This window comes from Marmota monax, unplaced genomic scaffold (assembly GCF_021218885.2).
Source record: "Marmota monax isolate L192 unplaced genomic scaffold, Marmota_monax_Labrador192_F-V1.1 WCK01_AAM20220418_F8-fsc00218, whole genome shotgun sequence".
Classification (NCBI taxonomy): domain Eukaryota; kingdom Metazoa; phylum Chordata; class Mammalia; order Rodentia; family Sciuridae; genus Marmota; species Marmota monax.
Window position 1 is genome coordinate 1,870,000 of NW_026694764.1, and position 121,896 is coordinate 1,991,895.

At 50.0% G+C, this 121,896-nt stretch overlaps 3 protein-coding genes across 4 annotated transcripts; 1 reads left to right on the top strand and 2 right to left on the bottom strand.

The window, feature by feature from the left end:
• Positions 1-8,030: 8,030 nt before the first annotated feature.
• Positions 8,031-16,446, bottom strand: Aipl1 (aryl hydrocarbon receptor interacting protein like 1). The gene is made up of 6 exons (XM_046425101.1): positions 16,351-16,446; positions 15,582-15,761; positions 10,364-10,552; positions 9,195-9,371; positions 8,920-9,061; positions 8,031-8,233 (listed from the first exon to the last, which is right to left on the bottom strand). Exons 1-6 carry the CDS (start codon positions 16,444-16,446, stop codon positions 8,031-8,033), a joined length of 987 nt encoding a protein of 328 aa, XP_046281057.1.
• Positions 16,447-21,189: 4,743 nt separating this feature from the next.
• On the top strand, positions 21,190-26,655 carry Pimreg (PICALM interacting mitotic regulator). 2 transcript variants are annotated; one of them, XM_046425057.2, is made up of 6 exons: positions 21,190-21,279; positions 21,765-22,088; positions 23,902-24,182; positions 24,727-24,822; positions 25,439-25,488; positions 25,813-26,655. In XM_046425057.2, the coding sequence occupies exons 2-5, from the start codon at positions 21,798-21,800 to the stop codon at positions 25,470-25,472; spliced, it is 702 nt and encodes a 233-aa protein (XP_046281013.1). In that variant the 5' UTR covers positions 21,190-21,279; positions 21,765-21,797; the 3' UTR covers positions 25,473-25,488; positions 25,813-26,655. The 2 variants fall into 2 exon arrangements, with proteins under 2 accessions (XP_046281013.1, XP_058428796.1); XM_058572813.1 differs by lacking the exons at positions 24,727-24,822; positions 25,439-25,488; positions 25,813-26,655 and having other exon boundaries at positions 23,902-24,527.
• An 11-nt stretch (positions 26,656-26,666) lies between these two features.
• On the bottom strand, positions 26,667-121,129 carry Pitpnm3 (PITPNM family member 3). The gene is made up of 20 exons (XM_046425056.1): positions 121,031-121,129; positions 103,256-103,351; positions 92,250-92,357; positions 72,848-72,895; positions 55,277-55,353; positions 54,709-54,944; positions 51,571-51,760; positions 51,031-51,153; positions 50,447-50,631; positions 46,917-47,089; positions 45,681-45,851; positions 44,197-44,391; positions 43,348-43,496; positions 41,565-41,681; positions 38,335-38,451; positions 37,812-37,960; positions 37,419-37,568; positions 36,038-36,221; positions 31,713-31,841; positions 26,667-30,953 (listed from the first exon to the last, which is right to left on the bottom strand). Exons 1-20 carry the CDS (start codon positions 121,050-121,052, stop codon positions 30,648-30,650), a joined length of 2,925 nt encoding a protein of 974 aa, XP_046281012.1. The 5' UTR covers positions 121,053-121,129; the 3' UTR covers positions 26,667-30,647.
• Between the last annotated feature and the right edge of the window lie 767 nt (positions 121,130-121,896).

Below are 121,896 nucleotides of genomic sequence, written 5' to 3' on the forward strand. Positions count from 1 at the left end.
TTTTAAGCTGGCCCACGTGGCTGTGGAGTGAATGAGTCCCTGGGGCCAGGCTCCCTGCACACTAGGGCTCCACCACTTTCACACAAGACTCCGTTGTGGTGTCATCCATCAGTAGAGAGGGATTTGGGGTCACGCCTGAAAGTGACCTGCATCCCCTCCACCTGCATTCCATGGGCCAGAGGAAGGCCCAGGGGAGCTGGGAAACAGGCCGGCCATGTGGCCAGGAAAACAGCTTTGGTGGCCATCCATCCTGCCCCACGCCTCCATCCGCTACAGTTGTAGGCTCTCCATTGCTCTGAAGTCTCCCCAGGAACAGCAGAGTTCCTTGACTCATCCTTCACAATGGAGACTCCTCGGGGGAAGGAGGAGAGCATTTAAGTAGCTCATCCCAGGAGATGGCCACCTTTATACCCCAGCTGATCACCACTCCTGTCCCCGTAGCCCTCCCTGAAGCTGGGCTTCTACACACTGCCACACCCTGCCTCCCATTGAAAGCAGCCTGCTTCTGAAATCAACCAAAACGAGGTCCGGAGGCGAAGAAATGCTCGTGGGGACAGCTGATGGCTTCATTGAATCCGAGGCTGCTCTTCGCTGCCGCTACTCTGCTGCCAAACCTCCTGCTCCCGGGGGCCAAAGGACATCTTTTACACTCTTTCTTCAGATGTGAACTCAGGGTCATTTGCAATCCCCCGAGATGGGGGCTTCTGATGCCGGTCCCGGAAACAGACGAGGACGCCTCGGAGATCAGCCAGAGAGGTGACATCTCAGAAAAGGGAAAGGCCTTTCTCAGAGACAAATGCAAAGTCGTCAGCAGGATGAATACAAAGTTTGGAGTTCAGTGTCACTTGTCTTATTTAGAATTCCCCAAAGGGGTGCTCAAAAGTAGCTGTGAAAGAACTAGAGACACAGGCGCTGGCCGTTTGCAATATTTATCACAAAAAAAGTGGGGACAACTGTGAAAGGTCGCACCTCGCACATTGACACAGAATATGCAGCAGGCTCCCTGAGGCCGCTCAGCCCCCCCTCCCACACTTGTAGGAGCTGCTGCAGGGAGGCCGCGGAGACTCCCTGTCACTGAGAACTAGGGAGTGAGGACTCTGCCAGAATACAGAAGGCCCCTGAGCACAGGGCTCTCGGAAGGCAAACCGAAGGCCAGGAGAGCTGGGCATGGCCAAGGTGTACAGCAAAGGTGACCCTGGGAGGCAACACACGTAATGATCACAAAATACAAACAGCCAGTCTATCATGGTGGTCAGCCTATGGAGGTCCTCCGTGTACATTAGCTCATTTAATCCTCCCCAGCAACCAAATGAGGTAGCAGCAATGATGATCTCCAATGTTCACATGCAGAGACTGGCTCAGAGAGGTAAGCAACTTGTACCCAAATCACACAGCTGATAAGCGGTCCAAATTGCAAAGCCTGCCGGAGCTATTCTGATCTCTGATGAGACCCTTGAGACAATGGCACAGGTGCTTCTGAAATGGACCTCTGGGTGATCATTATCACCCATACCTGACAAGCCACGGGCAGCTCTAATTTGACAACCCAAACTGACGGCAGCAATGACTCAATGTTATATGCCAGAGGACAGCCAGGGGGACCCCTGAGGAACAGTCACCTGTATTTTTTTTTTGAAAGTCACTAATAAGTCACCACGTGGAGGTGCGTGCCTAATGAGGGACCCATTCCAGGCGAGGCTGTAAGAGGCAGTGAACTCAGGGACAGAGACTTGGGGCTGGGGTTGGAAAGTGAGTCTTGGACAAGTTACTTAAGCTTCCAGCCCTCAAGTTCTCCAACTGTGAAATGAGGGGAGGTGCCCTTCAAAGATGGTTGGAAAGATCAGATCAACCAGACAAGGGTTTCGGCTGAATTTTATGTCTGATGCAAACGTCAGACATGCAGTGACAGTTCCCCACAATGTCTCTATCAGGGATCCTCACGCCGAGGACCCCACCCACGTCTCTCTCTCCTCCTCCTCCTTCCCACCCACTTCTGTCCACACCTTTCTCTTTCCTCTCTCAATTGCTAACAGACTTTCCCTACTTCTCAGGTTACCCACTGACTACACCTTGATGTACAGTGCACACCGTGGCCACCTGGAGGCAGGGACAGCTCTGCCTCTGTCTCCAGTGACCCTCTCCGTCCATAATCCTTCAGAAGGAGCTGGTGAGTAGGGTCAGGTCCCCATTGCGTTAATCAGCCATCCAGCAGCCACCCTGCGAGCCTCTCCAGTCCCTTCTTAAGGAAAGATGGGGAGCCAGGGAGCTGACAGCTCAGCCTGTCCTGGGGACACCTGCAAATCAGAGACCTCATGAAAAATGTGAGAGAAGAGCAGAATGTGGGTGAAAGTTTCAAAAGAGGACAAAATCCTCTGATAGCACCAAAGAGGAAAGGAGTTGGGCCGGGAAGGATTAGGCAGAAGCAGAGCTGGCTGCAAACTGGGGGAGGGGTTGGTAGAGAAAACACAGAGCAGGACGCCAACCAATCTCATCCCAGACCTGCCTGGTCCCGCCGGTGAGACCCAATCTTGTGACCTTGGGCATGTCTCATGCCTCAGTTTCTCCACCTGGGCAACAGCATTTGGGACTAGACAATTTCTGAGGCCCCGTGCGTGCGTTAGCCTTGAGATACTGTTTTTCAGGAAGAAATGGACTCATGCAATCCGTGTGTCTGACCCGCTCCCGCCCGGGGTCCAGGTTGGACATTGTTCTAGCTACTGGAGACGGAGCATTGGACAAAGCAGACGGAACGCTCTGCCCTCCAGAGATCGTCACACATGGTAAAAACTGCCAGTCTCCAGACTTCTGAGAAAAGACAACTGCTTCCACTACATCTCCAAGTGATATTTTTATTGGTGGCAAGAGGAAAGGAGAGATTCTTTGTTCATCAGATTCTCGCACTAATGAGAATACCTGAAGTAATGGAGCGACTGTAATTAGGCCAGGAGCTGTGCAGACTCCAAACCGCCGTAAATAAGAATGGGGGTTTACCTAACCTTCCCCTTCAAACTCCAAGACAGGGAGGGATGAGGAAGGAGGCAGAGCGGCAACGAGCCTCCCTCTCCCAAGTAGCAGGGAGTCGGAGGTGATCGAGGTGACCCCCATTCATGAGCCCTGTCCATCAAGGTGAAGTTCAAGATTGAACTTCTAGGCACAAAACCCGACATTCCGATTTCAGCTGTCAGAGAAAGCAACCCTGGATGTCGGGTGGACGTCGGCGACGTCATCAGGCAGACGGCTGACGCAAGGAGGCCGGGGCTCCCTCACTTGCCAAGGTGAGGATCTATTATTTGGAGGAAATCAGGATACAGGTCAAACCCAGGTAGCCCTTGATCCCCAAGCTCCTTCCACCCCAAACTACTGCTGGCACCCCACAGAAAAAAATGATCTTGCAGGAAATTTTTTTTTAATGGCCAAGTTCTGGTCTATTTAGTTGGATCATCTTCAGCCTGGCCTTTTTAGGGGCGTTGGGGTGCGGTGGGCATCAGGTGAAAGAATTTCAAGCTTAGATGCAACCACATGTGTCCACTGTGAGCTGGGGCACTCACAGCTGTGTGACCGGGTTAACCACGTGCCTCCCTGAGCTGAGGCTCCTGTGCCAAGTACAGCTAATGATGTCCACTCTGAGGTGAGGAGAAGGCACTCCGTAAAGATGCTGTTGGCCATCTCCAGGGCTCGTGCCAAGCCTCCTGTGGAGCACATGCTGTTGAAAGTTGAAGTGTTTGCTTAATTAAATGTGAGCAGGGTTGCCTGGCCATTTCTCACAGACAGAGAGGTGTCTTGGCCTTGTGACAAGTGAAAACTGGGCATGTGATTTTTCTTCTTTGCCATCTCCGGAGGCACAACGAACCCTTAGACGTCACTTCTGGCTGAGCCCTTATCGTGGTAGATGGTTCTGCAATCGAAGGCATCAATTGATGTCAACCGAGGGGACTGTTCAGGTGATGGGGGAGGGGGAGGTCAGGAAAATGCCAACTCTAGTCCCCTTTGGTGATATCCAGGCCTAAACTCAAACTCTGGTCTTCCCCTGACTAGCTGGATGACCCTGAGCATGCACTCAGCCTCTCTATTCCCCCCACTTCCCTCCTGCCTGAGAGCTGAACAGAGAGGATCTTGGCAGAAAGCAAGTACCCCCTGGAGTGGGCAGCCCCAAGAGCAGTTGAGGAGATGAGGGGATCACCCAGGAATGACGAGCATCAGGGAACAGCAAGAAGGAACAGCCACCGCCTTCCTTAGACCTGGAGGGACCCAGAGAGGCACTGATGCTCCAAGAACCAGCAAGAACTGTGGGTCAGGCACCAGCTGCGACCGCAGGTCAAAGGGCACAGCCACTGCCAAACCACAATCCAGTAAGGAAGGACTAGGAGAAACAAATACCCATAATGCTCTCCTTCCATTAGCAGATCTCTGGCTGGTACCCGCTGTCAGCCAAACCCAACTGGAGGGGACCAAAGACCAGGAGCCCCGGATATGTGTGGGCACAGAGAAAGGTAGGGAACAGATCAGGGACAGGTAGAGACTAACCAGCTGGGGTGGACTGTCAATGGCTCCTCCCCCACCCAAACAGGCCTGCATCCTCATCCCCAGAACCTGTGAACAGGTTACCTAACATGCAAAAGGGACTTTGCAGGGGTGGTTGTCAAGGGTCTCAGAGTGGGGAGATTGTGCTGGATTATCCAGATGGACCCAATACAACCACAGGAGTCTCTGAAAGAAGGAGACAGGGGGGTCCGAGGCACACCAAGGCAGCATGAGGGTGGAGCTTAGGGATGCAGAGAAATTGGAAGGTGCTACCTTGCTGCCTTTGAAGATGGAGACACCAAGGAATGCAGGGAGTCTCTAGAAGCTGGAAAAGGCAAGAAAAAAGATTCTCCCCTAGAGACTCCAGAAGGAACACAGACCTGCCAAGCCACTGTAGAATTCTGACCTCCAGAAGGGCAAGGGGAAAAGAATGTATTGCTTTAAGCCATTAAGTTTGTGATAATTTGCTTCAGCAGCCATAGAAATCTGATACACATGCAGAAGATGAGGGGGTGGCTCCCTCTGGCTACCTATCCCCCTTACAATCCTCCTAAAATCATTCCCTGGTCTTAGGGTCCTCATCAAGCCCAGTTAGGATGGAGGTCAGAAGATGGCTCATACCTGGGAGCAAATGCCCTGGTAAAACACTACTGATGCTTGGAGGGAAGGACCAGGCCAGAGGGGGCTACAAAACCCATACAAGCACCTCTCAAGGGGCCTCTCTGACTGCTCCAAACAAAAGCTGCTGGCAGGCTCCAACTTGCTTCTTAATATAAGTTTCACACTCTCCCTCTTTCCTTTTCCTTATTTTAATGCATCATACCCATGTCTGGACTATCTGTTGAGGGACGCGCAGCATAGTGACATACAAAAAGCCCCAGCTGGGAGGTTTGGAAACCTGGATGCTAATCTAGGATCTACCTCAGATTTGAAGTGGGGTGAAGCATATTGGCCACCTCTGAGCCTCTTTCCCGGTCCATACAAGGGGATAGGACTGGTTTGTTGATAAGGCCCCTGGCAGCTGGCAATCTCATTCCCTGGTTCTAAGCACCTCCTTCACTGTCATCAGCTTTCCTGACCTACTGGAGCTGCAGAAGGCAGGGGTGGACAAGGTGCCTGCGGAAAGATCAACCACATCAGAACCCCACCACCTGGCTCTGGGAGGACAGTTTGCTTGTTCTCTGCTGCCCCCTGCTGGCCTCGGAAAAACAATGCGCTCCAGCTAGATCCCTGGGAAAGCTGACCTCCAGAGATCACCCCTGCATCCCCCTGCCCAGACCTGGCCAATCAGGACCTTCCTCAAGGCCAGTTTTCAGAGCACAGAAGAAACCCCTGAAGACACCAGGACTCTGGATGGGGAAGCTTCCCAGGTGTATTCTGCATCCCACTTCCTCTGCACTAGTAAGATGGGGTGTGAGATGCAGTAATTTCTCTGAAAACTGGTACTATTGTCCCATTCTCTGACTTTGGATGACAGTAACATAGGATAAGTGGCCCCTGTATTCTCTCTCTCTCTCTCTCTCTCTCTCTCTCTCTCTCTCTCTCTCTCTCTCTCTCTCTCTCTCTCTCTCCAGGATCCCTCCCATCATAGTCTACAGATGTCTTGACCCCCAACCCTCTTCTTCCTTGGGAAAACTATTCTAGGGCATCAGAAAGAGAACTGTCAACCCAGGTGGGGTCAAACAAGACCAAGCAGGGTCCTGGAACGCATTTGGGCATTAGTTTTGCTGTGAGACCTGTGGGCCACACCCTGACCAATAAGGTGGTATTCAAACTGTCCCCAGGAGAAAGGGCAGCAGTGGGAATGTGGTACATACAAAATGGACAGAGAAGGGAAAGCTGGGAATTCTGCCGGTCATAGTGACTGGTCAGTCCTCAGACAGCATCCCGTGCCAGGTTCCTCTCTGCTTCTGAGCCACCTGGAGCCTCCAGACACCATCTGGGCCTCTCCCAGGGCAGCGCTACCAGGAAGGAGCAGACAAAGTTTCCCTTGCTGCACACCCCCTCCCGCCCGCGTGTCCTGTTCCACCTTCTCCATCTCAGGGGACTCTCAATGACCTCAGGATACTCCTCCTTTGCTGCTTCTGAAGATCATAAAGTCCCCTTCCTCTGACCTCCCCTAAAACCGCCTCCTCCCACCTGGTTCCTTCATAATAGGCCTGCCTGTCTCACCAAGCACCAATCCAAAGTCAACCAACAACGACCCTCCCTTTTCTCCAAGACAGGGAGGGCTTCAACTTTAAACCTCTAGCACCACAAAAGAAAAGAAGAATGAAAGAAATAGTAAAGCACCTCCAGACTAAAGTACACACTGCCTCTCCGATGCTAGGAGCATCCTCGTTCTGGTGGCCCAAGGGGTCAAGGAATTGGAACCTCAGAAGAAGAAATGCAAAGTCCCACGGGCCCTGCAGAGAAACTTACTTAACAAGGCCATAATCATGTAAATGCTGTTTATTGATTTTCAATCTGTGGACAAAGCACAGAAGACCATTTTGGTTACAGAACACAAGACAGGTGTCAACAACCAGGATGATGGAAAAGTAAAGTACCTTGAACTTCAGGAAGCAGGAGGAGGTGCGGGTGGGGGAGAAGGAAGGAAAGGGTCCCCACATTGCCATCTTCATCCTACACAGGAGTCACCAGATGGACTAAAGTCCATGAAATTCTGGGGAGCCCTAGGTATATAATACACAGTTACACAAAGAGAACCAAAAAGAAGTCCCAAAATATATAAGCATCCAAAATGGGGAGAAAGAGAGGAAAGGGCTGAGAAACTGCCAAAGCATGGCATCTTCATATTTCATTAACACGGGGTCAAATGATGCAGAGAGAAGCTGTAAGACAAATGTATTATTTGGAGATAGAGAAAACGACCCGAAGAATAAAAACAGAACCAATTAAAGCAGCGACATCTGAGCTAAAGGGATAGGAAAGAAATTTCACTTTTATTCATAAGTTCTTCTATCTCTTTTGATTTTTTTAAACCATGGACATGCATGACTTTGATTTTTTAAAAATAATAATTGTAGCGCAGCATGGTGAAAACTCGCCTATAATCCCAGCTACTTGGGATGCAGAGGCAGAAGTATCACAAGTTCCAGGCCAACCTCTGCAACTTAGCATGACCCTGTCTCAAAATAAAAATAAAAATAAAAAGAGTTGGGGATGTGGCTCAGTGGTACCACGAAAATAAACAAAAACTCTGTGTTGGGGCTGAAGTGGGGGGGGGGGGGGTATCCGGCCTGGTGAAGTTTCATCTGGGGATGGAACTCAGGCCCTCAATATTGCAAAGCATGCACTCCACCACCGAGCTACATTCCCAGACCTCAAAAAATAATTTTAAAATTTAAAAGGGAAACCAAAACCTTGGTCAGTTGAACCAGAAATGATCAGGCCATCTTCTCCCTGCCTGGGTGCCCTGCAGGCTGCAGGACAGAGGGGTCAGTGAAGCGGCCAAAGCTCTTGAGACGGGAAAGGTTTGGGGGTCCCCACCCCACAGCACAGGCAGCCTAGCCCAGCATGCTCTTGCAGCGCAGCCGCTCTTCCTCCTCCTTCTCGGCCATGCGGCTCTCCAGCAGCCTCAGCTCCCTATGCACCGCCTTGCGCATGGACGGCTCCAGCTCCAGCACTTTCTCCAGGTCCGCCTTGGCCTCGGCGGCATTCCACACCTCCGCGTGAGCCCGGGCGCGCACGTAGTAGGCCTTCGCGATGCCTGCGGGGAGGATCGCGCTGCACTCAGCTGCCGGACCCCGCCCCCGCCCCAGCCCCTAGGCGCTTCCTATGCCTGTTTCTTCCTCTGCGAAATCACCACAGTCCGGGCTCCTCTCCCTTGCACGGATTTTTCCAAAACCTGTAACTCATTTTATATTCAGAACTGTGTCTTCTTTTCCTGATAAAGGCTCCCCAAAACAGCAGAATCTGAAGGTCCTAACCTGACACTACCCCACACGGTGACTATGGGGATGAGGAAGTAAGATAATTTTAAAAAGAGGACTTCGTGCCTGGTGCATGCGCTTTTGATGCGGTCACTGTTAACATTGTTCAAATACCTTCTTCACAAATATTCCCATGTCACCGCACCCCGGGTACTAGTGTGGCTTTGTTACCTTTCTATAGATTGATTGCCTGCTTCTTTAAAAAGCCTGATGACTACTCCACAAAATCACTAGTAAGTCGGATGAGCTAGCGGAGTGTGCGCACTTTAAAATACTTCCCACGGTGAGCCCCCCCCCCCCCAATACCTTCCTTGCATGTTTGGGGAAACCCTGCTAGGTGGAGACAAATTTGAGGCTTCAAAGGGATGGGGAGAGAAGTCCACAAAGGTCTTTGCAGGTGACCCTGTGCCCCTGGGCCGGACACCCCTCCACCTGTTGGGACGCCCCGCCCTGTGACCCGCACCTGGGTGATGGCGGAGGATGTCGCTGGTGTGCTCCAGCACCTCGTAGTACTCCTCCTTCTTCAGCAGACACTGGCAGTAGTTGAGGATCAAGGTGTTGATCATCTTTTCCAGTTTCAGCCACTGCACATCCCAGGGCTTCTCCTGCCCAGTGCAGAAAATCAGCCTTGAGCTTGGGCAGCCAAAGGACCCCCCTCCTCCCCAATCCACCGAGGCCAGGGCAGGACTATTCCTCCAGAGCCAACCCCACCTCCCGCCCTAGAGGGCAGCCTCCCACCTTGGTCTGCAGGTTCCGCAGGCACACGATAGCTTCCTGGTACTTGGAGGAAGCATCCTCAAAGCGGCCAAGCTTGAAGAGCCTGTTTCCTTCTCCGTGGAGGATGGGCACTGCCTGCATCTTCTCCTGGTTGTTCAAGTTCCATGTCTCCCGCTGGTACTCGCTCGGGGCCTCAACCTGGCCCAAGAACTGCGGGTGAGTGCGGCAGGGAGCCCAGGAGCCCGAACCGCAGCAGACACCAGGGAAGGTGGGCCCAGCAAGGCCCCCTGAAGTCAGCTCTGTATTGACCACAGTGTCATGTGCTAGAAGGATCATGCTTGCTGGTCAGAAACGCATGCACAGGGGAAGGAAGCAACAAGGCCCAGGACCCTGCCCTAAATCGATACTCTGTGCAAATTAGGAAAAGGTACATCTTCATCGGGACACTTTACTCCCAATATTCAGAACTGTCATGGATACTCATTGCATTACAAGATACATTGCATTACCTTATTGCCATCTGCTGGAAAGTTGTCATTATAAAAATACAAATGTGCAATGTCTACAAGGAGCACCTTAGAGGAGATGTCCTTGTGCTGTGCAACTGTTTGAGCAAGCCTGTTAAGGCCTGTATTTGCCACAGTTCTCTCTTTTATTTTTATTTGCCCATGTAGCCCTGAGGCTGAGCCTCAGCTTGACCACAAGCTGATTCCTGGCCTGGCCTTGACCTAACCCTGATCCTCCCCCACAGCGCCACAAACATGTGCCATCAATCACTCTGAGGTGTGGATGGGAGGGTGTGGATAGTTCCATGTAGCCTCTCCCAGATTTTCCAAGAACCAAGCCTGAGCCCACAAACCACAGGGATCAGGCAGGAGGTTGTGATCCTAAACTTTTCAAAACAAAAATGGAAGTAGCAGAAAAATGCCTCTCCAATAAACATGAACCACATTTCTTTTAAGTTGGTTCCAAGTGGGCTTTTCTCTTGGGAAAAATAAATAAATAAATAAACCGGGATTTTTCTTTCTAAATTCCAATCCTTCTGAGGCTCTTGAACACTTTCTTGTTCTCTGGGGAGAAATAGGCCATATCAAGGCAAGTGGGGCTGGGGCTCCCCAGGATACCTCCTGTCGCCATTCCCCCTCTGGTACTGAGACAGCCCCCTCATCCTCCTGACCCCAGAGTCCCACCTGGAGCAGCTCGATCACAAATATCAGAGGCTGCGGCTCCTTCTGCAGCTCGTCCAGGTCCTCGTAGCCCAGCGTGTGGTAGGCAAACATGTTAGCCAGCCCACATGTGTGGACGTGCCACTCCGTGGGGTCCTTGCCCTCAGCTACCTGCCGCAGGCTCCGGGACAGGATGGGGTAGACCCCCGTGTGCTGTAGGAGAGACAGATGGGTAGCATCTGGATTATCTGCTGAGAGTTAGCTGGGGCACAAAGACCCCCTACTCCCTTCCCAGCAGAATCCACTGTCCCACTGTACCAATAACAACTGTTGTCAATGGTATGCCAGAAAAAAAAGCACTTTATTAACTTCAATTCTTAACATAATCCAAGGAGGGAGACATTGCTAATATCCCCTTTCTACAGATAAGGAAACTAGAGCCCAGAGAGGTTCAACAATTTGCTCAAGGTCATACAACTAGCCAATGACAGAGCCAGAATTCCAAACTAGCTCCCTAAGCCATGCCCTTAGCCTCAAGTAGCCTGTGATTGACTGTCACACATCTCTTCCTCAAGGAGACCCTGAGCTTCACAAGCCTATGACTCATAGGAAGGACAGTATATAGCAGTGGAGGGATCAGGGTCCCACTCCAAGAGGGCTGGCAGAGCAACCTGGCAGTTCTGCAGACCAGGAGTGAGCCCAGGTCACAGCACCTCCCTGAATCCCAGTTCCCTTGGTGCCCTGTGAAGTGCCAACACTTTACAGTTGTAGGGATTGTAGGGGGTGATACAGAATAAGTTTGGCTCATGGCAGCCACTGGGAGCCGGGGTGGCCATCTCAGGTAGAAGAGGGCTGGGGAATCAGCCTTGGAGACCCAACTTCCCCAACTATGCTTTCTGAGAACCCACGTCCCTGGCCAGATTCTGAGGTGGCCCAGCTCGGGGCCCCAAGCATAGCTCCAGCAACACTCAGCACTGGGAGAGGGAAGGGACAGAGGGCAGGGAGGTCACCTTCCCCACCCCCATCTGCCTGGATTAGCTCCTTTGTGAGCCACCGGCCAGATGGCAGCTGAGCCTGCAGGATTAAGGCTGGCCTGGTGGAGGGAGTGGCCCCAGGACTCACTTGCTGCAGGGAGCAGCAGCCACGACTCCCCAGACTTGTCCCACAGCATATTGAGCAGGAGCTCTGAACCAGGCTGTCCTGGTACTGGGCATGCCCCCTGACCAAGGCCTTGTCCTGCTGGACACCTGCCATCTGGAAGTACCAGGGCCCCTATACATCAACCAGTGGGCTGTGGGATGCTACCAGGAACAGAGAGAAATCCCAGGAAGGAGGATAAAGGCCAGGAAACATAACCAAGTCTTGCAGTCTCTTGAGTCTCCTGGGCAGCACCTTGGAGAGAGCAAGGAAGGTGCCAATCTCTGCTCTGCCAGCCCTTGAGGCCTAACTTGCCAGGCTTCAGGCCAGCAGGGGCAGCACAGTCATACACAGGTCTGCACACAAGTCTGCATGAACCCAGGCTCCAGCCCTTGGGACTGACTCAGCCCACTGGGGCAGCAACTGGAGACAGGGGAGCCCAGTGTCACCACCATTTTGGGGGCTTTAAGGCTGTTGTTGTTGTTGTTTGTTTGTTTGTTTTTAATATTTTTTTAGATGTTGATAGATCTTTTTTTATTTTATTCATTTATTTATAGGTGATGCTGAGAATCGAACCCAGTGCCTTGTACATGCTAGGCAAGCGCTGTACCACTGAGCCACAACCCCAGCCCATCTGTTTTTGTTTTTTTAAATTAGTTTTCAATGATTAAACTTTGGGAGAGTCCACAGGCTTCTGCAGATTTCTGAACATGCCCTCAGACCACACTGGGCCACACTGGGCCCTGTCCCTTTGACATGGCAGCCATCCAGGTGGAGATGAGGAGCAGCTGCCCCCTGTAAATGGGGCCACCAAGGTTTCTGACCCCTCATGGAATTTGAATTTGCAACCCCAGGCCTCACAAGATTGGGCACCAGAAACAGATCTGCATGGAGACCAGTATCCTCCCCCTGGGAGAGGGAGGAATACATTTCAGAACAGAAAATCCCAGAACCCCTCACTGACCCTGTCCCTCTGATTTAGGGAAGGGAGGGAGGGTCAGAGACCTAAACTTTAAGGTCATCTGATGAGGACTGTCCAGGCAGAGGGCTCTGCAGAGAATGATGCATGTGACTGGTGGGGAAGGCCAGGTCTCCTTGGTCCTTTCTCAAACAGAACTGATTGTCACACTGGTTGCCTACTCCTCCTGGTATTTAGGTTCTTGGGCAGAGAGATGCCCACAGAGGAGAAGCACTGACTAAATGGAACACACCAGGCCTTCTCACATTTCCTGATGTGGATGCCACCCTTCCTTCCTTCCTTCCTTCCTAGGCCTGATGAACTCCAAGACCAGTTCAATGGCATCTTCTTAAAGAAATCCCCCCAAGACCCTAAAGCAGTTAGTTGTCCCTCTTTGTTGGCTTTAAAGCACTCTGCTCTCACTACTTACATTGTGACACTGGATGCCCCACATTATAATAGTCTAGATATCTGTTCCTCCAGAAATTGAGTTCCTTGAGGGCTGCGGACTTTGCCTGTTTCACTTCTAACACTCAGAAAAGTCAAGTCAGATGTCCAGTGGCAGTTTTCTAAGTGCATGGATGGATGGATGGATGGATGGTTGGAAAAAGAAAGAGAGAAATGGACAGATGAAGGTTTAATGATGGAAGATGAGACTATGAATGAATATTGGTTGAAGGGAAGAATGGATTAATTGAGGCCTGAGTAGGCAGATGGATGGATTGACAGACAAAATGTGGACATATGGGTCTATAAATAACCGTGGAAGTTATATATGGCTGCATGTGCCTGTGCGATCATGGTAACTGTGGGCTGGGAGGAGGAGATGTGGGGGGGCTATCAGGAAAACCATCACTCTGGTATAAAAGTGACCAGATTGTGAGAGGAGCAGTGCACTCATCTGACTGTTGATGTGGCCAAAAAAGCACAGACACCACAGAAAACCCAGAGCCATGCCCACAGGGCAGAAGCAACAGCAGCTTGTAGTTTTGCAAACAACAAATCAATCAACTAATTAAGAATTTATTGACAGCTCCATGCATGCAGCTCTTCTGCGCTATTAAACATGCATCCTATGGGGAGGGGTTGTTGGTGACAAAGCCTGTCTAACATATGGCTTTAACTAAAGGTGCATATCCATTTAAAATTATATAAATTTTAAATTATATAATTTTATAATTTTAAATGGATATGCACCTTTAGTTCAGGCCATATGTTTTAAACTAACTGAAACTACAGAAAAAGCCAATTCTCTAAATTCTTAATGTGATAAAAATAAAATGCCTTTTAAAATTAGAAAGCATCCGGATGAATACAAAGGGACTGGTACCAAGACAAGACGCTCAAGTAATATTTGCTAAGTAATGAGTGACACGTTGGGTGGGATCACCTAGTGGTGGAGGATGGAATTGCAGCCTGACTCTAAGAATCAGGCACTTAAAAAAAAAAAAAAAAGAATCATGTACTGGACAAAGGAGTGAGGGATCACGGCCCCCACTTGGATCCTGTCCCTCAACTTGTTTGGCTCAGGTCACGTAACTTTCTCTGTCAACAGACTCCTTCCCTTTGTGAGTATATTGTGGATCTCATTTTTAGTAAAATGAAGGAGTTAATCTTTAAAATCTTGTAACTCAAAATTATAGTCCCAGCTTTTCAACTGCCCTGTATGCACTCATATACATAGCATCATGGAATCTCCAAAAGAACCCTTTAACTTAGGCTTGTATTTACTTATAGATGAGGCAATAGAGTGGCAGAAGGGAGGAAGGACCTCCCCAGGCCACACAGCTAATAAAAGAACAGAGTTCAAGTGCAGGTTTATTTCTCTCCCAAATTACTCTTTCAAAAGGTCATTAGCCCCTGGTGAAATAATCTGTAGGCACATCCACCATCAATAGTGAACATCAAGGGGGAGCTTTTAATGCATGGATGAGGTTGTCAACTCCTGAGCCTACCCATCAATCTTAATGTCACAATAGGAGAAGCAGGCATGGTGTGCCTCTCAATGAGAGGTACACAGTACCATCCATGACACATCTTTGCAAAAACAAAGAACCTGAATCTTGTCCAGCCCTGTAGACCAAACTCCCAAATGAACAAAAGTATGGGGAATAGAGGAACATGTTAGACAATTCCATAGAAAAACAATGAGAAAACTCAGAATGTGAAACTTCTACAGAACAACTGACCTTGTTCCTCCAACAAATCCAAATCAAAATAAAATAAACTCCATAAATAACAAGAGATTTGGAAGACATATCAATAAACCACTACCTATGGACTTCGGATCCTAAGTGAACAAACCAAACTCATTCACTTATAAGAAATAAATGAGGAAAAAAATAAAACAGAAATTCTAAGCAACTGGAAATTAAATGACATGAAGGAATTATTCAAATTTTAAAAAGGATTTAATAATGACATTGTGGTTGTGTTTTTAAAATATCCTTGTATTTTAGAGATACACATCTCAATGTTTACAGATAAAATGAGCTGGTTCTGGAATTTGCTTTCACCATGTGGGATGAGGAAGGTAAGTGCCTCAGGGGTGGATAAAGCAGGACTGATTATGGGTTGATGGCATCAGGTGGTGGGGACTTGGAAATTCATTATGCTTTGGCTTTGACTTTTATGTGCAATCGTAAGCAATGTTTGTTTGTCTATGAGTTTTGCCATTTCCATATGGGCCACAGAACAAGGAGCCTAATTTCTAAGGGTAATTTCTAAGGGTACCATAAATACAAAAACAAAACAAAACAAAAAAAGTTGGGATTTTTTTGGTTTTTTTTTTTTTTTTTTTTTGCAATGTTGGTAGGTCTGGGGAAGTGGGATAAAAAAGCAACCAATGGCCAAAAGTCTCCCGGATCTTAAAATGTTGTGCAAAAAGTAAGAACTGTAAAGTGGGTGGGCTCACTCCCAAAGGGCATAGCCTCCCACTCCCACACACCCTCAGCCAGTCATGGCCCTGGTTGTCACTGAAGGGCCTATTCTTTTGGTTGGAGATATCTTATTTCCAATGACAGGGAATGAGGATGTGGGATTTGCCTTGGAGAGTTTGGTTCCCACTCCCAACCTTCCTGAAATGCTACATCTCTGCAAAGAAGCTGGATGAGCAGATGGGGGAGTGGGCCAACGTGGATTACTCACGATGGTGTCACACCAGAACTCTGCCACCTCGTTGATCCGCATGGACGTCAGCAGGGTTTCCCAGACTTCGAGCTTGAACATGTTCCCCATGATGATGTTCATGGGATGGCCCACCTGCTTGCTGTCATCTATCACCGTGCGCTCCTCGTCACATTTTGTGGTGCGGAAATGAAAGGTCACCTGGCCACCAAGAGAGTTGACCCTGGTCTGCACACCTCCCAAGTTCCAGAAGAAGCCCCCACTGCGGCAGACCCCCAGGGATGCCCTCAGAGGTCAGCTCACCCACACCTGATAAGTTGATAGGGCACCCCAGACAGCATGAGCCTCCTCCCCATCCGTTTCCTACCAGGGACAAGGAGTCCACATCTCTCTCCCAAAGGACCCCATTGTCTCTCTCTGCTGCTCTGCATGTCTGAAAGTCCCTCCTTAAATAAGTTCCGGGGGGGTCAAAGACACATCCCTCAGCCACCAGACATTTGGGGACAAACATCATGACCCCCAAGGGCCCTTTCTTCTCACTTAATACTTGGGACTCCAGAAAATTCCCCAAAGCCCCTCCTCTCAGCCCATACTAAACTTTAACCAGCAAAGTATTAAAAATGCCCTATAAATGGGTGCCAGCTCAGATGTCTGGGGTGGACCATTCCAGGATAGGCCCACCAGGCTGGTCTTGGGCAAAGTCGAAATCTGGTGGACGTGCGGTGTGCACAGCTGAAAAGAGGAAGGCTTCCATGGGGAGCCCCATTTGGTGGGAGTGGGGGACACTTACTCGGGATCCTGTGATAAAGTTTGGGAGCTCCCCTGTGCCCCCGTGCAGAATGGTCTTCTTGACCCCTTCCACATTCAGGAGCATGGTGGTGTCCATGGCTGCAGGTGGAAGGACATGCCCAGCCCAGGCTGAGATAATCTCATCCAAGGGGGAGGACACCTAAGCCGCTGAGACACTTGAGGATTTGCTCCGGGCGGGGGAGGAGTCAGGGCTACTGTGGTCACTGCAGGCAACTTTCTTCTGCCCCATCTGTGACCCCTCACATTGATGAAAAGCCCCTGTCTGACACCCACCATTATTGTGTCAAGCTTTGGTTTTCTGCCATATTAAGAAGGAAGAAGGGCAGCTAATCTCTCTTAAAGAAGGCAGAGGAGTAGAGAAACTAGCAGGAGAGGCCTGGAGGCAGCCAAAGGAGAAGAGGAAGGGAGGCCTACAGTCCCCTTTGCTCTGCCTGGTCCAGGGAGCCACGACCCTAGTCCTACACTCTAAGTCCCTTTGGACCCCAGGCAGGGGCACTGCTGCCTTTGATTCCACCACCCTGCCTCTTCCCTGTTTCCTCTTCCTCCTCTCCCCTTTATCTGTCCTCAGGAGGTGGAGATGTGGTCAGAGGGGAGAGATGCAGTTTTCTGGTTAAGCAAGAACTTGGAGTCTAAGAGACAGAGGCAGGTCTGGGAAAGGTGAGGTGTCTTCTGCAGCCGTTTTGTTCTGTTGGTTTGGGTTTCTTTTCTTTTCTTTTTTTTTTTTCTTTTTTTGGGGGGGGGATTTAGGGATTGAATCCAGGGGCACTTCACCACTAAGCTACATTCTCAGTCCTTTTTATTTTTTTATTGAGATGGGATCTCCCTAAGCTGCTGAGGGTCTTGCTAAGTTGCTGAATGAGGCTGGCCTAGAACTTGCCATTCTCCTGCCTCAGGCTCCAGAGCTGCTGGGATTACAGGGATGTGCCACCATACTCGGTGGTCTCTAGCCTTTTTGGAGTTCTTAAGCCCTGGATCCTGGGACCCAGGCAGAGTTTATTCAGGGTGTCACTCCCTTTGAGACGCTATGACAATTCAATGTGAAGACTTGGGTGTTTGGCGCTACCTAGTGGTCAGATCAATTCCGCTCCCCAGAGTCCTGAGGCTGATGGAGGACCCCCACAACACCACTTTGTCCTGGATGCTGACTTGTTACAGAGGGAAGGGACACAGGATGTGCCACTGGCAGACATAAGAAGAGCTAGGAGCCTCACAGAGCTGAATTCAAAGACTGATCCCACCTCTTATTTACTGACATTGAGGCCTTGAATTTCTTCCATCCTCTCTAAATCCATTTTCCCAGCTAAAAAGGAAGATTCTCCTTTCCTACCACCCTCTCCATGAAGTGGAGAGGCCTAGAGCTATGAATGAGACCCCAAAATCCAGCACCCCCAAAAGTCTTAACTTCCACTAATAGCTGTTGGCTTGCAAGAAGCCAAAGGTGGGTAAACTGGTCAGAGCCAGAGAACCCAGCTTGGCCCCTCCAGGAAACCCTCTCTGAGGGTTCAAACCACCCCACCCCAGGGCCTGGGTCCATGTCTGCTTGAAGATGCAAAGACCAGCCCTTCCCTCTTCTTTCTTTTTCCAACCACGGAGCAACCTAGAAGGTATGCATGCATAGAAGATAAAATGATACTCTAAACAACTTCAAAGGAAAATAAAAGTGGTTGCCATAAACCGCTAGTGGGGGAAGGAGAACACACTGCCTCCTGACCTGAGAGTTGGTTACTTGGGAGTTTGCTTTGTAAGGATTCATTATTCTCGAGTTTCTATCAGGGGCATTTTTCTATTGTGACTGAATTCACAATGGGAGAAAAGGACCTAATCGTGCTCCTCTTACAATGTTTGAAACTCTCCCACTGTTTCCATCGCTTCCCTTTGAAGAAGGGCCAAAGGGCACACTTGGATCGCAGTGATATTTAGGAGGAAAAAACTAATGGATTTGACCCTGGATTGGCTGGAAGAGCTGCAGGACAAAGGGAAGAGGCCCTAGGTGCCAATGCCAGGGGGCTGGGGTCCACTACTGAGAAAGGAAGGTTCACCACCTGTGCCAGACCCCAGCCCCCAGGATGACCCTTGGCAATCTCTTGGCCCCCAAACCAGTCTCCCTAGGACTTTATTCAATCACAATTCTAGTTAGCAGTTTCTCTCCTTAATTCAGCAAGGACTTGCCTCTGCCTTCAGGAAACACTCTGAATTCCTCCCCTGGCCCACACACCTCTACCTCTGGCCCCTGCCCTCAGCCCTGCTCTCTGTTTTTATCAGCCTTTGTCCTGTCCTGGAACATGGCAGTGCTCCAGACACCCCCCCACATCAGCCCCCTGACTCCTCAGCTAAAACTTCACATACTTAGGGAAACTTCCCTGACCTCTAGCCCAAGTGAGGTTCCCCACCCCATTTACATCCTCTCCCCTTCCCCCCTCCCCCATCACTCTCTTTTCTGGTATTTCGAACAATTGTAAGGGTTTACAGTAATGTGCTTAATGTCTGTTTCTTCCATCAGACTCACAGCTCCGGGAGGTAGGTAAAGGAAATTGGTGCAAGCTTTGTTGTTGGAGAAAAGCCCATCATCTCCCCACCCAGCATGCCTGAAGTTCCTCCCCATCCCTCCCCAGCACAGGCCAGGAGCTGGATACCACTTGGGGCAATGGACTTATTTTTTTTTCCTCCTTCTAAGGAGCAGGGGTGCCTGCACCTGCCTCTGGAACCTGCTTTGCTTGCCTAGAGAATCCCTCCCACCCTGGAGCCACCCTCCAGGCAAGACTGAAGGGAAAGTCTTCTCATTCAGAAAAAAAAATACTTCTTCTGCCCTCTCTTGTTGCCATGGAGACTGCTCTTCATTAACCTGGTCTGCCAGTTGCCATTCTGAGACGCAAGAGGGTAGGAAGCTCCAAACAGAGAAGGCTCTGGGTGTCCGCATCCCAGATACTTAACAAAGATGTGGCATCTAAGGTCACACAAACAAAATTCAAAGGTTTGGAAGTCAGACATCCAGGATTGAAGTTCCAGCTCTGACGTTCCGTGCAATCTTGGACAAGATACTTCGCCTGCTGAATTCTAGTTTTGTCATCTGTAATGGGAATAAAAATAGCACCACTTCCTGAAGCTGCCATGCGGATTGAGGAAGTAAATGCACTTAACTGAGCGTCGGACACGTGGTAAGGCCTCAAAAAAAAAAAAAAAAGCTATTATTATGGATGCCTATGATGCGCCAACCATGATGACAGGCACTGCGGAGACAACTGTGACAAGGCCCTCCAGTTTGAGAGATTTTGTTTCTAAGCATTTCAAATTCCTTGAGTCTTTCCCATAGGAACAACTCTCTCCTCCTCCTATTTCATCGCATTCAATTCCCTGATAACAATTGCCGATACAACTGGCATAAAATAGGTTTGGGTACAAGCATTTCCCACTCCTTCAAACCACAGCCCACACACACGAGTGACCAGGGTAAAAGCAAGCAGGGAGTTGGAACCCTTGGTTTTTAAAAATGAAATAGAAAATAAATCTCAGAGCGTATCACAGAATCAAGAACTGTCAGATAAAGTTTTGGTTTTAGTTCATGTATGAGTATGGGCTGGTTTTCTTAAAATGAGTACTTGTCCCCATTGAACATGTTGTAGCCAGGAAGGGTACACAAACACACAATTAGACAAATACACAGACACATTCTTTGCCTGGCTAACTCTTTCTCTAGGTTTCAGCTTTAAATAACATAATTTTATATTATTAGGCACATTACCGCTGGTCCTGGATTGGTGGAGTTTGAATCCTTGGCCCTGATATTTTACTCACTGGGTGAAATGTCCTCATCAAGTTGTAGGTGGCAGTGAAGGTCCACTGTGTTCCTAAATACATATGAAGTGCTTGGAACACCTGAGCCTGGTGCATAAAAGTGCCATGTACAAGTTCATTGTCATCATCATCGTCCTGGGGGCAGGGGGTGATCACTGAGGTTAAAGGAGTGGGTGATATCACCCAGACATGGAGAGGTGGACTGAAGACAGAGCTCAAAAGCCCCTCCTCTGGCTGGGATTGTGGCTCAGTGGTAGAGTGCTCGCCTAGCATATGCGAGGCCCTGAGTTCGATCCTCAGCACCAATAAAAATAAATTAAAATGAAGGTTAAAAAAAAAAAAATCCAAACCATCCTCCCTGCCATGCGGGGAGGCAGGGTAGTTGGGGTGGGGACTGGACAGTGCTGCTTTGAGGTCTGGAGGGAGCCCAGTTGGGAAGAGCTTTATAAAGGTGGAGGGTTTTTGAGCTTGTTTGGATGCTTGGGGCACAGGGGGGATGAGCATTTGGAGAACACAGAGGTGCAGTGCCTGGTCTCAGGACCTAAGAAAGTCTTGAGGGAAATTTGAAACAAAACCTCCATCCTTGGCTCTGACAAAAACACTAAACGAGAAAGAAAAGCCAGGTCTCAGGAGGTCAGGGCTGCTGCCAGCGAAGGGGCACGCAGCCGGAGGCCACCTGCTACAGGGTTGTGGATGCTCGGGACCCCTGCCCCCACGCCCCACCCTCCAGCCGGAATCCTGTGCAGGCTCAAGTCAGGGAGCCAGTGGGTGCGATCTAACTGGGCGCGGCGGCCAGAGTCCCAGCTACCGGGAGGTGGCGCCCGGGATGAGTGAGTCCGCGGTAGCGGATTCCACCCGCCCAGAGCGCAGGAGCCCCCGCAGGCTGCCAGGCGGGGGTCTGGAGAGATGAATGGGGGTAACCGGGCCAATCCCAAAGCAAGGTTTACAGCCGCGAGAGAAAGGGGCCAATCGGATCCCGGGCACGGCGTTGGCGAGGGGACGCAGCCAGTCAACTGTGAGCATAGTCCCGGGGCGGAGCCGCGCGGAGTTTCAAATCGGCTGGGGTCAGCTACAAGCCACTGTACCGAGCGTGTGGTCCCGAATCGGTCGCAGCCGGGTGAGCGGGGGGCGGTGATGTGGAGGGGCGTCTGTTCAAAGGAGAGCGGAACTTCGAGGGGCAGCATGGGACAGGGAATCTGGTTAGGACAGGCATAGCATGTGGGGTGTCTGGGTATTGCAAACGTCCGATAGAAATCTGGTGTCCGTAGGATGGCTGGGGGGTCTGGGCTGGAGTGGGTTGGGTCTGGGCAAGCCGATCGCTGGTCGTGTCCTGGACCAAGTGCTCAGGTTTGGTGAGACTTTGCCTCCCTTCTACCTGAATCTTTGGAGAGGAGGTTGGGATGAAGACAGCTGTTTTGGAAACGTGAAGCGTGGGACAGCAAGAATGCTGTGACCGTGACCATGCTTGCATAAAGCAGTCGCTTTCTAGCCCGCAGAGTTGTCCAAGTGTCGCACACCATGGACCTCCATCCCATCCCTTCTCTGTGGAGCGTGGGAATAGAGTTGGGGAATGTCTCGCTGACCTACCTTTTAACCTCCCAGGGTGTGACGGGTAGAGGAGACTGGACCAAGCAGATGGCATCTCAGTGGCAGAACATGGGGGCCTCTGTGCGCCGACGATCTCTCCTAGAGGAGGAGCTGCCCGAGGAGGAGGTGATAAGGTCTGCAGCAGGCCAACCAGAGACATCTAGCGGAGCCCTGGGCTCCCTGTGCAGACGATTCCAAAGGAGGCTGCCCCTGAGAGCAGTCAGCCTTAACCTCCGAGCAGGCCCCTCCTGGAAACGCCTGGAAACCCCAGAGCCCGAGAAGCAGGGCCTACAGGCTGCAGCTCGCTCAGCTAAGACTGCCTTAGGCGCCATGTCCCAGGTAAATGATCCTTGGTGCCAGTAGTTCTTACCCTTAGGGAGCCCCCAAAAATATGGACTCCATGACTTGATTTTTAGTTCATGCCTCTTTCCTCAACACTCCAAATAGTTCCTGGCAACTTGTTGAGGAAATAAATGAAGCATTGTCACAGAGGAAATCCAGGCTCACAGTGCAAGATTATGAGAGGTTGTATTATGATAGGAAATTGCAAACAAATAGCTAACAATAAGGGGACACTAAACCCCAAGCTTAGTCAGTGACAACTTCCCAGAGTTCTGAGTTGGAGCTGAGGAAATAAGATACTAAAGAGAAGGGGCAGGAACTTAGTCGGGGTATGGCCTGAGCAAGGTGAAATAGTGAGAAAGGAGAGCTGGTGTGCAGATGTTCAGACTCTCAGGAGCACCCTGGAGGGGGAAGAATCCTTTTTTGTTTGATTGGTTTTTGCTTTGTTTTTGCCTTGCCAAGGATGCAACCCGGGTGCATGCTAGGCAAGCACTCTACCACTGAGCTACACCCCCAGCCTCAAAACTTGTCAGTTAGCATACCAGGACTTGTTTTTTAGCTTCTTGGAAAAGAGCAAGGAGCTGATACATCCCTGAGGAGGCCTAGGCTTGTCAAAGAGTGGACAACTTCAAGAGCTACGCAAAAGGTGGATTTAAGAGGATTTGGTGTCACGAACAAGTGTGGGCAGGAAGGGTATCATTATGTTGGGTGTGGGGTGCCTGTGGGCCTTCCAATCAAATAAGTCTTTAAACATGGAGCTGGAGATGTGGAGAGATGTCATGTCACCTGGAAAGAGCAGAAGCCATGTAAGTGAACAGACTTCCAAGGAGAAAATGGCAGGAGCTGGGGGTTTAGGGGGAGGGGGCAGGGACTCCTTATCATCTTACTGGGAATTCTGAAGATGTCAGGAGAAGGCAGCTATGTCTGCAATCTTTGTAGAGAGATCTTGGAGTCAAATGCTCGTCCTTATCTGGAGGAACCCTATGATTGGTTTCAACACCCTGATGGCCCAGAGAAATGAAATGAAATATCTTGTTCAAGGTCACATAACTCAAAAGGCCCTGGGTTCAATCCCCAGCATCACAAAAAAACAAACAAACAAGGTCACATAACTCATCAAACTTAACTTGGGCCTTGCTCCATTCTCTGGACTCGGGTTTACTATAGCAAAGACAATCGAGCACATAAAGAACCTTCCTACTTACCTGTGGTATCAATTGCCATGATTTCAGTTACCTTGGTCAATTACAATTTGAAAATATTAAATGGAAAATTCTAGAAATAAACACTGCAAACATTTGGGGGAAAAAAAAAAAAAAAAAAAGAACCTTCCTAACTGATGCTCTGCTGGTGTGACAAGCCCAAGAGTTAGGACTTGGTCTTGCTCCCAGCAAGAAGCCATAGAAGGGTTTTGAGCAATGGAGTGTCATTATGAGAACTGCCACAGAAGGATTTCTGTGGACCAATGTGGAGGAGGGATGAGAGTGAGACCAGAAGCAGGAAGACAAATGGTCTGGTATCCAGAGAGCTGGACCTGGTCTTCTCTAGGCCTTCTTGCGTCTCTGGGTCAGTTTCTGCCTGGAAAGAGAGCTTAGACTTAGACACGTAGAGGCTCTGTGAGCCGGAGTGGCCCTCCTGCCATGAAGTTCAGGCTCACATGGAGTCCTTCCCATCACTCACCCTCAAGACTAAGAACAGGACGTATTTATGGGACAGCTTGTGAGCTCTGGGGTTGGAGAGACGGCTTAGATCCTGGGGTAGCTCACCCTTGGTTCGATCTATGCTAAGCTTTCTGTGGTACCTATCACAGAGAATCCAGGAGTCCTGCCAAAGTGGCACCAAGTGGCTGGTGGAAACACAGGTGAAAGCCAGGAGGAGGAAGAGAGGGGTGCAGAAGGACAGTAGCTCCCCACCTCCCAGCCTGACCCAGAAGAACACTCGGCTGTCTAGAGCCGCCTCAGACCTCCAGGAGAGGGAGCATCACCGCCTCTGTGCCCGGGTTGACCCACGTGTCCATCCACGACGGCGGCCAAGGAGGGAGGCTGCCTTCCAGAGCCCCTACTCATCAACAGAGCCCCTCTGCTCTCCCAGGCAAGTGGAACAATGCCTCTCCCCAGGACTAGTGGCCTCTGAGCCCAGGCACAATTTCCCTTCCCTGACCCTGCAAACACTAACTAAGCCCCAGGGACTTCTGAGCACTTCCCATGGCTACCTGGAGCCACAGCACACTGAAATGAATCACATCTGTGTTCTGGCCCAGCTCTGCCCCCAGAGCTAATGTTGGGCCTGAAATAAATCCTTTAGGGCCTCAGATTCCCTGTCTGTAAAAGGAAGTGGTAATCCTAGTTCTGACTGATCCCATTTTCCCCAGCCTCCTGGGAAAGCCATCTGGGGTGGGTGGAAGCTCAGGTTCCAAGTAGGGAACAGCAGGGCTCACTTATCTACAACATCAACTGCCTATGGCCTCAATCTCTTGGGCTTTGATGTCACTTCCCAGAGTAAGGATTTGCGGTGAGGTATTCCCAGCCCACCAGAGCCACCTGGGTCCACAGGCCAGGACCCAGTGCTGGGTTGGGAGGAAGGAAAAGCCCCAGGCCTCCAACTGGTCCCTGATGTGGCTTTTCCTTGTGATCAGCGAGTCTGACAGTGACCTAGAGCCTGTGGGAGCAGGAATTCAGCATCTCCAGAAGCTGTCCCAAAAGCTGAACAAAGCCATTATGGCTGAAGAGAGGTGAGTTGGCATCCATGCTACAGAGTGGTGTCTGGGAGAGTCCCTTTTAGCCAGGTCCTCTTGGTAGGCAGGCTGATGGTTCTGGCTCAGACCTGCTATGTGATGCTGACCAGTCCCTGCCCCTCTCCGGGCCTTGGTCTCCTTATGGAAACATAAGGGATGAAAGACCTAGATTGAGGTAATGGTGAAGGATGCACCCTGGATGTCCTCAAGTCCTTGGGATCCCACCTTTGTTTGGAACCCCACATGTAACTGGCTATCTAACTCCTGAAGGACCTGCCTTTCCTCCACTACTTCCCATGGCTCCTTTATGCCCTGCCTAACCATGGAATTGGGGGGCAAATGACATGGCTGCTATGGAATTCTTGCTCTGTCTGCTCAGGACCCCCATTCTGCAGGCAGGGCCTCTGTTCTGAATCTGCCCTAACTTGGGACAGTTTCTTCCTTTGTATAATGGTTACAGCGGGCTCTTAGGCAAGGCCCTTCCAGCTCTGTGTCGAACGGCCATGTTCCCACCACATTTTCAGGTTCTAGTCTTGTCTAGTCTAGACTAGGGGAGCCCCTCAGAGCCTGCAGCACCCAGAAGCATCAACCCCACCCCCTTCTCCATCCCTAGTGGTGACATGACCATCTCCCTCATTCGTCACTGAGGACAGCACCTTCCAGGTAATGACTCCTAAGACCCTCCTCCCACAGCAGGGTCTTTCTCCTCCTCATGCATGAGTGTGTAGACCTATGTGCAAGTGAGTTAAAGAAATGAGTCTATTTTGAGAAAAACCCACAGAGAGGGTGCACAAGGGCAGAGTGGGAAGTGTATGAGTCTTCTACTGAGCCAGAGCTGTTACCTTCCCTGACACCCAATCACTGAGCATGCTGGGACCCCAAGTACCTACAGCCATCTTCCAGCCCCCCATTTTAAGGGGAAAGCTATGGTGCCCTTACTGCTCTTTTGAGCACAGCAAGGGGTGCAAAGGGAGCTCTGTCTTGCAGGAAATGAGCCCTGTCTGGCCACCAGAGCCCTCACACCAGGATGTCTGTGCCATGAACTTCCTGGAAGAAGCCCCCCGAGTCATCAGCAACCCTGAGCTGCTGCTGACAAGGACCTGACCAACAAGGGCCCAGGTCTCTTCTGCTTCAGCCACATCCAGGCCCATCAGTGACCACCTGCCACCACCTAAGTGATTTGGAGAAATCTTGGAATTGCTCCTACCCTCTCCCTAGGGACTGTTGTACTTAGGAACTAATCCCACACGGTGTGGGGGCCTTATCCATAATGGGAAGACATTAGAACATGCTGGAGAGTTCTGAACCATGCAGCCAGGAGCAGGGTCCTTGGAGTGTCATGTGTGGACTCACCTCCTGTATTTCTAATGCAGAGATTCTTGGGGACCCAATTTCATCCCTGATTCCCCACCACCACCTTCAGGACCCCAGAGGAAGAGAGAGGAGATGTTTCCAGGCTGTGGGACCCTGGGCCTATTTATAATGAGCTCAGCATGGGGCACTGTGGACTTACGGGGAGGAGCCCTCTTCAAGAGCAGTTTCTGTCTTTTGTAAATTACTTAAGAAATCTGCTTTGTCATTTTTATTAGAAAGAAACCAGTGTGTAAGTTTCCTAGATCACATCGCTTTTTAATAATAAACTCTTTCCACATTTAACATTTGTTCCCTTTCACATTCCCCCCACAGCCCACCCTGACATTGCTGTGCATCCTAAGTTTGGGGTGTGATAATTTTGTCTCCCCTGTCTTCTCTGCTCTCAGGCTGCTTGTCCCCCAAATCCCAGCTCAGGGAAAACAGGAGTCAAAGGAAGGCTTTCTCAAGTTAGTCCAAAGCAAAGCACATTTTAAAGGCAAATAAGGATTTTATTTAAGTGACAACATTTGAGAGTTAAAAACCAGCTCACATCAAAATCAAGACCAATTAGAAAAATCTTTTAACTCCATAATGCTGCTTTTGTCTTGTTAGAAATCTGGTATTTTACATTTTCTTTTCTAACGGATTTTGTACAAGGCAGCTAATAAACCATGTCCACCACAGAACCACCCGTCACAGACAATACTGAAAGTTACACACTTGGGAACAGTCTGACCCTCGGCAAGGTCAGACTGGCTGGCACCACCCACAGAAACAAATAGAAAAGGACAGCGGGAATCCTCGAGTGGGGGGTCCCTTGGGTGAACCGCCCTCCTCTGGCCTGCCCCTCCTTGGTGTCACCTGCCTCTCCTCTGTCCCAAAGAGGGTGAGGTCAAACTCTGATTTTCCTCCCAACCATCCTATTGGTTTCTCAGCAAGGACAGCAGAACTCGGCTGTGCCTTGCAGCTTGGACTTAACCCTAATTTAGATGTTTAAGAAAATTCCCCCAAACCCTTAGGGAAGGAAGGAGGGGTGGTTTTGTGTGTGTGTGTGTGTGTGTGGTGGTTTTTGTTGTTGTTGTTGTTTTTGGGCTGAGCCAAAGAGAAAAGGTTTCCAGAGCACTTGGCACTCAAACCCCCGGGGATTCGGCCAGAAAGTTGGTTGGTTGTTTAAGGCGGGGTCAACTGCGAGGCTCCTTCACAGTCAGGGCACCCCTCCCGGGCAGGGCTGCACCTGAGCTGGTTGTGGGGGGTGTGAATGCAAAACTGGCACCAACTTTGGACCCAGAACCACCTGCCTGAGGTGGGGTCCAGCCTTCTTTTAAAGATTAAAGATCATGCCAGGTTTGTCTGCAGGACACTCCCAGGGCACAAGTATGGGCTCCAAAGTGTTCAAGTACAGTTTAAAAACCACTAAGATCCAGCCTCCCCTCTTTCAAAAAGCTACCCCCAGTATCTCAAGAATACTGGGGTCCAGACACATTTGCTGTAGCCCAGCACCCTGACAAAAAGGCTGATCCTCCAAATGCACAAAAGGAGTCCACTTTGTTTTTGTTCTGTTTTGTTTTGTTTTAATATTCCATGGTGTTTAAGGGAGGAGTCAAGATCTTTGGGGGGGGGGGGCGGAATCATAATGCTGAAAGAGCAGGCCATAGCAAAGAATGCACCCTGAACCCCCAACAGGGCAAGGGATAGGGGAAGGCAGCAGGCAGGCCCTCAGCCAGGACAGCCACCACATGGGGAAAAACAAACATGCCACGGAACAAGCAGCTTTGGTCAGGCAGGCAGATCTGTCTTCCAGCTGCTGGTGAGCAGGCACACCAGGAGCTAGAAGAATTCTCTAGAAGACAGCTGGATTGGGATCACAGAATTACTGAAGGAGAGGTGGAAGCACCCCCTCCAAGGAATGGGACTTGGTTCTCTGTGTCTCCAACTTAACTGGACAGACAAGATTGAACACACCACTAGTATAGAAAGTGCATATGGGGTACGTAGTTGCCGAGAAAGCAGTACTGGAAACAGAAATCATCTCTTCACTGAACAGAACGGCAAGTACACATTCACACACGCCAACTACAGCTCTGAGGGTGTTGTGTTCACAATATCTCCCTGTACACCGTCAACATCTCACGTGGGAGTCATCAAAACCCCAGTCTGGGGGCTCCAGCAAGGGAAGGGGTGGCGACCCTCCTGCTGGATCCTGTGTCTCAGCTCTGATCCCTAGAGTCATAGAACCCTGGTCACGGACTCCAGATTTCCTGGAGATCCCAGCTCACACTTGTGCACTCTTCCTCCCCACCCCCCAAACACACAAGCCTGGGGTTCTCAGAAAGGGAAGGGGAATCTAACCTGGGGGGAAAGAATCTCATGCTAATTATTTTATCATTTGGAAGTAAAACCTCAGTGACTTCGGCTAAAAGGAGATGATGGAGTGTCAGAGAATCACACTGAGTCTGCCCAAGTCGAAATCATGGTACTTTGGGGAAAGGGGTGGGAAAGATTAGGATTGAGGTGGCTACGCCATAAGAGCTGGTGCCAAGAGAAAGCCAAAGAGTGACACATGTTCCAGGGGACAGGCAGTGAGAAATCGCAGGGAGGCAGGGCCAGAGAAGAAGTGGAGGCTCACACCTCCCGCCCCGGCAGACTCGCCCCGCAGCACTGGGCTTGGATGGGGATGAAGTGCTGACCGTGGAGCAGAAGAGCTGGCAGATGGGTGAGGCGAAGGTGGCGGGAGCTGGCAAGCTGAAGGAGATGTTTCTAGTGGACAGAGCTGGGGTGGGAGCTGGAGCCCAGACCCCTCCTGGCCCAGCAGGGTGCCCAGGATTTCCTAGGCAATTTACAATGGTGGTGCCAGCCACCCCCACCAGCAGCTGCCGTGGGCTGCATGGGAGCTGCAAGAGGTAGACATTGAGCAGAGAAGCGACACTGAGCTGAAACAGGTGCCTGCTGCAGACACACGTCTGGGCCCTGGGGCAGCCTCAATGAAAGAGCTGGGACCAGCCTCAGTGGCAGTCCACCAGGGCTCAGAGGCAACCTGGGGAAGCCCCACAGCAGGGGTGAACCTGGGTCAGGGCACAGGGGAGTGCAGAGGCCTGTGCCCAGGCCAGGGGCTTGGCCGCAGGAGGACCTGGGCAGACTTAGAAGGGCCCCCAGGAAAACCAAGCCCTGCCACCCTCAGGGGACTATTCAGGAGGAGGTGATAGGCTCAAACCAAGCAGAGTGGCAGAGGGAAGGAAGAGAATACAACAGTTTGAGCCAAAATTCTGCAAACCCCCAGAACCCTGGGATCTCAGTTCTATGCCTTCCAAGAACCAAAAGAGAGAAATCAGTCGGAGCAGGACTGGGGATGGGAAGAGCCAGATCCGTACCCTTTGTTGGGGGTGGAGGGAGCTCTTTTTCTCCCAGGGACACCCAATTTGGGCATCAGTGCCAGGCCACCTGCTGCAATTCTCCATGGAGTAGGGGCTTCCTCTGAGATGCTGAGTAGAGCGCACCTCCTTCCCAACCCACCCAGAAACCCTCTCCCAGTCGTGGAAGGGATGGATCGCTGGGCCCTCTGAAAAGCCTCCAGGGGCATAGTGTAGGACAACTTAGGAGTCAAAATCTCCCATCCATCTCAACTGGGGGGACTACTCCAATTACAGAAAAAAGGCAGGGCTCAGAGAAGGTAAGCAACAGGCTCAAGGGTACACAGCCAGCTCAGGTGGGCCGGAGCCCAAGGCTGCAGCCTCACAGGGGAGGATGTGAGGCAGGGCTCCCAGGAGAGGTACACCTGTCCTAGAGGGCCACAGGAGTATGGTGAGGATACTGAGGACAAGAAGTAGGGGACAAAGGACAGCTGCAGGACAGACCGTCAGCACCAGACCCTGCCCCCCAGGGCTGTGGACAGACACCAAATCGTGAGAATGAGCCAAAAAGACGTCCTCTCACTCCCAGAAAGTGACCACTTTGTCATAAGTGAATCAGCCCCAAAGTGGGTGACCCAGGATGTCACAAGGAGGGCGGGCACAAATGCCACTCACTCCTCCACAAGACAGCCAAGAAGCTGTACCTGCCAGCGGCAGTTGGTCCTGGGGCTGGGGGCTTCTCCCCCCAGGTAGAGCCTGCCTTGCACGGCTGCCGGAGCCTCGGGGACTCTGAAAGATGGTCAGCCTTGCCCAAACACTGCGGCTCGGGCAGGCCTGGCCCCCGGATTACACAAACACCAACCTTGACTCGGGCTTGCCGTCTCGGGCGTGGGGAGGCAGCAGCAGCGGCGGCTGCACGGAGATCCCCGATTTCACCCTGTCGCAGCCCAGGGAGACCTCCCCAACGCGAGGCAGGGTCCCTCCCCACTCTGGTCGGACACTGCTGGACAGACACGGGAGGGAAAAAGCAGGAAAACGCCTGTGTCGGGGAGAAGGAGCCCCTCCCGTCCCTGCAGGCAGCCTGGTTGGGCCCCCCCCCCTGTTCTGAGTACCGCCCGCCCCTCAGGGCACCGATTCGAACTTGGGGGGCCCACGCGCCCAGCTGAGCGCGGGCAGCGGCCGCTCGTGGTCCTTGTCGGACTCAGGTTGGCTCTGGGCCCGCTCGGGCTTGGGGTTGGTGGCTGGAGGGTCGGGCTGCTGCACCGACATGGTCCTGCGCAGGTGGTTGCGCTTGCGCAGGAACTCGGGCTGGGCGTGCAGCCCGAAGCTGCCCTTGCGCAGGATCATGCGCGAGTTGTTCTTCTTGGGACGCGAGCGGTGGCTGGCCTCCAGCGCCGCCAGGTGTGCAGCGTAGCCTTCACTGAGGAACTGTAAAGGAGACAGGCGTCAGGCCGGTGAGGAGAGTAGACCCGTATTCCTGATCCTGTCCCCCAACATCACCATCCTCCTGGAACTACGGAGTCTCCAGCTTCGGAGTGGACCCCAGGGAAGTGGAAGCAGAAAACTCATTACCAACATTCCAGGGTCCCTATCTGAATTCTTTCAACCCCCACCCCCTGCCGCCGTCCTGGGGATTGAACCCAAGACCCGGGGCTTGCAGGGCAAGCGCCCTACCACTGAGTTACACCTACACCCCCAATTCCTCCTCTGGATTCTTGAGGACTCTGAAGCACCCTTCCTTGTTACCCTCCCTAAAATCTCAAAATGAAAGTGCCTCTCATGATCTAGCTCTACTCCATGGAACTTTGTCATTTTTCTGGCCCTCACACCTGCCCTTCTTGCCAGTCCTTCCCACTGCAGCCCCCGAATCTTGCTACTCGAAATATATTGCATGGACCAGCAGCAGCAGCAGCATCACTAGGTCCCAGGCCAAGCCTACTGAATCAGAAGCTGCATGTAAACAAAATCCCCGGGTAATGTGTTGGGAATCTCCCATGAGCAACACAGAGCCTGGTCCAAGGCAGGTGCCAGGGATGTTTGTTGAATGAATGAATGAATGAATGAGCCAGTGAGCAAATGAAGGAATGCACACAAATGAGTGACCCAACAAACAACCGAACTCCCTGCTCCCGCTCTGCCCCTGGCCCTGGGCCCCAGGCCCCAGCCCCCAGCCTGGCCTCCACCCACCTGGCATTGGGTTTGGTACTTCTTGGTAGGCCGGCCCACAATGAAGATCTGGGAAGCTGGCAGGCCCAGCACGCTGTAGACGGAGATGTCCTTCGTGGAGCCATAGGCAGCACTGATTTTGATGAAGCACTGAAACACAGGGCAGCTCATGGAGGGAGAGGAAGCCCTAATCAGCCTTCGAGGACCAACGCCAGGGAGCCCCTGATTGGGGACTCTCAAACTGCACTCAGACCCCAAGCCATGGGTCTGAGTGATGGGAACCAACCTCCAGAGTGGCTGTTCCTCCCTGCCTCTACTCCACATAGCCCAGGCCAGATACAGGGCTCTATCTGGTAATAACCACACTATTTACTGACCCAACCTCAGGCAGCACTATACACAGGTTATGCAACAAAGGGCCAAGTGTTCCTTTGTGGATAAGAAATTCAATTCCTGGTTATGCAGCACAGGGCCAGGACTGGGGGCCAGCTCTGGGCTCCCCAAGGTACATGCTGCCTCTTGCTGGCTGGTCTAATGTCCTCCCCAGAAGCCCTAATCAAATTTAAAGAGAAGCCTAAAGTCCTCCTTGCTCCAGAAACACTTTCAGATTCTCATCCTCCCCTCCCATCCCACACCACTGGATTAAATACCTCCTCCTTTGAGGTGCTCACCATGTAGCTGCCCCTCGTTGTGTGTATGCCTCCCCGCCAATCCCACTTTCTTTTCTCCCCAGTTCACTGGAGACTTTGGACTTGGATCACAGTGTTCCTTCCTCCTAAGCCCCACCATCACTGCAGTAATGCTGTCCACGTGAACAGCCGGCCACCTACCATCTCTGCTTCTTAACATCACTGCCCACCACGTCCAGACAGAACCACACCCCTCTGAGCTCAGAACTCCTGCCTCACCGCCCTGATCACCTTCCACTTCCTGCCTTCTGCATCTCTTACAGCCCCCCACCACGGCTGCTCTTCAACCTCACCCACACCTGCATTTTCTGCACTACCCCTCCTGCTTCACCCCTGCCCCATCCAGGCAGCCCCTGCCCTCCGGAAGTCCTCTGGCCTCCACCTCCCACGATGTTGCCCTTTTATCCTCCTCCTTCCCCAGTCACCCAGCCAAAGCTCAGCCCTGGAATTCTCCTGCCACCCACCTTCTCCATCTCTGTATGTTGACTACTAAGAGATGCTAGAGAAACTCACAGAACCGCACAGCTTGTTCTTTTTGTCCCTGCCTAGCCCTCCAGGTGACTAAGCCAAAGAGAAGGTTTCCTTAGTCCGCTGCCCCTCACCTCATTGGTTGGTTTCTTCCCAGCTGGCTTAGCTCAAAGGAGGGTGCAGACCCTTTCTTCCCCACCCTTCCCACCTTCTCATACACCTGAGTTCGCCCCTGTGACTTCAACCATTCAGTGCAGGGGACGGCCTCCCACCCTTGAGACCCCTGCAAATTGGGACTCTCCTTCTCTGTTCTTCATCCTACTGTTTTTGCCCACCTGGCCCTCAGAGGTATCCCTTTCTTGCTGAGGCCATCCAACAGCCAGGCTTCATCAAGTGGACACTGTCCACTTCATCAGTTTTCACTGTCCCACAGTTCCTCACGAGAAGGAGACTGTTAAAACCCTCCCTTCTCAGATACCTGGACCCCCTCTCTCCTGGCCCTCCTCCCCAGCTAAATCTCCTCCTGGTTCCTTAGCTGATTGCCTGTCCTGCTGGCAGAGACCCAGCATAGCCTCAACTGGTCCCTACCCTTCCCCAGGAGACATCTCTCCTCTGGTGGCTTCGCTGACCCGCCTCCACTAATGGCTCAGTCTCCACCTGCAGCCCAGACTTCTGCCCTAAGTCACACACTGAGGCTGATCTGGCTCATGTCCTGTGGCCATCACCGCTTCCATGTGACCACACAAACCTCATCTTCCTCCGGCGCCGGTCCTCCTCCTGTGCACCCTTTCATTTCATTCACTCATTCATTCATGTATTCATCCTACTAACATTTATCCAGCGCCTACTATACGTCATCATTGCCCTACATCCCGGAGCTACATTGTTGAGCAGCACAGACACAGACTTCACCTCCAAGGAGGTGAGCTGAGTAGTGCCTGAAACCCTCCTGGTCACACAACAGGACATCTCAGAGCTCCTCGCCCCCTATATTCAACCATCACCAAGTCCTAAAGACTCCACTTCCCAGATCTTTGTGACTGTGTGCTTTTCTCTCCATCCCATGGTCACTCTTCCTGCCTCCTCTTGAGCAACAGCATCCTCCTAACTATTCTCCCTGCCTCTCCTTTCTCCTGCCAGTCTATTCTCCAAACGGCCACCAGGGGGACCTTTCTATAATCCAAATTGGGCACTGCTATGCCCCTGCTTCAAACTCTTCCATAGCTGGCCATTTCGTTCAGCAGAAAGTCCATGATCTTGACCTTGTTTCCAAGCTTTTTAAGGTCTAACAAGCTTGGTCCCCCATTGACGTTTGGAGACTCAGCTTCCCCTTATCCTGGGTCTGACTATGCCTGCACATACCCCCTTCCTGGGTGCCTGTAGCTCTGAAAATGTCCCAGGCTCCTTCCTGCCTCTGTGCCTTTGCACACTATAAAAGTTATCAAAATTTGGGACCCTAATTAGAATAAGTTATACTCCATGCATGTATGATATATCAAATATACTCTGCTGTAACATGTGTCTAAAAAAAAATGAAATCACTTGTGTCAACCCTGACTAAATAAATAAAGTCAAGTGGTTATGAAGGAAGGAATTTTTTTTTAAGAGAGAGAGAGAATTTTTTTAATATTTATTTTTTAGTTTTCGGTGGACACAACATCTTTATTTTTTTATTTTTATGTGGTGCTAAAGATCCATCCCAGCGCCCCGCACATGCCAGGCGAGCGTGTTACTGCTTGAGCCACATCCCCAGCCCCAAGGATCCTTAATCATGATTGCCTGATAGTAACTATAAAGAAAAAGAAAAAAAAAACTGCTGGAGGGGCTGAAGCTGTGGCTCAGTGGCAGAGCACTTGCCTAGCACATGTGAGGTCCTGGGTTCAGCCATCAGCACCACATAAAAATAAATAAAAATAAAGACATGCTGTCCATCTACAACTACAAAATTTTTTTTTAAACTGCTAGAAACACAACCTTACACAAAAGGCCACAGCAAACTTATACAGAAAGTACTCCTTCAAGGACATCTGCTCAGCAACTGACTATTCATTCAACGCCAGGCTGACATCACCCTTGTTACTAATCCCTGACATCACCCTTGTTACTAATCCCTGTGGCCAAAACTGCTTTTAGGTACTAACCTGCCTCCGCCTCTTTCAACACCCCCATAGTGCACATTGCTCTTCCCACTGCAATGCTTTTCTCAATAAAACTTCATTTTACTTCAATCTCAAGCTTTTGTGTTTCTCTTGGTCAACTAACCGCTGTTTCACTGTTTACCTGACAACCCATACCTGTGCTTCAAGACTAAGGTCAAAAGTCTCCACCCACTACAAACAGTCCTCTGGCCTTGCGAGGGGAATGAAAGTCCTTTCTCTTCTGTTTGCCAATACGCCCTTTTTTCAAACATGCACCAGTAATTATATATTTACAAGTCTTTCTTACTCTAGATCTAGGATTAGCAGACTTTTTCTGTGAAAGGCCAGATAGTAAATATTTGAGACTTTGCACTCTGTCACAATTACTTGACTCTTCTATGGCAGGGCAAAAAACAACCACAGACAATATATAAACAAATGAGCTTGGCTGTGTTCCAATAAAACTTTATTTATGCACACTGAAATTTGAATTCATTTATTTTTCATTCATCAACCCCAGCTCTAAATCTGTGATTCCTAAAGTTTTTCTGTGCATCAGAATCCCCTGGAGAGCTTGTGAAAAGACTTTCTGATTCAGTAGGTCTGAACCAGAGAATTTGCATTTCTGAGTTCCCAGGTGCTGGGCCCAGACCCCACAGTGAAAAAAATCTCAGCTCTGGAGAGCAAGTACCGTGTCCAATTTGTCTCTCTGCAGCTCCAACACCAGGCACAAAGCAAGGAACACAACAGGCACTTAAATGTGTACTGAATGAATAACCAGATGTAAAGACAAGAGTTTAGGCTTGAAAGTCAGGAAATGATAAAGGAAGAAATCCGTCATCTCAGAGCTGTTAAAGCACCCAATGGGATCCACCCTAAACGTGCTCTGCCAACTGTGTGCCCCCTTGCGCCATCAGACCACGCTGGATGGGCAGCCCGGGGGAGGAGCGTGGAGGAGGGTCGTGGTCTAATCCCTCCCCTTGACCAATGAGGTCCTGGCTTCGAGGCCCCGCCTTCGCTGGCGAAGCCCCACCCCTGGGCCAGCACTCACCTCCTGCACTAGGTTGCGGAGGAAGATGGCCTTCTGCCGCAGCGGGTCGTGCACCAGCCCATCCGAGAAGAAGATCATGCCCTGTGGGAAGTTGTGCTGGGACAGCCACGACACCACCCGCTGCTTCTGCATGTCCGGCCTCCCCGTGATGTAAAGGATCATGTAGCCCAGGTCCTGCCAGTGCCTGGCGAGACGGCATGGTAGTGTCCAGGTCCGCCCAGGACAGGCCACCCGCTGCCCAGAGATCTGCCCCACCCGCTGCTGCCCTACTGAGATGCCAGAGGTGCTGCTCTGAGGAGCGCTAGGGAGAACCAGCGGACCCTCTGTCTCCTGGCCCATGCGCAGAGTTGGACCCCGTGAGTTCTGGACATCTCAGGATGGCCTGCAGGTTCTGCTTGCCCACAACAAAATTAATCTCCCGACGGCTTACCCCATTTGCTCAAGTCCTCTTCTGAGCCAGAGACAGGACGCCTTTGATTCCTGCCCCCACCCCTCCATTTAGACAGTTTTGCTGGTCTACCTGACCAGGATCTTGACTCTAGCTTTTAGCCTTGCTCCTTACCCTTGGCTCCCATCGATGGGGAGTTTCTGAAGCTGGATCTGAGATCTGGGAAGGTTTGTATGCACAGGCACAGGTGCCACCCACAGGGATTCTAGGGAGTTGTGAGTGGGGATGGGGTGGGGATGCCACAGTGAAGGAGGTGGGAGCACCAGGGAGCCCCAGAGAGAAAAGACCACAGCCTCCCCTTTCCCTGTGGACTGAGGAGGGGACTGGAGGTGGGCTTATCCTAACGAGAGTAAATGACCCCGCCATATGAGCAGCAGGCTGTTCCCACAGCTTGTGAACAGCCAGAGGTCAGCAGTCCCTCCAGAGCCAGTGAGCCAGTCCTGTCTTTTCTCCCCAAAGCAATTGCTGTTACTGGGGGAAGGAAGGGCATACCCACTGCGACCCTCAAGAATTCCCAGTGCCCCATATCTGCCTACCCTTGCCATGCTAATCCTTTGGAGTCCCATATTACAATTTCTCATTCCCATCTCTTGTTTTCCCCCCACTGGACTTGATTTTATCCAATCAGCTGCTCTCTCTCTGTCAGTGTCCAGCCCAGAAGTTGGTCTGGAAATGGTAGAGGTGTGCATGGGTGGAGAGAGAGACAGAGGAAAGGAGAAGGAAGGAAGGAAGGAACAAATGAATGAGCCAAGGCCTGCAAAAATAAGGAGTGTGCCCAAAGACCTTTTGTAAAGTCCTATTGGGGTGACACCAGGACCCAGCCCCAGAAACCCATAGACTTTCTAGAGAAAACCAAGGGGGAAATGCAATTTCCCCGGGGCCACTGGCTCTGCCCCCAGGGGAGGCATGTTCCTGGTGGGAGGTGGTACTCACCGGACAACATCCACCGCACCTGGCCGGACCTTGGGGTCACTTCCCATGATAGACACACTGGCAGCAAAGGACCCATCGATGCTGAACACCACGCACTCCATGCCCCGGGGCAGCACTGTGAGGTAGCTCATGGCACAGGTCTGGTCGCCCCTGAAAGGTACCAGCCTGAGGTCAGCCTACAGCTGGAATCAGAGTCAGTCTGGGGCCAGGGTCAGAGACAATCTGGTGACATTTCCTGATGCCAGAGATGGCGGCCTCTTCCATTTTCTTCTCTCCATGCAGACAAAGATGGAGCCCGAAAGAAAACTCTGAGCACCCATCTTATGGACAGGTGTAGCTGGAAGGACCACGGAAATGGGGAAGCCAATGTGAAAGTGTTCCCTTGAGCCTTACCTGACAACCATCTTCACAGGATAGACACCAACCCCCAAGCGCCGGGGCCGGGGCACGTTATATGTGATTCGGCCACTATTGTTGGTGATCTCCGTATCCAGGTGTACCCAGCGTCCTGAAGAGGGCTCTACCATCACCAAGATGTCCACCTGCATGCAGTAAAGGAAGGCAAGGACCCCACTGAAGGCTGAGGGGCTGCAGGCTCAGCAAAGAGGCTGGGCTGGGAAGCTCTCTGCCATTCAGCAGGCCCTGGGACGTAGGTTCCTGCCTGACATGCCCTGGCTTTACCATCCTCCCTCTCTCTCTCCACTGAAGACACTTGGGCTTATTTTTCTTTCTCATATGCACCAAGCACATCCCTTACCCCTTGATCCCCTGGTGCCACCACCATCTACCTAAGCAGGGCAAGTGGCTTTCTGCTCATGCCCCTACCGTGGACAACCCCCACCCCTCCTACCATGTGGAGCCATTAAGCACCTGGTGCAGGTGGATAGCTGAGGAGGGGATGCCCAGCCCTTAGTACCTTTTCACCGGTCAAAGCCACCATGTCAAGAGGCCCGTACATGAACCTCCCCACCAGGACCTGGGGACCATCTTCAGCAGCAATCACATCATTGGCCCGGTGATTAGCAGTGACATTCTGGGAGGACAGAAAAAAAAATCTCAGAATTTGCACTTTATCATTAAAGCAGTCTTAGGATGGCCAGAGGGATGTGGAATCAGGTTTCTGATTAACTATTGTTAGGGTTTCGGAGATGATTCCCACCAACCCATGAGAGAAACAGATCAGGATCCCCTAGCATTGTCTTCAAGGCACCTGGACTTCACATAGAAATGCATTTGCTGCTGTGGACCCTCCATAGGCCCCTGAAGGAACAACCAGTCCTCTCAGCCTCTCTGTCTTGCACGTCTAAATTCCTAGGCTGGAAGTTGCCCCGTCACCTCTGGCTCTTCCCTTCTGTGTCCCGGCTCCCATCCAACAGCCATTTTACCATCCGTCTTTTTCCAGTGGAAAATTTCAAACACTCAAGTGTAGAGAGAATAATAGAGCAAAGCCTCGTGATTCTGGCAGCCTTTCCCCCACTTATCAACCACCTGCCATTCTGGTGTCCTTCCCCTTGTCCCAGCCCAACCCAGCCCAGCAATCTTGACTAGCACATCATTTGATCTGTAACCATCTCAACATTTTCATTCTTCACTTCTTCCTTCAGTTCATCCTGCAGCTCCAAATCCTGAGTTGGTTCCGACTTCCAACACCCCCAGGTTAGCTTTGGAGACCCACATCTCTCAACCCGGTGACGCTTCTTTCATAGTACTGTCCATGTAGGTATCTCGGCCACATCCACATCACCTCTGCCTGAACCTTATTGAGAGCTCCCTAATGGAGCACCTTATTCAAAAATTGCCCCATGAAAGATCCTCCATTGTTATAAGGTACAGATGTGTGAGCATGTTGCCAGGCTCCCCATACTGAAGTCCACATCCTGAGCTGTGCATTCCTGGCCTTGCTGAGAAGTCTCTCCAGTCCCCTGTCCCTCTGCCCCCTCCTCCGTCTGCTGGTCCTTCTAGTCCCAGCTCTGTGGGGGCCTCCAGGCTTTGGCTCACACTGGACTCTCCACTCTGTGCATGCCCAGCCTTCTGCCCCCATCTACTAGGACCAGACTCGACTTCATCCCTTCAAAGAAGCACTCCTCCAACTCCCCAAAGATGCCTTCTCAACCTCCTCTCACCCCCATGGCCTTTACTTCATTTCAACAGATGTTTGCAGACACTTCATCAGCACCAGTCCCTAAGAAGAAGCAGTTGTGGGCCCTGCCCTGGAGGCACCCAGCCCTCTGGGGGACATAAGCACCCTTAAAGGAGCACTGAAGAGGGAAGAAGGAATTTGTGGAAATAAGCGCATCACGTGTTCAACATGCAAATAAAATGCAAATGAAAACCACACAGCTGAGAAGACCAGAATCAAAGAGACAGACAATAATAGGTATTGCTGAGATGGGGAGAAATCAAAAACCCTCGCACACTGCTGGTGGGAGTGAGTGTAGAATGGAGTGACTGCTATGGAAAAAAGTCTGGCTGTTCCTCAAATGATTAAGCACAGAGTTAACTATTTGATCCAGCAGTTTTACTTCTAGCTCTATGCCAAAGAAAAATGAAAACATATGTCCATACAAAAAAAGGTATGCATGAATATTTATAGCAGCATTATCCATAACAGCCAAAGGTAGAAACAAATGTCCATCAACTGATGAAGGGATGAACAAAATATCCACACAATGGAATTTTATTCAGTCATGAAAAGGAATGAAGTTCTGATACATGTCTCAAAAATAGATGAACCTTGAAAGAATCATGCTACGTGAAAGAAACCAGACACAAAGCATCACAAATTATATGACTTCATTTCAGTGAAATGTCTAAAATAGGCAAATCTTCAAAGTCAGAAAATAGATTTCTGATTACTTTGGAAGAAAGGAACGTTTGGGACTAAAGAAAGATAACTAAAGGCTTTCTTTTCTGGGGTAATAAAGTTATTCTAAAATTGACCCTGGTGATGGTTGCACACACCTGTGAATATACTAAAATCCATTGAATTGTATGCTTTAAGTGGGAAAATTATATAATATGTGAATTATATCTTAAGTGTTGACAAAAAAGAAATGATTCATAAAGCATCGATCATCCTCTATCCATGTCTGATCTTCCCACCAGACAGGAGCTTCCCATCATAGCAATGGCTTTGTCTGTTCACAGTCTCAGATATACATGGTCCTAGCAGAGGGACCGAGACAGAATAAGCATTGATGATAATACGCTGAATGAATAAATGAATGTGTTTGTTCATTACGCATATGAATGTCCACATCCCAAACTGCTACTCATCCTTCAATATCCTACAAAGGACACTCTTCTCAGACAAGCCCTGTATGACCTTGTCATGGTTTGGATCTGGAATGTCCCCCAAAGGCTCATGTGTTCAAGGCTTGGTCCCCAGTGTAGCAATGCTCAGAAGGAGGACATTTGGAAAGAGATTGGATGGTGAGGGATTAATCCATTTGTTCATTGCCGAATGGACTAGTAGGGATTGGGGCCCAGTTGGAGGAAGTAGGTCACGGGGACATCTTTGAAGGGTATGTCTTTTCTCCAGCCCCTTCCTTCTCCCCACCCCCCACCCCACTCCCCAGTTGCCATGAGCTGAGCCGCTTTCCTCTACCATGACCTTCTGTCATGATGTTTTTGCCTCACCCAGGCCTAAAAGCAATGGAGCCAGCTGTCCAGGCACTGAAACCTCTGAAACCATGAACCAAAATACTTTTTCCTCCTTTACATTGATGTTCTCAGGCATTTTGACACAGCAACAGAAAGCTGACTAACACAGACCTGTCCTGACTATCTTTTCCACCTCCATCCTGATCTCTGCCTCCCTCTGTCATGACAAATATCACACCAGGCCGTATTCCATGAAAAGTTGTGTGACTGTGCAGGACACTTTCTGATTCCAGATAGAAGCCCAGCATGTAGAAACTCCCCCACAACTGGCATCTCCACACCATCCCTGTGCCTCTGACCCCTACTTCAGGGCTCCTGTGGGGCCAGGCCTTGGGGAACCAGCTCACCCACCCTCCCTGCTGCATGGGTCTCAGCCTGTGTGAGCACCGAGCTCTTATTTACATGGATGATTCAAGGCTCAGGGTAGCCCCACCACCCCAAAGCCATTGTCCCAAATGGCATGTGACCCCAGCAGGCACGTACCCGCAGCTTGACCTGGGTCCTCTTGCGAAGCCACTTCTCGCGGGGGCTAGCGGGATTCAGCGCAGCGGGGTCTAAGCCAGCACTCTCCTTCACACTCACGTTCTCATAGCGCATCACCTGACCAACAGCCAAGGATGTCAGGCCCACCAGCTCATGGCCAGCCAGGTCCTCCCCTGTCCTTCCCACCTCCCAGCCCAGGGCCTTCAGAGGCTGGGGGCCTCAGGACCTGTCTCCTTGCCCACATGACCTGATAGCTGAGCCCCAGCACTGTCTCTCAAATGGCTCTGTCTGTGGTGCAGTCTTGGTCCTTCAGGTCTAAACCTAGCGTCTACCAGATCTGCACCATGCTCTGCCCTCCCTCCTGTAAGGTGACCCTTAGATAGACCATTTGGAGCCCTGATCCCAGTTCTCCACTTCCCAAGGCCGTTACCCCAGTCACACTTCCCTCTCAATTCCGCATCATTGATCTGACACTTTGCTAGTTTGTTCTCTTTAGCATCCAAAGGTTCTGTAATGTTGCTCACCTTAAATTAAAAAAATACTCTCCCTGGAACCACTTATGCCTTCTCAATTTCTGTCACATCCCTGTTCTCCCATAAAACATTCCATGGAAGATTGAGTCTAGACCCTGTCTTCACATCCTCACCTGCCTCCTTCTCCTCTGCCCACTCCAATAGGCTTCTGACCGCATTGTTCCACTGAAGTCACTCTTCCCAAGGCCCCAGCAATTCCCATCCTGCCTAACTCAAGGTTCACTCTGATCTACCCACTCCAGGCTCTCCTCTGACCTTGGGGCATGTTCCTCCTGGTCTCTCCTAAGGAGTTCCAGGACTCAGCATCTGAACATCTCTCCATGGTGACATCCTTGGGACCCATCACCCGTTTTCAATGCCATCCAAGCTCTGACATATTCATCTCACTCCTAATGTCTTTCCTACACTCCAGGTTTATCTGTTCACCTTCCTTCTCAGCACCTAACAGGCCTGTGACACATCACATGGCCAGAAACTCAGCCTTGGCTTCCCCATTAGCCCAGCTCAGCCCCAACCCCAGAAAATGGCAATCCGGCAGGATCGCTGGGCTCCCCTCTGTCCCTCACAGCCCAGAATCAGTGAATGCTGCCACCAGAACTCAAATATGGAGGCTCCTCATCACCTCCACCACAGTATCTTAGCACTTAGTACATCTCTAAGTTGGGGACCGTACCTTAGTCCAAGCTGTCATCTCTAAGGCGTTCTAAACTTGTCTGCCCAGAGCACTCATGCTTCCTCTTGTGTCCCCCAACAGCAGCCCCCAAGTTTCCTTATCAAAATACAAGTCTGTGGATGGCTCTTCCTTGCTTACAACCCTGCTGCAGCTTCTTGTTGTAGATACATTAAAATACACCCGAGCCTTGACCATGCAGGACGGCCATCCAAAATGACCCCAGTGTTCCCCATCCTCCTTCCCCATCAGGTCCTCCCCACAGTCACTGGTCTTTCTGCTGCACCTGCTACCTTAAAGATGGGGACACTGAGACACAGAAGGGAGCAGCAATGTATTGCTCCAGTCTCCAAGTTGACACCTTGGTGTGTTCTCCTATGTAGTTTCTACTTGACTTTCCAGAAAGTTCCATTCTGTTAGCCACACAGAAGCCGGTGTTCTTTATAAAACCCAATCTCTAATAATGTCACCATACCCTTGATTAAGTGTCCCAGTGCTGCCAGAGTGGAGACAGGACTATAGAGGAAGGGTGAACCTCTGGAGGGGCTAGGGGCGGGGTACAGTGAGGGGGCAGCAGTACCTGTCTCAGGATGAAGGAGACCACATCAGTAGACTCCCAGTAGCTGGCGTGGAAGAGGTGGGGCAGGGCCACCGTGGGGAAGGCGGTGAGGACATCGGGGCAGTACAGGGCATAGTCGATCCTCTTGGTGCCCCACCACTTGGCTGTGACTGCGGATCCAAGAGGGAGGTGAGGACAGAGTGGCCAAGGGGCAGCGTGGGACTCCAGCTGTACGGACCCAGTGGTAGATAGGCCACGTGGCGCTCAAGTTTAGGGCCAGAGCACTAATGAGCTCTGAGGAGTGGGCCGCTCTGCCTCCTTCCTTCTCACAATGGCCCATCCACTCTACTCCAAGATGTCTACACCAAACTGGTCCCCAGGAAGGAAGACCAGACCCATAAAGACACTCAGGCACACCCCAGGGTGCTGCTCAGCAGTGATTTCCAGTGGGCTCTGGGTGAGGTCAGGACTGAGTCTATGCCTGGAGAGGTCAGGCCTTGGTTACAGACCAGAGTCCTGTCCAGAGTCAGAGATCAAGGCCTTTGAAGGGCAAAACTCAGTCCTGGGTCAGGGACAGGAGTCGAAGCTCCATTCAAGATCAGAGCTCCGTCTTGGCCATGGTCGGAGTTCAGGGCTCTGTCTTGGGTCAGAGGTCAAAGTTCTCTTTGAGGTCATTGCTCAGCCTGACCTCAAGGCTCTACCAATAGTCCAGCAGTCCCCAAAAGGCAGGAACCCCACCCAGGATTGCCTTGACCCCTCCTCCCTACCCGGGGGACCTGTCCTCAGCATCCTGACTGTGGACCAACAACCACCCAGAGCAAGGTCCCTCTCCCTCAAATGCAGGCAAGGCCCCAAAAGGACCTCACTCACTGCGGGAGGCACCCACAGGTGCCAGGCCATCCGAGGATTCTGAGCTGTCACTCTGCGAGCTGCCCTCACTCATCCTTCGTCCTGGGCGCTGGGACCTTGGGGCCTGAGGGAGTGAGGCAGGGGCATCCGGAAGTGGTGGGCTGCCCCGGGAGTTGCCCTCCAGGAATAAGGGGCTGTGGGTGTGCAGGGCATCAGCTGGAGGGGGAATGTCAAGGTCAGGGCAAGTAGTGGGTTTCCAACAGAGTTGCCCACTAGGTGCCAGCCCAGTGCTGGGCAGGAAGCTGGACACACAGAGGAACCAGCCCTGGTCCATCAGTCAGCTTGCACCCCGCAGCGCGCATGCACACACACACACACACACACACAGCCGGAAGGGACTCCTTTTCCATAGTCTACTGTTGTGTTCCATCTCCTCTCAAGTTGTGAATTATGCAGGCAGGAGTGAGGGTCCCAACCATCTCCCTCAAACCCAATAAATAAAGCTGCAGAGGAAGGCTAAGGGAGATTGAAGAGGAGGTCATTGGGGTGACGTCTAACCATGTCTTCTTTTATCAAATTCCTCCCCTGGGGCCACAGAGGACTGTGGCTGAGCTGGAATGAATGGAATTGAACCCCAGTCTAGGAGCTAGGGTGGCCCCTGGGGGTAGGAGATCCCCTGACTAAAGAGGGAACATTGTAGAATGGACAAGGGAGGTTTGCAAGTCCTGCACACCCATCAAAGCTCCTGGCAAAGAAGAGCTTTGCAAAATAGGTCTCTGAAATACAGGATGCTAATGGGTTTTAGCCTTGATGCGTCACTTGCACAGTATCCGCCGCCCCCCTCCCCATCTCTGACCCAAACCTCCAAGCAGGCTTAAGCTAAACCTCCTCCTCGGTGGCGTGGAGCCAGTGCTCTGATTTCCAAGCCTGGGATTATCCCCTCCAAGGCTGCCCCGGCCTGGCTCACTCTCTGAGCCCGGGAGGCCACACTGCCCCTTCCCCAAGCCCACCCCCCAGCTCCTGTTTTCCTGCCACCTTCATTTCTTCTCCACCTGTCCAAATGCACCTCCCCAGTCAGACCTTAGTCGAAGGCCACCACTTGCATGAAGCAATGGCCTACTCCCTACTGTGCCCTTCCATAGTCCAGTTGGGGACCTTGGGAATAGCACTGGACATGGATCCCTAGACTTGCCTTTCTGACTACTGGACTGTTACTCTGTCCCCAGCCACAGGAGCTTGGCCAGGAGCCTATCAGAAGGCAAAGGGGAGATTTCTGACACCAAGATGCCTCATACAAAGCCGGTACTTGGCACAGGTGGGTGCTCTGGAGATGAAGGAGTCAGCTGTTCCTGTTCTTCTCTCCTCCAAGAGCACAAGACCCTGCTCACATAAGTCACCCATCAGCCGGCCGCTTGGCGAGGCTGGACCAGGAGAGCGGCTCTGGAATACCACCTGGCTGGGGCCCAGCCTCCAGCTCACACACTCTCGGGGTCCCAAGAACCTACCGAGCAGCAGAGACTGTCCATCGCCGAGTGGGAACCTCTGGTAGCGGGGCACGCTGACGGGAGGCACCAGGTGGAACTTGGGCTCCAGCAGTGGCTCAAGCCGTGAGGCAGAGGGGTCTGCGCAGTGGAAGAAGCTGTAGACCTGGCTGCAGGCAGGACGCACCTGGAAACCTGGCGAGTGGGGTGAGAGGGGAAGACACATGGGGGAAACCCACTTCTAGGATCTGCCCCCTCCGCCTTAAAAGGCTCCCTGGAGTCCAGCTTTGAGGAGCCTACTCTTGTGCTCGAGAACCTCTCCTGGCTTCCTTCTATCAATAGGAACAAAGCTCTTATGTCCAGTTTGGCATTCAAGGCCTTGCCAACTGCTTTACCCAGGAGTGCCATTTACCACTGCAGCCTGCGGCTCTGGCGAACACCTGCAGTTCCCCAGTCTGCTCAGCTACTTTCCTTTCTCTGCGCCTTTATTCAAAGGGTTTCCCAGGGGCCTTCCCTCTACTATTTCCACTGGTCAGGTGCCTTTCAATTCCTGCACCTCCCACATCACTTAGTTGCCACCTGATCTATGAAGCAGATCCAGGTTCCTTAGTCAGGTAAGCAACGCTCTTTGTTCAGACCTCCAGGGACCCCAGAGGAAGGATTGCCAGAACCGATGGAGCACTTCTCTGATTGACCAGCAGGTGTCTCCACGGAGGCCCCTGCCTGTTCCGTGGGTATTCACTGGACTGGACCATGCAACCTCCAGGGAATCCTGGAGTTCTTCTGTGACATGGAGGGTGGCCCTGAGTTCTACCTCCTCGTTCCAACCAGAGCCCCTTCCTCTTATTCTGTTCCATGTCCTAGGTTGTCAGTAAGCTTTGGAGGAAAGCATGGAACACTCTGGACACACGAGTTACGCCCCTGCTGGTCAAATCGCCTGACATACGCATTTTGAAGGAACATAAAAAGCCTTCTAAGCTTCAGGGTAAGTGTCTGTGGCTACTCTTCCCACAGGGCATGACTGCAGGACAGTGGGGTCAAATCAGCCAGGAGCATGTGACAGGGACAGTGAAATCCTGTCTGTCTTTGTCCCACCTGGGGAAATTGCCACTCCTCTCTACCGGCTTTTCCTCCATCTACCCTGACTCCAGGACCCTCCTAGCCCCATTTCCCACCCTCCTACTCCCCCCATTTTGAGACCCTGACAAAGGGGCCTAAGGACACACCGGTACCTCAGGTCCCAGTCTGTGCCATACCCACCATCCAGCCCAGGCAGCACCGTCTTCCGCATGGCCAGGACCAGGCCCAGGGGCGAACCAAAGAGGAAGAAGTCAGACACATCAAAGTCAAAGCGGCCCAGGCTGACCTCGGAGAGCTGGGACCCCCCAGCTGCAGTGAGCTCGGACTCATCCTTCAGCATGCTGGAGTGGATGCTGCCAGAGGAGGAAGACATAGGGGAGGGCAGGTCAGGGAAGGACAGGGAAGTCACCTAGCAGGACAGCCTGAAGCCTGAGAGCCGAGAGTCCATCCTCCATCTCAGGGGCACAGTTCAGAAGCAGAGTCTGCTTACCCGACACCATCAACATGAGCTGGCGATAATCTCAGCATTGGCCACCAAGACCCAGCCAACATTTGGCTAAAGCAGGGGTCAGCGAACTTTTTCTGCAGAAGGCCAGATGGTAAATATTCTGGACTTTGCGGGCCATATGGTCTCCATCACACCGATTTAATTCTGCCATCAAAACATGAGAGCAGCCACATAGGACACTTCACAGTATGTGTGGCTGTGATCTGCTACAGCTTTATTTACAAAAATGGGCTGAGCACCTGGGAAGTAACTAAGCATTCTGCACGCAGACAGGCCTGCCCCATGGAGCTGCCACGCTGAGAATTCCTGCACTGTCTACCAGAGAAGCCCAGCCTGGCCCATCCGCAGACCAGCTGGCTAGTGTCAGCCCTGCCAGGATGAGGGCTTTAGTTGTAACTCCTGTTGCAGACAACCCACAGACAGACGCAAACAGCTTGGTCTCTCCACCCCCCTCCAGTCAGCAGATGAAACGGGGCTGAAGGAGAAAAACAGAGACAGGACACCACACACAGAATCCCAACCATTCCCATTCCAGGTGTCTGGAGCTCCAACTTGCATCCAGCCAGAGACCCAGAGCTGGGTGCTGAGGATCAGGAAGAAAACCAGGGACCTCTCTGGAACTTCCAGTGAGCATTAGGTACCACTTAGAGAAGACAATATAACCAGGGAATGGTGTGATCTATCAATTAACTGAATGCAAATTCTACTAAAATACTAGAGTTGGAGGAAAAACAAATTTAGAAGTAGCAATGGAAATAGTACAGGCAAGCATTCCACCCTCTGGAGTGAGAGTCTGCAAAGGTGAATCCCCAGATCCTCTGCCTCTCACAGTGTGAGCAGCTCACATGGAGGAAGATGAGGCTGGTGTTTAACCGTACATATTTCATGGACGGCGTGGCCCCCAAACACGTGCCAACTCTTTAATTGCCAAAGAAACAGCCATCTGTCCCTGCACCAGAGGGAAAAGCTGGCTGTGTTGGACCAGCTACCAAAAACCTCCAGTTTCTTATCACTCTGCCTATTTGGGTCTTTCCTAAAGGATTTTTCAAGGATGAACCTTCATTTGCATGTAGCTGCTTTTCTAAAGGAGAAACCATCAGAGGAGCTTTAAATATTTCGAAGTTTAAACACACAGAGGTTGTGACCTAGTAATTACATCACCAGGAATCTATCAGAAGGAAATACAGTCATCACCCGGTTGTCCACAGGGTGGACACTCCAAGACCCTCAGTGGATTCCTAAAACCATGGAGTGCATTGTACCTTATATGTGCTGTTTTTCCCTAGGTGTACGCACCTGTGATAAAGTTTAATTTATAAATTAGGCATAGTAAAAGAACAACAACTAATAATAAAGCCCAATTATTATAACAATATGTTAAAATGAAAGTTATGTGAATGTGGTCTCTTTCTCTCTCAAAATATCTTACTGTACCTTTTCACCTAAAGGAAGTACTTTATAGCTTCTCTTTGGCATATACAAATACCAACATTGTTACTCTTGCCATTTAGGGCCATTATTAATATGTAAAAATAAGGGTTACTTGAAAATAAGCAATGTGATGTCACCACTGTCAATCTCATAACTGAAATGGCTATTAAATGACTAACAGGTGGGTAGCATATACAGGGTAGATACATTGAACAAAAGAATAATTCACATCCAGAGCAGAACAGTGTGAGATTTCATCATGCTACTCAGAATAGTGTGCAATTTAAAACTTATGACTCATTTATTTCTGGAATTTTCTAGTCAGTATATTGACACAATGGTTGATCACAAGAAGCTGAAACCACAGAATGCAAAACTGTGGATAAGGTAAGATTATTGCAAGCCTGATATATACATCAATGTTAATACACAAAGATGTCCACTGTAGAGCTATTTATAATAGAGAAGAATTCAGAGAGAAAAAAAGTATCCAGTTACTGGGATTAAGTAAACTGTTATCCATTCACTCAATAAAGTATATTGCCATTAAAAATATTTACCAACTATTTTTAATTATATGGGGAACAGATCATGATGTAAGAGACTTTGAGGGAGGTTTTGTTGTTTATTTGGTTGGTTGGTTGGTTGGGTTCTTTGTTGTTTTAAGTAATACCATATGCAAAGTATGTTTTAAAATATAGAAAAGAAATACTCTTAAAATGTCAATAGTGGTTCCTGTGCCTGGGAGAGGTCGAGAGAGAAGATATATTATTATTTTTTTCTCTGTGTTTTGTTTGGCAGTGCTAGGGATTGAACCCAGGGCCTCACACATGCTAGGCAGGCACTCCCCCACTGAGCTACACCCACAGCCCAAGATGATATACTTTCTAAGGGTTTTAATGACCTCATGATACTTGTCACTTGTGTAAGAAACAAGGAGCATGGGAGGGAAATAAGACTTCAGGAAAAAGAAAGGAAAAAAGACATTCCTGCCAATTTGGGTCTATGATTAATACTCCTTTGTGTTCTAAATAAATGTATAAACCATGCATTTAACCCTTGTTAGTTAACCATCTCTTCTAAAAAGTTAAAGGACAGTGCATGGAGGTCTATAACAGAAGTGTGTTGTTGCTGGGTGTGATGGCACACGCCTGTAACGCCAATGGCTCAGGAGGCCAAAGCAGGTGGATCGCAAGTTCAAAGACAGCCTCAGCAACTTAGTGAGACCCTGTCTCAAAAAAAAAAAAATGGGGGTGGGAGGGAAGTACGGGGATGTGACTCCATGGTTAAGTGCCCCTAAATTTGATCCCTGGTACAAAAAAAAAGAACTGTGTTGTGGTCAAAGCACTGAACTGGGGACAGGGAGACCAGAGTACTGACCTCCACTGTTTGGCAACTGGTGGCATGAGTGGCCTCCTCTGAGAAATAGAGAGGACACACACCTGGGATAGCTCTCAGAACAGGCGCCCATCTGTTACTTCACTAGATTCTTCAAACCATGCAGAGAAGTGGTGTGGGCAGTGTTGTTCTTTTGCAGAAGAGAAAGCTGAGGCTCAGAGAGGTGAAACAAATTGACCCCCAATTCTTTCGGCAAGTTTCAGCAGAGCAATGACAGAAAGCAAGTCCCTGGATCTCTATGCAGGACTCATGGTAAGTGGCCTGGGTTCCAGCATCTCAATATATCTCTAGGGGTCCCCATGGAAGGGTCTGGGACAAGGCTGTCTCCTGGATGCTTTGATGAAAAGAAGGCAGAAGCCAGGGCGGGGGGTACCTTGAGAGGAAGGCATGGTGCTGGGTGATGGCCTCACAGTCATAGGTGGAGGAGTCGCTCTGTTTCCGCGGCAACGGTCTCTTGGGCTCCTCGTCCTCCACCCCGCTGGAGATGTCGATGTTGCTTTTGCTGAGCCGCTTGCTGCTGGCCAGACTGCAATCTTCCTCCACCATAACTGGGGTGTCCTTAGGGGCCAGGTGGAAGACAGGAAGCACTGCAGTCACAGGAGACTCTGGAGCCCTGCCTCCTCCCCCGGGCCACGAAGCCCTTCCTCCTGTGGTGCGGGGAGCTACACTTTCAAAAAGTGCCACGCAATGATGGGGCACAGCTATCTCCTATGTCCATGTCCAGATGGCCCTCCAGCTGTCCAGTGACATGAACCCCAATCAGCGCCCTGTGCCTCAGTTTCCCTACCTATGATAATCATCTCTAGCTACTCTTGCAGGAAGGATTGCATATAATCCTGTATACCATGATGTCACTGTGCCAACATGAAGGGTCAGCAGGACCACTCCCAGGGGAGGCCCCTGATCTCCCAGGGCTCCCAGAGACAAACCCTCCCCAGTCCCACCACCTCGCCACACCTGGGTGCTGCTGATGCTCCCTTTCCGGCTGCTGCTGCCAGGGCTGTCCCCTGAGGGTCCCGCACTGTAGCAGATGGCATCAAAGGCCAGGAGTCCACCCACACAGTCCCCGATGAGACACACCTGTAGGACACACAGCTGGCACTGCATGCAGGCCTGCCCCTGACGACCCCCTCACCCCCAACACAGACAGAGCAGGGGTCACTTTCCCGTGGGAGAATAAGGCATTCTCCTGTAGAGGCACTGAGAGCCCAAATGGGAAGCAGGGTCATCCTGGGGTCCTGGTTTTATCTAGGGTCAGCCCAAGGACAAAGATCAGCCTGTGTTCAGGGGTCAGACTCAGCTAGGGATCAGCATGGGCTCCAAATCTTAGAATCTTAGCCTCATTTTTCCAATCTGCAGATGGCAGGCAAATCCCAAATCTCAAAAGCCTCCATCAATCTCAGATGCTCTGATTCTAGAAGGGTCTGCCTTGATCTTTCTGGAAAAGACCAGCCTCTCTCCCGGGCAGCAGCGAGGACAGAGAACAGGCCATCCTACCTGTCCACTGAAGCCAATCCCATCAGAGGACTTGAGGAACTCGCTGTAGACCTGGTTGGCTCGCTTGATGACGGTGGCAACAGCATCCTGGTACTGCGGGGAGGAGATGGCCAGCAGGGGCAGGGCGGCCAGAGGGACATGGTCCTGGCTGCTGCTGAGGCAGCCCTCATCATGGCTGGAGGGGTTCAGGCTGCAGACAGGGGGCCCAAGGTAAGCCCAGCCAGGATCAGGGAGGGGGCAGGTGTGGGGCTGAGGACGAGGAAGAGGAGGGCACTTGCTGGCCTGGCACTGGGCCCCCTGCTCCAGGGACTCTTCAGGAAGACCCAGGCAGGTGCTCGTGTGAGACAAAGCACCGGCCATGGAGACACGGGGAGCAGGAGGGGGAATTCAAGCCTGTGCTGACTGCTGTGTGTCCAGCCCGTGGTGTGGCACCGCCATGCTCTCCTGCCCTCTTCTCCATGGCCCTAAGGTCACCCCAGTTCCTAGGAAGAAGTCAGCCAGGGAGCCAACTAGTGTGGGTTGCGGGTGGGGGGACATAGCATCATGCAGATTTCCTGGAGGGCAGAAGGTCTGAAGTAGGTTTTCAAGGAAACCTTTGGAGAAGCTGAGCAGGGAGGTGGAGAGAGGGCATGCCAGCCGTGGGGCTCATACTGCTTGGAGGTGGGCACCTAGCTGAATACACAGTATTGCAATCCCTGTGTAGGAGTGTTATATACAGAGCTCTCCCAGGCTTTGCAGAAAGGGCTGAGAGAGCCTGCCCTATGGCACCCACACTCCTAGGAGAGTGTCAGACTTCACATCACCTCCCTGCCCGCCCCCCCCCCTTAGAAAGTCTCTCCCTTACTGGGCAGCTCAGACCACCTGAGATCACCCTCTCAGCAGCCCTCCCATGTCCACCTGGCTTGCCTCTGAGCCCTGGTGCATTGTTGAGTCTGGACATAGAGGGAAGCTGGGAACTCCCCAGCCCTGCCCAGAGCCAGCCCTTCCCCAACAGTCGAAGCTCAGGCTGACCAGAGCCCAGTTGGATCCCCCTGCGGACCCAATGGAATCTAGGGCAAGTGACAGAGCTCAGGCACCCTCGGCAGGTGGCAGAGTCCTCATGATGTGCATAGCTGACACCACCAGCTATTCCTCATCTCCAAAGAACACAAATTAGAGGAAACAGGCCTCCATTGCAGCCGGAGAGATTTTAATTAGCTGAGAAAGAACTCCCTCCCAGCAGTGATTACGGGGTGATTAATGGCCCTGGCAAGGAGCTGCCTGGGGGAGAGGTAAGCTCCCTCCCGCTGCACCCTGGGATGGCCAGGCCATCCGTCTTCCTGGAGATAGTGGTGACCCAGCTCTGGAGGTCAGATGTCCTGCGGGTGGGGGAGAGGCGGGGTCCTAAGATTGATTAGGAACGAAGACAATTAACTCCCGGACTGATAGTATGACAACAGAGAGGCTGCCTTTGCCTCAGCAGCTCCCAAATCCTGCCACAAAGCAGGGATTGAGGAGTTGTTAAAGATGCAGATTTCAGGGCTCCCACCTCCCGGTTCAATGGCTCCGGGGGTGAACCTACACATCTTGCTTTTACAGTTTGACAAGAATCACACCAGGGACTGGGGCGATTAACTAGGTGGGGAACCAGCGGCCTAATCCCCTTCCTTCCTTCCACCTCTGATTGAGATCTGCCTGCAGGCGTCCTGGGAACACAGATAAATCATTCTCTGCTTACTCAGTGCAGGGAAAAGAAAGAGGGAAAGAAAAAGTCCAGCCCATGCTGGCTCCTGATCCACCCAGGACAGGGGGACTTTGGCCTTTCCAGGAACCCCTGGACAGGTTGTTCGGCTGAGGCTCTCCCCAGAGCCACATCTGGCTGAGCACACCTGCTCCCTTTTCCCTGGGTGGTTGGGAGCTACCCATGAACCCCAGCTCCCTGTTGGGATTTTCTTTCCACTCTCCCCAAGCCCCAGGGTGAAGGGGCTCTTGAGGCTCTGGCAAGGTCTTGTGAGAGGGGCTTGGATCCAGATAGAGGTGCCAACAGCTCTCTTTCATCCCTAGCTACGAAAAGTACCCAGCTTTCGGCTTCCAGTCCTAACAAGATGCCAAATGCTCTATAGGACGTGGGCCCTGCAGGTGCTCAGGTCTTTTGTGCAGATTATTGAGAAACCAGAGTATCCACCTAGCTCCAGGCACCTGCCTTCATCAAATTCAACAAGAATACCTTAGGGGCACTGGAGCCCTAAGGCCCAGGAGCAGTGGGTGGGATCCCCCAGAGGGTACCGACTCTGGAGGGCCCCTGGTGTCTCAGTTTGTCCCCCACAGATACCAGGACCTACAGTGGATGGGGACGCACCAGCATCTGCAGTAAGAGTGCTGCCCAGGGCTCGGCCTGTGCTTCTGTCCACACCATCCCTGCTCCTCCTACTCCGTGAGGTTCTCTGCCTTGTGTCAGGACCTCTTCCTACCCAGCCCACTCTCTACCGACGTGTGCTGATGCGGGGTGAGTGTGAGCATACACCAGCACACAGAACCCTCATGTGCACTCTGGGAGGCAGTTATTATCATTGCTGCTCCCATTTTAAAGATGCAGACACTGTGGCTGGGAGAGGTTAAATAGCTTCCCAGGGTCACATTGCAGGAATTCAAATCCAGGCTGATCTGAGAGGCTAACACTTGACTGTTATCACACTCAAAAGTCACCTCCTCTAGGAAGTCTTCCCTGGCCTTGTCTCAGAGTGCCCACGGTGCTCTGGGCCACCCCCATTATAGTATTTATCCCTAGCAGGCAGTAATTGCATAGCTTAGGAGTGAGGCTGCCTTAGTGTGGCTCCTGGCTCCATATGCTGGGTAACTGTGGGAGAAAATGCTGAACCTCTCAGTTCTCTTATCTGTGCCAACTGGATCAGGCCCATTGAGCCCAAGAACTGGACCCAAGGAATCATGAGCACCTTAACACGACTCGCTCCCAGGTAGAAGACTCTTACAGACCACTTTCCACCAGGGATGCTTATGAGTAATCTGGATGTGACACCTCCCAGAGGCCTCAGCAGGCACCCTCCCCCCCGCCCATCAGGTACCCGCATGGCAAGAGCAGCCCTTCCAATGTCCCCCTGCGCCCACCAACCCAGCTCGTCCAAGCGGAAATGGACTCACTTAGAGACGAGCGAGAAAGCCTCAGAGCAGATGGCAGGACAGGGGACGAACTTGATGAGGATGTGGCCCACAGCAGCCGGGAAGTGGGCACGCATGACCTTCTCCAGCACAGAGCCGAAGGTGTGGATGTCAGCCGCCTTGCAGGACGGGTCCCCTGACCCCGTGTCCAGGACATTCCCCCCATGCAGCACCAGCAGGAGAACGTGTGTCTTGCAGGAGCGCTGAGAGCAACCTTCCTGAGAGGGACAGGGCTGGGATAGAGAGAGGCAGGCAACAGGGGACGGGGGACATAAGGGCATTGGGGGATGGGGAGCTGTCCAGTCCTCTGTGTGGTAAGACCTCCGATGCACTACGAGCGTCTTGCCAGAAGTATATCAGAGCAGGAAGAGTCTGAAGAGACCCTTCGCATTCATACGGGAGCCTGAAGCTCTGAGAAGGACAGGGAGCTGCCCAGGGTCACGCGGCAAGTCAAACAAAGATGAAAGCTATGCAGCCTGTCTACTCTCCTAGGGCTCTTCCTAAAATCCTGACCATAGATGGGCCCAACTGTCTCAAAAACCCAACACACCTCGCTGTCCTCGTGGATCTCGATGCTTCCCTGGGCCGGGAACTTCTGTCTTCTCAGGGAAGCCCGGTACAGTTCTCCTGCAGAGGGGACAGAGGAGCGTTCAGCATCTCCAGGACTCCCACGGCAACAGGACACTCCCCGGGCCCAGCTGGCCTCATAGCTCTTCTATTGAAGAGCTAGGATTATATCATAGTTAGGACCTGGGGAGAGTCAGCCGGTCCCGGTCCCTGTCTCTGCGGCCCACACATCATGATATGCTTTGTCCTACTAAGAAAAGGAAGCGTGGCAGAGGTAGGGGTATCCTAGGAGGGGACTGTCCTGGCTTTTCTTCACCAAAAAACAATAGCCACGGTGTGGTATCAGCTAATGACATCTACTTCCAGTCCTGGCTGTCAATCTGAGCCACGCCTCCCTCTGAGAACAGCTGGAAGAGCTGGTGTGATGGTTAATTCACACCATGTCAGGTTGCCTGGGCTCAGGGAGGCCCAGATTGCTGGTGAAGCACGTTGGCTAGGTGTGTCTGCGAGGGTGGTTCTGGAGGAGATTGACCTTTGAATTGGGAGGTCGTAAAGAAGACTCACCCAGTCCACGTGAGTGGGCATCATTCAATCCACAGGGGGCCTGGACAGGACAAGAAGGCAGGGGAAGGGAGAATTTGCTCTCTCTTACTGAGTATGTTTGTCCGTCTTCTCCTGCCCTGGGATATCGGTGCTCCCAGGGCTTGGGCCTTTGGACTGGGACTCATACCATGACTCCCCTGGTTCTTAGGCCTTTGGGCTTGGACTAAAACTATACCACTGATTTCCTGGACCTCCACTGGCCAACACATCATGGGACTTTTGAGTTTCTGTAGCTGCATGAGGCTGTCCTTCACGATCAGTCTCTTCATATAACTCTGTCTATCCTGTTGGTTCTGTTTCTCGGGAGAACCCTGACTAATACAGATGGATAAATAATTTTTTAAAAACCATCTGGTTGAGCCAGGCAGGGTGGTGCATGCCTGTGGTGCTACTTGGAAGCTTAAGGCAGGAAGATCGGAAGTTCTACGCCAGCCTGGGCAACTTAGCAAGATCCTTCTTCAAAATAAAAAGGGTTGGAGATGTAGATCAGTGGTAGAGTATCCCTGGGTTCAATCCCCAATATTGCAAAGAATAAAACTATCTATCTAGTTGGGGCAGATGGGAGCAGGGGTAGTTCGGAGGCAGAGCACTTGCCTGGTGTCTATGAGGCCTTGAGTTCATCCCCAGCATCACAAATGATAATAATAATATAATATAATAATAAATATAAATATATATATACATATAACATATACATGTGTGGTTGAAGCTCTCAGAGTCATAGCAAGCCCTTGAACCATGTTCCAGAGGAAGGTGGACTCTCAGAGAGGTATGGCCAACACTCTGGAGGACCATCAACATCACCCAGAGCTTTGGAGTGAAACTAGTTACTGCCAAAAAAAAAAAAAAAAATGTGCTCCTGACTCCTCCCAGTTGCCTGGCTCAACACCTCCTCCAGGAAGTGCTTCCTGGCACCCAGCCCTTCCTGAGCACTCGTTTCTCTAACACAGAGGTCTATAGCCAAGGGTGGAATCTGGCCCACCACCTGTTTTTGTAAATAAAGTTTTATTGGCACACAGCCAGGTTCATTCATTTACATATTGTCTACGGCTGCTTTCACACCATAGCAACAGACTTCAGAAGTGACAACAGACGTACAGCCCTCAGTGCCTAAAATATTTACTATCTAGCCCTTTACAGAAAAATGTGCCCACCCCTGATTTAACACCCATGCCCCCAAATGTCATGATATCCACCTCTCAGGTAAAGAGAGAATTCAAAGACACCCAGCAGCTGCCCTCCACCCCAAATTAATGCCTGCCACCCTGAGGAATCCTTCCTTCCATCCGGTCCACCTTGCCTCCTTTCCTTTCCCCACTGTGAGATGGATTCCATTTTCCAAGACCCACAGCTAGGCCATGAAGCACTTGTTTGACTTTGTTCATGGGGAGCTCGTTGCCTCTTACAGAAGCGTGGTCCAGATGAGGATGGCCTTTTCCTTCACACACTCCCCCTCTTACCCTCCAGGAGCCTGCAGCTCCCTGATAGGAGTCACATCTGGGGACAGTCCTTCCCACAGGCTTCCTGGGCATCCCTAACCTACCTGTGTATGAGTCAACACCTCCTCAGCCACCACCAGCCCAGGAGGAGGGTGCTTTGCAAAGAATGCCCAACAAAGAGCTTTTCTCCACAGAAAAAAATGCAGTTTCTGAAATATTCTGCCCTCCCAGACATAACCCTGGTCAGAGGATAACTGTTTCCTAAGCGCCTAGCAGCTGACCACACAGGAAGGAAATCATTTCCTGAGTGATGGCTTTTAGGAGAAGGAGACAAAGATTTCTTCTGAGACCTGACTCTGCCCAGTACTTTCTGATGCTCCTTCCAGTAGCTCAAGTTCTTCTGCCTTTCAGACATACTCAAGACTTGGCCCACCAGGCGAACGCCTGTAATCCCAGTAGCTCAGGAGACTGAGGCAGGAGGATCACAAGTTCAAAGCCAGCCTCAGCAACTCAGTGAGACCCCTAAGCAACTTAGTGAAATAAAAATTAAAAAATAAACTGAGCTGGGGATGTGGCTCAGTGGTTAAGCCCACCTCAGTTCAATCCCTGGCAGAGAGAGAGAGAGAGAGAGAGAGAGAGAGAGAAAGAAAGAAGAAGAAGAAGAAGAAGGAGGAGGAGGAGGAGGAGGAGGAGGAGGAGGAGGAGGAGGAGGAGGAGGAGGAGGAGGAGGAGGAGAAAAGACCTGGCCCTGGTTTTGGCTAGGGGAGGCCTGGACTCCACCTTCAGAACAATAATAAAAGACCACAGGAATGGCCTGGTTCTACTGAGCACTTATTATGTGCCAGGCTTATATGCACTTGACATGTCTAATCTCAATCATCCTCTCAGTTTGGATGGATTTGCTCTTAGTCCCATTTTATAGTCAAGAAAACTGAGTTCAAACAACCCAGGTCACCTGCCCCAGGCAGGACACATAACAAGACAGAGGGAACCCAGCTGGAGGACCCCACATTAGGCAGAGGAAGATGCTTAGCCATGTGCTGCACCATCCTTCTGAAGCACACAACATCTCAGTGAGGTGGACGCAGCAATCCCCATTCTGCAGGAGAAGGCACGGAAGCACGAATTGACAATGGTACCTCAAAGATGAAAGTCCCTTTCTGCTGCCAGGAAACCTCTTCTTAGGACATGAAATGTTTTGTCAATAGGAAAAGAGCACACCTGGAGAGGAAACCGACAAGCAGCTGTGCTTCATGGTGCCTGCAGACTAACCTGCAGCTCTGGGGCAGGTGGCGCAGGAGGAACAGAGCATGGCCAGGGCTGAGACCATGGCTGCAGAACCTGGGATGCCCCTCACCTCTGGGGCTGGGAGAGGCCTGGCTAAACCATAGACTTTGGAACCAGAGTGCTGGAGTTCAAGACGTGCCTCCTATCAACCGTGTGACCTGTGCCTCAGTTTCCTCATCTGGAACGCAGGATGCTATTATTAATGACCTCACAGAGCAGTGGTGAGGATAGGTGGCTCATCCGCACGAAGAACTTCAGGCAGGGCCTGGAGTAGAGAGGTGCTCTGTGTTAGTTGCTTTTGTTATTCTCCAGGCTCAATCAGGGGGCACAGAGCTGGGGCCACAGCTGACGAATGGAGCTGGAGGCTGATGGGGACATCGCCGCCTCTGCACTGGCCTGCCCTGCCGCCAAGTCCCTCCCTGAGCCCTGGCAGGCTCACCAGCCTCGCTGGGCTGGGTGCCTGCTTGCAGTGTGATTACAGGATTAAATGCTGTGATTGCCACAAATTACCATAGCGAGTCTATAAATAACTTGCAGGGAAGACATGAGGGTCCTGCTGTCTCCTGGGCACCATGCCCTCCAGTAGGTGGGGGCTGGAGCCTGTGCCCTCGCTGATGACACAGACTGAGGAGCTCCTGCCTCCTCCATCTGCCTGGAGTCAGCTCCTTCGGGCCCACGCCACGCTCTGGGCATTGAGTTGGTGGACATGTGCTGCATTCCCAGCCACAAATGATGCTGAGGCGGTTCCTGGCTCAGTAGGGACAACAGCCACAGGCTGGGACTGGGCAGGGTTGTCTTCAGTGCCATTCCATCCCTCCACAGCCAAAGGGAAGAGTCTCACCTCCTACGCAGCTTGGGGACAGAGACTTGCTTCCTTTCTGGGCACGGCTAGAAGTGTTTTGCTCTGGGCAAAGGAGGAGAGGCGACCTAGCCTGCCAGATCTACACTGTGGTCCATCAAGAGTTGACTACCAGGTTCGGGCGTGGTGATGCATGCCTATAATCCCAGTGGCTCGCTCGGGAGGTTGAGGCAGGAGATTTGTGAGTTCAAAGCCAGCCTCAGCAATTAGTGAGGCCCTAAACAACTCAGTGAAACCCTGTCTCTAAATAAAATATTTAAAAGGGACAGGATATGTGGCTCAGTGGTCAAGTGCCCCTGAGTTCAATCCCCAGTACCCACCCCCAGACCCCCCCAAAAATGTTGACTACCAGGACCAAAGCTACCCCACAGGAAGGCACATCTCCAGCTGTAGCAGAGGCCTTGGGGCCACCCTGACTGTGGCTTGCCTGCAAGGCTTTACCTTCCTAAGAACCAGCCATTCCGACCACAACAATTGAGGTCACTGGCTGTATGCACCCAAAGACATCCCTTTTTCTCTCCTCCTGGTCTTTGCTTATGCTGAGCCCTCTGCCTGCTAAGCCCTATCTCACTTTGCAGAGCAGAAAACTTCTACTTGTCCTGCAAAACCCTGCTCAATTGTCAGTGTCTCTGGAAAGCCTTCTCAGAGCTACCAAGGCCATGTGGCAATCCCACAGCCATGAGCTGGGCCTGGCTACTGCTGTGAGCTTACTTATCTATGGTCCCAACAGACCCTTGAATAGGGTTTATCAGCTCTCAGGTCCTGGCATTTTGGGGAAAACTTTTTGGAAGCAAATATCCCAGGACACACACAGCCATGAAACATCTTCATGCTGCTAAACCCGCAGGAGAAATCAAATTCAGGGAAGCCCCACTGGGAAGCACATTTCTTGAAAGTCCCCAGGGAAACTGGTATCTGGCAAGTCATAGAGCAAATGAATAAACAAATGCTTTTTGTTGGTGGTGGTGGTGGTGGTTGTTTGGTTGGTTGGATGGTTGGTTTTGCAGTACTGGGAGTTGAACCCAGGAGTGCTTTACACTGAGCTATATATAGCCCAACTCTTTTTAATTTTAGAACTGCCTAGTCCAGGCTTTGTGGTTCCACCTATAGATGGTTCCCCTAAAGAACTGCCACCGGGGGTCCAAGATGGTAGAGACCCCACAAGCAAGGGGCCCAGGACCTTACCACCAGGCTGTTTGTCCCTTCCACTTCCTGTATGCATGACCCTGTTCAGGTTGGGTCCCTGCTTTGCCCAGAGTTGGGGTGGGGGAACTTACAGGTGTTTTTGTGAGAATGTCTCAGGACAGGCTTTAAGAAAGGCCGGCTACCACAGCGCCTGCTCCCAGCGCTCTGCCAGCTCTGAGCACACCAAGCTTGCCATGGCTCCTCCTGCCGTCTGAAGAATGGAGGCTATTTTTGCTTAATCATAGCCTTGGAAAGGCACAAATCGTGATCATCCCTTCTAATTACCCATGCACCACACTGCTCTTGAGACAAAAGCCAAGGTCGTCACCCACGCGCTTAGTGCCCTGAGCAAAGCAACACCCCAGCTTGGCTAAAGAAGACAACTATCTCTGCTGCTCTTACCACCAGCTGCTAGAATCCACCAGGGGTGGACGCTGGGGGTGTCCCCGGCTAGCACTGACAACTTCATCTATCCTGCCAGCGCCCTGGTGGTCACTGTCACATCCATCAGTCACTCATGGGGTCCACTGAGCAGAGCTGGTCCCAACTTGAGATCATGCAACATGCCCTAAGAAGTAGCTACACAAGTATTTAATCCTCAGTGGGCAGAAACAAAAATGTATGCATAAACCCAGTGACTTTACCCTCTTGCCCTGAAATGAGATTTGGGAGATATAATTGGAAAATATCTGGGAAGAACTACAACCTCATTCAACAATAAATGGGGAGCTCCAACCATGGTCCTAATCCCCCAGGTAAACCCATGAAGAGAAAGATACACACACACACACACACACACACACACACACACCAGACAGACCATGACAAAAATCCCAAGATAAGACATGAACACCCCATCCACACCACCATGAAATGCGTGTGTTTGCTGCATTCCCTCCAAAGAGGCAGGAAATCTGAGATTCTAAACCCAAGCATGAGTGTGTAGCCTCCATGCCCAGCAGAGTAAGGACCCAGGGACCTGAAAGGACTTGCAGGAATAACCCCAGACTCACTTCAAGGGCCTATGGAGGAGAAAAGACAAAGCCAAGAAATTGCAAATGGGAAATGTCACCTGTATCACAAAGCAATTGATTCCAACTAGAATATTTAGTGTGAATTCCCAGGCAAGTCATGGAGCAAGTGAATAAATAATGCTTTTGTGGTGGTGGTGGTGGTGGTGGTTGGTTGGTTGGTTGGTTGGTTGGATGGTTGGTTTTGCAGTCCTGGGGGTTGAACCCAGGAGTGCTTTACCACTGAGCTATATCCCAGCTCTTTTTACTTTTTATTCTGAGACAAGGTCTTCCTAAATTGTCTTGAACTTGGAATCCTCCTGCCTCAGCCCCCCCCCCCAAGTAGCTGTGATTACAGGCGTGTGTGACAGCACCTGGCTAAACAAGTTTCGAGGCCCCATAAAAAGAAAAGAAGCAGCGGCCACTCGAGTGTTCACCTGGAATATTCTTTGGCAAGGCCATCTCGTTGCTTGTGGAGTAAGTGGGGTGACAGGCTTAGGGCATTAGGGAGGAGGGACATGGGCAGAATGATAGATTGATCTACGGAGCCCACAACTCTCACCACAGCAGCTCACAGAATGTGGTCTGTACGTAGGGGACAAGTGCCAGACGCCACCAAGCTGCACTGCAAGGTTCTGCCCTGGCCCACAGGTGACCACTCAGAGGGTGTCAGTAACAGATCCCTACTGGCCCAGTGCTGGCAGTGGGGGCTCATCACCAATACAGGATGCAGATGGGACTGCACAGGGAAACACGAGGTCCTCTTCTGAAGGAGTCAAAACTTTTTTAAAAGGAGAAAATTGATTATCCAGTGAGATTTTCTTTAGGACACCAGTCGACAAAGATGGAAGTAAACCCGCTCTGGCTGAAGCAGATTGCGGGGGTGGGGGACAATATAGCTGGGATCTTAATGTCCCCAAAGGCCTGTGAGTTGAAGGCTTGGTCCCCTGTCTGTAGCCCTACTGGGAGGTGGTGGAATCTCCAGGAGGCGGGGCCTAGTGGGAGGAAGTTAGGTCATCAGGGGAGGGCCCTGGAAGGGGATATTGGGACTCTGGCCCTTTTCTGTCTCTCTCTTTGCTTCCCAGAAACCTCAAAGTGTAGAGTCTTCCTCCAACACACGCTCCCAACATATACTGTGCCACCACAGGCCCAAAGAAACAGGGCTAATTTTCCATAGACTGGAATCTCTGAGACCACAAACTAAAATAGCCTTTCCTCCTTTTAAGTTGATTGTCTCAGGTATTTTGTCACAGTCACAAAAATTGATCAACATAGATGCCCAGAGCCCCACTTTCTCACCCCAGCCCAGCCCTGCCACTAGGCAGTTCCTTGGGGCTCCACAAAGCACAACTTCACAGCCACTGGCCTCATTCACCAGCCAGACCCCAGGCCACCTCCCCTGCAGGTGCCCCAGCCCCAACCTTTGCGAAAAACAACAATCTAGGTAGGAGTAGATGGAGAAGCCTGGGGCCTTGTATTAGAAGGAAATCCAACAAAATGTTGTCAGCAATTTTCGGGTTGCTGGGACAAGGGCTGATTATTTTTTCTACTTCTACTTTTCTCTCTTTTTTCAATCTTTCTCTAGAGAACCCATATTTCTTTTAGTTTTAAACTATTTATGACTACATCCATTGAATAGACAATGCAAGCTTGGGCTATATTTAGGCGAAGGGACATTTTCATACCAGTCACAAACCCCTACCTTAGAAAATACACACTGCCAAGAAAACAAAGCCAAATGTTGTCCTGCCCTCTGGGAACTGACAGGCTAATCAGGCGATATAAAAAGAAAAGAGATTCTTGTGAAGGAAAAGAAGAACTTGAAATGTGACAAGTAAATTAAGATCCTGTGTTTGAGTTAAAGAACCAACTCAATATCCCCTGCTAATTTCTATCCTCCTCGTTACTACCCAGCTTGTGATACCAAGATGAATCCCACACAGCACCTGCCTACAAGGAGCCCTCAAGTCCCCAAGATCACATGACCAAAAGCATGTCTCATGGCGGGGCCAGGTCACATGACCAAAGGCTGCAAACACCCCCGAGTCAGGCTAACGAGGCTGCCAAAATTACTTCTCCACTTTTGAAGCTGCACAACCAGAGTCCACAGTTCAAAATGAGAAAGGGGACGATATTGACCAAAGTATAGTTCGATCATGTGCATGCACGAATATGCCCCAGTGAATCCCACTGTTATGCACAATTATAATGTACCAATAAAAAATATGGGGGAATAAATGAGAGGGGCCTCTCTGCCCTGCCCCTGCAGCTCAGGTCACACTGAGGACACATCCTGAACTCCCTAGCCAAGGAGGAAAACTATAGAAAGTGGCTCGGAGGTCAAGGGACCCAGCCTGGAGAAGAGAAGACCCAAGAGGACCCGGTGGTTGCCTGCAGATCCGCACTGAGTCATGTTTGGGCCAAGAGAGCAGAGGGCAGAGCCAAGACAAATGAGGTAGGAGTGGCTTCTGGAGAGTCTCCAAGTTTCAGCATAATTTAGGAAATATTTACAACTGTTCCAGAATGCCCCATGCTGGCCTGGAGGCAGGAGGTTACACTTCACTGAGGTTACACAAGCAAGTTATGTAAGTGGCCACTTCGCAGGGAGGCTGGGGAGAGAATATTCATCCAGGGTTGGGGAACGTCTAGAGGCCAGAGGTCCTGCCTGTGACCTCCTTAACCCTTTCAGGTTCAGAATCAACCACATCCACCTGGATCCATCTGGTGAATGAAACACTAGCAGAGAGACTAGCCCAGACAAAGGCCTGACCCCTGACCCCTGACCCCTAACCCTTGACCCTTGCTAGGGTCTGGGCCCCAGAACCTGCCTATTGAAAATGTGTCCTTGGGCTGCCAACTGAACACCAGGAACCTCCAAAGAGTAACTCCATTGGGGGCATCAAGGGACTTCTCTCAGGGTGTAAGTGAAGGGATGAGGATTTGAACCCTGTTACCAGGCCATGGCTCTTTCATCCTCCTGAAGGTAAGGAGTGGGAAAGGGGATGGTTTCTTTGCTTTTCAAAAGCCTCCATGTGATGGCCCTGCTCTGCAGAGAGAGACCCCTAGCAAGGAAGAAAAGTAGGGAGAGACTGTTTTGAGTTACAGGAGCTTGATTGGAACCTGGGGCCCAACCCTACAAGGATCCCCTGGCACATTAGCCCTGGCCCTGCCAGAAAGTCGGAAGTCAAGTCTGTACACACAAAAGAATGCAAGCACACGCCAGCCCACACCTTCCTTCTGCCTTAATCCCTTCAGAATGCTTGTGGCTTCCAGAAAAAGGAGAGGGGAATGGCTTTGACAAATGAAAAGGGGCTCAACCTCAGAACCCTAACCTAGAACAATGCTGCTTGAAATCACCTCTCAGATGAGCCATTATCACCTCGGTAGGGGCCAGGATGCTGAAAATAAGCTCTCTCTTCCTTCTTTGCTGATCAGAGTGAAAACCAGTATAACTCCAATGGAGGGAAATTTGGCAATGTCATTCAAAACGCCACACATGCCCTTGACCCGGCAATGCCAAGTCCACACACAAAATGATATAGGTACAACACTAACCACAGCCAAGTTGTTTATAATAGCAAAAGACGGGAAGCAACCTATCTGTCCACCAATAGGGGACAGGTTAAATAAATCGTACCACCATGGTGATCTGTGACACATCCATTGCCCAGAGCAACAAATCTGAGCATTAGAAGTGTACCGAGACAGTTAAGATAATCATGCTGTGTTATTACCCTTGAGGAGCGAGGTGCAGAATGGAATGCACTGAATGCTCCCATCTGTGTGGGGGGTATGTATAAAAATATATGTAAGAGAATATTTATGGATATGTTCATGTTTTCAGAGACTATCTGTGGAATGGAATAGAAGAAACTCATTATCATCTTTGCTTCTGGGGAGGACTGGGTGAGTGGGGCATGGGAGAGGGAGTGTCACTCGCCGTCTTCCATTCCTTTTGAGTTTTAGACCTTGTTCATGAGCTAGCTACTCTGAAGACAGATAAAAAATAAGATTGTTTTTCAAGTGCATGTAGCAGGATGATTTTTTTTTCTTTTTCTTTCTTTTTTCTTTTTTTGAGAAACAAATTTATGTTTTCTGCCTGCTCTGGCTCCTTTGCCTCTGAGGTTTGTGACAGAGCTTCCTGGATTTCCTCTTTTGTTTCCAAAAAGTCCTTTTGTTTCCAGGAGAAAGGGATTTGAAGAGACAACAGATTCCCTTGGCTGAAAAAAGAGATTCCCCACCCCCAGGCCCCGCTGAGCTGAGGGGAGGAGACAGACCTGTCTCCCGGATGGTGGGCCACTTGGAAGGCCTGAACATCTGTACCCAGGGGAACCTGGGACCCTCAACCAGGAGCTGCAGACTGAGATACCAGACTGGGTTGGGGCCCCTGTGCTCACCAGGGTGGGTGCAAGGGCTCCGCACACCCATGTAGATGGGCGCAGGCACACACATACACGGGCAGGTTAGGGAGACACTGGGGTGTTGGGGACAGTGGCAAGAGAATAAGGAAAGAAGTCCTGGGAGCCAGAGAGGGATCTCTCATCAGCCCAGCGGTTTGGGTACCTGGAGTCAAAATCAAGTTGGCTCCTCGAAACATTGAGGCAAGTCTGACTCCTCCATGAGACATTGGGGGTCTGCACAGGGTGGTCTCTGTGCCTCTCCAGAGCTACATGCACAGTCTGCTCTGTCACCAAGGCTAAGGCTCCCTTCCTCATGGTTGGGTTGGATCAGCAAAAGGCACCTCTCGAAGAATCGGGGAGAGTGGGGCTCCCTCCCCAAGACTGAATCATGGGCTGGATTTGAACACTGAGAAAATCTCCTCACTTCCCCCCACATAGTCCTTCCTCTGCCTTCCCACATCCTGGCCAAGGCCCCTGTGAGGTCCACAAGTCCCCACTGTCCCTTTTCCCTGCTTACCTTTCTCTCTGAACTCAACCACATTGGTCTTTTGGACAGTCCTGGAGCTTCTTCCTTTCCCCCTCACCCAGGGCGCTTGTGAGCATCTGCTGCCCTCTGCCTGGACCCTCATGCACCCCTGTGTGCAGATATTCCCTACAGAAACCTCTGTTTGGCTTCCTCAGGAGCCTTCCCTCCCTCCACCCCTCTCCCCAAAGCACCATGGACCTCTCCTGAGACACACCTTTATACTTTCAGTGTTATGGGTATTTGATCATTGTCTTCCCCTCCTCCATCTCCCAGACTGTAAAACCCTTAAAAGCTGGAGCTGGGTTTGTTTTTGCATTTTGTCCCCCAAAAAACTATTATGGTACTGGCGTATCAAGGTGCTAATTAAATATTTTTTAAACAAATGGGTGAATGGATTAATGATTCCTTCTCATCTTGCTCTCCTGTGTCAGAGGCTGCGAGCCTCCCTAGCAAAACACAGGTGCTATACAGAGAGACCCAGCTATGTGCACCACAGACACTTGCTGGTCCTCATGTAGATGGATGCACCAGTGCATGACACACATGCTGAAGCATGCTCACAAATGCAAGGACACACACACACAAAGGAGCCAGGCCAAGCCTAGACATACGCACACATGCAAGAAAAGTGCTCCCAAGGCGGACGTCTGCCACCCTGAGCTCATTAAAGCAGGCTAAATATAGCCCGTCTGCAGCTGTGCTCAGCAAGCTGCCCACACAGGCCAGGAAAAGACACCAGTCACCAGGCAGAGGAGTGGGGAGGCCAGCTGCGGGCAAGAGGCTTCATGCATCGCTCCTGTGGGGGGTCCTCCTGGGTAAACTGCAGACTGGGGGTATGCGGGAAGGGAAGCTGTTCCTCTGGTTGCTAACCCTAGGCAGTGGAATGTGAGGTCAACCCATGTCCCCACAATGGAGAGGGTGACACTGAGCCAAAGATTAGAGCTTAGTCCAGACCAGGGCTGAAGTCAAGACCTAGCTGGGGATAAATCAGGGCTCACTGAGTGACTATGACAGAAGCTCAGTTTGGGGATGAAGATAAAGGGTCAGTCTGAAGCCAGAATCAGGATTCAATTGGGTCCATTGTTAGGGTTTAGTCTGGGGAAGAGAAGAAATTCAGAGTCCCGGGGGACTCCACTCTGATTTGCAGATATGACTGTGGGCAGACCCTCCCACACCTGGGACATCCTCTTACCACCCCTGCACCCATAGCTAGTGCCAGTGTTGGCCTTTGGGAAAACCATTCAGTAGCCAGAATGAGTCCAGGTGTCATGTGTCCTTTCTATTGCATGCAACATGGGTCAGGTTCAACCCCAAAGGCCACGGCAGTGAAGTCTTCCTGTCACAAAACCTGTCCTTCTGGGGTGGAGGTAGATAGAGGAAGCCCTCTCCTTCAACTCTCCTGTCCCTGTCCCATGCAGAGCCTGGACCCAAGTGGTTTTGACAGGAAGCAGAGGAAGCAGGGAGACTGACAGTAAAACTGACTCCCGAGAGTTCCTGTGTGGCAGAAAGGACAGGAGAGGGGACCAACCCAGGTACCCGGGGTGATTGTGGAAAGGACCAACTGCAAGAAAAAGGGAGCTCAGATCTGAGCTGGCCAGGCACAGGGCGGAGCTCTGGAGATGGAGGAGTGAAGGGAGCTAGTGGGACCATCTTCCCGGGAAGCTCATTTACTCCCAGGGCATCTTCATGTTCTCTCTGTGACAGGCTCATCATGATCATAGCCCTTCCCAGCCCCAGGCTTCAAGATCAAAGGGAACCTTGTGGGGAGCCCCCTGAACCCTGTGGAATCGCGAAGTCTAGAAGGGTCAGGGATGAGGAGAGCCTCCCAAGGAGGGATGAGGCAGGATGAGGGGGGATGAGGCCAGACCTCCTCCCACGAGGTTTGTGAGGGGGTGGGTGCAGCAGGAAGGAGAATTCCCATCCCAGGGAGCCAAGGGTGATGGCAGCTCACAGCAGGAAGTGGCGGGCCAGCTTCCTGCTTGCAGCTGTGCATCTGAGTCCCCAGTTATCCTTCCCACCTTCTGCTGTGCAGGAGGCTATGTGGGTCCCCTCCATGGGCATGAATGGAATCTCAGTTTCCTGATCAGCTCCTCCAGTGGGTGCTCCCCCAGAAAGGAAGCAAGGAGAGTGATGAGGGAGGTGAGGGAAGGGAAGCAGGGGCTGGGGGGACCAGGACTGCCCTGGCAAAGTCTTTCTGTCACTCTGGAGAAGACAGAGGGGGAGAGTCTGGAGGTGGGGAGACCAGTGTAGTGTACTGGAGGACAGGGCAGTCCAGGAAAGAGAAGACAGTGACCTCTGTAATCCCAGTGAGTAGGAAGGCTGAGGCAGGAGGATTGCAAGTTCAAGGCCAGCCTCAACAAACTGAGTAGGGCCCTGTCTCAAAATAAAAAAATAAAAAGGGCTGGGGGTGTAGCTCAGTGGTAGAGTGTCCACGGGTTTAATCCCCATTATATAAAAAATAAAATAACAATCAATGGGCTGAAGAATTTTGGAACTGAAATGGTAAATTGGCAGTTTCAAGGCTGGTGATTCCAGGTATAAACCCAGGGGGCAAAAAGAAGGGTAGGAGAGAAGGATCCTGAGTGCTCTGCTGGAGGGTCTAATTTGACTAGATGGTGATGAAGGTAGGAGGATAGTCTAGAAAGACCCCAGGTTTCTGGCTTGGATCTGAGAAGGATGTTGCCCTTCCCTTTGAAGACCAGAGGAATGAGCTTCCATGAGGAGGAGCTGAGTTCTCTGAAGCCCCCACCCAGCACCCACCAGGCATGCATAAATGTCTCCCGTGCTATAAGGAGGCAGGAACAAGGCAGAAAGAGAAGCAGACAAAGGAAGCCAGGAGATAAAGGCACACCAGCCGGGAGCAACAGGAAGTCAGAAGCCCTCAGCATGTTAGATCCAGAAGGGCTCATGGACAGACAGGACGGAAGACTGGGCCGCAGGCTGGAGCAGAAACTGCACAGCAAGGTGAAGAGAAATGCCTCAGGCCTCCTGCCCCCTAGTCCAAGGCCTTCCCTTCCTCTTCTCCCTGCTCCCTACCTTGCCTCTGCACACAATGGCTCCCTGAGCTTCATCTAGTCTGATTCCAAATTATAAGCACACACCAGAGGTGGCATTCTGCCAGGCCAATCTGTCCAGTGGCAGGATGAAGCCTGAGCTGTCTGATAGCCACAGAGGAGGGACACGTGCCTTCCCATCCCAGTCCACTGCAAACAAGAGCTGGCGACCTGGTGCCTGCACCTTCTCGAATCCAGAGAAGCCCAGCTCTCTCTGGCCATCTCAGGAGGAATTTCAACTGCTGTGATGATGGCTCTAAGGCAGCCATAGGACCAGCAGAGTGCTAATGAGACTGAGCTCCACCAGAGGACAAGATACCTCCCTCCCATCTGTACCAGATTCCAGTTGCTAAGGCTCATGCAAAAGCCAATGAGAGAGAACTGTAAGACACTTCTTGTGCATCAGGTGCAGACCATGGCTTTGCACATGAATTTTCTGATTCCCTCAGCAGCTCTAGAAAGTAAAGAGTATGGCCATTTTTTCCACAATGAGTATACTGAGGCTCAGAGACATTAAGAAATGTGTCCAAAGCATCACAGGGACCACATAGAGATGTTGACCTTCAAACCCAGAAGCCTTAGACTTTTAAATGCCGGATATTATAGCACTGGCCTCAGGATTTTTTCTGACTCCAGGCTCGGGGTAATTTGTACCAACTCATAACTTGTTTTTGGAGAATTTTCAAAAACCCCGTGGAAATATTAATGAAAGTAATATGCATAGAAGTGTACAGTCAGTGGAAAAGCACATTAGAAACATAAGGCATTGCTATTATCCCTTTTTAATTCAGGTCACAAACTTTTATTTTGCCAATTCTGGATATGAAATAAACAAACACATTATCATCAATTACCACATCATTTCATAAAAGAAAAATGATATTAATGCCAAAAATTGTAGGCAGGACATAATAATTGTGGAATTATGTGAAAAGTAGCCCTCTCCACTGAATACATTCAACATTATGGAAAAACACATTACAGTGTTGTTTTTCTCACTGCCAAAAAGGGCGGGTTTATACTTGGGGGGTCACTGGCTGTGACAACCTCCAATGTACAATTGAGCTCCAAAATTCTTCTGCACATTGACTGTTATCTTTCTTTATTCTTTCAGTACTGAGGAATGAACCCATGGGCCCTCCTCTATCACTGAGCTACACCCCCAGCTCTTTTTATTTTTTTATTTTGAGACAATGCCCTGCTCAACTGCTGAGGCTGGCCTTGAGCTTGCAATCCTCCTGCCTCAGCCTCCCTAGTGGCTGGGATTACAGGCACGCACCACAGCCCCTGGCTTCATTGACTATTATTTTTTATTAAGCAAGAGTATCCTTAAGGAGCAGAATCTGTTGACAGCCTTCAGCAATATAATTTTGACTAAAATTGATAACCGTGAAGGGGGAAAAAGACTTTGCCACTATTGAAACACAATTTTTCAGACAGGTCCAGGAGAAACTAACTGTCCTATCAATTCAGTTGTGTCTGCGGGAAACGGAGCTGTGGTTTGGCCTCCTGGAGATAAACCCCAAGTCAAATGGCTGTTTTCATTTCCTAAAGACCCAACAGGAATGGTCTTTTCCTTTCCCACATCCCTGAGGAATGCGATGGCATCCCTGTTAACCATGTTTTTTTTTTTTTTTTACTTTATGATGATTTGGCATCCTGGGGGTCTTCCTGGCCAGAGAGAACCTACCCCTCCTTCACCTGGCTAATTCCCACAGAAAAGAAACTTGCCCAGGGGAACACACTTTCACAGGTGACCAACCAAACTCCAAGCCACACCGCTATCTGCCTCCTTTAGCTAACATTCACCCTTTAAGCCACTAATTCCCCCACCCTAAATCACCTAGGGCCAGGTGCCCAACAACTAGGGACCTCTGCCACCCAGAGATCAGAGACATCATTCAAACCAGCCCATCCTCAGCTGTCCCCCACCTGTCCCGCCTTTCCTGCCTCAACAAAGGCTGTGGTGTATACCTTCGCCTCCTCCTGCCCAGCCCTGAGGCTCTCCGGTGGCCCTGCCGGGCGTGGCAAGACATGCCCCTGTTCTTGGAAACTACATAATAATTTCATCTTCCAATGGCCTCAGTCTCTGTGTCATCACCCAAAATCACCTCCATAAACTAAAATCCTGCAGGCACATTTGGAGTTAGCCCTCTCTTTCTCTGCCCTGCCCTTCCTCCTATTGGGTGGGCTTGAGGCTGGGGACTTGAGTAACCAGCCCCTGGTCACACGGGGGACTTTGTCTGTGAATTGCATCTGAATGTTAGAAACCCAGAAGGCTTCTCTGGAGGCCTGTGCGCCCACTCAGGGACGGGCCCCAGGTTGTGGGAGGCTGGGCTCAGGGACCTCAGCTGAGCAGCAGAGGATGGGAGAGTGTACAGGAAGGCATCCGGCCTGGGCCCAGGGAGGCGCTGGGCAGAGTGGGCTGAGCCCCTGATAGCTGCAACCATGGGTCAGAACAGCAGGAAGGAGAAGTCAAGGAAGTCCTGAGAAAATATACATAGAGACTCCTCTCCCTGGCCCCAGCCTCTTGTGGAAACTCAATACGCTGGCAGTAGACACAGGACTGCGAAGCTACCCACCAAGTCCACCCAGGATGTCCAGGGCAGACTCGGCCCGAAAACTGACATCTCCTAGGACCCATCCTGCGCTTTTCTCTCATACATCGGTATGACCCAAAGCACAACAAAGACAGGAAACACCCGGATGCAACCACAGGAACCCCGTGCTCGGCAGAGAAGGCCTCTACGCAAGGGATTGTGACCCATGCATGGCATAGCCTTGAATGACCTCATTCACTCTGACCTCTGTCACATCACCATGGCGCCACCTATGGCTACTGGGAGTTATGTCACCTGAAGGAGGTCATGGAGGTGTCTAGCCCAGCTGTCTCTGTAGATGAAGAGAACATTTCACCAGGTTTCCCACAGTCCCATTGCTTTGCTGCCCCTGCCCCTCACCTACCAGCCTCACCTCACCCTCCTTGCTCCAGCTCTGACAGCTGAGCTGCCCGGTATGGGGTGACACGGGAACCCGAGTGTCTCAGGACAGTGGCCCAAGCTCAGGCCAAGTGACCCCAAGCTCATTGTTCCTGCCTGTGGGCAAGATAAGGATGACCCCACCACCCTCTGGGCTCTGAGTGGGTGACAGGGGACCCATCCCAAGGGCTCCATGGGGTCAGGCTTAACTCACGCTGCTTCTCCTGGAGGATGCTGGATGTGCACGGCGCTGTCCCTTCTCCTGTGGAAACAAAAGGGACGTGAGCAAACCAACCCTGGACTCTGCTGACCAGGCCCTGTGCCTCCTGAGAGCCCCTCCTAGGGGCTGCCTCTGTCCCTCCACTCCAGAGCAGAGCAGCAGAGGTCTCACCCACCACTTCTGACCCTGCCCCTCCTCCCCACAGCCTTAATCCCGGGCCTTTATGCAATTCACAGCTGGGAGCCCTCATGACACCTGGCCTGGTTCCTGTGACTGCCTGACCTTCTCACAGCCATCTTGTCTGACTCCCTCCTCTCTCAGCTCAGTAAGCAGCTGGTGACCAGGTGCTGCCTTCTGCCCACCCCCCAGTCTCTCCTGAGGGTCAGTGCTACATGCCATGTTCAGGCAACTGCCAAACGTCTCCAGTCCAGAGCTCTCTCCTAAGTTCTTGATCTCAACATCCCACTGTCTACTGGGCTTCTGTGGAAGCTTCCCGGGTCCCTCCTACTCACCATATCACCATGACCCTGCTTCCTGAGCGAGTCGGAGCTTCCCCCAGAAAATGTGTCTGCAGCTTCCCCCAAAGCCCTGCTTCATTGAGAAGGGGTTCCTGGGCTCAGAGGAAGGCCACCTTCAGGCCTCTCCTGGGGTACAGGACCCTACCCCACTCCAAGCTGCCTTGCTTCCTCCCCTTAGGGCTCTAAGGCAGCTCCATCCAGGAAAGACCTCCATCTCCCCAGCCAGCCAGCCAGGGCCTGATGGACAGCTCCTGCCCTGAACATGCCTGGTTCCCCTCTTGCAGCCAACCCAGAGGCTGCCAATAGAATTGCTCACCCCATTTCCATAGCTGTCTGCCTGCCACAGCTGCCTTCCCGGTTTATATCACCCAGATCCTTGTCTGTCTCCCTCCAGCTTGGAACCGGGGCTGCTGAGCTCTCTCAAAGGTAGGCAAGAATAAAGAGTGAGAAGAACATATAGCTGGAGTTTGGAAGCTGAGATTCTGTTCCAGACTCCCACTGACCCTGCTGTGTGACCTGAGATATGTCCCTCTCCCTCTCTGGGTCTCATTCCTACAAGACACTGCAGGATCCAGTATTCTCTAATGACCCTCCCAGCTCTGAAAGCCCTTGGGGTGTTTTGTGTGATGGTCAGACACCTGGATTCAAATACCAGTTCTTTCATTGACATGTACCTTTGGTCAAGTTATGCAATCTCTGTGTCTCATTCTTCTCATCAAGGAAATGGAGATCGTATGGGTCCCTACCTCAGAGGATTATTGTGCAGAGTAAATGATTACAAAGTCCTCAGAACACAGGCAGGTAATGACAGCCATTCAATAAATGAAGATTGCTCTTCTTATTGTTTTATTTTCTTATTTGCTTTTAATGACTGATTCGAGACCTTGTCTCTTTTGTTTTCACATCACCAAGTAAAGCCAGATGGAAATGACCAATGTCAAGACTTGCTCCAGTTCATGATGCTCCCCAGGCCCAAGGGGCACGACAGCCTGAGCGCAACAGGGGCCCAGTTGGAGAACAATGGCCTGGGCCGCATGGCGTGGCCCCCACCCAACATGGTGGCTGCAGAACGTTTCCCAGGAGCTGCAGCAGCCCAGATGTGGATGGGAACAAAGAAAGATCCAGTGTCAGATGCACTTGTCAAGGACCAACGACCAGCACCATGTCTGAACACCGCCTGAGGCCCACGGTCCCTTAGGTGCCTCTAGGGAAAGTCACCTTCTGCCACTACCACCTAACAGAAATGAGGTCACATGCCCCCAAAATACCTTCTATCTGCCAAGAGTGGCACCTAGGGCCTTGGGAGATGCAGAAACGAGGAGGTCAAGGTGAGTACAGGGAAAGAACAGAGGTGCACAGCCCTAACTGCAAAGAAGCATGAGGAACATGGAAGGAGGAGGAAGAGACCCTGTCGGACCCAGGGAAGCAGGTGGCAGAGTGCGATTGCAGCTTCCACGGGGAGAGGGAAGGGGAAGGCGTTCCAAGAGGCCAGCAAGACCATGTCCATGACAGGCCAAGACCATGGAAAGCAGAGAGTGGGAGGGGGTGGCCCTGGGCAGGAAGCCTGTTTACCAATAAGAAAACTGAAGCTTGGAGAGGCGGAGGAACCTACAAACTTCCAAATCTCCTGCTTTATCTACTGTACCCAAACTAGCTGCATAATCAGCAGGGCTCCGTGAGAAAGGAAAGGAAATGGTGCTGTTCAAAAAGCAAGAAAAACATGCTGCTCAAACTGCTAAAAGATCTTTTTTTTTTTTTTCTTTTTCTGGATGACCCTCTTGATCGGTCATGATGCTTTGATTCACTACTTAGTATCATCCTCCTTCATGCACAGGGTGACCCATGAGCTCAGGGTTGACCCTCGCAGCCCTGGGTCCACACTCCCTGATGTGGCACACCAGCTCCCTGGTGGCCCTGCTGCCAGCCACTGGGCCCATGCTGGTGCAATGACCAAGAGCCAGAAAGGTGAGGCATGCACCTCGGCTTTCCTCGGGCCTGCGCCCCGATCCAGGCTAGACAAGCGCACTGCAATCCCCACACCAAAAGGCACCAGGTTCCTAGACAGGGCTGGGGGGAGACTTGCTCCCTCTGAGTCACCTTTGGAATATTGCCAGGCAGGGACAGCTTCACCACCCCAGACACAGAGGGGCAGGAACACCTGATCCCAACCTGTCTGCCCTCAGGCTCCTGCATGGAGGGAGGGCAGCAGCTGTCTGTCTACAGGCAGGGACCAGGAGAGGGAAGCGGTAGGGCTGAGGAGCCCAAGGGAAGGAGAGCAGGAGGCCAAGCACCATCCAGGGACCATGAGGCAGCGCAAGGTGGGACCATACATGAGCCAAATGTGAAGCCCCCGGCACACACAGCGTAGGGCTTCACTTACAAAACAAAAGCTTGGAGGTAAAATGATTCAGAATTTAGAACAGTAAAGTCCAAACCCAGAGCTCTGTAGAACACAGATCATGCTGGGCACGGTGGCACACACCTGTAATCCTAGAGGCTCAGGAGGCTGAGGCAGGAGGATCATGAGTTCAAAGCCAGCTTTAGCAATGGGGAGGTGCTAAGCAACTCAGTGAGACCCTGTCTCTAAATAAAATACAAAATAGGGCTGGGGGTGTGGCTCAGTGGTCAGTGCCCGAGTTCCATCCCTGGTACCACCCCCTCAAAAAAATTAGAACACTGATCACAAACCCTGATTACAACACAGACATCTCTGGTGTTTCCTGAGCACCTACTGGGTGGCAGACCTTGGAGGAGGAAGGAGAGTCCGCTGAGGGATGGGCCAGGTCTGACTCATCACCTCCAATGTTCTCACTCCAGGCCCGTAGCAGCTCCACGCCTCGACAGTTTATGAGCCTCTGATCCCATTCTCACTTTTCATTACCAGAAAGCAAACATGACTTTGAGCACAGCAGGATCTCCAAGGGCAAGGGGACCTGGTGGGGGGGTAGGGCGAGGGCCTGAGAGCCAGGGAAGCAGGAGTGCAGAGCTGGGGGAGGAGTCAGGAGGTGGGGGACCTTGAAACACTGCTTGGGATTTTCATGGGCAGAGGGAAGAGAATTAGGAGAAGAGGTCAGAGCTCAGCTCTGGGACTCCTCACAGCCGGCCTGGAACGTAGCCAGAGTTGTCTAATCCTTGAAAGCTGTACCTGGGCACTCAGGGGCCGCAGGCTCCACCCAGGGCTTCCCCACTTGTGGAATCATTAAGACTGATGCCCCAAAGGCCCCCTAAACAAATAAGGAAACTGAGGTTTGGAAGGACAAAATCACTTACCTAATGTTCAGATCTGGTCCCTCTGACCCCCAAGTCTGGCCAGCACTCTTCCCTCCAGCTCACCTGCTCGTCTGGGTGTTTTAGGCAGGGGCTTTTTCTGGGAAGGGTCTCAGAGCCAAGGGGGAGCCATCAAGACAGAGAAGGTGGCCACAGTCAGGACTGAGGGGAGGGAAGGAAGGGAGTAGAAAGGGGCTGTTTGCAAGGAATGCAGAGGAGAAGCGTCCAGAGGCCTGGGGACTGACCAGAGTTGCCCCCAGGCTCAGTGTCCCCTACAGGAAAACCTGAGCCAGGCATTCAAGGGGTCTGGAAGCCAATGAGGCCACCAATGTGGGCAAGAATGAGCTATTTGACAACATAAGTGCGGGGCCCACATAGCAGGAAGCTGGTCTTTCTGCTCAGTTCAGGCCGGTTCCATCTTCCCTCAAAGCTGCTACCAGCAAGAGAAGGGATTGGTGGACACCCCCAGCTTCCTGATTAGCAGGCTCCCAGGACGAGGGCGATTAACCAAATGTGCAGCTGGCTCAGCGTCGCCTAAATGAGACCCCACTTGGCCTAGAGCTTTCCAGGGCCCCTGGGCCCCGCAGCCTCGCCTCAGCTGGAGCTTGCTTCAAGCGCAGGAGCTGCCAGCAGTTCCTGCAAACAGGACAGCTGCATAGACAGGGCGGGGGACAGGGACAGTAATGCCTTCGCTGCCAGCCCCAGACTGTGGTCCCACAAATTCTGCCTGTGCTAAGGTCACGCAGCCCTGGGAGTCTGAGCTACATCATCTGCCAAAGAAGACACGTTCAAGCCCCGCTAAAGGCTTCCTGAGTGATTTTGTACTTCCTCTTCCCAGCTCCCCACATCCTGAGCTCCTCAGAGCAAAAGGAGGCACCACGAACAGGATGGCTTTCCACCAACACCTGAAACAAGAGAAGCTGCTCCTTGTATCCAAAGTGCGGGTTGTGAGGTTTGCTGGGGCAGCCATTATAACAGACTGGGCTGTGGGCAAGAGGAATGGGGAATTCTCCTCCTGGTCGGCTTGGGCGTGTCTGGGAAGTCACACTGGAGCAGCCCCACGAGCAAGAGAAGCATGACTTTGCCCTGGGCTTGCCCCTTGCTGGCCCTTGGGAGCTCTGGCCAGAATCTGGCCCAGTGGTGATTCAGCTTTTGTAGCAGGCCCGGGAAGGAAGTACCCTCCTCCTATTTGGGTTGTCCCCAGAGCCTGGGCTACAGGTGAAGATTCAAGCTCATTACCTCTCACCTAATCTGCAGCAACTACATTCATTCCTGGCCCCTCTTTTTATCTTTCACAGTGGCTTCTAGAAATATCTTTCTAGAAAGTGGCTCATTGCTCCCCTGCTGAAACCAATCTAAGGATTCCCATGGGCACTTTCAAGAAGAGACCCACTCCTGAGCCTGGCATTCCAGTTTCCCACCTGGCCTCTTCTCTGAGACCTTCCCATCCCTTTTCACCACCCGCTCCCCAACACTGCACACCCAAACCTCAGTCAAGAAGAACCCCGTGTGGGTCCCCAAGTCTCCCTGCTCCCACACCCCCTTTCCCATCTTGGCACCTGCCTGCTGCACTCTCATCTGTTGGAGGCTCTCATCTCAGAAATGGCTCAGCCCCGGCTCCACTTCTGGTTCCCACTTGTGGCAGAGCCATTAGCTCACTGAACTGTAACTGCCCTGAGTGGGCCTGAGGATGAGCAGTCTGTACAGGAGCAGCTCATTTCTGAGACCACTACTGAGTCATCCACACGTCCCCAGCACTGACTGGCACAGGACCTAGCACAGAGCCATGCTTGAGTAAGAGAGGGGATGCACAGATGCATGGATGCATGATGAACCCTGGACTGCCTTGGGGCCAGGAAGGGAGGGAAACCACACACCCCCAAAGGCACAACTGGAAGCAGCCAGGTTGGTGCTGCAGGTGAAGGAACCACTGAGCAGTGCTGGGAGAGGGAGGTGGTCTGGGAGAGGCAGGGCCATCCTGGAGGCTTCTGGGAGGAAATGAGCAGGATCTTGAGAGCTAGAAATGAAGTCAAGGGAGGACTGGGGCAAAGGTAGGAAACTGAAAAGCTCTGAGTAGGCTGGAGGGTCAGCAAGCAGCCCCCTGACCATTTGACTAGAACATGCAGTGATTGGAAGAGGAAGGAGGAATGGCCCAAAAGATGTGAGTGTCAGAGTCAGAGAGTCACTTTGGCATCACATGATTTAGCAATGATTTGACAGACCCTTTATAACATCCCTCATGGTAGCTACTCCAAAGCTGTCTGATTCTGGCAGTGATAGGGAAGTTACTAACCCTGAAAAATCTTGATGGTCAGATGGCCTAGGAGAAAATTGTGGATAGCCTTCCTTACCAGGCTGGGGAATTGATACTTCATTCTTCAGACAGCAAACACCTCGTTGTCAATTCCACAGCCGAATGATATTACTGAACTTATATTTTAGAAATATCACAGCTGGATTGCATAAAGAGGGTAAACTGACTACAATGACCCAGACTTCTTCTTCTGCCCCAAATCCCTAGAAATGGCCTTCATTACTTTCCTTTGACATAACGTTGAGTAGCAATGTAAAATAAGAAGGGATGTCCTTTGCTGACCAAAATTGTGTAACATCCCCAAAAGGCAGAAAACAGAGAGATCTGATGGAAGAAGGCAGGACTGGCTACATTCATTTTCAGGTCCCCAAAATGGAACCGTGGTGTCCCTTATTCAAAAGTATTAAGAATTGCAAGATGGCGATGGCAGAGTATAAAAATCAATCACGGAGCCTTCTAAGTGTGCGGTCTTGTGTGACTGCAAAGGTCAAATGCCCATAAAGCAGCCCAGAAGAGAGGAAGCCATAGATTCAATCCTGCAAAGAAAGGTCTGTGGCCAAGGCAGAGGCAGCTCAGAGGGCACAGCAGGCTCGTGTACGGGAATACCCGGGAGCAATGGAAGTTTTGCAATTATCTGGGTGTCCACAGTAGAAGAGCCAGTACTTTGGTCCTTTCCTGACCCCTGATTGTGCCAAGCAAAAGCATCTGTCCCCAAGTGTGAAAGAAGATGGATGTTTGAGGGATAGGACACCCTGGGAGGCTGAAAATACCCAAAAGGAACAAATCAGAAGTTACTGGTTCAGTGCACCCCGCAGCATTTCCTACCCACCCTAATAATTAGATGACAGCAGGCTGCAGTAAACAGACAGATCACATCCCTGAGAGTTAAGCTAACAGGGAACTGCAAATACGAAGTGGAGTGCAAAATCCAAATATTGCTAAATATTAAAGGAAAGCCAATACTGCTGAAGAAAGATATTAAACTCAAAGATGGGAGGGAAGAGAATACAGAGAAATGGGCCTGGGGTTTCCTTGAGCCAACTTAGTAGCACAATCCGTAATCATTCTTAAATTTTTAACGTGCATCAGAATCACTTAGAGGTCTAGTGAAAACAGATTCTGAGCCCTACTCCCAGAATTTGGCTAATTCATTGTGGGTGGGGCACCCTCACTCACATTTCTAACAAGTTCCCAAGTGATGCTAATGCTATTGGTCCAGGGACCATTGTTTGAAAACCACATATCTAAATGCAAGAGTTGGGGGTGAGTGATACAAAAACATAGCTCTCTGGAAAGTTGAAAGTAGATAAATTGATTAGGGATGCATAGGCAGTGACTGCTTCCTTCCTGTCAATGAGAATGTGGCCATGCTCACACTAAGTTTATTTCAGGAAAAAGAAGACCGGATTGCAAGTATGAGTGACAGCTCATAGACTATTAGTATGAATTATTCTGGAAGAAATATAAACTGTGCCAGGCGCCGTGGCGCCCGCCTGTAATCCCAGCAGCTCAGGAGGCTGAAGTAGGAGGATCGTGAATTCAAAGCCAGCCTCAGCAATGATGAGGCACTGAGCAACTCAGTGAGACCCTATCTCTAAATAAAATACAAAATGGGGCTGGAGATGTGGCTCAGTGGTTGAGTGTTCCTGAGTTCAATCCCTGGTACCCACCCACCCCCCAAAAAATATAAATCATGAGCATAAGATGTTAGCAAGATGGCAAACCCTGCTGAGGACCAAATGGAATTTATCCCAGGAATGCAAGGTTATTCAACATACAAAAAACAACATAATACACCATATTGATGGAATAAAATACAAAAATCACACAAGCATCTCAATAGGTAATGCAGAAAAATCATTTGGTAAAACTCAACATCTTTCCATAGTTTAAAAAAAAAATCAAAAACTAGGAATAGGGAGGGAAATTGCTCAACCAGATGAGCATCTACAAAAAAAAAAAAAAAAAAAAATCCATGGTTAACATTATATTTACTGGTGAAGGATTGAAAATGAGATCAGGAACAAGACAAAATGTTTGCTGTCACTAGTTCCATTCATTATTCTACTAGAGGAACTTGTCAGGGAAATTAGACCACAAAAGGAAATAAAAGATATCCAGATTGGAAAGGAAGAAGTAAAACTACCTCAATTTGGAGATGACATGACCTTTTGTATAGAAAGCCCTAAGCAATCACTCCACCTCCACCATAACAATAAAAAACTGACATTTAGTTCCATAAGGTTACAGGATACAAGGTCAATATACAAAGATCAATTGTATTGCCACAAAGTTGCAATGAACAATCTGAAAAGGAAATTTTTTGAAATTTTTTGTATGTTTTAATTAGTTATACATGACAGTAGAATGCATTTATATACTTCGATATATCATACATAGATGGGATAAAATTTCTCATTTTTCTGAGTGCACATATTGTAGAATCACATTGGTCATACAGTCAAATACATACATAAAATAATATTTTTTAAAAAAATTCCAGTTATAATGGAATCAAAAAGAATAAATATTTAGATTGGACTGGGGTTGTGGCTCAGTGGTAGAGTGCTTGCTTAGCACACATAAGGCACTGGATTCGATCCCAGGCACCACACAAAAATAAGAATAAAATGTTTAGAAATAAATGTAATAAAACAAGTGCAAGACTCATGCATTGAAAACTATAAAACATCTTTGAAAAAATTAAAGAAGACCTAAATAAGGGTGAAAACAGTTCTGTTTGTAGATTAGAACTGAGATTACAATGGCAATACTTTCCAAATGATCTACAGATTCAACACAATCCCTATCAAAATTCCAGCTGGCTTTTTTCACAGAAATTGACAAACTGGTCCTAAAATCCATATGGAAATGCAAGGAACAAAGAATAGTTAAAACAGTCTTATGAAAGAACAAAGTTGGTGAACTCCCACTTCCTGATTTCAAACTCATTGCAAGTGTACAGGAATCAAGACTCTGTGGCATATTGGCACATATATATGTGTGGAATAGAATTGAGAGTCAGAAATAAACCCACATGTGTATGATCAAGTGGCTTTTGACCATGGTGCCGAAACAATTCAATGGGGGAAGGAATAGTCTTTTCAGCAAATGTTCCTGGAACAGCTGGTTAGCCACATGCAAAAGAATGAAGTCAAACCCCTACTGCACATCATGCACAGAAATAAACTCAAGGTGTATCAGAGACCTAAATAAAAGGATTAAAACTATAAAACTCTTAGAAGAAAGCAGGAATAAATCTTGGATTAGGCAATGGTTTCCTAGATATCACCAAAAGCACAGAGAATAAGAGAAAAAATAGATAAATTGGACTTCATCAAAAATTTAAAAGTTGTGATTCAATAGACATTAGCAAGAAAATGGAAAGTCAATCCACAATATGGGAGGAAACATTTGAAAACAACATATGTAATAAGATTTTAGTGTTCGAATATAAAGAACTCTTATGACTCAACAATAGAAAACAAGTAACCCAATTTTATAATGAGCAAATAATTTGAAATAGATATTTCTCCAGAGAAGATAAGCAAATGACCAATAAGCGCATGAGAAGATGCTCAACATCATTCATCACTAGGGAAAAGAAAACTAAAACCACAATGAGATGTCACTTTCCACCCACCAAGATGACTAAAACCAAAAAGACAGATGGTAACAAGTATTGGTGAAGATCTGAGAAACTGGAACACTTTTCCATTGCGGGTGGAAATGTACAGCAATGCAGTGATTCTTTGGAAAGAATCTGCAGTTCTTCAAAAAGTTAAACAAAACTACTCTATTAAACATCAGCTCCACTCCTAGACTCATACCCAAGAGAATTGAGGAAATATTTTTTAAAAACTGGCATATGACTACTTATAGTAATATTATTCACTGGAAACAACTCAAATGGATAAACAAAATGTGGTATTCCCATACATTGGAATAATGTTCAGCCATAAAAATGAAATGAAGTACTGATTCATGCTATAATGTAGGTGAATCTCCAAAACATGCTAAGGGAAAGAAGTCAGACACAAAAGGCCACATGATTGTTTGATTCCATTTTAATGAAATTTTATGGGTTGGAGGATGAGGAGAATGGAGAGTACTGCTAATGGGCACACAGATTTTTTTGAGGGTGATGAAAAAGTTCTAGAACCAGAAAATAGTGATGGTCGCACAACTTTGCAAAATGTTGTATTAAAATTTCAGAATTGTGCAGTTTCAAAGAGTGAACTTTATGATACACGAATTACATCTTAATTTTTTTAAAAAAAGAATTGAGCAACATCAATATTCATAGCAGCTGAATTCACAATAGCTAAACCGTGGAGCCAACCTAGATGCCCTTCAACAGATGAATGGATAAAGAAACTGTGTTTAATATATACACAATGGAATATTACTCAGCATTAAAAGAGAATAAAATTATGGCATTTGCAGGTAAATGGATGGATTTAGAGAATATCTTGCTAAGTGAAGTAAGCCAATCCCAAAAAACCAAAGGCCAAATGTTCTCTCTGATAAGTGGATGCTGATCCATAATGGGGGAACGATGTGGGGAGAATGGAGGAACTTTGATTGGGCAAAAGGGAACAGGCAGGGACAGGGGGGCAGGAAAGAGAGTATAATGAGATGAACATCAGTACCCTAGGTATGTATATGACTGCACAACTCTACATCATGCACAACCAGAGAAATGAAAAGTTTTGCTCCATTTGTGTACAATGAATCAAAATGTACTCTGTTGTCATGAATAATTAGTTAGAACAAAATTTTTTAAAAATTTTTTTAAATTAAAAAATAAAAGAATTGGGCAAGATACATTTCACTTGGGCAGTGTTAACGACAGTTGTATGCTTCCTTAGAGAATTAGAATCAAGGCAGCTCCTGTTCAATGCAAATGCCATTTGTGATCCTTGGCTAACTAATCCAGTCTTAAATGTATGGTTTACTCCTGTTGCTCTCTAGTCTACCAGAACTCAGAAAATAGAACAAGCAAAAAAAGACCTTAGAAAACATAAAGTGAGCCCTTGGGCTCCATGAATCAATGTTGGGTTATCAACCAAAAGAACCAACCAGAGCATATGAAAATGAACAGATGATTGTTAAAAATAATCCATAAGAGTTGAGCAGCAGAATGGAAAAAAAAAAAAAACTGATGAAGAGGAAATGGTCAAGCTGTCGTTTAGAGCCAAGGAAACTTCCAGAACTCAACTAGGACCAAGAAATGAGAATTAGGACAAGTCGACACCTGGTTAGAAAAATTCCAGTATCTGTCTAGTGATTGATAAAACAAGGAAAGAAATATTAGAAGAAACAAAAAAAAAAGTGCACAGTAATGAAAGAGTGTGACCAGGTGCGAGCATGACAACCAACAGCCACAAAAATCTCACACAGAAACACTGTGGTCTCAGAAGATGAAGAACAGAGATTTATTTAGCTGCTTAAGGCTTCAGAGAAGAGAGAGAGAGAGGAAAAAAAAAAAAAAAAGAGCAGATTACCCACAAAGGAATGAGAATCAGATTTATCTAGAACTTTTCGCTAACGACACTATATGCAAGGAGGCCATGGGAGGACATCTTCAGAGGCAGATGAGAACATGATTATGGATGCAGTCTTGCATTCAAATGAGAAGGCACAGCCAGGTGTGGTGGTGCATGCCTGTAATCCCAGCAGCTCAGAGGCTGAGGCAGGAGGATCATGAGTTCAAAGCTAGCCCCAGCAATTAGTGAGGCGCTAAGCAACTTCGTGAGACCCTGTCTCTAAATAAAATACAAAAAAGGGCTGGGGAAAAATACAAAGATTTGGTGGGCTGGGGTTGTGGCTTAGCGGTAGAGTGCTTGCCTAGCATGAGTGAGGCACTGGGTTTGATTCTCAGCACCACATACAAATAAGTAAAACCAAAAAAAAAAAAAAAATTCATCAACAACTAATAAAAATTTAAAAAAAAAAAAGAAATACAAGGACTTGGAAAATTACTGTCCACAGTCCCTCTCTGGAGAATGAGGAGATGTTCTAATGAAAAGAAGAAGTAAATGAAGGGGAATGCATGGAATATCAGAAGCAGCATGAGAACTGAACACTAAAAAGGATGAATTTTACCAAAAGTAAATCATACCTCAGTATATTTGACAAAAGAAGAATGAGGAAGAGGAGGAAGAGGAGAAAGAAGTCATCCTCACAATCACCATAATGGGGGGGGAAACTCCCCAAAAGAAAAAAATAAATATTAACATTAAGGTGAAATAAGAATTGAAAACCTGGAGCCAAATGAACAGGGGACAAAAAAGAATAACAAGGTCTCTTCTTATTCAGCAATAGAATATAGAATACCGACTCAGTCCAGACCCTGATAGAAAAATACTCATTTTTAAGTGTGTTAAATATGTAAATTTTTAGAAATACAAAAAAAGGATGTATAAGAAAGTTGATCATGTGAATCAAAGACCAAAAAGAAAAGAAGAAAACTATATTGATTGGTATGTTTGACCTAAGAGATAGAAAGATTGGAACCCACTATATAGAGGCAAGATAACTTTTTTAAAACTCATGGGACATTCATTCGCACACACCAGTTTTAGACAAGAAAGCACTTTAAAAGAATAGCACTTACAGGTCACATTCTCCAATCACAAAGGAATAAAATTGCAAATTAACAAGGAAAAAAAAAATACAAGTCACCAGGAGTCTTGTAAATGCTTCTAAATAACTCTTAAGGTCAAGAGGAGAAAAATGGAGATTTTGAACTACTTGGAAATGACCCACAGTGAGAAGGAGGGTTACTTAACCAACTCCTGTGGCATGTGGCCAAAGTATCTGAATCCAGGCTTTGTGGAAACTGAAGGTTATGTAATTTTGGGGTCCCCTTTATATAAAAGGATAATCAAAATATCTTACCTTTGCAAAATTTATCAGAATTTAAAAACATTTTTCTAGGGCCCTCCAAGGCCTTGGCAGGGACCCATGCATGAGTAAATTAGAAAACAAAAAAAGCCTAAAAACTCTTTTCTCTAGAATTTGGAAAGTTATGAACAACTTAAACCCAAAGAACGTAGAAGGAAAGAAGTGTTGAAACAAAAGCAACACTAATTTACATAAATTAAATTTTTTTTAAAAACAGAGTTTATATAGAGTTGGTTAAAAAAATAAAGCTATTTCTTTGGAAGATTATCAAAATGGGTAAACTTTTGGCAAAACATATTAATAATGGAGAGGAGGTGGATTCAAACAATGAGGGAGGGAAAGGAGAAAAGATGTAAACTTTCAGAGTTAATTTTTTCAACTTGATGAAGGAATCTTTCTGGAACACTAGGGCAAGAGGCAATACTTATTGGGGAAATATTAGGATAGTTCCCTTATATCATCAATATAGATATGATCAAACAAGAAAGCCTGCCACCACTTCTGGTACCTGGTGTTAATCTGGAAATCCTATCCAATAGATGTATTTATGCTGCACTTTTATGCGTTATAATTTCATTGTGAATTGTGGTCTTGGGTATTAACAATGGATCTCCCCCTTATGGTGATGGACATAAATATGATAGGCAAAATTCTAAGATGGTTATGCAATGCAATTATTTAAAAAAAATGAGTAAGTGGTATAAATATTGTTGAGGATGTAACTGTTAAGACTCTTAAGTGATATCACAGTCTCACTGGAAAACCCAAAGGAATCAACTAACAAACTATTAGAGCTAATAAGAAATCTCAGCAGAGTGACAAAATTTTAAATACATAGCAGACAAATAACTTGCATCCAGTATACTTAAGAAGACTTCCTAAAAGAAATACGAAAAGGAGGTGCTGGGGTTATGGCTCAGTGGTAGTGTGCTTGCCTAGCATGCGTGAGGCACTGGGTTCGATTCTCAGCACCACATACAAATAAATAAAATAAAAAGGTCCATCAACAACTAAAAAATATTTAAAAAAAAGAAATACGAAAAGGATAAATAATCCAATAGAATATGGCAAAAATTATATTTAAGAAATAAAAAAAACAAGAAAATAATGTAGGTCAACACATTTATGAAAAGAAGTTCAGCCTTACTAGAAATCAAGTAAAAATAAAATATAAGAAGATAGTTTCACTAATAAATCAGAAAAAAATTTTAAAGCTTAATATTGTCAATCAATTCTGTCAACATTGTAGGGAAATGGTACTGAAGATTGAATTCAGGGGGCACTTAACTACTAAGCCACATCCTCAGCCCTTTTTAGTGTTTTTATTTTGAAACAGGGTCTCACTGAGTTTCTTAGGGCCTCGATAAATTGCTGAGGCTGACTTTGAATTCACAATCCTCCTGCCTCAGCCTCCCAGGCCACAGGGATTACAGGTGTGTGCCACCGCACTGAACTCAATGTTTATTTTCTAACATATACAGCATTCTTTTTTCTTCTTCCTCTTTTGTGTGTGTGTGTGTGTGTGTGTGTGTGTGTGTGTTGTGGTGCTGGAAATCAAACCCAGGGCCTTGTGCATGAGAGGCAAGCACTCTACCAACTGAGCTATATCCCCAGCCCTACAACATTCTTTTAATAATGAAAAATTTCAATGACTTCCCACTACAGAATGGCTTAATAAATTATGGCATGTCTACTGTACAGAATATGGTAACACAGGTAAAAAGAATGAGGTGAATCTATATGTACACATTTATGAAAAGAAGTGAAAGACTCACCAAGATCTACTGTTAAATTTTTTTGAAGCAAGCTGCAATATTAATGTCTAATCTTATCTACTTCCAGAGTGATGCCTTCCACATCCATAAATTCTGCAATGAAGTCTGAACTTGAAGGAATGGTTTTGAAATTGAAGGGATAGCTAAGGACAACTTTGGTTTTTATTTGTATTCCTTGATTTTTTTCCCCAACAATAATATAGTCAAGAAATAAGGTGGATATTTGTACACGAATGTTCATAGCAGTATTAGTCACAATAGATAAAAAATGAAAACAACCCAGATGTCCATTGACAGAAGAACAGATAAACACAATGTGCTAAATCCAATGGAAAATTATTCAGCCACACAATGGAAGGAAGTACTGACACATGCTACAACATAGATGAATCTTGAAAACATTAAACTAAATGAAATAAGCCAGATACCAAAGGATGAATCCAGTATGATCACATTTATAGAGGTACCCAGGAAAGTAAAATTCAGAGAGACAGAAAGCAGAACAGTGGTTATGAGGGACCGGGGGTTGGTTAGTGTTTAAGGAGTGCAGAAGTTTCAGTTTGAGATAATGACAAAGTTCTAGAGGTAGATGGTGATTGATGATGGCTATACAGCAACGTGACTTAATGCCACTGAAGTACACACTTCAAGTGGTTAAAAGTGTATATTTTGTTACATGTATTTATTTTACCACAATCCAAAAAAATGTTAAGTAAAAAATAGTAAACCATTGTCAAATGACAACAATAATAAATAAGGTGCACTGAGCTGATGCAGGAGGATTCCTCCCCACAGAAATACATATGTGCTGGGCAATAGGTACCCCCAAAGTGTCAATATATAACCAACCTTAAAATAATGTACAATACACAAGACCAAGTATCAGAGGGAACTGCACTGGGGGAGGGAAAACAGAAGCTGAGGTGGCTGAGACACACCCAGGATCCGTGCATCCAATGTATGGAGGCTCTGGGGCTAATGGCTGAGAACAAAATTTAACCTCAGCTGGGGGATGATGAGGAGCTAAAGTGGAGCCCCCTTTAAAGTAGGGATCCTTGAAGGACTGCTCCATCCATAAAGGAACACACACACACACACACACACACAAATCCCTTTGGGGCAGCAGCAAAGAAACCATTCACAGAGAGTGAGAAAGAAAAAAGTCACTCATGAGTAATTAACACCCTAAGCCTGTGCCACATATGGGTGTAAGGTCTAAATATATACCACCCATGGAGAGTGGAAACCCTAGGCTGTAAATTTAGCATATAAAATATTCAAAATGAGTGAAATACTCAAGTCCAGCAGAAAGAAACAAAAGACCAGTCTCGAGGAGGATATTTGCACCAAGACACACAGACTCCCACAGAAAAGAAGAGGGAGTGACCAAGATGAGTTCACAATAAAAAAAAAAAAAAATAATGGAGAATCAAGACCCACAGTGCATGCTTATGTATGTTCACCGCCCGCCCCCCTCCCGAATCAGCACCCTCAAGAACTGGATATTAGGTCTAGGGGTGTAGCTCAGTGGTAGAGGACCTGCCCAGCATGCACAAGGCCCTGGGTTCAAACCCTAGCACCGAAAGAAAAAGAGAAGGAGGAGGAGGAGAAGGAGCAGGAGGAGAACTGGAATCATTAGAAGAGTCAGAAAGTGCGTGTGTGATATATGAATTAAATGATCAAGGAGAGAAAAGATGGAACACAAAACACAATTCAGGTTTCAGAAGAAGAAGAAAGATCAGCTCCATTTGGAATTTGCAGAGCATCGGGGATCCTGAGGTCTTCCAGGTCGGGTGCTACCGAGTGCTAGAGGCCAGGAGAGTGTTCTAGGCTGGAGGCAGATGTGGAGTCATCATTGGGGAAAATGGAGGCACCCATGAAGGAAATGTGACTGGCCAATGCACCCACCTCGAGAGGTGGCCCCTGGGGTGACCTCCATTTTTAAGGGCAGGAACCTCGGAAGAGGCAGGAGCATCAGCTCTGTTTATATGGCCAGTTTAGATCACAGCGAGTGTTCTCCCAAAATCCTCTCCCCAAAGTACCCCCAGAGCCTCCCTCTCCAGGCCCTTTACTCAGCTTGCCTAGTTGCAGTCACTCATCACTCTGCTACAGTGACAGTGCCACCCTGCTGGTCCTTACGTCCCTGATATCTAGCACAGGGTTGGGCCCCTGTGGTGGTCCATAAATGGTCACTGAAACGAAAGGAAGCAATGTGCATTCTTTCGTGTTCTGGGAATTCCCATCATGAATCCACAGGGGGAAACGGGCCTCCGAAGGAGCTGGAAATCGGCTAGTTGGCTCTTCCTCATCCCCTCTTCCTCCCCGCCCTCCTCATTCTGTACTGGGAGGATGAAGCATCAGCTTCTGGACACAAGCAAGCATCATCCTAGTTCAAACATGAATCAGCACCATGAAGTGTTCTCGAGGGCTGAACTCATACGAGATGGCTCACTCTTCTTCCCCTCCTCCCTACTGATGATTACTTGTTCCTGGGTGCACTTTGCAAGTAATATCTCATTTAATTTTCACCACTTTTTCGGTACCCCGTATTGCAGATGAATTAACCAGGGCTCAGAGAGGTGATGTGACTTTCCTTGTCCACAAAAACCACATAATAGCAGGGCCGAGGTGCAAACTCAGACCTCTCACACCCCACAAAGCTACAGTCACTGCCTCTCCCGTGGACCTCCCCTTCTGCTTCCTTCTCCCTGGCCCTTCCCAGCCCTCCCAGCTCACTCCGCCCTTCCATCACCCTCTCCCGAGCTCACACTGTGTCTGAGTCACACATTTCTCAGCAGACAAGGGAGGCTTGGAGTGAGGAGGCGATGGCCAGATGACTGGTGAGTATACATCTGGGTCTGTCTTTTTGTGACGACCAAGAATGGTCATGGAGCAGAACCTGGAATCCATGGTACCCTTAATGCCCCTTCTCAAGTTCTTGGACCCATTGGAATGATGGCTCATTCCAATGAGAATGGCAAATATGTGGCTATGAAGACCAGAAGGGAAACTCTGAACTGAGGATCAGGAGCCTGGGAGGACCACAGGCAAGACATAACTTCTCCCAAGTTCTTCATTATAAACTGAGAAAAAAAAATCATCCCAGGCTCACCCATTGCTCAGGATGGGTACTTTGGCATAGGGCGGGCCCCGAACAAATGAGGCAGTGATGGAGGATGAGAAAAGGGGCAAGATGGCCATTCTCTTGGGCTAGGCCAGAACCATCTCACCAGATACCTCCTGATCGGATGCTTTGCTCACTTGGTAACTCTGGTCCAGACCATGACTGTGCACTGACAGGGCCAATAAAGGAAGGAGAGGAAATAAATGCCATGGTTTGAATATGGTCTGTCCCCCAAGGTTCGTGTGCTGGAAGCTTGGCCTCCAATGTAACAGCATTGAGAGGGGTCAGGACCTTTAAGAGGTAAGGCCAACTGGGCAGTGATTGGGTCATGGCTACCCTCGTGAAGGGATTCATGTGAACGCACAGAGTGGATCAGTTATCAAAAGAGCAAGTTGTTTTAAAATGAGGAGCCAAATACATTTCTCTTCTTTATACGTTACTTAGCATCGGGTATTCTGTTTTAGCAACACCAAAGGGATTAAGACGTCAAGAAAGAAGAAAGTAAGATGAGGAGTATGTAGTGGAAGTGATCCTCCTGGCCTGAGGGTCACAGACACAAAGGTTAGCACCCTGCAGCCTGAGTGGGATCCTCGCCCTGGCTCTGCTTCTCACTTCAAGGCAGTATTAATCAAATCCTCAGCCCTCAGCTGAGGATCTCTGGGCCTTGGTTTCCCCATATGTAAGCTCAGCTACATCCTCTACCTGCCTTCCAAAGTCGGGTCCCCTCACCTCATTGTCAGGAACCCTTCCTTGATCTGCTCTCCTGCCTCCTAAAGTCCTGCCTCTCCTTCTGGGCCCAAAACCCTCAGCTTAAGCCCAACCCTTATGTCTTGATGTGCACCATGTCCCACATCAGGAGGCAGAGGATTCCGGTGAATCACTGTGGTCCCTCCCACCAAGCACTTATCCAGGTAGATGTTCATTAGACATTCCATTAGTAATGGAAAATGGACAAATGGATAGACAGGTGGATGCCTAAAAGCTTATCAAGCTCCTGGCCAAACGTTCCCATCCTCTTGCATGAATTCCCATCCATAAACTTCTTTAGCAACTCAGCCATAGGAAGACCCAATCCTTCATTGCCATCCCTCTCCTCTGAGACCTGGGTTCCTATCCTCGCTCAGAGGCTCCTCCAATGGCAACCGCCTTATCCAGCAGATTTCAACCCTGAAGGCCTCACTGTACCAGGAGCATGAAGCCAGCACCAGCCTTAACCACCCCATGCTCCTGAGTGGTCACTCTACAGACAAAGGAAGCTTGGTTGCAATATCCTGGGGTTGTTTTTCTACCAAAAAAGGAAAAAAGAAATAAAACCCACAGATGTCCCCAAGAGAGTTTCTACAGGTGACAGAATTCAGGAATGCTGTAAGGAAAGGTGCCCAGAAAGACAACTCTTCACAGAAGACCTGAGTCCCAACCCCAGTTAGCAGCCCTGACCCGCTCTGGAACACATGCGTGTGCTTTCCCTGACTGTGAGAAAGAGTCTCACCTTGATGCTCATCCAGTTTCCCCATGGTCTCGATCTGCTCCACCAGGTCATTTGAATTCCACTGGCTCATTCCAATGAGGATGGCATTTTTCCCCTCGGCCATCTCCTCTGTGGAAAGAAGCAGAGATGGACATAAGCAGGCATGGCCATCTATAGGTGGCCCTAACTGGATCAGGGTTGAGGGGGACAGGGACTTATGTCTAAGGGGGTTATTATCTCATCCATGAATTGAGGTAGTCTTCAACTATTGAATGTGTCTGTCGTTATAGACAGGAATGGGACATTCAGGAAGGTGTCATTGCAAAAAGGTATGTTGCTGTACCCTACTGGACCTCCACATGGGACAGCGTAAGAAAGTAAACAAGGAACCAGTTGTGAGAAAAGCTGAAAACTCAGAGAAACCTCAACTCCTGGCACTGAAAGTAGTATTTCTTAAAAGGCAGAAAGCTTGTCACTTGCCAGCAGTTTTTCTTTAGGAATGTCATTCGACTTCTCTGAGCCTCAGTTTTCCTATCAGTAAGATGGGACCAGCCATGTCCAGCTCACTGAGTTTTTTCAAGGGTTACATGAGATAATGGGTGTAAAGATCTCAGTGCATAGAATGTGCTCTGAGATGAGAACCAGGTGGTATTTTGTCAACTCACCAGCAGGATTTGAGTGGGTCAGGGTTTGAGATGGACAGGAGAAGCTCTGGAGTGAGAGGAGAGCAGAAAGCTCCTGGTTCTAAGCAAGCCTTGAGCTGCATGGAACCCTTAGCCCCCATCTGAACTTCGTGAACCTTCTAATGCCTTCATTCTCCCCCACTTCACCCCTCAGCCCTGTTTCTATCCTTATCTTTTCTCCGTCTGAGCTTAGTGATTACTCTGGCAAGAAGCAATGGGGCTGAATCCCCCAATCACTGAACAGAAGCCCCTCCCACATGCACCAATGGTACAGTCTCTGTCCTGTAGAGACATTTCCTCAAGAACAGACCCACAGGGAAGGGTGCTCTCCAAAGACATAGGCCTTCCCCGTGGCAAGATGTGTGTCCACCTTCAAAGAACAGACATCAAAGGGTATTGAGGAAAAACCCCAAACTCATGATAGTTAAGAATAAAGGGGGGCTGGGGCTGGGGCTCAGGGGTTGAGCACTCGCCTGGCATGTGCGAGGCACTGGGTTTGATCCTCAGCACCACATATAAATAAATAAAAATAAATAAAATAAAGGCATGTGTCCAACAACAGCTAAAAAATAATATTAAAAAAAGAATAAAGGGGTGTTAGGAGGGGAGGTTCGAGCCTGTAATCCCACTGACTCAGGTGACTGAAGCAGGAGGATCACAAGTTCAAGGCCAGCCTCAGCAACTTAGTGAGGCCCTATGCAACCGAGTGAAACCCTGTCTGAAAATAAAAAATAAAAAGACTGAGGATATAACTCAGTGGCTAAGCACCCCTGGGTTCAATCCCTGGTACAATAAATAAGGGCTGGAGATATAGCTCAGTGGTAGAGTACCCTGGGTTCAATCATCAGTACCATGAAAAGATGAAGAAGAAGGAAGAGGAAGAGGGGGAGAGGGAGGAGGGGAAGGAGAGGGAGAAGGGGAAGGAGAGGAAGGGAAGAAATGGGGAAGAGGAGTGAGAAGGAGGATAGAGGGGTGAAGCCCGTTGCACCAGCAAAGAACCGTATCCAGCAGACGGAACCAATATGGTAGAGCTGAAGCACTGGGTCCAGCATTCTGGGTCACTCTAGAGTTCCGTAATCCAGATCTCATTTCTGGCTGGTACACCTCCTCCTGCCTTATTTTATTGACTGATTGATTGACCAACCTTTATGAAATCCTAACTACATAGTGAAATTGATGTGTTTCCAAATATTAACTCAATTCTGTCAGCAACACTAAAAACGAACAATTATTACTATGTCTGTTTTGAGAAAACTGAAGCACAGAGGAGTTGAGTAATTCCTGCCCAAGGTCACTGCCGAAGGATGCAAGCCCAGATACACTGTTTCAAGAGTCCTGAAATCCTGTCCTCCCGATAGCCTGTCCTAGACTCCTGTATTGGCTGCTCAACACCAACCAAGCACTACACGTACACTCAGGAGTGTCCTGAGTCTGGTGTGCTCCATCTGGAGACTGGTTTACACCCATGAGCAGCATATGCACTTGGGGAGAGCTCTGACCAGGCTCCAGGGAAGACTCTGCTACCCATGAGCTTTGTGATTTTGCTCACCTCCTTCCAACACTTCTGTTTACCTTTTCCCTTAAATGTCTCTCTCTCTCTCTCTCTCTCTCTCTCTCTCTCTCTCTCTCTCTCAAGCTAAACACAATAAATTTTGAAAAAATGCACAAGCCAAAATGGTGTGCATAATGTGCATAAATATAAGGTAGTATTATTCCTGGGGAAGCAGAATAGTAACAAAGTTAACAACTCAGTTCTGGTGTGAGATTGACTATTATGTGACCTCAGACGAGTCATTTCAGTATTCTAAGCCTTAGTTTCCTCCTCTACAAAAATGACATCAGAGTCGTGCCTACGTCATAGGTCAAAAGCAATGAGCGCACTGGAAGAGCACAGAGGTGAGATGACAAAATGGTACCACCGTCACATCGCCACGGCTGCTGCCAGCATGTGGTGTTGGGCCACAACACTCACTCTTAATTCCAGTCACACCCTTGTCTCTTCCTATGACATCATGTCCCAGCTCCAGAGCAGGGTAGTCAGCCTGTGACCCACCTTAAATTCTGTCTCCTGCCTCAGTTATCCAAAAGCAACTCTCCATTTGCTCATTCTGACATCCAGTCTACAGCGAATGGATACTCAAGCACCTACTGTGTGTCCTGGGAGTCGTGACCTCCAACCTGTAGGAAGCCAGTCGTGCGAAGGACATAATGATAACTCAGACGTGATGAGATGCGAGGACGCGGCTCCGGGTCTGTCTCCTCACACACTACCCCATGTTGTCTACAATGCCCTAAGTCCTCTCCCAGGGGTGAATGCAAAGCCATCAGAGCGTCCCCCTCTCTGGGCAACCTCTTTCTTCTCCCCTCATCTCAGTATCTGTCCCTTTCTGTATTCTGTCTCTCCAGCTGTTCCAAGCCCCATCCTTCCAATATACTTTCTTTCCTGTCTCCCTCTCCTGATCTGGACCTCTCACCTGTACTCACTCTGCATTCAGCTTTCAGATCTTTATTTTGAAAAACAATGGGGCTGGGCTGGGGTTGTGGCTCAGTGGTGGAGCGTTCACCTCGCACCTGCGAGGCCCCGGGTTCAATCCTCAGCACCACATAAAAATAAATAAAATAATGGTTTTGTGTCCAACTACAACTAAAAAATAAAATATAAAGGAAACAATGGAAAAAAAGAGTACATGTATAATGGCATAGTTTGGTGTGAACATACTTTATATACAGAGTTACAAAAAATTGTATGGGTAATAATGAGTGTAATGCATTCCACTCTTGTCATGTATTTTAAAAAAAGAAAAAGAAAAAAAAAGAAAAACCCCTTTGATAGTATAAAGATTAAAAAAAAAGAAAGAAAGAAAAAAAACAATGGGCTTGTACCCTGAGTGGTAGCAATAATACACACACACATGCACACACACACACACACACAAAACACACACACAAGCCTGTGCACACAGAAGCAGCAGACAGAATGGCTCCTTTCAGAGTTGTTCAGGCAGAGGGTTCTGCATGGCTCAGCTCTGAGCCTTGTTCTACTTTCCCTCTCTTAGTGCTGCTTCCCCACAGGACCCACTAAGGCCACAGAGGGGACATCTGGATGACTTGTCCTGCTTATTGACTTTGCCTTTTGTCTTCTGATGACTGTTCCCTGCATTCTAATTATCTCATGGTGACCATTGGTATGGACATCGTTTTGGTATCTGTCCCCCTGGCCCTGAACTCTAGCCCCTGCTCAGACTAAGCTGCAGGCTGAGCATCACCCACCATCACCATAACTCTGGCTCCAACCTCAGCCTGACTCTGACCCTGGCCAAAGCCTGCATGTGCCCTTTCAGCACCACCTCCGGTGCTGCAAGGAAAGCCTTTCTTCTTGCCTGGGGGGGGGGGGGGGGCTTGGTTTCTGCAGGGTTTATAGGACTTAGGGAGACTCCTTATCCTAGGCCAGGTAGCCTTCACCTCTAGCTCATGGAGCCAAGGGCTTGGTCACCTCCTCCAGATGACCTGTCCAGTACCATCTATCAACAGGCCCACAATACCAGTCTGTCCAAGGACCTAGAAGTGTCTGCCCAGAGGCCTCTGGGTCACACGATTGCTCACCTTTCTGGGTGTGGTGGCACATGCCTGTAATCCCAGTGACTTGGGAGGTTGAGACAGGAAGATCAAAAGTTCAAGACCAGCCTCAGCAACTTAGTGAGGCCTTAAGCAACTTAGTAAGACCCTGTCTCAAAACAAAAAAGGCTGGAGGGGGCTGGGATTGTGGCTCAGGAGTAGAGCACTTGCCTAGCACGGGCAGGACCCGGGTTCGATCCTCAGCACCACATAAAAATAAAGGCATTGTGTTGTGTCCACCTACACCTAAAAAAATAAATATTAAAAAAAAAAAGGCTGGGGATGTGACACAGTGGCAAAGTGCTGCTGGGTTAAATCTCCAGTAACAAAAAATAAGATTGGCCATCTTCACTGTGCTCCCTAACACCCTCCCCCTAACCTACAGCCATGGCTACCACTCTCTCTTCATCACACGGTGGCAGCTGCCACTCAGGTTATCCCCAGAAGCCTTTGGGACAGGCTCTTTTCTCCATCTCCCCTCCCACAGTGGGGGGAAAGGCAGGGGAGGGCAGGGGGTCTATGACATACTTTGATTGGCTTCTGTGATGGCTCCTTGGCTCAGGAATAGTCATCCAGCTTCCCACAGTGACTTCCTTCCTCTCCACCCAAGAGACAAAGCTTCCTACACCTACTGTTTTCCAGAGGAGGAGTCAGACTCAGAGACTCAAGTCTTGACTGAGGTCAGACGGAGGCTGTCAGGGGCACTGCTAGGATGGGGTCCTCTGACTGTGCTTCTTTCACGCCAAGGGGCTGTGTGATCATAACACAATTTGAGAGAAGACCAGACTCTGCCCTCATTCTCTAAGAGAACCAACTTGGTGAGAGTCTTTGTCTGTAAAATGGGATTGTTTATCCCTGCACCACCTTCCTCTCCTGGTTGCTATGGGAAACCAGAAAGTTCGAGCCGTGAGACTATGCAACCAGCATCCAGCTCCTCAGGCCCCAGCCTCCTACTTGATGGCAAAGAGGAGGATCAGCCAGCACAGAGCACTGAGAGCAAGAAAACCGAGGAGACTTGAGACAGGGGTAAAGGCAGAAGTTGCCCAACCTGGAGAACATCCCTACCCTGCTGAAGGAGCGAGTCCCATGCTTGGTTCTTGGTCAAGCCACCCAGGACCAGATGTACCCTGAAGATAAACCCAGCTCTACCACCACCACCACCACCCTCCACAACTGCTTGACCTGTCATCTTGCTTATGCATGTTCGTGGAGGAAATGTCTGCTATTGAGATGATGGAGAGGAAAACCAAAGTGAGGAAATGGGCCTGGGCATTATGGTGACAGAGCTTTGCAAGGCCATTTGGGTGCCCCATGAAACATTTAGAGCTGCAAAGAGCCTTCAAGGTGAAACCTGGCATCCTTGTTTTGCAGATGCATGGCTGCTTAACTGGTCCATGGTCAAAAGGAGCCTCCCGGGTAGGGTCAGGCCAAGAACCCAGATCTTCTACCTGCTAGTTCAAGGAACTTCCCCCTAAGATTACCTTTTCACAGTCAAGTTCTTGGTAAAAGCCTTTGTTTATACCTAGATCTTTGATCATTTTAGAACTCTAGTTGGAGTAGTCTCTGTACCTAAGTAGGTTATAGTTGAGGATGCACCTACACTCATACATTGCTGGTGGGACTGCAAATTGCTGTAACCATTATGGAAAGTAGTATGGAGATCCCTCAGAAAACTTACAATGGAAACATCATTTGACCCAGTTATCCCACTCTTAGGTTTATACCCAAAGTACTTAAACTCAGCATACGACACTGACACACCCACATCAATGTTGCTAAATTCACAATAGCTAAACTATGGAACCAACCGAGGTGCCCTTCAACAGATGAATGGATAAAGAAATTGTGGTGTATATATACACAATGAAATATTACTCAGCCTTACAGAAGAATGAAACTATGGCATTTGCCAGTCAATGGATGGAACTGGAGAACATCATGCCAAGTGAAATAAGCCAATCCCAAAGAACCAAAGGCTGAATGTTTTCTCTGATATACATGCAGATAATAATTCACAATAAGCGGGTGGGGAATGGAGGTACTTTGGATTAGACAGAGGGGAGTGAAGGAAGGGGAGGGGCTATGGTGGCAGAAAGGATAGTAGAATGAATCAGACATTATTACCCTATGTGCATATATGATTACAGAGCCTGTACATTATTACCTTATGTGCATATATAATTATATAGACTGTACATCATATACAATCAGAAGAATGAGAAGTCATACTCCATTCATGTATGATGTATCAAAATTCATTCTACTCTAATTAGAACAATTTTTTTTTAAAAAAAAAGGGGGGGGGAGACAAAATAGGGTGACCAAATGTATTCATATCCTATGTAGTAGTCTCAGCAACAGGGAACATAACAACAATTTTGAAAGCGGTGATACAATTCTAGTTAAGTGTTATTTGCAGTAATTATCATTTCCTTATTTTTCATAGCCACATTATGAAGGAAAAAAAAACTAATTGAAGAAATGAAAACTGCAAATTACACCAGGACGACAGAATTTGTTCTTACTGGCCCATCCCAGACTTGGGAGGTGCAACTACCCCTATTTGCTCTATTTCTATTCTCCTACCTATTCCTCCTCCCAGGGAATATCCTTACCATGTGCACCACCAGACTTGATCCCCATCTGACATCTCCCATGTATTTCTTGTTGGCCCCCCTGGCCTTCCTTGATATTTGGTATTCCTCTGTCACATCCCCGAAAATGCTTGTGAACTTCTTTATGGAAAGAAAGACGATTTCCTCTGGTAGGTCCACTGCACGGCTCTTCCTCTTGCGCTTTGCTGGGCCTTAGAGATGTTCCTGCTCACAGCGATGGCCTTGACCATCATGCGGCTATCTGCGCCCCCTCCACTAGACTACCATCAGGAAGCCATGTCTCTGCTGTATCCTGGGGCCTCTCTCCTGAATGGGGGGCTTTGTCCATTCTATACTACAGGTGGCCCTCCTTGTTGGACTTCTCTTCTGTGGGCCCAGTGAGTTGGACGGCTACTTCTGTGACATCACACAACTGGCGCGGATTGCCTATGCCAACACCTTCCCAGAAGAATTAGTGATGATCTTTAGCCACGATCTGATCTCCGTGATGTATTTCAGGGCTCTGTTAATGTCAAGAAGCACTCAGGCTCAGGGTCAGAACCAACAGGGCCGTGTCCGCGTGTGTGATATCCCCACATCACCATAGTGGGGCTAATGTTTGGACCAAGCATCTACATTTATGTTCGTCCCTTTGACTTGTTTTCCCTAAATAAAGTAGTATCTGTGTTCCATACAGTAATATTCCCTTGATTTTAATCCCATCATATGCACATTGCAAAACAAGGAGGTAAAAACAGCCATGAGGAAGTCGGTCAACAGATATATTTTATGTAAAGAGAAGTGAAAAATAAAAGATTTTCTAGTCCTTCTGAGGATCCTTGCCCTAAAATAGGAGGCATTTGCTGTGGTAATAATGCAGCTTTTACTTCCTCCTTTACCTCAGCGTCTCTCATTATGATTTTCTTCTGTTTCTCTTTATGATGGTGGAAAAACAAAGACATTAAAACGGAAACAGGTTTACTTACACCCACCCTGAAGTATCTGGCAGACCATTATTGGAATCTGAGATACACTAATTGTTCATTGAGCAACTACCCTAGAGGGACTCAGGCTGTGAGGAGATCGTGTGTTGAGAAATAATAAAGTATAAAGACCTCAGAGACACATCCACCATGAATATGAAGAAGTGGCCAGCACATGAATGTGACTAACTCCATGTTAGGACCTCAGTCACTCAAGGTCCAAGCATAATTCCCTGTGGCAGGTCCATCTTATACTATAAATTCTGACTTATGAGACTCTGTCCTCTACCAAGACAGGGACAGGGGTGTCAAGGGCCAGCCTGAGCATGGACATGTGCAGGATGCAGACTTCCTTCCACAGACAGGTTGCCCCTGTTGGCACAATGGGCCAGTAGCACTAATCAGGCTCCTCCTCCCTCCCTCACTGGGGCCAACCCAGCCCTCCTGATATCTCCCAAAGATACTGTGCTCCTTCCTTCTGTGAAAGCTCTCTGCTGCACAGAACAGAATGCCCTTCCCCCAGAGCCACACGTGGCTCAGTTCTTGTTATTCAGCTCCCTGTTCAGGGCCACATCCTCTGGGAACCTCCTTCAGTCCCCCAACCACTCTGTCACACCCCCTTTGTTATATGGGGGAGGGGATTCCATTTTTAACAGCATTACTGAGGTATAATTGACATTCAGTAAACTGCACACATTTCAAATGCACAGTTTGGTAAGTTCTGACATTTGTAAATACCTGTGAAAACATCACCCCAATCAAGAGAGTGCACTATCACCCCTAGGGGACCCCGACCTGCTCCTGTCACTACAGATTAGTTGGCACTTCCAAGAATTTTATATCAATGGATCACACAGTGTAGTGTGTGCTGTGTTTCTGTCTGACTTCTTTCACTTCGTGTGATTATTTTGAGATTTGTCCACATTGCTGCCTGGATGCGTGCATTCCTTCTTATTGTGCTGCAGTTTGTTAGTCACTCCGTCACTTGTGTGCACTCATGTTTGGTTGGGGGCTGGAGTAAATAAAGCTGCTGGGAACGTTCCTGGACCAGTCGACAGGTGGACACACACACTCTTTTTCTTGGGTAAATGCCTAGCAGTGGAAGGATTGCTAGTTAAGTATGATTCACTTTTTAATTAACTGTAATCTATTTTCCAAAATGGTCTCTTCCCACCAGCAAAACTGGAAAGTTCCAATTCTTCCACATCTTGGTCAGTCATTTGTGCCATTCTAACAGGTATATGGTGAGATCTGTGCAGCTTTGATTTGTATTTCCCTAATGACTATGACACTGAGCATCTTCTTTTTTTTTTTTTTTCTTTTTTCTTTTGATGCTGGGGATTGAACCCTGGGGCATTTTATCATTGAACAACATGGTCAGCCTTTTTTTTTTTTTATTTTTTGAGACATGGTCTCCCTACGTTGTTTAGGACCTCACTAAGACACTGAGGCTGGCCTCAAATTTGTAATCCTTCTGCCTCCACCTCCCAAGTCACTGGGATGGAAGGAGGTAATGAGACCAAGGGCGGAAAGTAAAGGAGGGCCCACCAAGAAGAGAGGAGTGAGGGAAGAGGCCAATTTCACCGCACAAAGAACAGAGACATCAGGGGAGGGGTGAGCAGAGAACCGCTGAGGGAAACCTAGGGAGATAGCACCCAGCTGGGAAGGGAGCAAGAAGGACCCACAGCTGCTCTAAAGGAAAGCAGGTGAGCAGGGTCCAGGGACAGAGCTAACCCGCATGCCACCCACAGATGCCTGCCTCCTGCGGCAACCCATTGTCAGCTGGGAATGCAGACCCCCGATGAACTGTAAGAAATATTTTAAACCAAAGTCTTCCAAGCACCAAAAATATTGAAGCTGTTGTTGTCACACTGTGGGTTAGTTGCTATGGAGCAACTCAGCCCCAGCAGCCACTCCAATCAGGCAGAAAATTGGCCCCAAATGGGCTGATTTAGGACTGTCATGGGGGACAGGGGGTCTGCCCAGAGCCAAGAGACAGGGAGGCTTAAGCAGGGGCAGCTCCCTGTCTCCCAGTCACGCTTCCCTGAAAATCACCCGACCTGGGCATTCTCCACATTGGAAGGTGCAACACAGAGCTGACAGGGAAACTAAGGCCCAGCTTGGGGTCACAGAACGAGTGGATAGCATGGCTGGGACCGCATCTCCAGGCTCCTGCTCTGGGTCTGGATGTCTTCTCAGTCATGGTCTTCTTGTCTTTCAAGATCCTGTTTGCCAGGCATTTCAAAGTTGGCCCCCATCTCAGGATAAGTCAACACCCTAAACATGGTGGCATCTTGGAATGGGGCCAAGCAGGCCGAGTGGGAGCTGGGGACCCTCCGGGGCTGGGGAGCAGGCCATCGGTGCTTCTACCCCTTCCCACCCATCCCATGGAGCATAGCTCAGGGTGTTCTCTTCTAAATTCCAGACTGACTCACCTCCTGCTGCACCCACACCTCTGGTTTTGCTCACGCTGGTCTCTGGCTAAAGCGCCTGCCCGTTTGGTTTTGTGCTTTCTCCAGGGCGAGGTTCAGAGATCCTGTTCCAGCCATGGGTGCCACAGCGCCTGCAGCCTCATTGCCCTGGCTTTTCACTGCCCTTCCATGCGGGTCTTCCTTCAGAGCCTGGAATGTTCCCCACTCTTTCCTACTCCAGGGCCACCATACCTGCTGTCTCCCCTATCTACAAGAGTCTTTTGTGGGCTCCTCACCTAGCCACCTCCTACTCCTCGGATCTGCAGAAAGGCTGTCCTGCCCACACTGATTCAGGGGCCCTCCTCTCATCTTCTCTCATAACACCTGCCACTGTTCTCCTGATGGCAGCGTTCCCCATGAAGGCCTGCATTTTCCTTTGTGCCATTGTTTGGTGCCTGCCTCTCCTGCTAGACTAATGCAGGCAGCAGCCGTGCCCACTGGTTGCCACAGTCTCCTGTGCACTGGACCAGCTCCTGGCACACATTAGAGGCTCAGCCAACATTTCCAAGAATAAATGGATAAATACTGAGCCACTGACTCAGGGCTCTCGCAGACTGGGCAAGTATAGAGTGTGGAACTGTTGTCCGGGTGGGAAGGAATATACTAAACCCCAGCAGGGATGCTTTCTTGGTCTTCTAGAAAGATCAAACAGTGGATAGTGTGAGAATAGAGTTCACTCACCTCTAGCATCAAAGAATTCATCATCTGAGCTCTCCACTGAGTCGCTGAGGACATTTCGAAGGTGCCAGGGGGCACCGCCGCCCGGGGAAGGGCCACCTGCCAAAAGGAACACATATATTAGGCAAGCCGGAGACTGTGTCCTGGTGTGAGGGAGGCAGCCCTGGGCTCCCCCGGACTAAGAGTCAGGCTCAGCGGCCTCAGACCACACGGAGGCTTCTCATACCCTGCTTTCATTCAAGCCTCAAAGAAAACCTCTTTGGGAAAGCTCCAAGGGGCAGGGATTAAGTGTATACATTTTGCATAGATTAAAATAGAGACGGGAGAAAGTTAAGAGACTTAGCCAAGGCCACCCAGTGTATCCATCAGCCCAAGATAGAGTTGAGCTGTGGTAACAAAGTAGCTGCTTAAAACAACAATGGTTTCTTTTTCACTCCTGAGTGGGTTGGAAAGAGGCTGTATTCATCCGGATCACTTAAAGGGGCCACCACCTCATGATGTCACCATCTCAAAATGAAACCTCAAGGTCCGCCAAAGGAAGAAAGAAGACCACAGAAAATCCCACCCAGTCTGAAACTTCTTAAACTCCTGCCCAGCAATGATAAGCTGCTTCTTGCTCTTCATCAGCCAAAGAAGTCACACGGTCATGCCCAACTTCAAGAGGGTGGAGGAGGGGAGAACCAGATACCTTGATGACCACTAAAGAAGTCCACCTCACACAGCATGTGCAGGGCAAGCCAAGACGGAGCTTCAGAACCAATATAAGGAGGAGCCAAGTTGGAACTCTGCCACCAGAAATCTGCAAGGCCATTCCCTTTCCATCCGCAGCCCCATTTCCCCCTCTGTAAAATGATGACCACAACCAATCCCTAGCTGGCAGGATCAGAAATATTACATGTTCAGTGCCTGGATCTCAGGAGGCTCAGCAATGGCAGCTGCTGTTAATATTTGTATCTACAGAGACCAGGATATGGAGTCGAGGGGTCTTCCAAGCAGGTGGGAGCAAGGATGCACAGAGGACCTAAACTCTGCCCCAACCCACCTCCTGCCCTGGGACCAAGACTGGGGTGACCAGGCACAGAGCTGGGGCTAGGAGCCCCCTCCCTATTCTCTGGATCCCCTCTACTAGGCATTTTGGGAATCACATGGGACCAGCATGTGCATGCATCCCTCTGCATGCCCCTGGATGCAGAGAATTCTGGGGATTACAAATGGATTAAAATCCAATTGGAGATGCTGGGTGTGTTTCATGCCTATAAACTCAGGGACTTGGGAGGCTGAAACAAGAGGATTGTGAGTTCAAAGCCAGCCTCAGCAATTTAGCGAGGCCCTAAGTAAATCAGTGAGACCCTATCTCTAAATAAAATACAAAAAAGGGGCTATGGATGTGGCTCAGTGGTTAAGTACCCCTGATTCGATCCCCAGTAACCCCCCCAAAAAAGTCTCTAAAAATTATCTCTATGGAGAAATTTAATAAGAAGAGTCAGAGGAAAAACCAGTTTTAATCCTGCACATATAATTTTATATGATCATTAATTTCATAAATGTATCTTATGTTAACAGTTCCAAGATGCACCTTTTTCACACTAACATCTTTGAAATTGAGTGTGACTTAAAGGATGGCATGTAGTTATTTAATTGACATTGTTAACTCTTTCTCAGAGGTATATAAAATGATGGTGCATCTTAGAATCAGTTGTATTTTTCAGTGAAAAACAGTAAAACCACTGTGCACATAAGATTCGTCTTTCCTGGGGCTTAGCCTCTGGTCACCAAGCACATATGTCCTGTCCCTGCAGAGACTTGTATCAGCAATGCCCCTCCCTGGGTTTCCCCGTCTGTATAATGAGAAACCTGACAGAGATGGCCCCTTGAAACTCTTCAACTATGACTGATATTTGAGGAGTCCATCTGGCACACAGTAGGTAACAATAAAAAAGTGAAAGGTCGACATCCTGCCCAGCCATGATCAGGTTGCACTTATGACAGTCCATGGAGAAGCTGCTGCAGCCCCAGGTCACAACATGCAGCTCTGAGCCTACATCTTAGGGCATAAGCAAATATCCTTGAGAGAGACGACAGCCCGGGTGACCCAGGAACACAGCCCTCCTGGATAACGCTCCTGCCCTGCTCACCACTAACTCCCAGACACACACCTAGCTTAGGCCTTGTGGCTTGGAGCCAAGTAAAAAGCACATTCTGAGACACAGAAAGGATAGAGACCACAGGGAGCACTGATGTGGGTGTCACCTCTAGATGCAAAGTTGGGTCTCCCCAAGCTTCCCAGAGGCCCCTTGAAGCTTCTGATCTCATCACCAGTGTAAGCAGCATGGTAGACAGGCTCAACAATTTCCTACCCTTGGGCCCTGGATTTACCTCAAGAGGGTCTGAGAATCCAGATGCATCATAACTGTCTTTTTTTTTTTTGGGGGGGGGAGTAGTTGGACACAAGATTTTTATTTTATTTATTTATATGTGGTGCTAAGGCTCAAACCCAGTGCCTCATATGTGCGAGGCAAGTGTTCTACCACTGAGCTATAACCCCAGCCCCATAACTGTGTCTTTTTAACATGGAACTGGGGCTGTTTGCTTGAGCAATAAGACAAGAAAAAGAAATGAAAAGTATACAGATTAGAAAAAAAAGCAAACAAAACTTTCTCTGCATGCTTATCTACATAGAAAACAGAAATTCTACAAACTCTACCAAAAAAAAAAAAAAACTGTACTAGAACTAATAACTGTATAGCAAGATTGCAGAAATCAGGATCAATATGTAAGAGTCAATTGCATTCCTACATACTGGCAATGAACAGCTAGAATTTGAAAACTAGAAACAATACTATTTACAATAGCACAAAAAAATACTTAAGTATTAATCAAGTATATGTGGAGATTTCTGTGATTCAAAAAATATAATCTCAGCCAGGCATAGTGGCACATACTGTTAATCCTAGCTACTTGGGAGACTGAGGCAGGAGAATCACAAGTTTGAGGCCAACCTGGGCAACTTTATGAGATCCTGTCTCAAAGTGTAAGAAGTAAAAAGGGCTGGGGGCATAGTTTAGTGGTAGAATATCAATGGGTTCAATGCACACACACACACACACTCACAAATATCCTTTGTAATCCAATTGTATTCCATTCCTAAGAAGCAAGAATTTGGGTGTTAGGGAAGTCATGTCATCCTTGTCTATTCAGTTCCTGAGTTTGGGAATGGAAGCATCTAGAGTTTAAGTACTGACAGAGTTACCTGGAAGTTTTTCAGTCTATATGGTTTCCGAGTTTGAATATCAAGGAATCTGCAAGAGGCTCCTGTGTACTGTGGCCCTCACACATGTACAGTATACACTCCACCCAAAGACCATAAGCACTGACATGCCTGCCAATTTCCCACTAAGATAGTAAGTGCCAGAGCCTTGGGAAAAGAGGAGAGCTCTAAGCCAGGCATGGTGGCACACACTTCTAATCCCAGGTACTCAGGAGCCTGAGATAGAAGAATCACAAGTTCAAGGCCAGCCTGGGCAATTCAGTAAGATCCTGTCTCTAAATGAAGAGCTGGAGATGCAGCAGTGGCAAAGGTTCCCTGAGTTCAATATTCAGTATTGAGGGAGAGAAAGAGAGAGAGAGAGAAAGCACTTCTCCCTTACCCCCCAATCTCTTGGCATTACTGTACTCTATGTGGGACACATCATCCTGGGTTACGGCAATCCTCTGATAGCATATGTATGGGCTGGCCTTTGGGGAAGTCCAGGGGAGTACCAGGGCAGAGCACAGCCCTGCAGGGAGGCCAGCTCAGTCCCTTTGAGGAAGCAAGTTCCCCCAGCTGGAAGTGAGCAGAAAAAGAAGGGACTGGTGGGCATCAAAGGAAGCTTCTCACTCCCACAGGCACTATGTTGGGTGCTGGGCACACCACGACGGATAAAAGGGACAGGATAGATAAAAGGGTCACCAAGCTTACTTTTGCAGGGGTATGAGGAGAGCCCACCCAGATCAAGTAGACGATCATTTCTGCAGCAAAAACTTAGTTGCTCCCTCTCTACCTCCATCACCTCCATCTTCTGCAAGTGTTTCTGACGGTGTAATTACAGCCTGAAGGTTCGGCAGGCATGGGCATGTGGATCTGTACGTCCAGAGTGAAAGCAATGAGGGAACGTGAACTGGTTCATCAAGAGCACTTGGTCAATGGTTCAATTACAAATGTTAACCACAGCAGCGGGCTTTCTCCTCCAAAGGATCAGGCTTCACCTAGCTGTTGTGACTCTCCTTTGTGGTCAAAATATATGTTTGGATTCCTTTCCAAATGCATACTATACTTTGTTTACTGTTTCTCTCCTTACTTTCAAACTGCAGGCTTGCCTGGGTTTTTAAATGTGCACTCTTAAGTTTGTTTAAAGGGCACATGAGGTCTTCCCTCCCCTCGGGCAGGGGCTGCTCAAAATAACCTCTGGAAAGGCCCTTTTGAGGTGCTGGGGAGCAGCTATATATAAAAGTGGGTATGTGAGGAAGCAGCCGTCACCTGGCTTCTGAATGGGAGATGTTCCCTCCATCTCTTCCTCCAAGATGCTGACTTTTTAGCAAATGACAAAGGTCAGATTTCAAAAGAAGTGTGTGTGTGTGGGGGGGGGACTGTTCTGAAAAGGTGTCAGGAGCTGAGGTTTGAATGGTGAGAAAATGCCAGACACATTAATGTGTGTGTGTGTGTGTGTGTGTGTGTGTGGTGTGATGGGTGTGTATGCATGCTGGCTCACACGCACACACAGGTGGGGGTGCACATGCAGGTGGTGTTGACACGCAGGGTGAGTGAGTAAGAGCCTTCCCGGGATGAAGGAACTGCAAGGGCAGATTTGCACATGAGTGTGGTATACTCACAGGGCAGAAAAAACCCATGTGGCTGGAGTCAGTGATGGGGGCGGAGGGGACAGGTATGAAAACAGATGAGAGGAGAAGGATCCAGACCAGGGAGGTCTGGTCTGGCCTATCATGGAAGGCTACTTGGAAGAGGTGAGTTCTGCGGTTCCTTCCCCTTCTCCTGCATACTTCAAGACGGGAATACAGATGCCTAAGGGGGTGGGAAATTCTCCCAGGAGAGGGGACGGCAGGGGAGGTGGGCAAAAGTTTATCCATGCAGGTTCAGAGTAAGGACAGATGGGCACAATGGTCCCAAAAGTGAGGACAAATGACCAGAAGCAGTCCCCTTGCATTGTGTCATTACCTTTCTCTGTATTTTCTGATCCCACACAGAAGAGGGCCAAGAACTGTTTGACAAGCAAGTGAGTGAACAACACCTGCTGAGGGCCAACTGGGTGCCAACAGCCTGCCAGCTACTTTGCAGATCTTATCTAGAGGCATCCTCCCTGAGCCCAGAGAGTGGGCATAACAAATCACCTCACAGGGAAGGAGCCAGGCAAAGAGATGTGAAGGCATTTGCTCAAGAACACAAAGCTAATACACAGTGGAGGCAGGATTCGAACACAGATCCAGGGTCTGTACTGTCAGAGCCACCATGTGGGCACCTCTCTGTAAGAGCTCAGGGTGGGTGACTCCCAGTCTCTTCCTCTCTTCGTCACTTTCTCTTGGCAAGTGATAACTGTCCCATCTGTTGCTGGCCAGTTGGGCAAGGGGTCAGAGGACCCTTATACAAACCCTGGTCCTAGGGCTCTTATCTAGAATCATCTGCCTACCCAGATTCACAAATTAGCATTTGGCTTTTTGTGGGAAAAATCTAAATGGATCTTTGCATTCCTGTGTAGAGATGTCTAATATTACACAAGTGTCTGTCACTGGGTCTGCAAGGCCGTGTGTGTGTGTGTATGTACATACCTTGGGGAGTGTAAGCCTCCTCAACTTGTCACCCTTCTTTCCTAAGACTGTTTCTAAGTCACATGCAAATCAGCTACCAGCCATGGGTGGTAATGTATCAGAGAGGTGAGAGACTTTGGTGCAACACAAATATGAATTCTACAGTATTATTTACTAGTCCATGATCCAAAGGTCAGTTCTCTAAGCCTCCGTTTTTTCATCTGGGAAATGGGTGCCATGATCCTTACCTCCCTGATATAAGATTTAAATAAGGTCAGTCAACAAATTGTCCACCCCGATGCCCTGCCTGGAGCTCAGGAAATGGTGGCCCCACTCAGCTGCAGAACTAATCCTTGAGGCAGCTTCTAGCAGCAGTTAGGGACCCTCTCCAAGGCTGCCAGGCTGCTTCTATGTCCTTCAACATTCAGCCTACCTGCTCCTGAAGACCACATTTATTTAAAACCCTAAATCAGAGTCAGGCATGATGACCACATGCCTATATTCCCAGCAGCTCAGGAGGCTGAGGCAGGAAGATGACAAGTTCAAAGCCAGCCTCAGTGACTTAGGGAGGCCCTAAGCAACTCAGCAAGCCCCTTTGTCAAAATAAAAATAAAATAAAAAGGGCTGGAGATATGGCTCAGTGGTTAAAGGCCCCTGGGTTTAAACCCCAATGCCCTCACCCCCCCCAAAAAAAAAAAAAACCTAAATCAGGATAAAAGAGAAAGAAATATCAGCCCTTCCCAGAGAGGAACAAGTGATCCTCCACACCCACCAATAGTGGCACAGCTCCAAGCCAGGCCCTGAAGTGAGGGGGTGGCTCTCCAGGTCGATCTACCCACCACCTCGGGTCCAGCATGGTCTCCTAGGCTTTTTCCTGGGCTGAGTCTCCCAGGCAGGGGTGTGGCCAGAGATCCTGGCTCAGATCATGGGCTCCATCTGCCCACCTTCCCCATCTCAGCCCTGGCTCCCAGGGACATGAATAGGCAGACTGGCCGACAGACGGACCAACAGGAGCCCTCTGTAAGTGCTCTGCCCTATCCCAGGGATCCCAGGGCAGCCAATTTTGACCACGGAGGGCCAAATCATCACCTAAAGGGGGCCGCCGCCCTGTGCTCAGGAGCCCTGTCGGATGAGAGCGACATTTTGCAGAGAGAAAAGCCCTGGCACAGCAACATGAGGAGCAGAGGCCCTGGCGACTCTTCCTGGACCAGATCTTGAGCCAGATGGTGCCCGGGAGGAAGGAGTGGGGGACGCAGCTGAGCTGGAACAGTCCCTGCCCTTGGGAGTGCCAGCCCCAGGGTCACAGCCCTGTACTGCCCGCTGCACAGAGTAGAGGAGAGCAGATCAGCAGGGCAGCCTGGCCTTTGTGCCAAATTCCACACGTGCCACATCTGTCCAGGCAGGGTCTCAACAGGTGTGAACCACACCGCCCAGAGGTAGGGTCTCCACAGACTAGAGAACCTGGAGGCCCTCCTGAGGGCAGGGGAGCCTCAAAGAAAGAGATGGGCAGCCTGCCAGGGTGAAGTAGGTCAGGAGAAAGAGGGAGACGGAGGCCACAGCCATCAAATGGAGTCATTTCCAGAGGAAGCTGGATCTAAAACTTTCTGTTCAAGAATAATCCTCCTTGGCAGCCTTGGAGAGGGTCCCTAACTGCTGCTAGAAGCTGCCTCAATGGGGCCACCATTTCCTGAGCTCCAGGCAGGGCATGGGGTGGACAATTTGTTGACTGACCTTATTTAAATCTTGTATCAGGGAGGTAAGGATCATGGCATCCATTTCCCAGATGAAAAAAACGGAGGCTTAGAGAACTGACCTTTGGATCAGTGTGTCAGGGCAAGGGAGGGAACATGGATGACTGCTGGGAACCATGGCTCTGGGGAAATTTGAAGAACACACACAATTTCCAGACCTCCATGGAGAAACAAGCACCTCTGAACATGGCCCCTGCTGGCTTGTTGGCCCACAGGCCCTTGACTATGGCCCCTGCTCCAGCTCCTCGGCCAAGCCCTGCCTCAGACTGTATCTGAAGCCCCATCCTGGTGATGCACTTGAGGAATCTGTGCCACGAAGACCAAGGGGCTGGGAAGGAGGCAAGTGCACAGCTTCAGGGTTGCTGGCTCATTAGATGGGCTCTCTCTCTCTCTCTCTCTCTCTCTCTCTCTCTCTCTCTCTCTCTCTCACATACACACACACACAAACTCAATGAACACACACATGTGAATAGCAGGTTTTACAAGCATGCACCTGGGTCTAACTCCTGGCAATAGATTTGCTGCAGCTGAAATGACTTGGTCCAGGGGCTCCCCAAGGGCAGTTAGAGTCCCGTGCACAAGCAGGGCCCAGAGCACACATATTTAGAATCACACTTCACTGCTCCTCACTTCTGCCTGGGGGCCCCAGGGGCCCAAAGGCAGCAAGCAGAGTGGGGAGCTTTGTAGAGCCTGGGGGAGGCTCCAGACAGATGGGCAACCAGCAGCTCCTCCTTCTCCTCTTCCTCCTCCTATTCTTTTTTATCTTCCTCTTCTTCCACTGAGCCCACCTTCCTCCTCCCTCAAAGAAACCACTGCCCCACTCTTACTGGCCTGATCCAATCCCAGCTCTGAAGCTTACCTGTTAGTGGTCTTAGTAAACGACACTAAACCACTCTGTGCCTCAGTTTGCCGCTCTGTAAAATAGGGTAATAACCATACTACATCAGGTTGCATGAGGGTTAAATGGAGCCCTTCCTCTCCTTACCCACACACAAGGCTGATCCTTCTGTCCTCCCTCCCACTGCAGCTCCTGTGAGGCTCCTTCCTACCTGTCCCTCAAATCTTGAGCTACCTAAGACGAGGACCTGTGCTGTCTCTGCCTCTTCTCCCACCAGTCAAGGCCCCGCAACAAGCTGCCCCAGTCAGTCTTCCACCTTCCCCTTCTTCCTGTCCAGGTCTTTGTTCCCTCCCTGCATTCCCCACCCTAACTCCCTTTCCCATTGGGGAAGCTTTACCTGCCCTGAGGATGGGCTGGGGCCCCCTCCTCTGTGTTCCCACCTGTCCGGGCCTGCCAGCCCGCTAGACTAGGCAGGGGTTGCCCTGAGCAGACACCTGCTAGGAATTCTCTGGGGCCCCACGGTCTCTTCAGGTCAAGGTTGGGAATAAAAAGCTCAAGTCAGGCTCAGCGTGGCCCAGCACAGGGCAGATCTCAGGAAGACCCCTCTCCAAGGAGCATCCCACAGGTCATGTCCTCAGGCTTCCTCTGAGTCAGGGTGAGTTCAGGGACCAGAACAGTCCAGGGCCAGACAGCCCATGATCTGCCTTGAAGGGGCTGCACAGCCACCCAGGGAGGCATGAGAGGCCAGGAGAAGCTACTTCCAGAAAAAGGCATTATTGAAGGAAACCAGCTACAGTTGGGGGTTGGTTGCTATAGAAACAGTCCTAACTATCTCCTAAAATGCTAGATGTGCCACCAATGCACTGTGTGCGGGGCTGTTTCAGGGGACTACCAGAGGCCCCGGAAAGACCCTTTGCTGCGGTATGCATTTTCTGGAGAGGACATCCTGGAGGATCCAACAAGGAATCAGGTTCTAGGGGCAATGAGGCTGGTTCATCAGTCCATGGGTAACACACTAGAAAACTGAGACTTCAGGCTGCAGAATTATCTTAAGAGCAACTCAGGTCCTAAGACCAGCCATGGCCCAAACCTTGACTTCAGCCCCAGTCTGAACCTTAAGCTAGTAGTGGATGGAGTCGTTACTCTGGCCTCAGATCAAGCACAGTCTTGGCCACAGAGGAGCCACAATTCCAGTTTCTAACCAAGTCCCAAATCTGACCACAGACCCAGCCTGACCTAGTCACAGACCGAGCAACAAGATAAGCCACAGGCAGAGCTTACCACACTGGCCATAGATGGCATCCTATGTTACACCAAATAATGGTAAGGATATTTTCCCAGCGAATGCTGTGGATTCTGTAACAGCATGTTATACTCTTGCCATGGATTTCCATAGCCTTCACCTCCACCAGAGCCCCAGGAGAGTTTATGGTCCCTGTTTACAGAAAATGGAAGCTCAGAGAAGGAAACTAACCTGCCTACGGTCACAGGAAGAAGAATGCAGGTGGGTGGTGGTGCAGAGACTAGAACCCAGGTCTCCAAGCTGGGCCCAGCTGGCCAAACGCATTGCTTTGGAAAAGATGTGCTTTTGAAGACCTGCTGGTATCTTATAAATATGCCATTTAAATACCCATTAATTACCTTATTTAGGAGATAATTAGTGATTAATAGCTTTGGCTATCTATTGTACTTTCATTTGCTCTGCCAATTAGGCTCCCAACAGTTCTGAATTCTTTGGAACAATCCTCCTAAGGCCCAGATGTCCCCACTATGTCCCAACACACTCTTGCTCTGTAAGGAGAAGGCTCTTTCCTCCCCCAAAGGGAGCTCCCCAAGGTATCTGCTACTGTGGCACCAACAGCCTCTGTCACCTGTGGGCTCCTCGGGAGGACAGCAAGGGGGACACAGAAGACATGGGGCAGCCCCAAAGAGAGAGCAGAGGAAGGCACTCCTCCTCATCATCCCAGAGACCCCTTGCAGGAAGGGAACAACAGACTCAAGACCCAGGCACCAAACCAGAGGATGGGGAAGATGGGGTGGGATCCTAGACTCCTTGGAGGATGCCGCAGGGTCCGGTAGAGACCACCACCTCAATAAGACCATCTGTGTGGTAAGGGTACCACCTCCTGGGGCAAACAGCAGAGGGGTGGAGGGGAACAGCTCCTCCCTCAACACCACCACCCCAGCAAGGGCGGTGACCCCACATGGGCGATTTGTTTCACCTTCCACTCCAGGATTTCAAAATGGGGCCTAAGGTTGCCTCTGCCCCCAGGACCCTCCATTTGGTGCCAAATCACAGTGCCAGGAATTGCCAGTGGGGCCCCGGAGGCGGGGCTGTGTACTGCTCTCATCACTGCCGGGGATTATACTACACAAGAAGGAAACAAAAAGCGACAAAGGATCAACACCCCCCACCACCACCGCCGGCCATAATGGGAAGGCTCAAAATAGCTCTTTTTTTTGCAACTCTGGGATGATTCCAGAGTTGCTCAGCTGAGACCAGCCTCATGAAGGGGGCGGGGGGGGGGGGGGTAGGGAGGAAGTGGGAGCCACCAGGGCCAGAGGGAGTTCTGATCAAGGAGGGTTGGGATCTGGACCAATCCAGAAAAGGTCAAAGGTGCCTGAGTGATGGGTGGATGCTGACAGCTCCTAGAATGAACTCAAAGTCCTCCAGTCCTCGGCCCCTGAGCACACAGGGTCACAAATCCTGCACACCTAAGTCTCTTCCCAAGAAGGGCAGGAGGGCAGGACGTGACGTGCTCTGCAAATACCCAGAGCCAAGCAAACACAGCGTCAGCAGCAGACGGCTCAGAAGAGGCCTCTCAGATCCACCAGAACTCCACGCCCCTCCCAGACAGAGCCCAGGGAGTTTCTATTTCTGCTTCCAACCCTTGTTTGGCATCCTCGGCTAACAGACGGCTACTTCCCCTCCCTCCAGAATACCAGGTCAGCTGGGAAGTGGAACACCTCCTCCCTGGCCTCCCCTGTTCCCCTGCTCTGGCTCTGCAAGGGAACAGGTTGACCCTTCCTGAGAGCAATGGGAGGCATCGCCAGCCCCAGGCCCCTGCCCCTGGAAGGGCTTCCTCCCCGCCCTGGACAAAGGCCTCATCAGCACACCTGGACCCAGAATTCTGGTTTCCAGAGGAAATGGATCCCAACCACCTCCCAGACAGCAGGAGGCATAGACCAACTCTCTCAGCTCCCCTGGAGCCTCGAATCCAACCACACCATCCAGTCCCAGACTCCAGCCATAGACAGAGGCCCACCGTGCCACAGCCTGCATCCTACCCCCACCCTCAAAGTGATCCCTGACCATGGACCCACAGGCTCTCAGCCTGGCCTCAGCCCAGGCCCATCCAAGTGCCAGTCTCACAGATGCAGCCCTTGGGGAGCCTGGAAGAAGCAGGCTGGACCGCTGGGCCCCCCTGCTGGGACCTGGCTCCCACCCAGAGCCAAGACTAGCAACCCTCCCCACATGCATCCCCCCATGGGGGCTGGTGGCCACACAGCTGTGCAGGCCTCCGCAGCAGGCACACGTGGGACCCTGGAGGTGGCATTTACCTCCGGAGTGACTCACTTAAGGCTCCCATTGGTTTGCGAAAGGGGGTGCAATTTAGCATTTTCTTTCTCTTTAGAAAACAAGAATTTTAAAAGAGAGAGAGTAGAGAGATTTGAGGGAGTGGGTGGGGAACTCAGATCTCATTTGATTTCCTACCTCATTTGTTATGCATTCTCTCCTCCCCCCTCCCACTCACAGCCCTTCCCCTGGGGGCCCTGGCCACCCCCTTCCGCTAGGCACCTGGCTGTAGATCTGGGGATGGACTGGGACCCAGGACTCTGGGAGGCACATGCTGTCCCAGGCCAGGTCCTCAGCTCCCTATTCCTCTCCTACCCTTAACCACATGGCCAGGAGTATCAATGTGAGGTGAGGGGCGAGGCCCCTTCCTGGCACAGTAAAGGCTGCTGTGAGGGAGGCCAGGAGAAGAAAGAGCAGTGTTAAACTGGGCGTGGTGGTGCACGCCTGTAACCCCAGCGGCTCTGGAGGCTGAGGCAGGAGGATCGAGAGTTCAAAGCCAGCCTCTGCAAAAGAGAGGCACTAAGCAACTCAGTGAGACCCTGTCTCTAAATACAAAATAGGGCTGGGGATGTGGCCCAGTGATCAAGTGCCCCTGAGTTCAATCCTTGGTACCAAAGAGAGAGAGAGAGAGAGAGAGAGAGAGAGAACAGTGTTAGAGTAGGGGAAAACTCAAAAGTCATCCTGACCCCCAAACTCATCTTCCCCTTTCCTTTTACAAATGAGAAAACTGGCCTGAGGGCAGCTCCAGGCCTTCTGTCACTGCTTTGTTGGATAACTTAACTCCTAGGAAAGTTGAATGCAAGAGTAGAAGAGACCAGCGTGCTAATTCCAGTAATTCCAGCTCTGATTCTGACTTTATGTGCGACTCTAGAGCCAGGCACTTAGCCCTTCTGGGCCTCAGTTTTCTCATCCATAAAATGGGAGTGACATTAGCCCTATCTCAAAGAGATACTGTCAAGTCATATAGGAAAGCATGTTGAGGGCTGTTATAAGAACCAGAGGGTTCTCAGGATGCTAACCCTGACCTGCCCTCCCTCCCGCAAGCCTAGAATCTCAAGAGAATTCCTAGGAGACATCTGGGCCCTCCTAGGAGGTCCCTAACTGCCAAAGCTTCCTTGGTATCTTGAAGTTCTTACTTTATGCCCTTGACCTCAGAGAAAGACCCTTTACCTTTCTGATCTTGGTCTCTCAACATGCATAATTAACAGGTGGGCCAAAAGGTCTCCAAGCCTCTTAAGCCATGAAATATCACAGTATGTTATGATGTGCATGAGGAAACATCACAATTTCTGGCCCTTATGACCCAGATATGGCCCCAGCAAGGGATGGGCAGGGGTATCGAGTCATGATCTCGTATTCTGTGTCCCCTGCTAGGCTCCCAAACACAGGACAAGACAAAGGGGCTTCCAATGGGGTAAACCACGTGCTGCATGCTGGAAGTGGGACCTCAGGCTGGACCATTCTTGCTTATGCAATGATACCACTGCAAAGAGCTTCAAGCTGGGGCCTGCCAGGCCATCTACTGTCACAGGTAAGTCCACAGAGACAGGCGTTTTGCACAGGAACATGTGACCTATCCAAGCTCCAGAACATTCCCAACTACAAGGGAAGTCCTGGAAGGCTTTCTGGAGCCAGACTTTTAGGAAGGCCTGGTATCTGGATGCAGGGCTTCCTGGCTGGACACCCAAAAAGGTGAGTCTGCAGCTTCTTGCAGATGATGCCCTTCCCAAGATGGATAGGAAAGCTAGCCAGGTACCCTAGGAAAGCTTGCCAGGTACCCCAGGTGTGGCAGTTTCTCAGTCGTGCCTCAACTCCCCTGGCACCTTCTTTGAGTCCAGAAAATCCCAGTCTGATCCCTTTCCCAAGCTTCCAAATGTGTCCTCCTTTGGGAGATCTGGCCTCTGGTCCCTGCCCCTGGGAGCCACAGAGCAAGCAGCTCAGGAGAAAGTCTGGCTTGGGGATGCTGTGCGGATACATGTCCACCTCCAGAGGACCCCAAAAGGAGACTGACAGCAGAGCACGGTCCAGACCATGATGCTGGAAACCCAGGTTCCAGCTTAGTCCTGCCATGACTTTTTTTTCTGTGATTTTGGGCCAGTACTTAGCCTTCCTCAGGCCTCAGTGCCCCCTTGTTAAAGAGGGTTTTGAACAGGAATATCTGGAAGCATCCCTCCCACTCTGACACTGTAGGATCAGTATTTTACTGACTCAAATTACTAGGTTAAATGCTCTCAGGCTGCCAGCTCCTCCCCTAGAAGCGGAGGCCACACCTGGGAATAGCATAAACTGGTTCCTCCAGCCCAAGGCCCAGCCCTGTGGTCTCTGCTCTGTCTCTCCAACCATTCCTGCCCCAACCCAAAAGCTTCCTAGACCCCCCTGGCTGCTTGCTCTGTTTCTACCCAGTCTAGAGACCTGGGGCCTCTCATTTGCTCTGACCCAGGGTAACAGATACCTGCTGTGGGTCAGTCGCTGGGGTACAGAGGGAGGGCCTTGGGGAGGCACAGAGGAAGGGAGGGGCAGGGTGCCTGGCAGAAACCAGAACAAACCCTTCCCAACAAAGGCAGCTCCACCAGGCTGGCCTCTCTCCAGCCTCCCAGGAGCCCTCACATGGCAACCAGAGGGACCTGACAAAGCACCCAAATCTCACCATGCCACTCCCCTCCTCAATGCTCTTTGGAGCCAGCTCCTTTTAGCCCTGTGCACTCTAGGAACCAACGGCCACCAAGCCAGACAGAATTCTTTCCTCTTGGGTACTTCTTGCCTGCCCCATAGCTTGACCATACATTCTCAGACGCTCCACCCCTTCCAAACTCCGGGGCTTTGCTCAAGCCTTTACTCCCTACCTGGAAGCCTGGCCCTGGCTGCCTTTCTACCCAAATTCTGAGAGCCTTTAAGACACCTAGAGGAACCTATCTGGCTTTCACTGCTCCAACATTATCATTTCCTTTATAAATTGAGTCCCAACTCCTTCCTATCCCTGGCCCCCACCACCAGCTTTTATCCCCAAGGTAGGTCTCCCTCCTCCTTTATCCACAGGGCAAAATCCAGGGCTCTCCTTCCTTCCCCTCAAGACTTGATGGGGTTGGGGGTATTATAATGAATCCTGGCTGTGTGGCTAAAATCTATCCAGAGATTGGAAACTGATAACTCATTTAGATCCCAACTTTTCTGGAACTTGATTAGATTTTTCTCTGGAATCTGGATACTCCCAGCCATGAGAATGTCCTTGAACTACTTCCAATAGGTACTACTAACAGAGCTGGTATATCCATGGCTGGATACTCAGGCTGTATACCGCACAACTCCATTCACTGAACAATGGGATGATCTGGAATCTGTTACCATGGTAGCCTTCACACCCACATCCCATCTCTACCCTCACTCAGTGTCCACTGGCCAGTTTTTAGAGGAAACCCCTCACACCACAGGTCAGGAGGAAGACCCCTCACTCAGAAGCCAGGTTCCTACAGCCTCCACTCCCAGCCTTCAGCCTTCTTTTATTTTAAACTACCCCCTCAGAGAGATGGCCTGGTGATTCCACCCATCAGTCTACTCATCGAGATAGATGGTACTGAATAGCCACCCGTCTCTGTAGAATGTCCCTCCTTGGGCCTCAGTTTCCCCAGCTGTAAAGAGAAAGACTTGGGCTCCTGATCTCCAGATGGCCTGTTTTAAAGCACATCCACCTATTCTACACTGACATGGTCAGTGGGAAACACAGGATTTCCACACACATACTAGTGTTCTACATTCACAAGGTTTAGAAGCCTAAAGAGGAGATGTTTATAAAATGCAAAGTTGCCTAGAAGCACTGAGAAAGGGAAGAGTAATCGGATCTTGCTGAGATCTGTCTCAAAAGAGTCCTTGTGGGGGGCAGCTGATAAAGGGATAGGGGTGCACAGGCAGGTGGATCCACAGAGGTGGGGAATCCTGGCTGCCCTGGGGAAAAGAGCCAATTGTGAAATTGCAGCAGGAAAGCACAATGTTAGAGCAGCCTGGAGCAGAGCAGTCTTCTCACCTGCCACTGTACAAATTCCCATGGACTCAGCCACAGGCCAAAGGAGAGGGCCTGGGACTGGCACCCCCATTCCCAGGGGTGACCCATCAGGGCACTGGTGGAGAAAATTCCTTAAGAGTCCAACAGACTTGGCCTTGAGTCCGGGCTCTTCCCAGACCCTCTGAGCCACCTTGAGGGAGCTATTTCTCCAAGTATCAGTGTCTGGATGCTTTAATAGGGGGAGAGTGACATTCCCTACCTCATTTTGCAGTAAAGGGTTTAGCACATTGCCTAGTACACAGTACAAACAGCAACCACCAACTGCTATTGCTCCCGCTGCTGGGCCCTGGCAGGTAGTCTGTGCTCCTGGTGTCCAGGCAGTGCAACACACAAAGAGTGGGGCAGTGGATGGGGACATGCACCCTGACATGGGTCCTTTGTGGGGAGAGAAGGTAGGGAAGGACACAGGCACAGCAGAGGTAGAGGGGAGGCAAGGAGCCTTTTCCAGTCTCCCTGGAGTCTTCTCACTGTGCCTCCCTCAGTAGGGGAGAGGGAGGGAAGTGACAAGGGGGGGTGTTTAGATGTATTCTGTACTTGCTGTGTCTCACACAACCAGCCCCACCCTGACAGGATTCCTCAGGGACAGGAGGGGAGGATATTCTCAGGCACCTAAATCCCAGTACATGCACAGGGGGGTTCCTATCTGGCCAAGTCCCAGGCAGCATTCCAGGAGTGGGGAGGATTTGCATACAGTCCAGTGGTGTTCACACCTAGTGTATGTGTACAGGTAAATTCAGGCTCATTCCATCACCGTCATCACTTATGGGCGGAGAAGTAGGGTTCACACCAGGCCAATGCCTATTCCCTGGGGGAAGGCATGGCACCTGCCAACGTCACAGGCTGGGTGTGAGTTCATGGTAAATTCTCACAGGCCAGGCTCACAAGCCAGTGCTGTGACCAGGCTTGCTGCCGCGGACTGTATGGCCGGCCCTGTGGGCACAGGCTCTCCTCAAGCCGGCCTCCCAAAGCACTATGGGGCCCAGAGTGTGCAAATCGGGGCTAAGTGGGGTCCCCTCCTCATCCCAGCACCCAGCTCGGGGCCTGGCACAGAGCAGATGTTGGTGAATGAAAGCCGGGCTGGATGAATGAATGAATGACTAACACCCACTCCCTCAAACCACGGGCTACACTGCCTGAGCCTGCGAGAGGGCAGCGCCCATGGGACCCCAGAAGAGCGCCCATCTTCAGACCTCCGCACCTGAGGCTCTGCCTCCGGGGGTCGGGTCGATAGGGGGAGGGGGCGGGACCTCCAGTGCCTCGCGGAACACCTCTCCTGCTGGAGAAGAAATCTGGGTCTCCGGACGAGCTGGGGGCGGGGGTTGTCGCGTGCTGAATAGAAAGAGTGTCAGGACGGGGGGCGCGTCCTGCTTTGCGTGGCGGGGCGTGGGATGGATCTGCGGCCGTGGGACATCCCCTTCGGTCCCCGTGCAAGGGTCTGCCCGGGCCTCGGGAGGGTGGTGACAGCTTCCAACAGCTGGACTGGACAGGGGTGCTGCAGACCTATCCCTTTCCAGCGGGGCTACAGCGAGGGGGACGTAGTGTCCCACGAGGTGACAGGGGTTGCAGGAAGGACGTGGAGCTGGAGGAGCCCCCTTCCCACGCGCCGGGGATCCGGCCTCGCCACTGTCCCCTCCAGCCCTCCCGGAACCTCCGCCCACCTGCGCGAGGGGCTCACCTGGGCCGGCGGCCCCTCCTCGAAACGCGCGGGTCCCTCCCCCAGGGCCACCAGCCCTGCCCTCCCGGCGCCCGCCCTCACCTGCACCGCCCGCCTTGGCCATGTCCCGGGCGGCGGGCTCCGGCTGCGCTGCCCGCGCTCCTCGCGGCTCCCGGGCCCGGCCCCGGCCGCCGCCGCGCCTCCGGCCCCGAGCGGACTCTGAGCGCCGCGCCCCGCGCCCCCGCCCCGCTCGCCTCGGCTGCCGCCACCGCAGCCGCCGCCGCCTCGCCGCTCCCTCCCGCTCCCTTAAAGGCGCCGAGCGGCGGCCGCACAGGCCCCCCCGCGCTGCCGGGGAGGGACTGACGGAGGAAGGCGCCCAACGCCGCCCCCGCGGGCCCGCACCCCCGCCCCGGGCCGCAGCAGCCGCGCTCCAGCCGGCTCCGCTCCGGCCCGCGCTGCCACCGCAGCGCGCTGGGGGCGGCAGCCGTGGGGCGACCGCGACAGAGACCGGGACCTGCGCTGAGATCGAGAGCAGAGAACGCCCGAGAAGAAACGGATTCCCAGCCGGAGACACCGCAGTCCAGACGGGGATGGGGACTCGGACTGGGGGACCGGGACATAAAGACCCTGAGATTCAGCGCCAGAGAGAGAGAGAGAGAGAGAGAGAGAGAGAGGCACACTCTTAGGTCAGAAATACCCATGGGGGAGAGAAAAAGAAAAATTCAAAGCTGACTAGAGACCCGGAGCCTGGTAGCAGGAAATAGTGACAGAGTGAGAGGAGCATAGGGACGCAAGCGGCTCCCATCAAGGCGACAGAGAAGTCACTGCAGGATCAGAGTCAGAAAGGGACCCTTGCATCAGCCCCTTCCCCCACTCCAGGGATTCTAGGTCCTTTTCAGGGTTCAGCTTAGCCTCAAGAGAAGGAATAAATTAGAGAGAGAGAGAGAGAGAGGAGATTCTGTGCCTTT

Coding starts and splice junctions, on each gene's coding strand:
- Pitpnm3 (XM_046425056.1), bottom strand. CDS start 121,052: ATGGCCAAGGCGGGCGGTGCAG. Junction 55,354..72,847: donor CATCCTCCAGGAGAAGCAGC/GTGAGTTAAGCC, acceptor TCCCCTCTGCAG/GAGAACTGTACCGGGCTTCC. Junction 37,569..37,811: donor CCTGTGAAGATGGTTGTCAG/GTAAGGCTCAAG, acceptor GGTACCTTTCAG/GGGCGACCAGACCTGTGCCA.
- Pimreg (XM_058572813.1), top strand. CDS start 21,798: ATGGCATCTCAGTGGCAGAACATGGGGGCCTCTGTGCGCCGACGATCT. Junction 22,089..23,901: donor CCTTAGGCGCCATGTCCCAG/GTAAATGATCCT, acceptor TACCTATCACAG/AGAATCCAGGAGTCCTGCCA.
- Aipl1 (XM_046425101.1), bottom strand. CDS start 16,446: ATGGACACCACCATGCTCCTGAATGTGGAAGGGGTCAAGAAGACCATT. Junction 15,762..16,350: donor ACTTTATCACAGGATCCCGA/GTAAGTGTCCCC, acceptor CTTGGTGGCCAG/GTGACCTTTCATTTCCGCAC. Junction 8,234..8,919: donor CATCCTCCGCCATCACCCAG/GTGCGGGTCACA, acceptor TCCTCCCCGCAG/GCATCGCGAAGGCCTACTAC.